The sequence below is a fragment of the Theropithecus gelada genome, chromosome 3 (genome assembly GCF_003255815.1).
Source record: "Theropithecus gelada isolate Dixy chromosome 3, Tgel_1.0, whole genome shotgun sequence".
NCBI lineage: Eukaryota > Metazoa > Chordata > Mammalia > Primates > Cercopithecidae > Theropithecus > Theropithecus gelada.
Genome location: NC_037670.1, coordinates 138173840 through 138318018, shown reverse-complemented (window position 1 = coordinate 138318018; position 144179 = coordinate 138173840). Strand labels below are relative to the sequence as shown.

Here is a 144179-nt window from a genome sequence, read left to right as displayed (position 1 = left end):
GCTCTCACAATTCTCTGGGTGAGTGAGCTTAGCTGGATGGTTTTCATTTACTATCTCCTGGGTTTCAGTTAGCTGGAACTGGAGCTGAAGTCTCTGAAGGCTTGACTGGGCTGGGTGTTCAGGTGGCTCACTCTCATTCCGGCATATGCTGACAGCTGTCAGCTAGAGCTCAACTGGTGATTTTGAGACATGCCAACACCTGCCCTCTTCACATGACTTGGTCATCTCATAGCACGGTGGCTGAATCCCGAGACAGAGTGTCCTAGGACTAGTCTTGCAAGCGACAGGAAATGGAAACTGGCAGGTATGTTTTAGACCTGGGCTTGGAGTTCCCAGAATGTCACTTTTGCCTTGTTTCATTGGTCAAAGAAGATACAGTGCTCATCCACTTTCAAAGGTAGAGAAAATAGTTTTTCTTTGTTAATGGAGGAGGATGGCAAGATCATACTGCAAGCGAGCAGGACAGGAGGTATTGTGATCATTTTGGGAAATATTACCACATGACAGCTCTGTTTTTATATTTTTATTTCAGTCCATAATTTAACCAGAAAAATGTCACACAGTTACTGAAGAAGTCAATATAAAGGGTGAAATTCAATAAGATATTAAAACAGCATGTAAACTGTGACACTGTGAGTTGCCTTCATTTTTAAATTTTTTTTTGGGACAGAGTCTCACTCTGTCATCCAGGCTGGTGTGCAGTGGCATGATCTTGGCTTACTGCAACCTCCACCTCTTGAGTTCCAGCGATTTGCCTGCCTCTGCCTCCTGTTTAGCTGATATTACAGGCATGTGCCACCACCCCTGGCTAATTTTTGTATTTTTAGTAGAGACAACATTTTGCCATGTTGGCCAGGCTGGTCTTGAACCCTTGACCTCAGGTGATACACCCACCCCGGCCTCCCAACGTACTGGGATTGCAGGTATGAGTCACCTTGCCCAGCTGAGTTGCCTTTATTTTGTTATGAAATCAGAAACAGTAACTCTGAATTTCAGGGTTGTATCCTGGGATTAGTTTTTTACCTGCGGACTCAAACAGATGTTTTATTTATTGATTTATATGAATGACTTAGAAATTAATTTACCTTTTTAATAACATAATTAGAAATCTTTATTATTAACCTTTAAATATTCAGTGTAATATTTAGTACATTATGATGACATTTATACCGGAAGTGGGACATTTGAAATGTTTAGTTGAAAATTCAATTTACTATATTTTATTTTTAAAGAAGAACTGTTAAGTGTAAATTTATTCTCATATCCTTAGAATCTTACAAAGTGAGGCAGTGAAATGGCCTCAGATATCTCTGTTTGGGTGAGATATATATACTCACCTATATTGTTGGAGGTATGTCTTCTTGCTATGTAAGAGCAAATTTTGTTGGATTTATTAGGCCAATAATTGCTCCATGTAGTCAACTGACTAGTACTCTGGTATTTTATAATTGATGGGAAGCCAGGAAGTTCCCACATAACTTTATGTTGTGATAAGGCTGTAGAATAAATTATATCCTTGTTCAATGGGCATTCATACTTGCCACATTTTTCTGCCAAGAGAAAAACAACAGCATAACTAAAGTCTATGCTCTCTTTTTCCCACAAAAATTCACAAAATACTATCTCCATTTTGTTAATTTCTCTGACCAGCAGAAGTCATTTTTTAAATCATTTGATGGAATAGTGATACAATGTTGGCTATGATTGTGTCAAAATGATTGCCATTTTAAAATGGCAATTTATGGGACAAAGGGTTATTATTGGAAGTAGTATTTGGAATAATTTGGGATTTGGGAGTATATGGGTCAAGAAGACTTTGATGTATGGCAAAGAGAGTCATTCTGGAAAATAAATTGATTTGTAAGTTGAGATGGGCACTGAAAAAAGCTGAGAAGCCCAATCATTGTTTTGAAACATTGAGATGAGAAATACCTTGGCTTTTACGCTGTCTTTTACTCAGCAGATTCATTGTCTCTTCTGTCTCTAGCTTAAGCAGCCTTCAAATTTTAGTAAAGCACGCTAGTTGCCATACCATGCATTAGATTTCTTGACATGAGGCCCTCTTGGAGACACTTAAAAGCAGTATCTCATATAGAGGCACAAATTCTAAGGTATCATTACTGCATCCTGTTTTCAGAGAGACAAGAGAGAAAAAACAAATTAGCAAAATGCAACATTCAACTGGCTAATAAAAACAACCAAATGAAAATGTTTGAAAATAACCATTCTGAATTGAGATGATTTGGTTAAAAAGTATTTATTTTTATTTCTAGCCTTTTAAGGAGAATTTTGTACCTTGGTATATTCAAGAGTATGTGAATTCTTTACAATTTTTAGATTATTAAAAGTTATTAAAACTTTTACTTATAAAAAACTAAAAATAGAGCTACCATATGATGCAGCAATCCTACTACTGGGTATATACCCAGAAGAAAGGAAACCAGTATATCAAAGAGATAGCTGCATTCCCATGTTTGTTGTAGCACTGCTTACAACAGCTAAGATTTGGAAGTAACTGGTGGCCATCAACAGATGAACACAGGTTGGTTGGTATATTCACAAAGTCATGCAACCATTACTACCATCAATGTTGGAACAAGTTTGTCAGCTTCTCCCAACCCCCATAAAGCTCATGCCAATTAGTCACTTCTCTTACCTCAATTCTTACTGCCTGCCAGAGGCAACTACTGATCTAATTTATGTCTTTATAGATTTACTTACGGAAATTCCATATAAATGGAATCATACAATATGGTCTTTTGTGACTGGCACCTTTCATGTAGAATAAATGTTATCAAGGTTCGTCCACATTGAAGGATGTTTCAGAACTTCATTCTTCCTATTGCCAAATATCCCATTGTTTATAACACATTTTATTCATCTATTCATGCTTGAGGGATGTTTTGGTCCTTTCCATTTGTCAGCTATTATGAATAATGTAACTACAAACATTCATGTACAAACTTTTGTGTGGACGTATATTTTATTTTTTTCCTAAACTTTTATTTTAGGTTCAGGAGTACATGTGGAGGTTTATTACATAGGTTAACTTGTATCACTGGGGTTTGTTGTACAGATTATTTCATCACCCAGGTATTAAACCCAGTACTCAATAGTTATCTTTTCTGCTCCCCTACCTCCTCCTACCCTCAATCCTCAAATAGACCCCAGTGCCCGTTGTTCCCTTCTTTGTGTTCATGATTTCTCATCATTTAGCTCCCACTGGTAAGTAAGAACATGTGGCCTTTGGTTTTCTATTCCTGTGTTAGTTTGCTAAGGATAATAGCCTCCAGCTCCATCCATGCTCCCACAAGAGACATGATCTCACTCTTTTTTATGGCTTCATAGTATTCCATGGTGTTTTTTTTTTTTTTTAAATCACATTTTCTTTATCCAATCTGTCATTGATGGGCATTTAGGTTGATTCCATGTATTTGCTATTATAAATAGTGCTGCAATGAGCATATGCATACATATGTCTTTATAATAGAATGATTTGTATTCCCCTGGGTATATACCCTGTAAGGGGATTGCTGGGTCGTATGGTAGTTCTGCTTATAGCTTTTTGAGGGATCACCATACCACTTTCCACAATGGAAGAACAATTTATACTGTGTAAACATATTCTCTGCCACTTTGCCACCATCTATTATGTTTTGACTTTTTAATAATAGCAATTCTGACTGGTGTGAGATGTTTTCTCATTGTGGATATGATTTGCATTTCTCTAATGATCAGTGATATTTAGTTTTTTTTTCATACACTTGTTCCCTGCATGTATGTCTTCTTTTGAAAATTGTTTGTTCATGTCCTTTGCCCACTTTTATTATGGGTTGTTTTTTTTCTCTTGTAAATTTCTTTAAGTTCTTCATAGATGCTTGATATAAGACCTTTGTCAGATGCATATTTGCAAAAATTTTCTCCCATTTTGTAGATTGTCTGTTTACTCTGTTGATAGTTTATTTTGTTGTACAGAAGCTCTTAAATTTAATTAGGTCCCATTTGCCAATTTTTGCTTTTGCTACAATTGTTTTGGTGTCTTTGTGATAAAATATTTGCCTGTTCCTATGATGAGGTTGGTATTCCCTAGGTTGTCTTCCAGGATTTTTAGTTTTGTGTTTTTTGTTTTTTGTTTTTGAGATGGAGTCTCACTCTGTCGCCCAGGACAGAGTGCAATGGCATGATCTCGGCTCACTGCAACCTCCGCTTCCCGGGTTCAAGCAATTCTCCTGCCTCACCCTTCTGAGTAGCTGGGACTACAGGCACATGCCACTATGCCCAGCTAATTTTTGAGTTTTTTAGTGGAGATGGGTCGCACCATGTTGGCCAGTATGGTCTCAAACGCCTGACCTCAAGTGATCTGCCCACCTTGACCTCTCAAAGTGTTGGGATGACAGGCATGAACCACCATGCCTGGCAGTTTTGGGTTTTATATTTAAGTCTATAATTCAACTTGGGTTGATTTTTATATATCAACCCAAGGGATCCAGTTTCAATCTTCTGCATAAGGCTAGCTAGTTATCCCAGCACCATTTATTGAAAGGTGTTCTTTTCCCCCTGTTGTTTGTTTTTTGTCAGCTTTGTCAAAGATCAGATGGTTGTAGGTGTGTGGCCTTATTTCTGGGCTGTCTATTCTGTTCCATTGGTCTGTGTGCCTTTTTTGGTACCAATATTATGTTTTTTTAGGTTACTATACCCCTTTAGCAAAGTTTGAAGTCAGGAAATGTTCTTTTTCCTTAGGATTGCCCTGTTCATTTGGGCTCTGTTTTTGTTCCATATGAATTTAAAAATAGTTTTTCCTAATTCTGTGAAGAATGTCATTGGTAGTTTGATGAGAATAGCATTGACTCTGTAAATTGCTTTGGGGAGTATGGTTATTTTAGTGATATTGTTTCTTCCTATACATGAGCAGGGATGTTTTTACATTTTTTGTGTGTGTGTCTTCTCTGATTTCTTTGAGTACTTTTTTGTAATCTTCATTGTATAGATCGTTCACCTTCCTGGTTAGTTGTATTCCTAGGTATTTGATTCGTTTTGCAGCAACTGTGAACGGGCTTGCCTTCCTGATATGGGTCTCAGCTTGACTGTTGTTGATGTATAGGAATGCTAGTGATTTTGGCACATTAATTTTGTTTCCTGAAACTTTGCTGAAGTTGTTTATCAGCTGAATGAGCTTTTGGGTCAAGACTATGGGGATTCTAGATATGGAATCATGTTGTCTGCAAACAGGGATAGTTTCACTTCCTATTTTCCTAATTTGATGCCCATCATTTCTTTCTCTTTCCTGACTGCTCTGGCTAGGACTTCCAATACTATGTTGAATACAGGTGGTGAGAGAGGTCATCCTTTCGTTGTGTCTGTTTTCAAGCGTAATGCTTCCAGCTTTTGCCTGTTCAGTGTGATGTTGGCTATCAGTTTGTCATAGATGGTTCTCACTATTTGGAGACATGTTCTTTCAATACCTAGTTTATTGGCAGTTTTTAACCTGAAGGGGTGTTGAATTTTATCAACAGTATTTTCTGCACCTATCAAGATAACCATGTGACTTTTGTCTTTAGTTCTATTTATGTGATAAATCACATTTATTAATTTGCATATATTCAACCAAGCTTGCATCCTGAGGATGACATCAACTTAACTGTGGTGGATTAACGTTTTGATGTGCTGCTGGATTTGGTTTGCAAGTATTTTGTTGATGATTTTTGCATCAAAGTTAATCAAGTATATTGGTCTGAAGTTTTCTTTTTTTGTTATTGAACTGCCAGGTTTGGTATCAAGAATATTCTGGCCTCATGGAATGAGTTGGGGAGGAGTCCCTCCTCCTCAATTTTTTGGCATAATTTCAGTAGGAATGGTACCAACTCTGTACATCTGGTAGAATTCAGCTGTGAATCCATCTGATCCTGAGATTTTTTTTTTTTTTTTTTAATTAGTAGGCTACTTATTACTGATTCAGTTTTGGAGCTCGTTATTGGTCTTTTTGGGGAATCAATTTCTTCCTGGCTCAGTCTTGGGAGAGTATATGTGTCCAGGAATGTTTCCATCTCTTCTAGGCTTTCTAGTTTGTGTGCATAGAGATGCTCATAGCAGTTTCTGATAGTTATTTTTATTTCTATGGGGTCACTGGTAACATTCCCTTTGTCATTTCTAATTGTGTTTATTTGAATCTTCTCTCTTTTGTTCTTTATTAGTCTAGCTAGTGGCCTATCTTATTAATGTTTTCAAAAAACCAATTCCTGGATTCATTATCTTTTGAATGTTTTTTTTTTGTGTTTCAGTTTCCTTCATCTCTGATTTTGTTTATTTCTTGTCTTATATTAGCTATTAGATTTTTGTGCCTTTGGTTCTCTAGTTCTTTCAGTTGCAATGTTAAGTTCTTAATTTGAGTTATTTCTACTCTTTTAATGAGGGCATATAATGCTATGAATTTCCCTCTTAACACTTGGCTGTATCCAGAGATTCTGGCATGTTGTCTGTTTGCTTTCATTAGCTTCAAATAACTCCTTGATTCCTGCCTTAATTTCACTATTTATCCAAAAGGCATGTGGGAGCATGTTGTTTTATTTTCAGTAATTGCCTGGTTTTGAGTGATTTTCTTAGTCTTGGCCTCTATTTTTATTGTGTTGTGGTCCAGGAGTGACTAGTATGATTTCAATTATTTTGTATTTGCTGAGGACTGTTTTATGTTAATTATGTGGTCAATTTTTGAGTATGTGTCATTTGGTGATGAGAATGTATATTCTGTCATTGTTGAATGGAGAGTTCTGTAGAGATCTATCAGGTCCATTTGATCCAATGTTGAATTCAGGTCCTGAAGATCTTTGTTAATTTTCTGCCTTGATAATCTGTCTAATACTGTCAATGGAAGGTCAAATTCTCCCATTATTATTATTTGGGAGTCTATGACTCTTTGTAGGTATCTACAAACCTGCTTTATGAATCTGGGTGTTCCTGTGTTGGGTGCATTTATATTTAGGATAGTTAGGTGTTCTTATCGAATTGAACATTTTACCATTATGTAATCCCCTTGTCCTTTTTGAACTTTGTTCGTTTAAAGTCTGTTTTATTTGAATTTATGATTGTAACTCCTGTTTTTTCTTTTTTTTCTGTTTTCTGTTTGTTTGGTAGATTTTCCTCTATCCCTTTATTTTGAGCCTATGTGTGTCATTACATGTGAGATGGGTCCCTTGAAGACAGCATACCATTGGATCTTGCTTTTTCACCCAGCTTACCACTCTGTGCCTTTTAAGTAGAGTCATTTAGTGCATTTACATTCAAGGTTAGTTTTGATACGTGTGGATTTGATTCTGTCATTGTGTTGTTAGCTGGTTATTATGGTGGCTTGTTTGTGTGGTTACTTTACAGTGTCACTGGTCTGTGTATTTCAGTGTGTTTTTGTATTAGCTGGTAGTGGTATTTCCTTTCTATACTTAGCACTCCTTTCAAGATCTCTTTTAAGGCAAATCTTGTGGTAACAAACTTCCTCAACATTTGCTTATCTGAAAAGGATGTTATTTCTCCTTCACTTAAGAAGCTTAGTTTGGCTGGTTATGAAATTATTGGTTAAAGATTCTTTTTCTTTACAAAATGTTAAATATAGGCCCACAATCTCTTCTGGCTCATAGGATTTCAGCTGAGAGGTCCACTGTTAACCTCATGAGGTTCCTTTTGTAGGTGACCTGACCTTTCTCTCTAGCTGCCTTTAACATTCTTTCTTTCATTTCAACTTTGGAAAATTTGATGATTATGTTTGACATATATTTTCATTACTCTTCAGTATATATCTGGGAGTGGAATTGCTGGTTCATATGTGAATTACATTAAACATTTTGTAATTTCTATATTTCTGTTGTAATTGAATGTAGAGGAGGATAGAGAGAGAGAGAAACAGAGTTAGTTCAGGGTTGAGAACGTGAGTCAGGCACATGTAAAGTAGTTTCTAGGTTTCTGTGATACCTAGAGAAGCACCAATAGTTATACACACTGACAAAATAAGAGAAATAGCTCGTGATGTGTGAATGGAAATTCTGGAACAGAGGTTATTTCTGCTGGTTAAATCTTAACCTCATATATCAAATAGAATTTTTTTTTCCTTTGGAAGCAAGAGAAAAGTATGAGGCCCATATGGCTATATGTCTATACAAGTACAGGGCAAATGTCAAGGCTCATTTTAAAAAAACCATAAATTCATTCATTCATTCACTCATCTATATATTTTTTATTTATAATACATGTGGCAAGTTATTTCCTAGGTGATTGAGGTACATCATTGAACAAAACAGACAAGCATTCCTGTCCTCCTGAAACTTACATCTTAGCAGACACCGGAGATATGTGCTATAAATAAATTCCTCAGAAATGGTGGTTGGACAAAACAGCATGGTTTGTGCACATTGAGGTATAGTTTTCTGTAGTAAAAACAAAACAGAACAACAACAAAAACAGACCCCAAAGTCTCTAATCAAGTAAAAATGAATCTAATCCTTATCTATCAATCTAATTAATCATTACCTATTTAGTCCAATTATTAAATCAATCATTATCTAATCATTACAAAATTGATCACTGATTGTCATCTATTCTAATGTAATTTGCTTTTAAAATATGAATTTTCCTAATTTTCATATATGAAGGTTTATATTTATACAAAATGCAGCTAGAATCATGTCACACATTCTGCATATTTATGCATTTTGTGTAACTGAATATTATGGACTATTACCCAATTCATTTTACTTGGTTATATGGTATTCCATTGTATTAATATAGAAGCATTAGTCTGTAAACATTTTGGTTGTTTCCATTTTGTTATTATTATAATATTGCTATAATTAACATCTTCTACATACATATATTAAAGATGTTGTGTGTATATATGTATATATGTTTATGTGTGTGTGTATGTGTGTGTATGTGGGTGTATTTAAACACTAATGTAAGTACATCTATTTGTTAAATAAATAACTAGAAGTAGACCTGTTGGATCAATGGGTATAAATATTTGAAATTTCAGTATTTTTGGCTAAACTGTCTCTCATTCAACCCTGATAGCAGTTCCAGAGTTCTAGAATAAAAGCCATGGATGATGCTGCCTTTTGTTTTGCAATAGCCATCATGGACACTGCATGAGATGAAGAACACGTTTAAATCTATTTTTGGAATAATAACATATTGATTAAAATTCATGGTAAATCGAATAATTTTGGTTTAGTGATTTGGGATGTCCAAAAAATGCACCCTTTTGGGATAGTATCCTATGTGTCTGTCTTCTAAGAATAAGAGATGTAACTGTCATTGGAAAGTATTTGATAGATAATGATACAACCTAAATGGTTATTTGGGGCATGCAAATAACAATTGTGACTCAAGATTTAGAGGCCATATTTTAGTCCCATTCCCACTTATTAAACAATTTTTATTGTATTTGCTGTGATTGTATATACTTATACAAAAGTTATTATTAATTCATACTTTTTCTATTTGCAAGTAACCCTCTAAACATGCAAATAATGGCAGAAAATCAGCTTGACACAGATATCTGTGGCTTTTGCTCTGAAGCATACTCATCAAGCTGACTGCTGAATTATTTCATGATAAGATAATTTTCCTTCAAGTCTTAATACCATAGAGGTCACGTGGTTTAGTTATATTCATGAGGGAGCTGTCACTTTCAGACTCCTAATATCAGTCACTCTTCTATCTATATTTGGTTTATGGATTCAGGAAAGTGTGATAGCAGTTATTAGCTGCTCTCAGAAAATCCTCTTGCAAGATAGATTTATTTTCTGATTAATGATGGAAATGATCCAGTATTAATTTCAGTTTTTGATATCAACAATTTTATGTTAACATCATTCTTGCTATGTTCACCTTTCAAATTACTATGATCATTATAATGATTAAAAAACTATTATTTGATTTAGATTCACTCTGTAATTACCAGCCATAGCATTTCTGACATTTCTAACTAAATTTGGGTATATGAGGCTGCACCGTGACTAACACAAGATTTTCTATAGAAGATTTTTCCTGTGAATTTGGGTAAATTTAAGGTATTGCAAACCAGGCAGGTAGTATTTGTCATAAATCCTGTCCTATCTGAACATGATTCTTGACAGGCATTGTGCTTTGTTTTATTGCTTTTTAACCTAAACCAGGATAACTTATGCAACATTTTTACTATATATTTCTCAACATTTCTTTTATAAAAACACCAAATTGTTTTGTCTATTACTTTACTTTTTAACTTGTATTCTTAGAATACTTAACCTTACGATTCCATGTTTTTCACTATGATTAATGGGAATAAGGGATTTAATTGCAGCATAAGAAAAGTGCTCTCAGTTACTGACCACAGGATTAATAATTACCTTAATAATTTTCACCTTTTGTGGTGTTTCCATAAAATAAATCAATGAAGGCAGCAAACAATTTGTCATTAGGTGCCGAAAAAATTGCTGAATTTATTTATTTAGTTTTTGTCTGTCTTTCTTTTTCAGGTTTATTGAGTTTTAATTGACAAAATTATATACATTTAAGGGGTACAATGTGACAATTTGATATATGCATACCTACACTGCCCACATATTATAAAATGATTACCACAATAGTCATCACTTCACATAGTTACCTTTTTTGTGATGAAAACACTTTTGATCTACTCTCTTAGCAAATTTTAAGTATACAATACAGTGCTATTAACTATAGTCACCACAGTACATTAGATCCCTAGAACTTATTCATCTTATAACAGAAAGTTTGTACTCCTTAACCAACATACCACTCCATCTCTCTAGCTGCTGGCAGCCTCTATTCTACTCTTTATGATTTCAGCTTTTTTAAACTTCACATATAAGTGAGATCATACAGTATTTGTCTGTCTGTGTTTGTCTTATTTTGTTTAGCATAATGTCCTTCAGCTTCATCCATGTCACAAATAGCAGGGTTCCTTTTTGTCATGGCCAGATAATATTCTATTTCTCTCTCTTTCTCTCCTCTCCTCCTTCTCTCTCTCTCTCTACACACACACACACACACACACACCCCACATTTTCTTTATTCATTTATCTGTTGATGGACACTAAGTGTTTTCACATCTTGGGTATTGTAGATAATGCTACAATGAACATGGGGGTGCAGATATCACTTTGATTTACTGGCTTTGCTTCCTTTTGATATCCAGAAGTGTACAGTGGAATCCTATTTTAATTTTTTGAGGAAACTCCATACTGGTTTCCATAATGGCTGTTCCAATTTACCTTCCTACAGGCAAGGTACAAGGGTTCCCTTTTCTCCATATCCTTGTAAACATTAATTACCTCTTTTTTTTTTTTTTTGATAGCCATCCTAATAGGTGTGAGGTGACATTCCATTGTGATTTTGATTTGCATTCCTTGATGATTAATGATAGTTGCACCTTTTCATATACCCATTAGCCATTTGTATGTCTTCTTTGGGAAAATGTTTATTTAAGTCTTCTGTTCATTTTTAAATTGAATCATTTATGGTGTGTGTGTGTGTGTGTGTGTGTGTGTGTGTGTTACTGAGTTGTAAGAGTCCTTTGTATAATTTGGATATTAACCCCTAATCAGTTATATAGTTTGAAAATATTTTCATCTATTCTATAGGTTGCCTTTTCATTTCATCCACTGTGTCCTTTGTTATGCAGAAGCTTTTTAGTTTGATGTAGCACTACTTGTTTATTTTGGCTTTTTTGCCATGCTTTTGGGTTCATATCCAAAAGATCATTGCCAAGATCAATGTCAAATAGCATTTTCCCTATTGTTTCTTCTAGGAGTTTTCTGATTTCAGGACTTACATGAAGTTATTTTTAATCCACTTAAAATTAATCTTTGCATATGATATAAGAAAAGGGTCCAATTTTGTTCTTTTGCATTTGAATATCCAGTTTTCCCAAACCATTGATTGAAGAGACTATTCTTTTCCCATATGTATTCTTGGCACTCTTGTTGGAACTTATTTGACCATATATGCTTGCGTTTATTTCTGGACCCTCTATTCTATTCCATTGGTTTATATGTCTGTTTTTTTTTGTTGTTCTTGTTGTTTAATTTCCCATGCTGTACCAACGTATATGTGTCTGTTTTTATGCCAATACCATTCTCTGTTTATTACTATGGCTTTACAATGTAGTTGAAATCAAGAAGGGTGAGGTCAGACGTGGTGACTCATGCCTATAATCTCAGCACTTTGGGGGACTGAGGTGGAAGGATTGCTTGAGGCCAGGAATTTGAGACCAGCCTAGGCAGCATAGCGAGACCCTGTCTCTACAAAATATATATTTTAAAAATTAGTTTGGTGTGGTGGCACATGCCTGTAGTCCCAGCTAGCCAGGAGGCTGAGGCAAGAGAATTGCTTGAGCCCACAAGGTTGAGGCTGAAGTGAGCTGTGATCATGCCACTGCATTCCAGCCTGGGCATCAGGGCAATACACCATCTCAAAAAGGAAGGGTAATGCCTCCAACTTCATTCTTTCTCAAGGTTGCTTTGTCTATTCAGAGTCTATTGTGGCTTCATACAAATTTTAGGAGATTTTTTCTATTTTTGTGAAAAATGTCATTGGAATTTTGATAGAATTACATTAAATCTGTAGATTACTTTGAGTAATGTGAATATTTTAATAATATTAATTTTTCCAACCCATGAACATGAGATATCTTTCCACTTATTTGTGTCTTCTTCAATTTCCTTCATCAATGTTCTATAATTTTCAGTGTACATCTCTTTCAGCTTCTTGGTTAAATTTATTCATAAGTATTTTTTCTTTTTGATACTATTGTAAATTATACTGTTTTCTTAATTCCTTTGGATACTTCACTGTTATTGTATACAAATGAAACTGATTTGTGTATGATGATTTTGTATCCTGAAACTTTACTAAATTTGTTCATTATTTCTAACAGTTTATTTCAGTGTAATTTTTAGAGTTTTCTGTATATAAGATGATGTCATCTGCAGAGACAATTAAACTTATTTCTTTCCAATTTGAATGCCCTTTGTTTATTTCACTTGCCTAATTGCTCTGGCTGGAACTTCCAGTACTATGTTAATAGAAATAGTAAGAGTGAGCAGTCTTGTTTTGTTCCTGGTCTTTAGAAAACACTTTTATTTTTTACTACTGTGAATGTTTTAGCTGTGAGTCATTATGTTGATGTACATTTCTTTCATACTTAATTTGCTGAATTTTTATTATTAAAGTATGTTGAGTTTTGTCAGATGATTTTTTAATCCATTGAGATGATCATATGATTTTTGTCCTTAATTCTGTTAATGTGATGCATCATGTTTATGTGCATATATTCAATCATCCTTGAATCCGTGAATAAATCCCACATGAGCATAGTGTATCATCCTTTTAATGTACTGCTAAATTTGGCTTGCTAATATTTTGTTTATGAGTTTTACATCAATATTTTTCAAGGATATTGGCCTGTAATTCTCTTTTCTTGTGGTGTTTTTATTTGGCTTTGGTATTAGGGTAGCGCTGGCCTTGTGAAATGAGTTTGGAAGTCTTTCCTCCTCTTTAATTTTTTGGAAAAGTTTGAGCAGGTTTGGCTTGAATTATTTAAATATTTGGCATAATTAACCACTGAAGCCATCTGGTCCTGGACTTTTCTTTGTTGAAAGGGTTTTGATTAGATTCAATCTTTTTACCCATTATTGGTCTGTCCAGGTTTTCTATTTCTTCACGATTCAGTCTTGGTAAGTTGTATATTTCTAGGAATTTATCCATTTCTTCCAGGCCAACCAATTTGTTGGGATATAATTGTGTATAGTAGTCTATCATAATTTCTTCATATTTTGTGGTATCATTGGTAATGTTTCCTCCATATATAATTTTATTTTCTGATCTCCTTTTTTTAGTCCATCTAGCTAAATCATTTGTCTTTCTTATCAATCATCTACTCTCTATTTCACTTATTTCTTCTCTGTTTTTTATTATTTCCTTCTTTCTGCTAACATTGACTTAGTTTGTTCTTTTTCTACTTCTTTAAAGCATAAGGAAGTTATTTGAAATTTATCTTTTTTCTTAATGTAGGTCTTCATTGCTACAAGTTTTCTTAGAACTGATTTAAATTTCTTTTTAAAATACTATTATTTATGACTTATTATTTTTAACTTTTGTGGGTACATATTAGGTGTACATATTTATGGGATACCTGAGATATTTTGATGTAGGCATACAATGCACAGTAATGACAACATGATAACACGGGGTATCAATCATCTTAAGGATTTATTCTTCCTTTGTGGTAAAAATAATCCAGTTATAATTTTTAAGTTATTTAAAAATGTACAATAAATTGTTCTTGACTGTAGTCACCCTGTTGGGCTATCAAATACTAGATCTTATTCATATTACATAGCTGTATTTTTGTATTCACTAACCATCCCACTCTTTTTATCCCCACCCTTCCTAGCCTCTAGTAACCATCATTCTACTCCCCATCTTCTTGTGTTTAATTGTTCTAGTTTTTAGATCCCACAAATAAGTGAAAATATGTGAAGCTTGTCCTTTGGTACATAGGTTATTTCACTTAACATACTGATCTTGAGTTCCATCCACGTTGTTGCAAATGACAAGATCTCATTTATTCTTATTGCTGAATAGTACTTCATTGTGAATATATACCACATTTTCTTTATCCATTCATATGTTAATGGACAGATGGTTGCTCCCAGATGTTGGTTGTTGTGAACAGTGCTGCAACAGACATGGAAGTGCAAGTATCTCTTCAATTTATTGATTTCCTTTCTTTTGGGTGTATACTTAGCAGTAGGGTTGCTGGATCATATGGTAGTTCTATTTTCAGTTTTTTGAGAAACCTTCAAACTGTTTTCTATAGTGGTTGTGCTGATCTACATTCCCACCAACAGTGTACTAGGGTTCCCTTTTCTGCACATCCTCACCAGCATTTGTTATTGCCTGTCTTTTGTATAAAAGCCACTTTGCTGTTTTTCAAAATGGCTTTTACCCCAAAGGAGTGAGATGATGCCTCATTGTAGTTTTGTTTTGCATTTCCCTGATAATCAAATGATGTTAAGTAGCTTGGCAGTTGTATATCTTCTTTTGAGAAATGATATTTCTCATTTGTATCTATCCGTTTGCCATTTATATATTTTCTTTTGATGCATGTCTATGCAGACTTTTTGCCCATTTTAAAAATAAGATTACTAGGCTTTTTCCTGTGGAGCTGTTTGAGCTCTTATAAATTCTGGTTATTAATCCTTTGTCAGACAGGTAGTTTGCAAATATTTTCTTCCATTCTGTGGGTTGTCTGTTCACTTTGTTGTTGTTTCCTTTGTTGTGCATAAGCTTTTTAACTTGACATGATCCAATTTGTCCATTTTGCCTTGGTTCTCTGTGCTTGTGGGGATATTAATCAAGAAATATTTGCCCAGTCCAATGTCCTGGAGAGTTTCCCCAGTGTTTTCTTGTAGTAGTTTCAAGAAATTATAATTTGCGGTCTTACATTTAAATCTTCAATCCATTTTGATTTTATATTTGTATATGGCGAGAGATAGGGTTCCAGTTTCATTCTTCTGCATATGGATGTCCAATTTTCTCAGCATCATGTATTGAAGACACTGTTCTTTCCCCATGTATGATTTTGGCACTTTTGTCAAAAATAAGTTTACTGTAGATGTATTATTTTATTTATTGGTTCTCTATTATGTTCAGTTGGTCTATGTGTCTGTTTTAATGTTAGTATAATGCTGTTTCGGTTACTGTAGCTGTGTAGTATAATTTGAAGTCAGGTGATATAGTTTCTCCAGTTTTGTGATTTTTGCTTAGAATAGCTTTGGCTATTCTGGGTCTTTTATGGTTCCATATAAATTTTAGGATTGTTTTTTCTTATTTCTGTGAAGAATGTCATTGGTATTTTGGGAGGCATTGCACTGAATCTGTAGGTTGCTTTGGGTAGTATGGACATTTTGACAATATTTATTCTTCCAATCCATGAACATGGAATATATTTCCATTTTTGCATCCTCTTTAACTTCTTGCATCAGTATTTTATTGATAAATACAGTTTTCATTGTAGACTATTTAACTTCTTTGGTTAAGTTTATTTCTGTGTATTTAATTTTATTTATAGTTATTGTAAATGGGATAACTTTCTTGATTTCTCTTTCAGATTGCTCACTGTTGGCATATAAAATGCTACTCATTTTTGCATGTTAATTTTTGTATCCTGCAACTTTGCTGAATTTGTCAGTTTTAATAGTTTTCTGGTGGTGTCTTTAGGTTTTTCCAAATATAAGATCACACCATCTGCAAACAAGGATAATTTGTCTTCTCCTTTCCAATTTGGATGTCCTTTATTTCTTTATCTTGTATGTTTGCTCTTGCTAGGACTCTCAGTACTATGTTGAATAATAGCGGTGAAAGTTGGCACCCATGTCTTGTTCCAGATTTAGATAAAAGGCTTTTAATTTTTCCCCATTCAATATGATACTAGCCATGGGTCTGCTGTACATGGTTTTCATTGTGTTGAAGTATGTGCCTTTTATACCCAGTTTTTTGAGGGTTGGTATCATGAAGGGATGTTATACTTTTATCAAATTCTTTTTCAGTATCAGTTGAAATGAGCATATGGTTTTGTCCTTTATTCTGTTGATATGATGTATTTCATTGATTGATTTGCATATATTGAACCATCTTTGCATCCCCGGGACAAATCCCACTTGGTCATGATGAATGATCCTTTTAATGTGCTATTGAATTCAGTTTGCTAGCATTTTCTTGAGGATTTTTTCATTCATATTCATTAGGGATATTGGCCTGTAGTTCTGTTTTCTGAGGCATCTTTGTCTTAGAGTCAATTTTAGGCTGATAATAACTTTAATTGCATACTGAAACCCTACACTTCTACTTCCTCTCCTCCTTATTTTGTGCTATTGATGTCACAGTTGTCATCTGTTTATCTTATGTATCTATTAAAACTTATTTTATACATAATTATTTTAATACTTTTGTTTTTAACTTCAAATCTATAGTTAAAACTGTTTTTATGTACCATAATTACAGTATTAATATAGTCTGAATTTGACTATATATTTTTCTTTTTCAGTGAGTTTTTAATTTTCATATGTTTTCATGCTGTTTCCTAGCACTTTTTGTTTCAACTGAAAGAACTCTTTTTAAATTTTCTTGTAAGGTAGGTCAAGTGATGGTGAACTCCCTCAACATTTTTTGGGGACTGTCTATCTAACTGTGCTTCATTGCTGAAGGACAGTTTTACTGGCTATATTATCTTGCCTCGCAATTTTTTTCTTTCAGTATTTTGAATATGCCATTTCATTCTGCTCTTGTCTGCAAGGTTTCTGCTGAGAAATCTACTTTCAGTCATATGAGAGTTCCTTTGTATATGAGAATTCTCCTTTTTACATGCTGCTTTCAAGATTTTATCTTTGTCTTTGACTTTTAGCAACTTGATTAAAATGTGTTTTGAATTAATGTTTCTGTGGATTGATCTTTCTTGGGGATGTATGAACTTTATAAATCTGAATATCCACATTTCTCCTTAGATTAGGAAGTTTGCAGCCATTGTATATTTAAATAAGCTTTCTTCTTCTGAGACTCTCATAATTTTTACATTTATTTGCTTGATGGTGTCCCATAGGTCCTATATACTTTTCTTACTCTTTTTAATTTTTTTTCTTTTGGTTCCTCTAAATGGCTAATTTGAAATTGACTTGTCTTCGAGCTCACTGATTCTTTCTTCCACATGATTGAGTTTGCTGTTGAAGATCTATTGAATTTTTTCAGTTCTCTCACTGTTTTCTTTGGCTTCAGGATTTCTGTTTTGTGTGTGCATGTGTGTGTGTGTGTGTGTGTGTGTGTGGTTTCTATTGCTTTATTAAACTTCTAATTTTGTTTATGCATTTTTTATTGAGTTTGTTTAGTTGGCTATCTGTGTTCTCTTGCATCTCATGGAGCTTTAAGATAATTAGTTACTAATTCCATTCATGAGGGCTCTGTACTCATAATCTAATCACTTCTCAAAGATACAACATCTTAATACCAACACCTTGGGAGCTGGGTTTCAACATATGAATTTTAGTGGAATAAAAACAATCAGACTATAGCAGTTTCTGTGTATTTGAAGGAACAAACACCTCTCGCAGTCTTTACAGACTGCTTTTTACAGGTAAAGGCCTTCTCCTCTTGCGTACCCAAGCTGATGTGGTTTATCTTGGATCTGAGTCATGTGGGGTTAGAGCCTGGTCATGCGGGTCCACAGTGGGGTCTGTAGTTGGTGGGACTGTTACCAGGGGCTCCAATGGGTATTGATCCTATCTGGTACCTGGGTGGTCTAGACTGGTTCCAGGATATTGATTATAGGGACGGCTCTGAGACACAAGGGTCTGCTTTAGGGCCCACAGCTGGGTCTGCAGGTTATAGGCCTATTACCATTTGCCTGAACAGGTGTGGCTTCTACAGTTCATTTAGAGGGCTTCTCCTAGGTCACTGGGTCGTTCCCTGGGCAGGCAGGACTGACTCCAAACCACCACTATGAAGGGCTGGAACCAAGTCACAGGGCTGCTTCAGGGGCCACAGATGACACAGGTCTTCAAGTCTGCCTCTGATGCCTCTGGGATCATGTAAGGCAGTTGCCCCAACCTTTTTGGCACTAGGGACAAGTTTTGTGGAAGACAATTTTTCCACAAACCTGGGCTGGGAGGGATGGTTTCAGGATGAAACTGTTCTACCTCAGATTATCTGGCATTAGATTTTCATAAGGAGCCTGCAACCTAGATCCCTCACATGTGCAGTTCACAATAGGGTTCACACTTCTATGAGAATCTAATGCTGCCACTTATCTGACAGAAGGCAGAACTCACGTGGTAATGATCTCTCGTCTGCCACTCACTTCCTGCTGAGTGACCTGGTTTCTAAAAGGCCATGGATCAGTATGCGTCCATGACCTGGGAGTTGGGAACCCCTGACGTAGGGCATGACTCTGTTTGGTTCCTGGGTTGGCAGGACGACTCCTGGACTGCTACTGAAGGTGGGGGTGGGGGCTGGAGCTGGGTAACAGGGCCACTTCAAGCTCCTCAGTAGAACTGAGGTTGGCATGGATGGGCATGTCTCCTGGCAAGTTTCTGAGTAGGCAGGACTGCTCCAAGGCCACAGCTTAGAGGGGTTGGAGACAAGTCACAGGGCCATTTCAGGATATGCTGTGGGATGGAGATTGGCACTGGCAGGTCTGGCTCTAGAGGCATGAACACATGTCTCTTGGTGGTTCACTGGGCAGGCAGGACTGCTCCCAGACCATGGTTGAGGACTGGAGCCAGATGATGAACTGCTTTAGAGTCTACAAACAGGGTTGAGGTCAATGGGCATCCGAACCACTGTAGCCAACTACAGGCACATGTGGCACAGGTGGATGTTACTCATCCCAGATCCCTTGGCAGGTGGTGCTGGTGGTGCAGGATTAAAGCCAACCAGGTCTGTATGTGAGTCTAAAGGAATGGGGCTGTTTTCAGGACGAGAGTTGGTGAGCCTGACACACTGGGCATGAGCCTGTAGTTTCAAGATGGCTCTTGTTGCTTTTAGACTCCATCAGGGTTTTGCAACCTCCTACCTGGATCCCAAAGCTCCCACAAGGCACTTTTGTTTGTGGATGAAATCCAAATTATTGTTGATATGGGGAATACAAGCAGGAGACCGCCTATTCTGCCATCTTGCTGATTCACGCTGAATATTTCATAAATTTTTTGTATTATTTAGTATCATACAGGATTAAACCTGAAAGAACCATACAAGATTTTACATTCTCCTTTACTTAGTGAAATTCTGTAACCATGAATGGCTAATGTTTATGAAAAATCTTCAAGCACATCTGTAATTAACGGATAATTATGTGGTTTATATTATACTGCCAGTTTTTTTTTGGTAATATCATGAAATCTATAATAGAGTATCTTTTCTTTATTGATCATTTTACTAGGACTAAATCAAATTAAAAACACGTATTTTCTTGTTTCAAATGTCTGAAGACTGCAAATAATAAGACTTACTATTACTACCCTTGTGTCATTTGTACCTTACCAATGTTTTAATTTTGGGTTATTTCTTTAGAATTTTTAGATTCTGCATTTAATTCTTCAAACATATGACCCACAGTGAATCTTTAGTATGGAAACATCAAGGATAACTTTGATAGTTACTTTACATATTGGATTATCATTGAATTGAGACTTGAAGGTTGATTAATCAAGTTCCTCTGAGGTCAGTCTGAGTCTCATGAGTAGATGTACTTAAAGAAGGAAAGAACTAGATAAGGAATTGCAACAACATTGAAGTTTAGGAGTGGAATTTATTTGGGGAAGTTTGTTCTTTAGTGGTATTTGTGCATAGCAGCAAATGAGTGTGATATTAATATTTATCACTGGTTTTACTCAATGGGATTAGTGCCACTGGTTGATAATCCCAAAGTTTTATCTGAATATTATGAAGAAAAATAATTTCTTATGATGGAAAGTAGCTCCTATTCTAGTCAAAAATCCTTTATTTACTTATTTTAAAAACCTGTTTTATTAAAGAGAATTTTCCATTCAAGAGCAGCAAAGAAAAGGTCAAATTTATTCTCTGGCTTATTTGAATATACTTTTAATCCCCACGTAGTTTTTTTTTTTAAAGTAAAAACAGCAATTTAGATAACGTCAGAGAGGATATTTCAGAAAAAAATGCTTATTTCGTGAGACATCACTTAATATTCAGAAGTGTCATTATAGTTGATTGATTAATAAAGTTCAAATCCAGAAGACGATATCCATCCTCTTACATTATTCTCAGTTTATTGACTCAAAAGAATGGAACTGAAACTGGTTGAAAAAAGGTTAATACACTTTAATAGATGACGATCTGGGTTAGCTACTTAGTGTTAGAGGCAAGTCTGAGAATCAGTTTCTATGTTTTTATAAAACTGTTGCTTTGACTCCAAAACTATCCTTCACATAAACCCTTTCTAACTTGTTTAAAACAGTTTCCTGAATCTTGCTTTGATTTATTTTAGCCATTATCATTTATTATCAGAAAATACGCTTAACTTTAAATTCCTCATGATGCAAAGTAAACTCATTTTTTTCTTATTCAAAAACTTTCTAAATATTGACAACTGATATAAACTCAAATACCATTTTTCTTACTTTAATCTAAGTGATACCTGACTATTTTATGATACTAATCTTGCTTCACGTTACTTTCGCATTGTAGGATCTTGAAATCAATACAGGAAAATTAATAAATAATTTTAAGTGTAAGATATTTCACTCTTCCCTTTTTTTGTCTTTGTAAAATATGTATAAAATGGGTAGTAAATAGCCCTGTAATTTTTATGATAAAATAATGTTACATATAATGCATTTTTGTATAATATCCAGAATATATCCTGATTTACCAGTTTTCTTTTTCAATTTTCCTATTTTCAGTTGACAACAATAAGTCACAGATTTTTATTCATTTCAAAAATATTTCTTTCCTTCCACCAAAATTTTCACTTGGTCCATACTTACTGTTTTTTCACTTTAGTGTACACTCTACCTAGAAAGCATTCCTTTTACTTCATAGAAATTCAGTTTTCTTGTTAATTGCCACAGTAACCTTTACAGAAAACATACCACGACTGGCTCCTCTGATGATTCTTTCATCTGTTCGGCCTCCTCTCACAATCCATGTGTTCAATTTATACTGTGTTAATTTGTACAGTGAATAATGTTGCTTTGTACATGTTTTTTCCTTTAGGTCTTTAAAAGTATATGTATTCCATCTCCCTGACTACATTGCAAACTTTAAATGGGGAAATCACATATGTATATTAGCTTTCCTATCTCCTTTCTCCCTCCTACTACTTGTTTTGGTACTCTAAGATAGTGTACTCTTTGATGTACTGAAATGTAACTAGGAATTTCTCATTGTAGATCACTGTAGTTCATTATTTTAACAGATTATGAATGCCATTTCCATATTTGGGATGCTAAATGTGTTAGATTAAAAACTAAACATAAAAATGAACTAAAATGACTTGCAACAAATATCAATAAATAAAGAAATGCTGTAATTCTATTTTCTCGATATTCAGTTCTACAAAATACTGCCAACGATGATGATGATGATGATCATGATGCTGTTGCCACTACTGCTGATTTTTAGATATGAGGTCTCACTCTGACACCCCTCTATTATTTTTTAAAGGCATATATGTTGCAAATACTGTATAGTTTTTCTTGAATTTAAGTATATTGTGTGATTTTCATTATGTATGTTTAGCATCATTAGTTGTATGATTGAAGAAATAGAAAATGCAGTTTACAGTGTTGGTTCATTAGAACACACAAGACCCCAACCGTAGCTCTTTGCCTCAGTCACAGGCATTTCATCTGGGCAAGGTTGTGAGATGTCTGGCCCAATCTGCAGGTTTGGCAAAACCAAGTGTCCCTTTCCTTGAATCTGCTCAGTTTCATCAGCCTCTTACCAGCCTCAGAAAAGTTGCCCACTCATTTAAAAAAAGAAGTTATGATTGCCACCAGGCAATTTTAAATATTTATTTTATTAGCTTTTATAACACTGATTTCCTGTTAAAGGCATTAGTGAATATCCTTACAAACTTTTAAGTCGATTGTAGTCTATCAATCAGTTTGTGGGTACCGTTGGCTCAGGTTTGAGATAAATATTTACTGACATCATCAACTTAATATAAGAAAATAATGAATAGTGGTTTTATAATTTGACCTAACTAATCTAATAGCAGAGCTACATTGTTTACTACATATTTTATTAAATGATTTTCAATTCATTTAAATAATTAACAGCACATATTCCACATAGAAGGATCTATTTGCTTGAAAATATTAATATTTATGATTTAGTATTGATATTCCTAACACCTACATTAAATTGAAACTTGTCAATTCTCTTAATAATAGTATAGAAAATATTGAAAATAATTAAAAACTAAATTTGGAATCAATAAAATTACTTTAAGTATTCTTTTTGTTTTATCTGAAATATTAAACATACTTAAAAGAAATATTATTTATTTTCATATAGTTAAAAGAAAATCATTTTTATTATGATTATTTAAACATATTATACTCTACAGTAAAATTTTTATTTACTTAGTTCATTTGTAGCAAATAATCAAAAGAGATGTATACTATACGTATCTTCACATATCTATTTTCCTAGAAGAAGTATAAGAAAAAACAGAAACAGGATAATATATATAAAAATTATATTTGTCTTAATTTTAAAATATGTTGAATATAGTTCATAGAGTACATTAAATAATTGTAAATTGTTAATATGTTTTCAAAAGTGAGCACAGGAATGATTTATGTCTCCTATCAATATATAAAATGTATTTTCTTTAAAAGACAATTTATTAAAAATTAAACATAATATACTACATTTCAGATTTACCTTGTATCACAGGATATTAAAAGAAGATAATTTTCAAATAGTTATTTGTATTGAAGAATTTTAACAACGTTAAAATTACAAATGGCATTTTTGTTGACATATATCTAAATGGGTCCAGAAATTATTAGATTTTCTACTAATTATGAAAAGAAGAGGCAGGTATTAGGTTGTATAGGTAGACTAACTTTCACAGCAATCACTTAAATAGTTTTTCTTAGACTTCAGTGCCCAGTGTTAATGATGGTAAGTTTGTCGCAGATAAAAGGTATTTGTTATTACATTTGAAATAAAGTATTTAAAAATATTATATTCCATGCTCTATTAAAATAAAATATTTTCCATGCAGGGTTCAGGAAATAGAAGTACATTTGGTCAAATAAATCTTAGAATACAAACAGAGTAAAATTTCCCCATGTAACCAAATACATTTTTTGAAGAGGTAAGTCAAAAGCTTTTCTCTGTTGTCTATAATCGCTTGAAAGAAAAATTCATTAATGTTGACTGGGTGCATATTCCATTAATTTCCCTTTCTATCTTCACCTCTTTCTTTGTTGATGAAGCATTCATTTAGGGAGATGTTGTGTCTTGCACTGTTTGTTCATCCTTGATTCTGGATCTAGTAGAGATGAAAGTTGTCCTTAATGTATTCAAATGGAAGCTAAATTCATCTTATTTGAAGGTGAGATGAGAATGGTCTTTGAAATTAAAGCCAATATAAGATAAAGATGGCTTTCCTGAAGCGACTTCATTTGTACTGTTCAAAATATATTGCTTTACAACAAATTCAGAAGTGACACAAATGATGAGACTCCAGGAACCGTTTGAAACTCTTCTTTCTGACGAATGCTGACCGCCTTTTAATTAGTTAGAAGTGTATCTTCAGTCATTATAATAGACATCAATTATTGGTTCATACTGGGTTTTCGGACAGTATAAAACAGGTGTCTCAGTAAGCTGACCAATTGAATCAGAAATATTGTGGAACTCAACTTAGTATATCATTCTCTTTTTATACCATATTAAGTCAATGCAGTAAACAATTAAAGTAGAACTGCTGATATTAAAAAAAATAAATTGGAACTAAAAAATTACAATGCAGTAAATATGAAGATAAACAGTTCATGACGTTAGTCCTCCATGTTTTTATAATCTTGGAAAAAACACTTCAGCACACTCCATTAAAATCTTATGATTAATGAAAAAAGGATTACAGCTAGATAACATTGCGAAAGGATTAACTTCTTCACTGATATGCAGAACAAATGAAAATCATTGTTTCTGGTTATGTATTCTACACCAAGACAAACAATAAATGTTTGTTTTATGTATTTACGAAAAGTCTCAGAAATGAAATAGTCTATTAAATCGAGTAATAACTGCTGGTTAAATATAAAGGAGTCATTAGTCAGTTATTCCCATTGCTTGCTGGTAGTACTATTTTAGTTCTTAAAGCATGAATACAAATTTACTTGCAGCATTGCACTACATATTAAGAGTTTCTTGGATAAATCAAGAACCAACTAATATAAACATTTAGCTCTAATTGGTTTTGCAGTTTGTAACACTTCGGGACAAGGAATGTGAGGGCCAGAAGAGAAAATACAATAACAAATACTATGAATAGAAAGGGAATATTATCCACTCTGTGTGTGTGTGTTTATGTGTATGTGTGTGTGTGTGTGTGAGAGAGAGAGAGAGAGGGAGAGAGAGAGAGAGAGCATGGGAAGGAGAGAGAGAGAGGGAGGGAGGAAGGGAAAAGGAAGGGAGCGGGAGATATAAAAAGAGGGACTGAGACAGAGAGAGAGAGGTGCTAGTTTCATTTTATAACCTTGAGGAAATAATTTCATCATTTCACTTAACCTCGTCTATTTTGAACACTGCCCAACATGTCTCAGATACTCCCATCCCCACACTACTTTATGTTTCTTTATTTCATATTCTTACATTTTCCTGGCTTTCTCATACTATTCTTCTGCCCTAAAACTGCTTAATTGTTTATAAGTCTTACAGTCTACCTTCTTAGCCCTTACATTTAGGAAAATGATTTTCTGCTAAGAAAGATTACAGGACTCTTCTAGATTAATGAGTCCACAAATTTATCATCTCCAACCTATACTGGAACCTCAATACTGTGAAAATACTTCTGGCTCAACTTCTACTCCTGCTCCTCCCAGAGTATTTGGAAACTTTCAATAAGCTCTTAAAGACTCTTTTATTCAATATTGTACAAAATGGAGATCACAAATTTTACATAAAAGTCAGTAGGAGAGTTGCCACCTTCCTCCACCTTTCTCTCCTTCTGATTCGTGGTTTATATTACTTTCATAACGATATTTCTGAGATGCAAGTCACTTTATTCATTTTGCTTAAAATTTTCATTGTCTCCTTGTGTTCATTATGATAAAACCTACTCCTAAGCATGATCTTTGAAACCTTTGAAGGACTTTGGAATCTTTCAGCAAATACTATTGATCACCTCCTCTAATGTCTCGCACACTTCTCTGTGCTTGGGACGTATCAGTGAACAGTATAGGCAAAGATCCCTGCCTTCATGGAGATTATATTCCAGTGGTGGAAGAGATAATAAGTGATAAATGTAGTATGTAAGTAAATTATCCAGTATGTTACAAGATGACAGATGCTATAGAATTAAAAAGTTGGTCAGGAGTTCAGGGATTGAAGAGGCAGGTTTGATCTAATAGACTGGTCAAGGTCAGTCTTATTCAGATTTGAGTGCATATTTACCTCCACATGCACCCCAATTTCCCATCACAGCGTACTATTTTCCTTTTCCCAAACATATTTTCTTCTGTCGCTGGTTAGCACTGTGGTTTTACGTAGAATGTACAGTTTCCATGAAAGCCTTCTCTTTGCCCAGCCCATTTCTACCTTTTAGTCCACCCTTTGCTGTGACATAATTCCCCCCAAAAAGCTTTCCCTGACTACCCATTTACTCCCAGACAGGTTGGTTGTTCCTCTTGTGTATTACCACAAACTCCTGATGTTTTTTGTAATGATTTATGTATTTTATATTAGGTTTTGCTAGGTTATGCTACAGCAACAAAGTAACTCTAAATCTCAGTGGTTTATTTCTCATTCATTATATTTGGGCTATAGCAACTGCAGGATGATTGTGGCTCTGCTCCGTGTTTGTGGTTTTTTTCATTCCAGGAATAACCCATATTTGAAACATATCTTTTTCCTGGTAGAAGGAAAAAAGAAATAGCAAAACATGTAACAGCTCTTAAAATTTCTGCCCAGGTGTAGCATACATCACTTATGCTCATATTCTGTTGGACAAAACAAGTGACATGGTGAAGCCCAAAGTCAATGGAGTGGAAAAGATTCCCACAGGGAATCCTTTCAAGTTGTATGGCATGGGATGGGATGGGAGATAGAATGCTCTTATAGAGTAATTAGGATCAATCTACTCTACCATACTTGCATATCTTTCACAGTAGACTCTGGGCAACTTGACTTAAAAGTTTTGGGGATTTCAACATCAAGTATATTTCCTGGTACCTAACAGCAGCTGAATAAAAAGCTTTAAAAGTGAAATGAGAAAAAGAAGAAGGGAACTAAGATTTATTTATTTATTTATTTATTTAGAGATGGAGTCTCACTCTGTTGCCCAGATTGGAGTGCAGTGACAAGGTCTCAGCTTGCTGCGACCTCCGCCTCCTGGGTTCAAGTGATTCTCCTGCCTCAGCCTCCCAAATAGCTGGGATTACAGGCACCTGCTACCACTCCCGGCTATTTTTTTGTATTTTTAGCAGAGATGGGGTTTTACCATGTTGGCCAGGCTGGTCTCAATCTCCTGACCTCGTGTTCCGCCCACCTCAGCCTCCCAAAGCACTGGGATTACAGGCGTGAGCCACCACATCCTGCCGGGAACTAAGATTTATTTCATATCTTGTACCAGACACAGCTATGTTTTTTAATCTCCATATTACAAATGAGGCAAATGAGATTCCTAGGTAAAATAATGTGAATGACACACAGTTAAGAAGCAGTATGTACAAAATTGTAACTACCGTCTGTCTGACTTTGAAGCCGCTTTGTACTTCACCATCCTGTCTTTGTAGAAGTATACTATCTGCAAATCTTATGTAGTGATTGCTTAATATTAAGGAAAAGAAATAGATATCATAGTACTAGAGAATGGTGATTATATTTCTGCAACAACTCTTGCGTTTGACCTATTCTGATCATACCTCCTACCATTTTTCTATTTCAGACATTTGTGACATCCCATTTAGATTTCCATAATAACCCCTTAATTATTCTCCTTTCTCTCTAGGTTCCATTCTATAAGTAATGTTTCTAAAGTTATGTTCCTAAAGCATATCTTTTATCAAGCCATTTTTCTGTTCAAATGTGTTTTAAGGTTTCTAATTATCTACACTACAAACTTTAGTTTATGTTTTTAACCTACACAGTCTCACCGTTCTTTCTCAGCTACCTATGCTGAACTATTTAAATCTTTATAATCAGAAAACTAGATTAATTTTGCCAAATACACTTTGCTTTCTCTGCTTGCTCCATCTGGAATAACCCTTCTTTTGCCTTCAATTAAAGAAATGCACTTCAACTTGTAGACAAACGCTGCTTATTCCATAAACATAGTTCAATCCCCAAGTGATTTCTTCCTCCTCTTTCCATGTACATTGTAACTATAAAGTGACTAAAGTTATTGAGGATTATTTGGAGTGATTGTCAATAGGATAATCATCTTCAGATATTTGAAAGGCTGTTAGCTGGAAGAACAATGGATTTTTTGTAGTTCCAAAGGGAAGAAAAAGAACAAGGATGGATATGTTACGGAAGAATGGATTTCAGCAACTTTAGTATCTGCTTCAAGAAAGTAAATTCTTTCTTCAAAGGAAGTGTTTAAGCAATATCTAGATGCTTCCTGATTGCAGATATTATGGTTTGAACCTCATTATTCATCTCATAGTAGTTTGTATCTGTGGTATGTTCCCTACTAGACTTGAGCTCTTTATAAATAAGGACTTCTGTCTTGATTATATTTGTGTCTCATAGAGTTCATTAGATTGGCTTTGTTATGCAAAAAGTATATGGACACACATGACACAAATCCCACGCGGTATAAATATAAAATAGGTTTTATTGAGAGAAAAACTTGCAGGCAAACAAATACCAGAGCATGCATCATTCACCAACCTCTTACAATCCTAATAGAAGTGGGTGTATACTGTTCAAAGTTTGGCTACATGCACTATAGAAAGTGACCCAGCTGAAGGGGCGCCAGTGGCAGGATACATCTAGTGAAGCATAAATTCTCTGCTAGAGAAACGGACATTCCGAAAAAGGAGGAGCCTCTGAATCTCAGCCTCTGATATCAATTTATTCTTCCTTCGAGCTAAGATCTGCTGAAGCGACTTTTTGCTAAGTTATCAAAAGTGTTGAAAAAAATAGGTCACCATGATATTAAAATCTATTTCTCTTTATACATGAAATTCCTTTGAACAAAACAAATATAACCTAGCAGTGGTACTGAAAGAAAAAGACAGTAAATAGATGCTTACCATTCTTATATTTTTATTTGACAGCAGAAAAGAGGGTAGAAAATGGAAAAAAAAAAAAAAGGACTTTTGTGTCCAGTTAGAAATTAATAGTTAATGTGATCAGTAGGAAGTGTTTCAAATCTTTATCAGTTGTAAGAAATAGAAAACAGTGACTCTGGCTAACTACAAGAAAGGGGAAGTATTTCAAGGACCATAACAGAATGGGTGAGATGACTTCAGATGGGCTTGTGAGGTGCACAAACTGAGGTACTGGCAGAGGAATTAAAGGAAGGAAGCTAAGAAAAAACTCTAGGGAGAAGAGCAGACTGGTCAGCACAACCACATGCTACAACAGAAATGAACCTTGAAAACATTATGCTAAGTGAAAGAAGCCAAACACAAAACCCTACATATTGCATGATTCCATTTATGTGAAATATTCATTGTATGTAAATACATAGTAATAGAAAGTAGACTAGTGGTACCAGAGGCTGGAGAGAGGGGAAAACGGAGAGTAACTGTTTAATGGGTATCGAGTTTCCTTTTTTATTATTTTTATGTGTGTGTGTGTGTGTGAGACAAATCTCACTCTGTTGCCCAGGCTGGTTTGTAATGACACAATTTCAGCTCACTGCAACTTCTGCCTCCCGGGTTCAAGCGATTCTCTTGCCTCAGCCTCCTGAATAGCTGGGATTACATGTATGTGCCACCACGCCTGGCTAACTTTTGTACTTTCAGTAGAAATGGGGTTTCACCATGTTGACCAGGCTGGTCTTGAACTCCTGACCTCAAGTGATCCACCTTCCTCTCCCAGAGTGCTGGGATTACAGGCGTGAGCCACAAGTCCCAGCCCAAGTTTCCTTTTGACATAATTAAATGTCTTAGAGCTAGACAGAGGTGATAGTGGCACAACACTGTGAGTGCACTAAATGTCAATGAGTTGTTCACTTTGAAATGGTTAACGGTTAGTTTTATGTTGACATTAAAACATTTTACTTCAATTAAAAAAAAAAAAAGACAGATTGACTCTGGGAGAAATGAAATTCTAACAATTTATTTGTTTTTCTCTGTACTTGCCCAAGATTAAAACTTCTCAGTTTTCAGGCCAAATTTAGGTCATGTGTCCTCCTTTTTGTTGTATGGGGACATTGAAAGGAAGTATCCACCCCCTTAGGCTTCTTAGTGAGAGGTAGGCTTCAGGATTTCATGGGCCCCCAAGATTAGAGAGACAAGGGGAAAGATGTAATTTTCCCAAATAATAGCAATTCTATTAGTAATGCATAGTGAACACTAGGCATACAGAAACTCCCCTAAAATATCCCTATATGAGGCAAAAAAAAAAAAAAAAAAAAAATTCTGGCGTTTGTGAACAAAATTGATAAGATGTCTTAAGAAGAAGAATCTTCAAACATATTTACTACAATTTTTAGAGTCTAGCTTTTTCTTAAAAATATATGTGGGCCAGGCACGGTGACTCCCGCCTGTAATCCTAGCACTTTGGGAGGCCGAGATAGGTGGATCACTTGAGGTCAGGAGTTCAAGACCAGCCTGGCCAATATGGTGAAACCCCGTCTCCACTAAAAATACAAAAATTAGACAGACACAGTTGTGTGTGCCTGTAGTCCCAGCTACTTGGGAGGTTGAGGCTGGAGAATCACTTAAACCTGGGAGGTGGAGGTTGCAGTGAGCCAAGATCTGAGATCTCACACACACACACACACACACACACACACACACACACACACACATATATATATGGTGGTTCTGTATGTAAAGCAAGTGCTTTGGAATACTCAAATAGTGGAAATTAAATTCGATTCCCTTTGAATAGCTACTAGAACATATATTGTGCAGAATTCAGAGAATAAACGGAGATGGCATACAGCCTCTTGTGAAAACAGTATAGGAAAAGGGGCATAGCAATTAGTTCATTTTTCACAAATCACATTTCTTAAAATTCTTTGAGGAATTGTTTTAATTAAAACTTGGGGATTTAGATTGGTTTTCTTGAGGTGTTTGAGAAGTCTTAAGGGGGATTATTGAGAAAAACTAAAGATAAATTGACACTTGATTTTTAGGACACAGAGAGTATAAAGAATTCAGCTTCAGGTTATGTCTGCTTCTATTTCTGTGTCTAATATGAACAGCATGCAATGATGCTTATTCTCTGTGGCAACTGTGAAAGTTGCACCAGAAAAAGTTTTTAAATTTTGTACAAAAATTGAATATAATCCCATCAATGTGGCTGTTTTATGTGTAAAGGAAATAGCTTGGTTAGTCTGTATTTATTGCAAGGAATTTACCTGAAATGCAGGTGACCTGCACTGTACTCTATACTATAGTAATGCATCAGGCAAGTGTTCATCCAAAAGGAAGGAAATTAATATCAACTTTCTAATACACAATATGATTTTTTTTTCTTGGAACACAAGTCAGAAAATGTACAGATTTAGACATCCATATAACAGAGTAAAAGAATCATTGGGTATGAATTCCAAATACTGCAATTTGAGTACTGAAGGCTATTGACTTACCTTTGCAAACTGAAGCAGGGCATCTGACTTCTCTGTAACTTAGTTATCTGCCTTAAAGTAATGTTGTGGAAAGTAACAGATAAGTGTTATTTGTTTATAATAAATTTTTATTTTTGGAATCTTTCTCAGAAAACATGGATCATGTTTTTAATGTTGTTTGACATAAAAGGAGGGGATAATCAGAGTAGGTTAATGTCATGAATTACCCATTCTACTAAAAAGCTTATTCCACAAATTAATGTCTTTCCATTGGCAAAATCACACATTAGCTACTAGTGTGGGAGAATGTAATCTACCGCTAGTAAATTTTGACCGTGAGTTACCCTTGTTATCATCTCTTACTATCTTTTCACCATACACTTTATACACAGTGAGTTCATTTAACACTGGTTCCTGGTTCTAATCTACTTATCTTCCATAATGAAATTCACAGTGTTAAAATAAAATGAAAGCCAAAAAAAAACCCAACCCAGTGTGAAATCTGTAGGTGACAAGGTACAACAGTAGGACAATGGGAATGAAACCAGTAATGTTAAATAAGCACAGATGGAGAGTGGTGAGCAGTCACTTATTCTTTGGGATGGTGAGGAATGAGATGAGAATTGACAGATGTGTGATAGAGGGGAGGGGAAGATGAAAGGAAGACTAGAGAAACTGTGCTGAAGGTGAGGAATGGGAGGACAATCAGGATCAGTATCCAAGCACAATTGGTTGTACTTAGATTCTATTTTAGATTATGTCAAATAACACTTTTAGCCATGTAGCTATTTGAAACTGGCATTTAATTAGTGAATTACAAGCAAGAAATAACAAAGTGACATGGAAGCACTTAAGAATAAAGCCATCATTAGTTCTTTAGCAGTTTATACTTGTAAAAGTTTTGTATTGTCCTTTATTAAACCTTCACAATATTACTGTGAGAAAGATGGATAACAAGAACTAGCTACTCTCTCTTCCATGTGGACTAAACAAAAGGAAATTGGTTTGTAGTTGAGTAAAAATGTCTTGGCTAAAAAGCCCATAGCTGTGCTGTAAAGCATTTCCTAAATGAATTGCCCATTTTAGTAAATGGCTATTGAATGTACTGATCTTCGTTTTTACAACACATCAGCTTTATGCCAAGGTGATTACATTCTAAGACCTAGGGTTTAACCTAGACATAGAAGGCAAAGTCAGCTTTCTACAGTGTATGTTTGGCACTCTCTCGCCCTAAAATTTTCCTTCTCATGACTGTCATATTTCTTGAAATTGTCACATCTTTTATTCTTTGGGATTAGTCACTGAGGGCCCCCACAATGGAAAATAATGTCTGCTTTATGCTATACATTAAATTTAGACATCTATATTTACACAGATAATTTTTCAGAATAATTCCCAATCATCTAGAAAAATTTCAAGAGAAAGGAATATAGGACAGGTGGTTTTCAGCGTAGCAGGGAAGTGAATCAGGAATCATTTAAGACAAGAGCCACTTGGATGGAATTCCCCAGTGGTGACTTGGGAGCATGAATATCTCTGGTGAAGGAGTCCAGCCATTTGAAATTATAAATGGCACATCTAGTAATTGAATTAGCCATTCAACAAATATTTATAGAACCCATATAATGCATTAGGCACTGATCCTTGGTGCTGAGGATAGAGTAGTTAATAAGACAGACAAAAATCCCGGTCCTCATAGAGCTTAAATTCTAATGGGAGAGCTAGACAATATACAAAGATAAATGAGCAAAATATATATAGTATATTAAATATTGGCATGTGTTAAGGAGAAAAATAATGCAAAGTAGGGGATAAAAAGTGTGTGTGTGTGTGTGTGTGTGTGTGTGTGTGTTTCCCAGAAAGGAGAGTTATCTCATGGGAAAGGCTAAAGAAAACCAGGAAATGAACCATCTGAGGGAAGATCTTTCAAGCAGAGGAAACAGTCAAAGGCATTTGATAATATCATGATGGTGTAAGGAAATAGAAATTTCAAAATGAGTGATGAAACACTGAAATAACTTCTTTAATAATTTTGCTAATGCCAGTCTTTTCTTGAATCACGTCTTCGAATAAGCATACAGACAGCAGTGCTTGCATTATTTCACCACTTACTTTGCTACCCAGCTCTCTGGTGCTTTACTAAAAGTACTATTATCTATAGGCACTCTCCTAAAAATCTCATCTCTCTCTTCGGCCCATACCTCTATATCCATCTATTTATCATTTGACTCTTGGTTTCTCCATGTCTGGAAATGGATTTCCTTGTCAACTTTTGTGACCCTTCCACTGTTTCACCACCAATATCTTTGATTTTCAGGTCCTTTACTTTTTGAGAAAAAGCAGTCTATAACTGCCAATCTGTAATAATTCCTGTCACCCTTGCCTTGAATTAGGTCTTCTTCTATCATCTGGATTCAGGAACTACCTTTTTCTTCTCTCACAGCCCATCACTCCTCCCTATTGACTACCATTGTGCTCCATATACACAGCAGCTGGAGATGTGTGTGGGGTGGAGGCGCCTGATGAGGACATGGCCATTGCCTCTTACTGTATCTTGGTACTGTTCTGATGCGTGGGCATCTTCAAACTGTGCAATGGACAGCTCTACTGCAGCACCACTACCAGCTGCTCCAGATGTCTGCTGAGCTTCTTAAAGTCAAGACAATACCATTTCTTTCCAGGAGATCTGGAGCCTTTATCTCAGCTTTGTTAGTATTTCCAAAATTCTACTTGATCCGAGGAATGTTAAGGATGGTTCTAGACTGATACCTATCTGGGTACAAACTTCTTAGAGGAAGGTAACTTTTCCTTTTAAAATTCTCGAATAAATCCAAGCACTTTGGGAGGCCAAGCCAGGCAGATCACAAGGTCAGGAGACTGAGACTATCCTGGCTAACACGGTGAAACCCTGCCTCTACTAAAAATACAAAAAATTAGCCAGGCCTGGTGGCAGGCGCCTGTAGTCCTAGCTTCTAGGGAGGCTGAGGCAGGAGAATCACTTGAATCCAGGAGGCAGAGGTTGCAGTGAGCCGAGATCGTGTCACTGCACTCCAGCCTGGGGGACAGAGCCTGACTCCGTCTCAAACAAAAACAAAAACAAAAACAAAAACAAAAAAAAAGAAAGAAAGAAAGAAAGGAAGAAAGTCTCAAATGATTTTTCTCTAGATAATGGGCTTCTTGCCTGCTTTTCTGAGGGAGGCTACCCTTAAGGACTCCATGATAATTTATCTCTTAAGGGAGGTTCTCGGTAGGAAGACTTGGTCATGAATACAAAAGTACTTTTCTGGCAACACTCTTGTTGAGAAAATGAGAGAACCATCTTTCCTTCCCCAATTTCAACATATAAATTTCATATCTGATGAGACATCCAGCCTTACAATAGTAAAAAAAAAGTGTTCTAAATTCTTAAGGAGTTTATAACCTAGTTGAGAAGAATAGAGTTATACTTACCTTAAAGGGAGGAACACTGTCTTACATCCCTTTGGAGTCTCTTCATTCAAGGCTCACCACTATTTGTTGAGGATATTGCTGAATAAAGTAACTAAGAGAAGATGATGTATTAAGTCATAGATTTGTAAAATGTAAAAAAGGTCATGTAAGTGGAGATATCCAAATAGGAAACAAAGGTAAGTAAGGCATAGTTGAGCTCTTTTGACCTAAAGTGCAGATTACATTGTCATCTATATAATGATGAGAGCAAAAAAATACAGATTGGTATTTTAAAAGAAATTAGTTCTAGTTAAATGTTATACTACATTGTGTTTCAACAAGTAATAATGGTAATAATAAAATATTTTCTTTATTGAGTGATAATTACGTGCTCAAATTTTGTTCCAAAAGCTCCTGGAGTTATCTCACTTAAGCCTTTCAACAATCTTATGGTATAGATGGTGTTGTTATTTTTGTTTTACAGATGAGACTCAGAGTAGCTTACTTGTCCAAGATTATACATTATATGGTGGAGCTTAAATTAGAACTTAAGAAGTTGAATTTCAGAGATTGTGCACTAAAGAAGACAAAAAACTGATGGCTATTGCTATTTTTATATTGCTATATATGGCTGATTTGTTTGCTTATTTTTGAATGTATGTATGCATATGTATAGATGTTTGTTTAGTACTGCCTCTGATCCATTAACTAATCTTGTCTTTAGTGAGAGGACAGTTATAAGATCCTAGGTTTATAGCACGGATTCTTAACATTGTTGTGTTCTATTCTTGACTCATTCGGGTCTTATACCTAATCTGAGGGACTGAGCATTTGCTTGGTGAACCACTTCCAGGATCTTGTTCCTCAATATTTCCATTTTGGTTATCTGGGCAGCATCCCCATTCTGCCTTTGCGTGCTGCAAGCTATCCCTATTACCAACACTCTATTTTCCTATTTCATGAGTTTTCCAACTATTCAAGTTTTCACAAAGCCCAGTTTGAAATTATTCCTTCACCACCTGAGAGAATACAACCAAGACACTTTTCAGGTAGTAACATCTACAGGTCTTGGTGATTGACTGGGTCAGGCATGAGGAACAACTTGGCTCAGGGGTGAGGAAGAACTGTCTCCAGTGCTACTAACACTTCCTTACTAGCTAAATAGATAGGATATTGGACATTAGACCTGCCCTTGGACATCAGACTCCAAGTTCTTCAGTTTTTGGACTCTTGGACTTACACCAGTTGTTTGCCAGGGGCTCCCAGACCTTCAGCCACCGACTGAAGGCTGCACTGTTGGCTTACCTGTTTTTGAGATTTTGAGACTCGGATTGGCTTCCTTGTTCCTGAGTTTGCAGAAGGCCGATTGTGGGACTTCACCTTGTGATCATGTGAGTCAACACTCCTTAATAAACTTCCCTGCATACATACATCTATCCTACTAGTCCTGTCCCTCTAGAGAACCCTGAATGATACAGTTGTGGTTCTTCTGTGATATGGTTTGGCTCTTGTCCCCACCCAAATCTCATCTCAAATTGTAATTTCCACATATTGAATATTGAGGGAGGACCCTGGTGGGAGGTGATTGGATATAAGGGTAGTTTCCCCCATGCTGTTCTCATGATAGTGAGGAAGTTCTCATGAGACCTGATGGTTTCAAAAGTGGCAGTTTCCCCTGTGCTCTCTCTTTCTTGCCACATGTAAGACATGCCTTGCTTCCCCTTCACCTGATGATCTGAGGTGGAACAGTTTCATCCCGAAACTATTACCACCCTGTCCTGCGTCCATCTATGGAAAAATTGTCTTCCACGGAACTGGTCTCTGGTGCCAAAAAAGCTGGGGACCTCTGGGTTAAAGAAATAAAAAAGATTCCTTACTCTATAGATAATCGTTCTATGCTTATATATTTTCAGAATTATATTTTGTGAACTTTTCCTAAAGTGCTATATAATTTAAGAATAACGAAGAGGTAAATTCTTTCTTATAAACTTAAACATACCTATTGGACAGGCAGTTAAGTCTCATTGATCTTTCTAAATATATTTACAATAATCAAGTTTGTACCAACATATATCCTATTCTATGTATAATATTTCAATTAACTTTCCTATAGATATATTTGGTCACCCCTTTTGGCATCTTTCTTCTCATGGAATGCAAGCAAGTTGCTATCTGTGCTGCCTTTGTGACTGTACAGCTGGATAGATGGGACACTAATACAAGGATTAGTCCTGATTTTGCTAAGAAATGTTTGACTTTCATCATTTGGAAAATTATTTTTAACACTACTTGGTGATGACAACTCCACCTTTCTTCTGAAATATGTCTGCCCCACTGAAAGCTAAACATCTTCAATAATAGGCTTGTGTATTGCTTGATAGCAGGGAGTGTACCTTTTTCTTTTTGATAACACTTGGCATAATTCCTAGGATGCAATAGGTTCTTTATGGTATTTGTGAACTAATGGAACAGTTTTAACTATTTTGTATTTATTGGGTGTGATCCATAAGTCTCAAGACACAACAGGTGTGTCTCAACACACCTGTTGATGTGGCTGTTTATTATCCGATGATATAAAACATATCCAGTTCAGAAAGGAACCACTGGTGGTGCATTTTGCAAATGAGCCACTCCTAAAATATTTTAACAAATATTTATTTCTTCTTTCTAGGTTAACCTCAAATGCTTCCAGAAAGCATTTTTAAAGACAGAATTAATCATTTACGTCTATCTTTCTAGCAAACTGAAAGTGCAATAGAATCTGTATGTTGAACATAATTTATGTGACTTTTTCTTTTGCCTTTCTAGACTACATTCCGTTGAAGAGATCTTTCTACTTTGATGTAAATTAAGACTTCTTCCTGAAGAAGACTGAAATAATATTAAGTATTCAAGAACAGAATTTTCAATAAGTTAATTGTTTGGTTTTTCAGTGATTGGGAATTCAATGTTCAAATTCCATTATATCTATTGTTAGCGTAGACTTGGGAGTCTCATCCATTGACTTTTCCATAAGGGTTCTAGATAGAAAGAGGATAGAGAAAAAGCCTGTCCCTTTCTGGTCCTGTAGAAATGTTGCAGGAAAAACAGAGATGGGAGAACGTGATGAAAAGATTCATTCTTTCTGTTAGTAAAGGTATCAGTGGGAGCAGAATGAGATTTTGCCCCTGTCCCCCAACCTCATCCCCGTTTGGGACCCTGGGTTTGGGGGCCCTCTCATATCTTTTCCTTGTACCATCCTGGCTTGGACTCAGCCATAACAGCTGACTGTTAAAGTTTTAAAAGCACAGCCTGAAATTTTATATTTCCAACTCACTCTTACCCTTTCCTGTGTATTATAGGCCCCAGGGTAGCTAAGAGTCTGACTGGCGGCTTGCCAAAACTTGGCAGTGTAGTAGAGTTTCTGTGCTGGACCACCTAGGCTGGTACTCAGCTTAGCATTTATAGCAATGATATGAGTGAATGTGAAGCTGAACCTGCTAGGGCAATAATACTGGCACATTGTAGAGGCTGAAAGAATGGTTCACAATTTCCTTGCTCAGATTCTGGTGTTGAAGGACCACAGAGCACCCAGAAAGCAGGCAATTGGAAACATTAACGGGAGACTGGAGGATCCAGACTTCTTCACTAAAGGAGCCTCCCCTATCCCTGTCACCCTTATCCCACACCCACTTGCTGTATTGGAGAGGAACCTGGGAGGTGGTACAAAAGGGTGAGAAATCTGAGAGATTGAAAACAGCTTCCTGGAGTTACTGAATATTACCAAAATATATTTTTTCGCTTGTTATTTTGGACTAAGTTTTAAATTGGATTGGACCATCAGTTAATGCTTCTCCCAAGAAACCACAGATGGGGCCTGTTGAAGGAGAGCAGATCAGCTATAGACAAAAATAAAGAAACTGTATATTCTCTAAGAATTACATTTTATAACTCGGTTTTACACTTTAATTGAAGTAAGTTGAAATTTATTCTCCTCAAATGTTTAATTTATGTATCTATTCGTTCTTTTCATATTCTTATGCACTTATCTCTGTATTAGTCTGCTAGGGCTGCCATAACGAAATTCCACAGTCTGAGTGGGTTAAACTACCGAAATTTATTATTGTACAGTTATGGAGGCTGAAAGTCCAAGGTCAGGGTTCCAGCAGGGTTGGTGTTTGGTGAGGCCTCTCTCCTTGGCTTGTACATGACTGTTTCTCATTGTGTCCTCACATGGGCTTTTCTCTGTGTGCATGCACTTCTGGTATCCTTTCTGCTTTTTATAAGGGCACCAGCCCTATTGGATTAGGGTCCTACTCTTATGAACTCATTTAATCTTAATTATCTCCTTGAAGACCCTATCTCCAAATACACAGTTCATTAAGGGATGGGGCTTCAACATACAAATTTGGGTGGGGTGTAGGGGACAATTCAGTCAATAACACTGTTCATTCCTCTACTAATTATCTGAAAACAGAGACCTCATCATTATATTCATACTCTCTAGTCTGGTGACTGACACTTGGTAGGTGCTTAATCAATGAGGAATATACACAGAGGAAAGTAACATACGTAGAAAAGTAGTATGATGTGGCAATTCAAAGCACAGAATTTTGAAAGTATGGTTCAAGTTCCAGCTCTACCTGTGATCCAGGCCCAGTTTCTATATCTGTAAAGCAGCATAATAATTTCTCTCCCGTAGAATTGTAAATAGATTAAATGAGCATCTGGTAAATTATGGGTGCTCAATAAATGTTACTTCTGATTATTATTTAGCTGTGCTTCATTTTATCAGCCTACTCTCACTTGCACATCAGTTAAAGCTAACACCGTTCTTTTCTGGTAAGCAGGATCCAAGCATCCTAGATTGTAATCAAGAGCTGCAGACATGGGAATAGAGTGAACATGCCATGGAGCTGTCGTCCTGGGCAATTGTTCTCCAGGGATTGTTTCAGTCCACTTGGAGGCGATATTTTGGCCCTCATAATGGTAATATTCTTAGTGTTTTCAGGCAAAGTTAGGCTGAATTAATTTTAGAGCTGACCCACTTACATATTTTTTACTTCAGACTACAGCAGCTGAACAGCTAAATTGGACAATTTACAAACTATATTATGGCTTATGTGGGCCAGGCCACTCTTGAAATAGGACCAAGAGGCCCGAGAGTCCAAGTGAGCGGTTGCATGACAGATTCAAAATATCAATTAAATCCTTAACTCTTGGTCTTCTGCAGCAAATTTAGCAATTTGTAGGGGGAAGGAAAGAGAACATTTCATATTCTTATTGGGGAATCACAAACAGAAACCGAAAAATCAAATCTAGAATGTCAGAGAATAGTTATTAAATAAAAAGAAATTAGGTCATATTTCAATTACACTGAACTATATGTACTTGCTAAGCTTAGATTTAAGAAACATTTGAACTTATTGGGTAAACTTACAGGCTCTTCAGTTCAGAGTTCAGGCAGGTACAGGACTCATTCTTTTTTCTTTCTTTCTTTTTTTTTTTTTTTGGTGTGCTGTGGGGTGGTGGAGTCCTGCTCTGTCGCCCAAGCTATAGTGTGGAGTGCAGGGGCACAATCTCAGCTCACTGTAACTTCTGCCTCCCAGGTTCAAGTGATTCTCCTGCCTCAGCCTCCCCAGTACCTGAGATTACATGCATGTGCCACCATGCCCAGTTAATTTCTTGTATTTTGAGTAGAGATGGGTTTTCACCATGTTGGCCAGGCTGGGCTTGAACTTGTGATCTCAAATGATCCACCCACCTCAGCTTCCCACAGTGCTGGGATTACAGGTGTGAGTCACAATATCCAGCCGATATAGGACTCATTCTTAACCTCCAAACAGTATTTGTAAAATCTTTTACCGTCTCCACCATGAATCTTTAAGAAAAACTTCTTTGAACTAAAATAATCTCTTTTCTCCAAACTCCCAATTAACACTTTATCTGTACCCTTCATATGTCACTTTCATCATTCAGTGCAATATGGTTTCTTTTGCCTCTTTCATCCTCCTCACTCTGCTGCCTTCCTTGAAGTCAAGAGTTGCAACCAACTTATCTTTGTATCTCTTGTAGTCGTGTACATGGAGTCTTCCACATACTAGGTGCTGAATAAAAATAAATTAAATCCAATGTCATCAGCATCTGTGTAGACTGCATTCATTCCCTGCTTCCTACTGTTAGGTAAGACTCCATTAAAATATTTTTCCTACTGAGTTGGACTGGTGCTTACATTTTTTCCCAACAGCACTCAAAGTAGCAACTATCTGTGGCTTGTACTTTGTATGAAATAAAACCTCTTTGCCATTCCGGCTCTTATGTTTCTCTCCAGAGACTTAATATTACATTTTAATTATTCACTTAAACTCTTGTTTTGAAGGATAAATGAAATTAGGTGTTTTCAAATCGGGCCAAAGCTATCATTGGTACCTATGAAACAACACATATAATCTATTACATTGATACCAAGTCAGGGCACTATTTTAATATAGGAAAGGTAGCCAGCACCTATCAATTATTGTGACTAAGTATAACTGTAAGTGTGAAATGAATACTGCTTATGAGTTAAATTATGTTAATTGTTTTGATAATTAGACATAGACGTAACCTTGTTTTTGATGATTTTTTATTCATTTAGGGTAAAATAATTCCAAGATGTGGGCCCACCTTTCTCACTGGAGAAGTTAGTTTATTGACTGCTGTATTAAAGATTATGGATTTCTCCTTCACTCTTCCTTTAGTTTAAACATTTATAAAAGTATTTAATACTATTATGATGTTTCTAAGAGAAGTTACAGACCTTTGCTTCAAAGTAAGTAATTTTACTCTTTCTAAAGTTGGATAATACTAATCATGTGATTTACTTTTATGTGTACAATATCTAATATCTTTACATTTCCTTCTAACTATAGTAGTTCTTGGGATATTGGACATTTAGGATTTATGTGGTTCTATAATGTAAAGATATTAGAATTTTGTCTTATCAACCAAACTAAAGAATAATATTACTTCATAGTCTAGGGTTTATTTATTGGCAAACACTTTCTCCCTGTCAAAATTCTATAAGAATCTGATTTGATTTTCTAAGCCTATTAAAAATAATAGGCAAGTCAATAATAATTTAGTGAACAGCTTCTTTTCACTACAACCTTTTTCACATAAAATGAATGAGAACTTTCATTTGGCCACTTATTGGAAGATTAATAAAGTCCTAATCTATTGACATAGAATCAACGTCTACTGCTTTACCTTGGCCTTCTTATTTTATCTAGAGCAAGAACACATTATCATGTGAAAATATTTTTAAATATACATATTTTTAAATTAAATTTTAAATTAAACTCATTTGGCCACTTATTGGAAGATTAATAAAGTCCTAATCTATTGACATAGAATCAACATATACTGCTCTAATTTGGCCTTATTATTTTATCTAGAGGAAGGAGATATTATCATGTGCGAAATTTTTAAGTATATGTATTTTTAAATTAATGGATAAGCCTTTCTATTCAAACAATGGTTAGCTATAGATGTGACAATCTAAGGTTGCCAAGATGGGTAAATAGTGAATACTGGTGTCAAAAACCCTGAAGATATAAAAATGTTCCTTGGTGTTTATCAAAATATTGAACTAATATGTGAATATGGAACACATTTCAGTAGCATGCTACTAGTAACAGTTCTGCATAGTTCTAATACAGGAAAAGAAAAATTTGCTTCAAGGACATGTTCATGATTATTGATGTATTGGCTATTTGTTGTCTATACTGTCTGAGAAACATTTTCAAAATACTTTTTACACAGACAAAACTTTAATCACTAATGATTTATAGAGCAAATTGGATAAAAGTACTTCTAATGACAAAACAAAAATTCTATAATTCAAAATGGAAGCATAGACACCATTCAAAATTAAAATTACTGAAAAATTAATACAAAAGTTTTTGCAAGTACAGGCTGTTTTTTATCCTTAATGGAGAAATTAGATAATTCACATCTTTATTTTAATATCAGTATCTCACATCCTTTGTTTAACTTTGAAAAATACATTTGAAAACTAAAATCGTATCAGTTCTCAACTTTCTGTTTATATAACTATTAAAAACTTGTAAGCTTGATGAAACATTTTATGAGTTTTAATTTATACTAGTTGTAAAGTTCTATTTGCCTATCGTGCATGACTGCAGTTTTTTTTTTTTTTAAGGTAGGTGAATTAAATGTGTAAAATGTAGAATTAATACCAAAGGACTCCAGAACATCAATATTCAACTTTGTACTTTCTTGAGTCCTACCTTGCTTTTAGTCCCTATTCTATTTTCAGTTCTGTCTTTGTTCTTATGACATATTTTGAACTCTATAAAGAACTTCTATGTAAAGACCTTATAGGGAGTCCATGCATGGAGCCTGCCTGTTACATCCTGGGCAAATAGAGCCCACTGTAATTACCTCTATTTTATAACAGATGAAACTGAGATGCAGAAAGGTTAAGCTGTTTGTGAGAAACCACATAGAAGTAAGCATTCTTGGAGATGGAGATAGAAACCTTTAATCAAGAGGAGGTTAAAATGTTGCAATTCCAAATCTGAAATAGATGGTCTGAAATGGCAGATTCTTAAGAGAGAATAATTAAAGGAGTTGATGCCTCATTGTCTTTAACGATATTCCTTGCTGTTCCATCAAACCATTGAATAGATAAGAGGTGAGCAATAAGTTTCAAGCTGATCTTTTGTATAGCCAGATAATTTAGACAAAAGCTCTTAGGGATGATGTGGAAAGTAAATTCGCCTACCGGGCTTCCAAATGCCTCAAGTTTCAAGAAAGGGTGAATGAGTAACATCTAGAAACATAGAGCGGAACAAAATGATTCTGTATATTCTGGTTTCATTTTGGAAACTTGCAGTGTCGAACCACAGACGAGGTATGCTATGATGATTGTAGTGGTTTGAACCTTGGAAGCAAAGATTGATATGCCACTTCTGAATCTTAGATTGGGCAAATGAACTTTATTCATATTTTATTTTTGTTTCACCTATGCTGAGAATACTTAACTTATAATTATCTAATATGAGATGGTTAATCCTCATTCTTGACTGCAATGATTATCATTTCCACTGTTTAAAGAGTAGAAGAAAATTTCACTTTCCAAGTAGGCCTTTCAGACCCTTTACCCCATGTCTGGGGAAGTTCTGGATCAGAAAATTTGTGGCGAACCTTCTCTACCCCTGATTTAAATTCTGATTAGCCTCCTGGAGAAAGGAAATAGGCCATTCCTAAATTTAAAATCTTTACAACCAGGTGGAAGTAGTGACAGTGTGTATTTATGACATCTCCTCTAATGGTTCTAATGATCTGATATCAAGTTTTAACAGATCATTTCCCTCATATCTTCATATTTTATATAAAACCATACTTGAAAAAATGATCTAATGTTATTCTATTTGTTCATGGATTTTAACTGTTTTCCTTTGTACCTGTTTGTGCTTTAAGATTTATCTTTCTCTTTTTTACTTTTTGAGAAGTCTATATAAAACATGATGCAAAGTTATTCTTTAATGCTTCTCATATAATGAGTATATAAGCCTCATATATATGAGACCTTTTAATGGTGGCTATTTAGCTATTCTTTTAAAGGCATTCTTTGAAAAGATGTAAAGCACTCTCCTCTAGACTCTAGCATAGACGGTGGAAAAATCACTTCCAAGTGGGCATGAGCAGAGAAATGATGACAGAACTGTGTGGTAGGAATTCCTTACCAACTGAGGGATCATCTTTGGATGTTCTCACTACCTTGGAATGTGGTAATGATCCTTGTTTGCTTTGCTTGAATTAAGAATAGATTCCACTTCCCTTCAGGAGACTTGCCTGATTTTCAGAGTTGGATTTTGTGAGTCCATCCAATCTTAAGTGTGGGTACTATAAACATATCTGGACATGGCTGGGCATGATGGCTCACACCTCTAATCCCAGCATTTTGGGAGTCCGAGGCAGGAAGATTGATAGAAGCCAGAAGTTTAAGACCAGCCTGGTCAACATGGCAACACTCTAGCTCTATAAAAAATAAATAAATTAGTCGGGTAAGGTGGCTCATCCCTATGGGAATAGCTACTCATCAGGCTGAGGCAGGAGTATCACTTGAACCCAGGAATTTGAGGCTACAGTGAGCTATGACCACATCACTGCACTCCAGTGCAGCCTGGGTGACAGGGTGAGACTTGTTTCAAAAACACACACACAAAAAAAACTCTAGAAAAGAAGGATATAGCTGCTAATGGTAAGAGGGCACCTTCAGGAGAGGCACAGGGACACATTTTAAGGAGTTTTCTTAATTATTTAATAAGTATCTACTTAACAAGCTCAAGGAAAAAGGCCATTGGATTATGAGCCAGCTGACCAAATTCTGGCTTTGCCTATGCTGCAAGTGCAGTAAAAGAAGGAGGGAAAAAAACTCCCTTCTTCTCTGTAGGCCTTCTTTTTACAATAAAATGACTCAGATAATCTAAATGCCCTCTAGAATCCCTTTCGGTTAAAATATGTTCTAGTGTACAAACGTCTACAGGCAAGACTGTATTCTGGAGCTGTGAGAAACATGGTATCATAGAAACACTTTTGCAGATTTTTAATAAGCAGTTTTCACTTTAGCATATCTATAAATAATAGAGAAAATTAAGCTTAAACTTTGAGCCAACCCTACAGTATTATGCAAGCAATGGAAAGATTCCATAATGCTGTCTAATCTATTTAATCTGGACCTGGTGATACCTATGATTCTATCTTCATTGTCTGTTTGTTGGGCATGCAGACTGCAGGACAAGAGCGAAGTACCATTTGCCATGGCAATCCATGGTGTAAATGCCATTAATCAGCAAAGTTCAATGTGATGTATTTTTGATGTAGGCAGATGACCTAAATGGCATGTAGAAAGCTATCTATTAAAATTTTAAAACTTAGAATGTCACAGGTTGGTAAAGTTTAAAGGAAGTAAAAGGAAGAACTGTAATTATTGTATCTAAAAATATTTGTCTAATTCAGAATGGAGAAGTTATATAAGCTAAATTTTCTGTTATAAATTCTGGTTCCTTTGAGGGCACAGAAACTTCCTCAATCATTTTCTAGGTATAGGGCCTGTCATAACAGTATCAATAAGTATTTACTGAATGAAATTTCATAAAATGGAAGTTTTTAGAATTCATCAGTGGTGCCTGTCCCAACATACACATGTATACACACATTGAAAAAATAGGCACAATTCAATATACAGGTTCAATTACAGTATAATAAACTCTGTGGGCCATAAAGTTAGAATTACAAAATTAAAAAGGCCTTGGAGATATTCTAATTGTTTTATGATAACATTTTTTATAATGAAATAACATAACTAGAAATCATGTTTTCATTCTGTGAGAGCTAGAGATGAGAAAGAGTTTTATGTTTAACATTTCTGAGGGAATTATTAAGTTAAAATAAGTTTAAATTCCAGAATTATAGAAAGAATAGTATCAGTTTGTTTCCCACCCCCCCCCCATTCCTACATCTTTACCCTTTCAACTTCTAGGTACTTATGTTTTATAGAGTTATTTTGGTTGTGGTTTGGGAGTACATGGGAGTTTGTTTTTCAGACAAGTTGATAGAATTTGGGGATGGAAGATGGAAAAATTAGGAGTTAATGGTCTTTACTGAAGTAAGATATATTAATTACAAAAATTAAAAACAAAACAAATCTTTTCCTTCTTTACTTGTTCAATACAAATTGATGGGGAGTGGCCAAGATGGCTGACTAGAAGGAGCTAGTGTGCATGGCTCTCACAAAGAGGAAAAGAAGAGGCAAATAAATACAGCAGCTTCAACTGAAACATCTAGGTCTCGCATTGGGACTAATCAAGGAAACAACTTGACCCAGGGATAATGGAAAAAAGCAAGGCAGGAAGATGGCCCATGATATGGTTTGGCTCCGTGAACCCACCCAAATATCATCTCAAATTGCAATCCACAATCCCCACATGTTGAGTGTGGGACCTGGTGGAAGGTGATTGGTGGATTCCCCTATGCTGTTCTCATGATAGTGAGTGAGTTCTCACGAGATCTGATGGTTTTATAAAGGGCTCTTCCCCCTTCACTCATTTCTCTGTCTCTCAACTGCCACCATGTTAAGACATCCCTTTGCTACTCCTTTGCCTTCCACCATGATTGTAAGTTTCCTGAGGCTTCCACAGTCATGCTGAACTGTGAGTCAATTAAAACTCATTTTAAAATAAATTACCCAGACTCAGGCAGTTCTTTGGACTAATACAGTAAATTGGTATCAGTAGTGGGGTGCTGCTAAAAAGGTATTTGAAAATATGGAGGCAACTTTGGAACTGGATAACAGGAAGAAGTTGGAACAGCTTGGCAGGCTCAGAAGAAGACAGAAAGATGTGGAAAGGTTTGGAACTTCCTAGAGACTTGTTGAATAGTTTTGACCAAAATGCTGATAGTGACATGGAAGATGAAATCCAGGCTGAGGTAATATCAGATGGAGATGAACTTATTGGGAACTGGAGCAAAAGTCACTCTTGCTATGATTTAGCAGAGAGATTGGCAGCATTTTGCCCCAGCCCCAGAGGTCTGTGAAAGTTTGAACTCAAGAGACATGATTTAGAATACCTGGAGGAAGAAATTTCTAAGCAGCAAAGGATTCAAGAGGTGACAGAACATAAAAGTTTGGAAAATGTGCAGCCTGATGATACAATAGAAAAGAAAAACCCATTTTCTGGAAAGAAATTCAAGCCAGCTACAGAAATTTGCATAAGTAGCAAGGAGCTAAATGTTAAGAGCCAAGACAATGGGGTAAATGTCTCCAGGGTATATCAGAGACCTTCACAGGAGAGCTTCTCTCATCAAAGGCCCAGGGTTCTAGGAGGAAAAATAAATGGTTTTGTGGGTGAGACCCAGAGGCTTGTTGTTGCTTTGTGCAGTCTCAGGACATAGTGACCTGTATCCCAGCCATGGCTAAAAGGGGCCAAGGTACAGATTAGGCCATTGCTTCAGAGGGTACAAGCCTCAAGCCTTTGCAGCTTCCACGTGGTGTTGGTCCTGCGAATGCACAGAAGTCAAAAACTGAGGTTTGGGAACCTCCACCTAGATTCTAGAGGATGTATGGAAACGTCTGGATGTCTAGGCATAAGTGTGGTGCAGGGGTGGGGCCTTCATGTGGAACTGATAGGGTAGTGCAGAAGGGAAATGTGGGGTTGTAGGCCCCAGAGTCCCCAATGGGGCACTGTCTAGTGGAGCTGTGAGAAGAGGGCCACCATCCTCCAGACCCCTAAATGGTAGGTCTACCAACAGCTTGCACTGTGCCCATGGAAAATCTTCAGACACTCAGTGCCAGCTCATGAAGGCAGCCAGGAGCAGAAACGTACCCTGCAAAGCTACAGGGTTGGAGCTGGCTAAGATCAAGGAAGCCCATCTCTTATAGCAGCACGTACCACATGTGAGACATGGAGTTAATGTGGTCAGACTACTTTTTAAATTGGGTTCCTGATCCTGATATCATTTTGGAGGTTTAGGATTTAATAACTGCCCTGTTGGATTTCAGACTTGCATGGGGCCTGTAACCCATTTGTTTTGGCCAATTTATCTCATTTGGATTGGGAGCATTTATCCAATGCCTGTACCCCCATTGTATCTAGGAAGTAACTAACTTGCTTTTGATTTTACAGGCTCATAAGCAGAAGGGACTTGCTTTGTGTCAGATGAAACTTTGGAATGTAGACTTTTGAGTTAGTGCTGAAATGGGTTAAGACTTTGGGGGACTGTTGAGAAGGCATGATTGGTTTTAAAATGTGAAAAGACATGAGATTTGGGAGGGGCCAGAGGCAGAATGATATGGTTTGGCACTGGGTCCCTACCCAAAGCTCATCTTGAATTGAAATCCCTATAATCCCCACAGGTTGAGGGTGGGACCTGGTGGGAGGTAATTGAATCATGGGGGCAATTTTCCCCATGCTATTCTCATGATAGTGAATGAGTTCTCATGAGATCTGATGGTTTTATAAGGGGCTATTCCCCCTTCACTCATTTACTCTGACTCTCATTTGCTGCCATGTAAGATGTGCCTTTGCTACTCTTTTGCCTTCTGCCATGATTATAAGTTGTCTGAGGCCTCCACAGACATTTGGAATTGTTAGTCATTTAAAACTCTTTTTCTTATAAATTACCCAGTCTCAGGCAGTTCTTTGTAGCAGCATGGAAACTGAATAATATAGCCCACCTGGGAGCAACACAGAGCCAAGGGAACATCCTCCACACAGAGTAGTGAGTGGATGCACGACTCTGGGAACCCATGATTCTCCCATGGATCTTTGCAACTCTTGGGCCGGGAGATCCTCTCATGGACCTAATCCACCAGGGCTTTCCGTCTGACACAAAGAGCTATGTAGAGTCTCTGCAGAGCAGCCAGTCAGGCATGCATAGAGACCTGGGAACCTTAGATATTCTGGCTTTCTGGGATTTCCAGTGAAAGCAGCTGCAACTCAGCCAAAGTAGGAGGTTTAGACCCCCGTATATGCCCCTAGGAAAGAGGCTGAATCCAGAGTGCTGAGCAGTGACAGTCTGTGGGCCCCATTTACATGACAACTCACAGAATAAGACCCACTGTCTTGGAGTTCCAGCCAGCCACTTGTAGCAGTGTTACACCTCCCTAAGATAGAGCTTCTGGGGGAGGGGCAGGCCATCCCCTACAGTTTGGATGACTTATCTGTTCTGGCCTTCAGGCTTTAGAGAGTCCAAGCCAACCATGGGCAGTGGGGATTCTCCAGCACAGCACAGCTGCTCTACAATCTCTGTCAGCCAGAAAATATCAGCAGGGGTTGCCAGAGACCCCAGTTGGGAGGTCCTGCCCTGTGAGGAAGAACAAGATTGGGGACCCGCTTAAAGAAGCATTTTGGCCATGTTTTTGTAGGCACAGCTGCCCTACATAAATGTTGCCAGCCTGATTTTTTAAGTGGGTTTCTGATCCCATTCCTCATCACTGGGTGGAGCCTCCCAACCAGAATCTCCAGCTACCCCTATTGGTATTCTCTGGCTGACAGAGGTTTCAGGCCTCCCTGAGATGGCACTCCCAGGGGCTGGCGTGGGATAACAACTTTGCAGTTTGGGCGACTTATCTGTTCTGCCTTTCAGGCTTTGGAGAGTCCAAATCGACCATGGGTAGAAGGGATGCCCCAGTACAGCATAGCTCCTCTATAAAAACATGGCCAGAATGCTTCTTTAAGTGAGTCCCTGACCCTGTTCCTCCTTATTGGGCAGGACCTCCCATCTGGGGCCTCCAGCCATTCCTGCCAGTATTCTGCGGCCTACAAAGATCTGGAAAACTCCTTGCGATGGAGCTTCCTGAGGAAGGGGTGGGCCGCCATTTTTGATGTTTGGGTGACTTAGCTGTCCCAGCCTTTGGGCTTTAGAGAATCCAAGCTGACCAGAGGTGGGAGTGGTACCCCATCACAGCACAGCTGCCCTACATAAATGTGGCCAGAATGAGTTTTAAATGGGTCCCTGATCCCATTCCTCATCATTGGGTAGGGCCTCCCAACCAGGATCTCTGGCTGCACCTGCCGGTATTCTATGGCTGACAGAGGTTTCAGCTCTCTCTGAGATGGAGCTCTCAGGGGCTGGGGTGTGCCACCATCTGTGCTGTTTGGGTGACTTAACTGTTTCACCCTTCAGACTTTGGAGAGTCCAAGGTTACTGCGGACTGAAGCAAACCCCCAGCACAGCAAAGCTTTTCCAAAAAGTGTGGTCAGACTACTTTTTAAATTGGGTTCCTGATCTTGTTCCTCCTCACTGTGTGATACCTACCAGCTGGGGTCTCCAGCCACCTCCTACAGATCTGTTCAGGCTGGCAACGGGTTTGTACCTCCCTGGGACAGAGCTCCCAGAGGGAGGGGCAGGCTGCCATCTTTGATGTTTTTCAGCCTTCACTGGTGACACCTCCAGGTACTAGAAAATCTGAGGTGATGATGGACTGGAGTGGACCCCTAGCATACTGCAATAGCCCTATGACAAAATGGCCAGACTCTTACATGGGTGCTCATTCCCATATTTCCTCACTGGGCAGGTTCTCCAGGTCTGGGCCTCTAGCCACCCCCTGCCAGAGCCGTTGTGCCAGTAGCAATTAAGCAACTCCCTGGAAAGAACCTCCAGGGGCAACTGAAAGCCTTTCTGCCACTGTCTCTGCAGTGGAACTATCCTTGCTACACTCAGACTAACAAAGGAGCAAAGACCCTAAGCTTCTTATCCATACCTCCAACAGTCCCTGCAAGGAGAGGAGGCCAGTCTGTCTCCCATAGGTCCTAAACACCCCCACTACTTGTTACCAAACAGGGAACTCCTGTCTTTGACCCATAGCCAGGCCCTCCATCCTGGGTTGATTACACTGACCAATTTGCTGACCCATATCTCTCTGGAATGGAGCCCCAGGAGTCAAGCAAAGTGGTGGAGGAGCAAGTCAGCTGATGTGGAGACCAGAGGCTTTGGTGCAGGAGAGTCTGTATTGGAGTGTGGCCAGGGTCAATTATCCTTCTAGGCTCAACTTACTCCTATAAGACTTTCATCCTAGGGGAACTGTCAGATCTGATCTCTGTGGGGTAGTCTTGAACATCAGATGGGGCTGGTCCAACCTGATGGTTGGTCTGCTTGCCTCTCTTGGGGCACCAACCTGGCCATGTCTGCTTACAGGGCAGTCTCAGGTGCCCTAGGGGCCCACGCTATAGCTTCTGTGTCTGTGGACTGTTCCTGATCCAGGGAGAGCTAGTTAGCTTTCTTTGAGCCCATGGCAACTCCCCATATCATTTTGCTGGCATGTATCTGCATGAGTGGGTTTTGCATCTCTTGCCCCACCAGCATGCGTGAGTGCAGTGTGCACTTCCACCCCCACCAACCACCATTGCAGATGGAGCCTTGAGGCGCAGAGCCAGGAAGCCCTACCCCTGTCAGCACCTCACCCTTGTTCTAACACTGTGCCGAGATCAGGGGATCTTCCCAAACCCTGAGTGATTTTCCCATACCCTGAGTGACACTCCTGCTTGCAGGGCACAGACAAGGCACCCAGACCTGCACTGGCCAGCACCCTGCCCCAAGCTAACACTGCCTCCAGTGCAACAGTGCACACAATCATCAGGTGGGGACCCTTGCTTCCCCTCCAGATGCCTTGCCTCCACTACTGTGATGAACACCTGCAGGGAGGCAGGCACCCCTGTATCTGCTAGCACTCTGCTGCAGCTGCCACACTTTGGTCCCCCTAGTGCAGTGGACTCCAAACCTCAAGAAGTCAGAAAAAATATTATGGGGCCCAATACAAGTTTCCCAGAGTAACAGCACATAGTCCAGGAACCTGGAGCTGATGACTGGCCCCCTAAAATCTCCCAGAAATAAAGCCAGGCAGCTGAATCTTCCTTATACCACAATAAAACCTTCAATGTCATCAAATGGGATAAAAGAAAATAAAAAGAAAAGAAACCCATTCAAAGGTCAGCAGTTTCAAAGATTGAAGGTAGATAAGCCCACAAAGATGAGAAAGAATCAGCACAAGATCACTGAAAACTCAGAAGGCCAGAGTGCCTTCTTTCTTATAAATGGCCACATAAAATCTCCAGCAAGGGTTTGGAACTACGCTGACACTGAGATGGCTGCAATAACAGAAGTATAATTCAGAACATGGATAGAAATGAAGTTCACTGAGCTACAGGAGTACATTGTAACCCAGTGCAAGGAAGCTAAAAATTATGATAAAATTGCCGAAGCTGGCAGACAAAATAGCCAGTATAGAGAGGAATGTAACCAATCTAATAGAGCTGATAAACACACTACGAGAATTTTATAATGCAATCATAAGTATGAACATCAGAACAGACAAAGTGGAGAAAGAATCTCAGAGCTTGAATACTGGCTTTCTGAAATGTCATAGACAGAAAGGAATAGAGAAAAAAGAATCAAAAGGAATGAACAAAACCTCTGAGAAATATGGGATTTTGTAAAGAGACTTAATCTGCGACTGACTGGTGTGCCTGAAAGAGATAAGGATAATGGAACCAACTTGGAAAACGTGTTGCAGAATATCATCCATGAGAACTTCTCTAACCTAGTTAGAAAAGCCAATATTAAAATTATGAAAATGCAGAGAACCCCAGTAAGACACTCCACAAAATCATCCCCAAGACATATAATTCTCAGATTATCCAAGGTCAAAGTAAAAGAAAAAATGTTAAAGGCAGACAGAGAGAAAGGCCAGATTACCTACAAACGGAAGCCCATCAGATTCACAATGAACCTCTTGGATAAAACCCTACAAGCCGGAAGAAATTAGGGACCAATATTCAGAAAGAAATTTTAACAAATAATTTCTTATCCATTGAAACTAAACTTTGTAAGTGAAGGAGAAATAAGATCGTTTTCAGACAAGCAAATGCTGAAGAAATTTGTTACCATAAGACCTCCCTTAAAAGAGCTCCTGAGGGAAGCACTAAATATGGAAAGGAAAGGCCATTACCAGTCACTACAAAAGCACAATTAAGTACACAGACCATTGCATACATAAACAATGTGGTTTATTATAGTGCTGCAAAATAACCAGCTAACATCATGATGACAGACTCAAATCCACACATATCAATAGTGACTTTAAATGTAAATTGGCTAAATGCTCCAATTAAAAGACACATAGTGGGAAGCTGTATAAATCACCAACACCCATTAGTATGATGTTTTCAAGAGACCCATCTCACATGCAGTGACAAACATAGACTCAGAATAAAGGGATGGTAAAAAAAAATACCAAATAAATGAAAAACAAACAAAAAAGCATCATTTGCAATCCTAATTTTGACAAAACAGACTTTAAACCAGCACAGATCAAAAAAGAAAAAGGGTTCAATTCAATAAGAAGGTCTAACTATTCTAAATAAATATGCACCCAACACAAGAGCACCCAGATTCATAAAGCAAGTTTATAGAGATCTTCAAAGAGACTTAGACTCCTCTCTCACACAGTAATAGTGGGAGACTTCAACACTACACTGATAGCACTGGACAGATCATCAAGGTAGAAAAATAACAAAGATATTCAGGAATTGAACTCAGCACTAGATCAAATAGACCTGATCAATAGCTACAGAAGTCGCCACACAAAATCAACAGAATTTACATTCTTCTCAACAACACATAGCACATATTTAAAATCAATTACATAATCAGAAGCAAAACACTCCTTGGCAAATGCAAAAGACTTGAAATATCAACAAACAGTCTTTTGGACAACAATGCAATAAAATTAGAAATCAAGACTAAGAAATTCACTCAAAGTGATACAATTACATGGAAATTAAGTAACCTACTCCTGAGTAACTCTTGGCTAAATGATAAAAGTAAGGCCAAAATCAAAAAGTAAGGCCGAAATCAAAAAGTTCTTTGAAACTAATGAGAATGAAGATATAACATACCAGCATCTCTAGGACAAATCTATGGCAGCATTAAGAGGGAAATTTACAGCACTAAACGCCCATATCAAAAAGTTAAAATGATTTCAATTTAACAAGCTAACATCACAACTAATAGAACAAGAGAACCAAGAGCAAACCAACCCCAAAGCTAGCAAAAGACAATAAATAACCATAATCAGAGCTGAACCGAAAGAGATTGAGACACAAAATCATTTAAAAGATCAGCAAATCCAAGAGCTGTTTTTTAAAAAATAAATAAATAAATAAAACAGACCACTAGCTAGACTAATAAAAAAGAAGAGGGAAGCTCTAAATAACAAAATCAGATATTACAAGGGGGACATTACCACTGACACTACAGAAATACAAACAACCATTGAAGAATATTGTGAATACCTCTATGCATATAAACTAAAAAATCTAGAAGAAATGGATAAATTCCTGGACACATACACCCTTCCAAGACTGAACCAGGAAGATATTGAGTACCAGAGCCAATAATGAGCTCTGAAATTAGGCAGTAATAAATAGCCAACCAACCAAAAAATGAAATAAAAAACCCAAGAGCAGACAGATTTACAGCTGAAATCTACCAGATGTACAAAGTAGAGTTGGTACCGTTTCTACTGAAACTATTCCAAAAATTGAGGAGAAGGGACTCCTCCTTAACTCATTCTATGAAGCCAGCATCATCCTGATACCAAAACCTGGCAGAGATAAAACAAAAAAGAAGACTTCAGTCCAATATCCTTGATGAATATTGATGCAAAATGCTCAACAAAATCTGGGCAACACAAATTCAGTGGCATGTCAAAAAGCTTATCTACTATGATCAAGTAGGCTTTATCTCTGGGATGCAAGGTTGGTTCAACATCTGCAATTAATCGAAAAATGTGATTTATCACATACACAGAACCAAAGGCAAAAACCACATAATGATCTCAGTAGATGCAGAAAAAGCTTTTGATAAAATTCAACATCCATTTCTCTTAAAAACTCTCAACAAACTAGGTATTAAAGGAACACACCTCAAAACAATAGGAGCCATATATGAAAATTTACAGCCGACATCATACTGAATGGGCAAAATTGGGAAGCATTCCCCTTGAATAACAGCACAAATCAAGAATGCTCTCTCTCACCACCCATATTCAACTAGTACTGGAAGTCCTGGCCAGATAAATCAGGCAAGAGGGAGAAATAAAGAGCATCGAAATAGGAAAAGGGGAAGTCACACTATCCCTGTTTGCAGACAATATCATTTTATATCTGCAAAATCCCACAGTATCAGCACAAAAGCTTCTTAAGCTAATAAATAACTTCAGAAAAGTCTCAGGATACCAAATCAATGTGCAAAAATCACTAGCATTCCTATACATCGACAACTGTCAAATCAAGAGCCAGATCAGGAATGAACTCCCATTCACAATTGCACGAGAAGAATAAAATACCTAGGAAAACAGCTAACTAGGGAGGTAAAAGATCTCTATAAGGAGAACTACAAGCTACTGCTCAAATAAATCAGATATGACACAAACAAAAGGAAAAACATCACATGCTCATTGATAGAAATATTACTATCATTAAAATGGCCATGGCCCCCAAAGCGATTTATAGATTTACTGCTATTCATATTAAACTTCCACTGAAATTCTTTACAGAACTAGAGAAAACAATTTTAAAATTCATATGGAACCAAAGAAGAGCCCAAATAGCCAAAGCAATCATAAGAAAACAAAACAAAGCAAAACAAAACAAACAAAAAACAAAGCTAGAGGCATCACACTACTCAACTTAAAACTATATTTCAGGAATACAGTAAACAAAACAGCATGATAGCAGTACAAAAACAGATACATAGACCAATGGAACAGAGTAGAGAATTCAGAAATAAGACTGTACACCTACAACTAATTTTCAAAAAACTTAACAAAAATAAATGGAAAAAGGATTCCCTATTAAATAAATGGTGCTGGGGTAACTGGCTAGCCATATGTAGAAGATTAAAACTGTGCCTTCCTTGTACCATATTCAAGAATTAATTCAACATGGATTAAAGACTTAAATGTAAACCCAAAATTATAAAAATCCTGGAAGACAACCTAGACAATACCATTCAGGACATAGGTATAAGCAAAGATTTCATGACAAAGTTGCCAAAAGCAATTGCAAAAAATGCAAAAATTGACAAGTGGGATCTAATTAAGCCAAAGAGTTTCTGCACAGCAAAAGAAACTCTCAACAGAGTAAATAGACAACCTACAGAATGAGGGAAAATTTTTGCAAAATATGCATTGGATAAAGGTCTAATATCTAGCATCTAAAAGGAACTTAAACTTACAAAATAAAAATGACCTCATCAAAAAGTGGGCAAAGGACATGAACAGACACTTTTCAAAAGAAGGCATACATACGGTCAGCAATTATACGAAAAAAACTCAGCATCACCTGTCATTCAAGAAATGCAAATCAAAACCACAATGAGATACCATTTCACACTAGTCAGAATGGTTATTATTAGAATGTCAAAAAATAGTGAATGCTGGCAAGGTTGTGGAAAAAAAATGAATGCTTATACACTGTTGGTAGCAATGTAAATTAGTTCAGTAATTGTGGAGAACATTGTGGGGTGATTCTTTGAAAACCTAAAGATGAAAATACCATTTAACCCAGCAATCCCATTACAGAGTATATACCCAAAGGAATATAAATCAGTCTGTTATAGAGACACAAGAATGTGTTTGTTCACTGCAGCACTATTCACAGTAGCAAAGACATGGAGTCAACCTAAATTCCCATGAATGTTAGACTGGATAAAGCAAATGTGATACATATTCACCATGGAATATTATGCACCAATAAAAAAGAACAAGATTATGTCCTCTGCAGGAAGATGAATAGAGGTTGAGGCCATTATCCTTAGCAAATTAACACAGTAACAGAAAACCAAATACCGCATGTCCTCACTTACAAGTCAGAGCTAAATGATAAGAACACATGGACACACATAACAGGGAACAACACACACTGGGACCTTTTAGATGGTGGAGTGTGGAAGAAGGCAGATGATCAGGAAAAATAACAAATGGGTAGTAGGCTTAACACCTAGGTGATGAAATAATCTGTACAACAAGCTCTCATGACACAAGTTTACTTATGTAACAAACTTGCACATGTGCCCCTGAAAAAATCTCTAAGTGATGTTAATTTTTTCTTTAAAATCTCTATGAGACTTGTTCTGTGGCTTATTATATGGTCTAGCTTGGAGAATGTTTCATTTGCTGATGAGATGAATGCATATAATGCAGTTCGTGGGTAAAATGTTCTGTAAATATCTGTTAGGTCCATTTTCTCTAGAGTGCAGTTTAGGTGCAGGGTCTCTCAGTTGACTTTCTCCCTTGAAGATCTGTCTGGCTGTCAATGGAGTGTTGAAGATCCCACTATTATTGTGTTGCTGTCTACCTCTTTTCTTAGGTCTAGTCATAATTGTTTTATGAATCTGAGAGCTCCAGATTTAGGTGCATATATATTTAGTGTTGTTGTATCTTCTTGTTGAATTGATTTTTTTTATCATTATAGAATGACCTTGTCTTTTTCTACTGTTGTTTCTTTAAGGTCTGTTTCATCTGACGTAAGATTAGCTATGCCTGCTTACTTTTGCTTTCTGTTTGCATGGAATGCATTTTCCACCCTTTTATATGGAGTCTATAACAATCCTTATGTGCCTCTTGAAGACAGCATATTTGGCTTGTGATTTTTTATCCATTCTGTCATTTAAGTGGAACATTTAGACTATTTACATGCAATGCTAATGCTGAGATGTGGAAAGTTTTAATAATAGACTAAACCGAGTAGAAGAGAGCATTTTAGAGCTCAAAGACAGAGGCTTCCAAATTAACCAAATCAGACAAAAATAAAAAAAAAAATTAAAGGAAATTAACAACATCTCCAAGAAATATGGGATTATGTAAAATGGCCAAATCTAGGAGTCACCATCTATCCTTAAAGCAACAATATTAAAAAAGGACAAATAAGGTCATTAATAGTGAGATGTGAGATTCTATGTTCCTGTCATTTTGATGATTGTTACTTACTTTTTCTTTTCTTCATTGTGTTATTCTTTTATAGGCTCTGTGAATTTTATGCTCTTAAGAGTTTCTATTCTGGTTCATACCAATCTTTTGTTTCAAGGGATAAAACTCCTTTCGGCATATTTTCGTGGGGTTGTTCTTGTAGTGACAAATTCCCCCAGCATACGCTTGTGTGAGAAAGACTTTATTTATCATTCATTTAGAAAACTCAGTTTTGCTGGTTATAAAATTTTGGGCTGACAGTTATTCTGTTTAAGGAGACTAAATTTAGAATCGCAGTCCCTTCTGGCTTGTACGGTTTCTGCTGAGAAGTCTGCTGTTAGTCTGATAGGTTTTCTTTTATAGGTTACCTGATTCTTTTTTCTCACTACTCTTAGAATTCTTTCCTTCACATTAACTTTAGATAGCCTGATGACTGTATACCTTGGTGATGTCCTTTTTGCAGTGAATTTCCCAAGAGTTCTTTGAGCTTTTCATATTTTGATGTTTAAATCACTAACAATACCAGGAAAGTTTTCCAATTTTTTTTGTTTTCTTTTCCTTTCAGAACACCAATGATTCCTAGGTTTTGCCATTTTACATAATCTGATATTTCTTGGAGACAGTATTAATTTCCTTTAATTTTTTGTTCTTTATTTTTGTCTAATTGGGTTAATTTGAAAGCTTTTATATTCGAGCTCTGAAATTCTCTCTTCTACTTGGTCTAGTCTTTTATTAAAACTTTCCACCACATTTTCTAATTCCCTAAGTGTGTCTTTTGTTTCTGAAAGTTCTGACTGTTTTGTATTTAAAAATCTCTATCTACTTAAAATTTTTTCAATCACATACTGAATTATTTTAAAAATTTCTTTACGTTAGTTTTCACCTTTCTCTTGTATCTCTTTGACTAACTTGTTGATCATCTTTTTGAATTATTTATCTGGAATTTTGAAGATTTCATCTTGGTTTGAATTCATTGCTAGACAGCTAGTGTAATTTCGGGGTCTATTACAAAACCATGTTTTCTCATATTGCCAGAATCATTTTTTGGTTCCATCTTATTCAGGTAGACTATTTCTTCTAATTATTTTTGAATTTATTTATTTTTATATATTATTTATTTTTTATTTCTATAGGTTTTTAGGGAACAAGTGATGTTTGTTTACATGAGTAAGTTCTTTAATGGTGCCTTGTGAGATTTTGGTGTACCCATCACCCAAGTAGTATACATTGTACTGAATTTGTAGTATTTTATCTCTCACCCCTCTTCCAAACTTTAACTAGTACAGCCACTATGGAACACAGTGTGAAGATTCCTTAAAGTACTAAAAATAGAACTACCATTTGATGCAGCAATCCCACTACTAAGTATCTACCCAGAGGAAAAGAAATCATTATATGAAAAAGATGCTTGCACTCTCATGTTTATAGCAGTACAAATTGCAATTGCAAAATATGGAACCAGCCCAAATGCCCATCAATCAATGAGTGGAGAGAGAAATTGTGATTATATATATATATATATATATATATATATATATATATATATATGAATTTCTGGCTGATATATATATATATATCGCAATTTCTCTCTTTCTCTCTCTCTATATGTGTGTATATATATGTATATGTGTGTGTGTGTGTGTATATATATATATACACTATGGAATACTATTCAGTCATAAAAAGGAACAAAATAATGGCATTCTTCGCAACCTGGATGGAACTGGAGATCATTATTCTTAAGTGAAGTAACTCAGAAATGGAAAAGGAAACATTATATATTCTCACCCACAAGTTGGAGCTAAGCTATGAGGATGCAAAAGCATAAGAATGATACTATGGACTTTGGGGAGTTGAATTTATTTTTGAGTTTACTGTGCTCTTTTTTATTTTTTATTTTTTATTTTTCCTTTAAGGATTTGACTTTAAGGTTTGTAGTTTATGGAAACCTAATTCTGCTCTGGGTGATTTCAGTGGTAGAGACTCTGTATGAGTTCTTTGGTTATAGAGTCTTTGTGTGATGGTTTTCTCAGATTCCAATCACAGTAGTGATGTGCTCAGTGTGTTCACTGTCTCCTATCAGGCCAGAATGGCAAAGGTTTCATGAAGCTTATCTCATTCCCCAGTGGTATTCACTTTTTTAATTATTTCCCCCCCAATATTTTATTCACTTGGTTGAACAGTTCAGGCTTCAGGCCAAAGGAGGTGTCCACAGATAAAAACCAGTTGCAGCTAAATCAGGTGGATAAATGCAATGCCCAATGGTGGGCAGAGGTTCCAGTCTTGATAGAGATAGCTGGGGGAGCTCTCAGTGAAACACACTGAGATCTTTTTAGGGGGAAAAGAGAGAACAACTTCAGCTCTCCTACCAGGTCATCAGGAATGCAATCCACCTCCCAGTCCCACTCCTGATCCATTGTTCCAGCTATTCAGATCAGACAGTTACCTCTTTTCGTCTGCAGGAATGCTATTGTTCCATGTAGAGCGAGATTGTGGCTGTCCTTCATGCAAGCCTGAACCTGGAGGGCACTGCTCCTGTGGAGATGTAGTCACCTTGAAGTGTTCCAGAGAGACTGTCACAAATACATCTATGCTGAGCTCCCATGGAAGAAGACCCAGCTAAGTCTGTAGTGGTAGGTGAGAGAGAAGAAGTCCCCTCCTCCAAGACTCTTCATGAGCCCCAGGGCTGCCTGACTGTCGGGGTAGAGCTTCAGGCCTTCCCCAAAGCCAAGCATTGCACCTGTGCTTCTGCTGAAAGAAACTTCTCATAAACTAAAAGTTCTGGGACTCAAGGCCTGCAGTCTAGATTCTTTTGTCCTACAAGGTACTCCCTTGATGCGATGCACTTTCTCTTTCCCTTGGAGTAGGAGTCCCTCAGGGCCAGACAACTACAAATCCTTCTGCTCCTCTGGATCTAACCGCCCAGTGGGACTGCCATGCTTCAGACTGGTACTGGGGAATGTATGCAATGAACCTAGTGATCTGACCTGTCCTGTAGTCTTCTAGCAGTGGGTACCACCGCACATTCTGATGGGGGTAGCAGGGGAGTGATGTAGACTCTGTGAGATTTCCTTGGTTATAAATAGCCTAAGAGTGTAGGCTTTCTCAACTGCCAGCTGTAGCAGTAATGTGTTGGTTACATGGACAGACCCAAGACCTCCTGGTTAGCCAGGGTGATGCAGGCAATGGTGATAGCTGAGGTCATGCAAAAGTTTTCTCCTTCCTGGGCTCTGTGTTATTCTGCCTGCAGATGCTATACTGGATTGTTGGCTGGCCTCCAGCCAGGAGCTGGTACTTGCAAAAAAGCACCAGCTGCACTGGTAGTGATAGGATTTGTGCTTGCCTTATGTCCTTGCCAGAGAAGGTACTCTGATTTTTCAGGCAATGGGTGGGGCATTGGGGTTACCCAAAGTCCCCATCCTTTGTGTTAAACTACCAGGGCAGGTGGAGGGACAAAGCCAAGTTGGGGCTAGGTCAGGTAAGTCTATGGTCTGGCTCCTCATGTGCGGGTATAAGCAGCGGCCCCAGTGGGGATGGGAGGGCAGTTCTTTGGCCACTGGGGTAATGTTCCAGTGCAGCTACATCTGAATCTGCACAGGGAACTGGGGGTAGCAGGCAGCAGTAAGCCCCACCCAACTCCGATGTACTTGGCAAGGCAGGTTTTACACCCACAGTGTTCCAGCAGCTAGCTGGGTTCCAGGCAGCCTACACTCAGAACTCAAAACTGCCCTAGGCCATAAGCCTTCCCTACTAAGACAGAAGCCACAACTTTCAGGCCATGCCACTCCTGGTTTGCCTGCAAAGCAGTGATGCCCAGCTTCTGCAGCTGTGGCTACAGCATACTTCCTACTTGCCTCTTGGTTCTGGCCAAAGGGGCTTGTCCCCACTCAAGATTATATCATAAATCTCAGTTGGGAGCTTCTCTGAACTTGTGAATGCCACCTGAGTTAGCTGGCTGAGTTCCATCAGGTCCCTTTTGAGACAGGATCAGGAATGGCTTCCCTTTTTCTCTGCTGGAGTCTGGGAGTGCATGCAAAGCACAGCCTGATGCTGCTCCTTCTCCTGTACTCCTCACTGCTCACTACATCAGCTCTGGTGCTAGGTAGGGTTAAGGGATTCCCCCATGCCCTGGATTGCTAAGGTTTCCCAGTGGGATTGTATATTACAGTGACAGTCTCTCCCCATCTCACACTCTGGAGACTCACAGTTTTCCACCTGATTTATGGTATAGCCTTTGTCTGTCACTTTTTTTCAAAGGGTCTGTGGTTCTTTCACTTTTCCTGTTAAGTTCCTGTGTTGCTTCTTGGAAAAAAAGTTCACAACATGAATCTCTATACACTATTTTGTCTTTCCAAGTGGGAGAGGCATGCTAACAATGTCTCCAATCCAACATCTTGGGGAAAAAAAAGCTTCTGCCCATTTTCAAACTGGATTATTTGTTTTTTTATTCTGATGAGTTTTATACACTATAGATTATATTTATGAGTCCTTTATCAAATATATTATTAACAAATATTTTATCATTTTCTATAGGTGGTCTTTTAACTTTCTTGATAATGTCCTTTGGAGCACAAAGGTTTTAAATTTTGATGAAGTTCATTTTTTTAATCACTTGTAATTTTGGAGACCTAGATAAGTAAGTATTGTCTACTCCAAGCTCATGAAGATTTATGCCTATATTTCTATCTGTAAGTTTTATAGTTTTAGCTCCTACATTTACATCTTTTATTCCATTTTGGGTTAGTTTTTATATGTGGTGGGAGGTGGGTCCAACTTAATTATTTTGCCTGTGGATATCCAGTTTATTCAGAATTAAATGGTATACTTAATGATAAAATAGTAAAATCTTTTTACCAGGTGAGAACTTAAACAAGGTGCTGTTTACAGGCACAACTATTGAATATTGCATTATAATTTTTTGCCAGTGCAATAAAGCAGTAAGATAACACAAAAGATATACAGAGGAGAAATTGAGAAATGAACTATAATTATTCACAAAAGACATGATATTGTACACATAAAATGCAAAATAAACTGTAAATAAACTATAATTAACAAACAAATTTAGTAAGATCATTAGATTCAAAATCAGTATGCAAAAATCAATTATATTTCTATATAAAAACAAAAGGAAAAATTGAAAATGATATGTTTTAAAGGACACTTTCCATGCTAGCATAACAAATAGAATACCAGAGAATTAATCTAATGATAGATGTGCAAGGGCCACTCAATGCAATCTACCAAATATTATTGAGATAAATTTTTAGAAGCTAGAATATGAAGGGCTACACATTGTTTACCAACTGGAAAGGTCAATAATGTAAAAATGTCAATTATTTTCAAATTCTCCTCAAATATTCTATAGGCTCAATGTATTCTAAATGATATCCTAGCAGTATTTTTGGAAGAAATTAAGCTGATTCTAAAATTTAAATGGAATTGCAAAGGGCCAAGAAAATTGTGAAGGATAATGAATCTGGAATTTACTTTGCGGAACGTTAAGGCTTATAATAAGATCTCAATAATGAAAACTATAATCGTAGCATAAAAAAATAAAATAAACCACTTGTTCAGATTATAGATTATAGACTGCGAAAACAGATCCCCACATATAAGGTCATTAATTTTTTTATAAAGGTGACACCACAGTATATGGAAAAAGAATAATCTTTTCAATAAATGATGTTGGATAAATTGGGTATCTTTATGCAACAATAATATATATTGATTCTCCTACTTCATGTCATACCTACAGATTAATTCCACAAGGACTATAGATCTAAATGTGAAAGGAAAATTTTAAAGGATTTACATAAAGAACTAGCAAATGGACTCCATTTAAAATAAGTTTATTCATCAAAAAACACCATTAAGAGTAGAAAGATAAGTCACATAATGGGAGAAACAATCACATATAGACATGTACATATGTCTTTATGAAAGAGGATGCATATCTATATACATTTGTATCTATCTACATGACTTGAACTTCACTTCACAAAAGCAAAAGATCCAAATGGCCTAAAAATAAAAAGGTGCTTAAATTTATTAGGCATTAGGAAAACTCAAATGAGAAACACAGGATTCTACCATAAAACGACCAGAGTGACAAGCAAAAATATTGACAGTATCAAGTGTTTGCAAGGATATGATGCAACTCAAATTCTTATACATTGCTGTTTGGGAGTGAAAATTTGTCCCACCACTTTGGAAAACTGATTGACAGTATCTACTAAAGCATACACCTAATGGAAATGTGTATATTTGTGCATTAAATGACATATGCAAGAACGTTCAGAGAACCATCTTTAGATGTTCAAACCTAGAAACAAACTGTCATGTTTATTATGATCTATTTACAAAATAGAATATTATACATCAAGAAAAATTGGAGAATCTCACAAACATAATATATTAGGGAGGAAAGCTAGACACCAAAGAGTTTGGCTCCATTTATATTAAGTTCAAAACCTGCACAACTAATCAGTATTTTTCTACCAATGATAGAAGCTAGGATAGTGGTACACTTTAAGAGGCACCTATTAGGAATAGACATAAAATGAATTTCTGTCTGAAGTGCTGATGATCTCTTTTTTGAACTAGTTGAGGGTTATATAACTAAGTTTACTTTTGAAAAATTCACTGAGCTGTATATTTATGGCTTGTGAATCATTCTGTACGAAAGTAATACTTAAACATTTTGCAGCAGTTACAATAAATTTTTATGAAGACTCTGGTTCACACAATACATTCTTATGAGAATATCAAGTGCTGCTTCTAAAACAAAAATAAAAATAAAACACAAAAACTAATATGCATTATTTTGTGGCACAAAATAAGAAAAAAGTTTTAAAATTAAAGTTTTTCAAAAATGAAAGGTGCTGCTGTATGCAGCAGTGAATTTGTTATCACTGGATGTACACAAGCTGAAGCATTCCTGTTAACATATGGGAAGGCTTTAAAAGGTGAAGGTTGGACAAAATGACTTCCAAGCAGCTTTTTGACTCTAAGACTATGTAATTTAAGTTGTATAATTCCACATAATACAAGTTCCCAAATGGGTTATACCTCTTAATTTGCCAAACACTGTTCATCAGTGAAGAAATCACTTAAACTTTCAAACTGATTCCACTTGAAGGAACATATATTCCTCACTTCCTTCTATTTTTGACAACTTTTGTTACATGATTTAAAAATATATATGACTCAGCTACTGGGCTAAGAAAGAGATTATGCCTAGGTTTTTTTTTTTTTTCTTTCTATTCTTAAGAAAAATCCAAAATAATCTAAAGATAGTTGACTGCTATAGTGGTAAAAGATGATTTGCCATAGGAAAATTTAGAAGGATGTTAAATATATCTATTCACTGTACTAGGAAGTACCTTAAAAATTAAGCAAGTTGCTATTTATTTCTCACCTGAATATTCAGATTATATATACATAATATGTATATGCCTTCGTATTACATAGCAAAGATAATTTAATAATGGATACTGATTTAATTTTAGCTGAACAATAACTTTAGATGCATAAAAGGTACATACTGGCATATACTTTACTTTTAATTCATAGGACCAACTCCTCCTGATTGTTAAATAATAATTTGCATATATCAATAATAATAATCTTCATCTGCAGATTCTAATTTTTTATTTTCCATCATTTTATCAAATTATAAAAAATTCAAGCATACAAACAATTTGAAAAAATTATACAGAGACATTCCTAAATTTTTGATTCAGCTACCTGGGCTGAGAATTTCATATACTCTACATAGTGAAATGCAGACATGCACTCACTTAAAATATAATTTTAGATAATATTTAGGACCCTTTGTTTTTCATCTACAGACTCTGCAGGGTCTGCATATTCTAGATTACTAACTCCTGGCCTGGCAAACTAGTGAAATATAACATTTAGACAACTAAGTAATGTTTCTGGCTTTTTTACATTATTAAACATTATTAAGCATCCTACCCTGCATGGTAAATTCAGTCAACTCTTTAAATTGTTGCAGAGACATAAAGTATTCGTTATCACCCAAACTGTGCCAAGTGCTACATAAAGCAAATGCATAATCTTTGAAACTTTTGGAGAAATTCATACTTATTGCTGAATTTTTACCTATATTAAGTAACCCAAATGACAGAAGATCCATAAAAAAGTAAGTCACACATCTTACAATACTACCCTATAAACAGGTTGGAAAAAAATGAAAATTTTTGTATGCTGATTTATGTAGGACCCCATAATAAAATCCTAGTAACTCTTAATTTTCCTCAATCAAATTTTGTTTTCTTCCATGTCTTACATGTTTTATGTTGTTTCATCCTGTTTTAAACCATTTATTGAATTCTATGACAACAGGAATGACTAATATGGACTAGTGGAAAAGTACATAGTGAAGAAGTCACATAATTGGTCTAGTGAAGAAGGCAAAAGTCTTTTAGTAATCTGTCCTAATGGCAGCAGTCTAAAGAAGACATATGCCTCTAAAATAGAGTAGTACAAAGCAAATCCAAAACAACAAAGCAATTATTTCTTCTGCTCTTATTTGGGCATACACATGATAGAGGATCATCAATATCATATATTTAGATTTACTCTCTTTACTATGGAAAATATCTGATCTAAACAAAGAATAGAGTTTTCTGTTTAAAAAAATGCTTTGGAGATGGAGAATTACCACATATACCACACATGAATAACCATTTTGTAATGACTTAGAAGGTACTTCAAGATCTTATATTGTTGAACATTGATTTTTACTATATTGTAGAAGTACAGAAATGCAAGAAAAGGTATCATTAATAGACTACTAGGAAGATGAGGGCTTATGTTAAATTCATTCATTCTGCCTTGTATCTGTCCATTTACCCATCCATCTATCCAGTCATCGATCTATTGATCCATGGATGCATCCATTTATCCATACTATCCATTCATTTACACACTATGGGATTTATGGGGATACAGTGATGCACAAAATAGATATTTTTTCTCATGGAAGTTTCAGAAAGAAAAATACACAATGGCTATATTGATAAGTAATCTTTTCCCTTGTAAATTTTTAACTATGTAATTTTGACTGATATAGATATTTCTATTGTTCCAAAGCTTTCTATTAACTCATTTGATCCTGTAGCATCCTTTTGAAGTAGTAACTATTAGTCTTCTTATTTTACAGTTGGGGGAATAAAAGCAGAGAAAGAGTGAATAATTCCTATGGTCACTCAGGTAATAAATAGAAGAAGCAGGATTTGAGCTTATGCAATGCCTCTTCAGACACCATGACACTGTGTTCTGAATCCCACACCTCGATATTAGAAGTGTGTTAATACAATCATCAATACTGCAATATTATCAGCAAGAATAACAATAATAATATATGCCACTTTTACTGCTTATAATAAACTTGTCACTATTGACAACTGCTTATAGATATGCACTAGTTTAGTCCTCCCAGTGATCAAATGAGTTAGGCATTATTGTGCTTCATTCATAGAATGAAAAATAAGGCACAGAGTGGTTTAATATCCTGCTCGAGATCAAACAGCTTATAAGAAAAAGAGCAGGCATTTGAATCAGGTCTCTTCTTCTAAAATCCAGGTTCTATGCCAAGCAGCCATAAAAAAGAACAAGATCGTGCCATTTGCAGAAACGTGGATGGAGCTGGAGGCCATAATCCTAAGTGAACTAAGGCAGGAACAGAAAACCAAATACCGCATGTTCTCATGTTTTTTTTTTTTTTTTTTTTTTTTTAGTTGGAGTTTCCCTCTTGTCGCCCAGGCTGGAGTGCAATGACGTGATCTTGGCTCACTGCAACCTCTGCCTCCTGTGTTCAAGTGATTCTCCTGTCTCAGCCTCCTGAGTAGTTGGGATTACAGGCATGCACCACCATGCCCAACTGATTTTTTTTATTTTTAGTAGAGACGGGTTTTCACCATGTTGGCCAAGCTGGTCTTGAACTCCTGACCTCAGGTGATCTGACCACCTCGGCCTCCCAAAGTACTGGGATTACAGGCGTGAGTCACCACTCCCGGCCCGCATGTTCTCACTTGTAAGTGGGAGCCAAACATTGAGTACACATGGACACAAAGAAGGGAACAACAGACACCGGTGCCTACTTGAGGGTGGAGGGTAGGAGGAGAGAGAGAATCTAAAAACTACTGGCAGGGCACGGTGGCTCACGCCTGTAATCCAGCACTTTGGGAGACCGAGGTGAGCAGATCATGAGGTCAGGAGTTTGAGAACAACCTGGGCAACATAGGGAAACCCCATCTCTACTTTAAAAAAAAAAAAAAAAAAAAATTAGCTGGGTATGGTGACAGATGCCTGTAGTCCCAGCTACTTGGAGTTGAGGTAAAGAATCACTTGAACCTGGGAGGTGGAGGTTGTAGTGAGCCAAGATTGTGCCATTGCATTCCAGCCTGGGTGACAGAGTGAGACTCCATCTCAAAACAAACAAACAAATAAACAAACAAACAAACACAAAAAACTGCCTATCAGGTATTATGCTTATTATCTGGGTGATGAAACAATCTGTACACCAAATCCCCATGACACGCAACTTACCTATAAAACAAACCTAGACCCTTGAACCTAAAATAAAAGTTTAAAGAAAGAAAAAACCTCACATTCCTGACCACTTGCTAAACTTCCAGTTAAATGTTTAATGAAATAAATATTGTATGTAGGCTGGGCACAGTGGCTCACACCTGTAATCCCAGCACTTTGGGAGACGGAGGCAGGCTGATCACGAGGTCAGGACATCAAGACCATCCTGGCTAACACGGTGAAACCCTGTCTCTACTAAAAGTACAAAAAATTAGCTGGGTGTGGTGGTGGGTGCCTGTAGTCCCAGCTACTCAGGAGATGGAGGCAGGAGAGTGGTGTGAACCCAGGAGGAGGAGCTTGCAGTGAGCCGAGATCACGTCACTGCACTCCAGCCTGGGCGGAAAATGCAAGACTGTGTCTCAAAAAAAATAACAAGTATTGTGCATAAAAAATATGACATACATTGGAACAGAATGGTCAACTAGATGCAGCCAGGTGGAACAGCTGCCGCTAAGGGACTGGGACTACTGGTGCACTCCTAACAGATCTGCAGAGGGAAGGCACTGAGAGTGCAGGGAGGGAAGACACAGAAGCTGGGCTGAAGGGGAGGAAGCTGGGAACCCTGCGAGGGGCCACCTCGCACCAGGACTCCTACCTGGCCCCCACTGACTCTGGCAAAATGGGTGAGTTGAACTGGCAAGGAGCAACCTGCTCTCATTATAGAACTCTGGAATCCTGGAAGGAGGACACCCCTTGACCACAATGGACACTTGAGCTGTCAGGGAAAGCTGCTTAGAGAAGTCTTAGGGGTAGCACATCTGCCAATGCAGAGCCACGAGGGTTTGGTGTGAGAGCATCTGTAATAAAGCATGGGTAAGAATGCCCATCCCCCTAGGCTCCGCTTGCACCCATAGCAGACTTCGGTCCTAGGGAATCTGTCAGACCTAAGCTCTGCAGGGCAGTCTTGCTCATCAGACGACGCCAGTCCTACCTGAGCAATCCTTGGTCTGCTGGCCTTTCCCAGGGCCCCAGCCTGTCCATGCCTGCTTGCATTGTATCCTCAGGTGCCCTGGGGGCCCACATCATAGCTCCTAGGCTGGCAGACCATGCCTATCCAGCAGACAGCTCCAGCACGGCAGCCAGTCTACAGTGTCATGCACCAGCCTGCCTGCTCCCTCCCCAACCTGCAACTTCCTTGGGGGCCCATGGCCACCCCCCACATCACTTTGCTGGTGTGTGTGCACACACAAAATTTGCCTTCCCAGTCCTGCCAGCACATGTATGTACATACACCATGCCCTGCCACTGCTGCCAGTGGAAATGCACTCTGCCCCTCCTCTCCTGCTGTACTGCCATTGCACTTGGAGCCTTGGTGGGCACAGAGCCTGACAGACCCAGCCCCACCAGCACCTCACCTCCACCAGTGCCCCACCCATAGGGGTGAAACTAGGCACTGGAGAACAGAGGACACTCCCTCACCCTGAGTGGCCACCCCCACCTGCATTAATGCACAGAGAGGGCACACACAGGCCTGCATCTGCCACTGCTCTGCCCCTGTGCTAACACCACCACCAGTGTGACTACATGCAAAGTTACCAGTGGAGACCACCAGAGCCATGCTGTCTCCATTGTTACTGTGAATGCAGGCATAGAGGAAGGCACCCCAGCACCTGCTAGCACCCTGCCACAGCTGATGAGCATGTACCTTGCTGTGTTACCACTGCTGCTGCTGGCACATGTGAATGAGGACAGATCCTGCTGCCACCACCCTATGAAACACTTTGTCTGGATGGTACCCATCAGAGGGTAGTGGCCAGTGGTCCAGGAGCACCTTGACTCCACTGGTGCAGTGGGTTCCTAACCTCGAGGAGATGGAGAAGAAAGTCGGGCCTGTCACAAGTCCTTCAGAGTTAAAGCATGCATCCCAGGAGATGGGATCTGAGTCTTGGTCCCTAAAATCTTCCAGAAACAAAGCCAGTCAACTGAACCCATCTTATACCACAATCAAACTCTCAAGATCATCAAATAGGATAAAGTGGAAAAAAAAAATCCAAAGGACAGCAACTTCAAAGATAGAAGGAACATCAGCCCACAAAGATAAGAATGAGCCAATACAAGAACTCTGAAAACTCAAAAAGCAGACTGCATTATTTCCTCCAAATGACCACACTACCTCTTTAGCAAGCGTTCTGAACTGGGCTGAGATGTCTGAAATGACAGATAGAATTCAGAATATAGATAGGAATGAAGACATTGAGATCCAGAAGTATGTTGAAACCTGATATGGTTTGGCTCTGTGTCTCCACTCAAATAACATCTTGAATTGTAATTCCCATGGTGGGAGGTGATTGGAACATGGAGAAAGTTTCCCCTATGCTGTTCTTGTGATAGTGAGGGAGTTCTCATGAGATCTGATGGTTTTAAAAGTGTCAGTTTCCCCTGTGTGCTCTCTCTCTCCTGCTGCCATGTAAGATGTTCTTTGCTTCTGCTTTGCCTTCTGCCATGATTGTAAGTTTCCTGAGGCCTCCCTAGCCATGTGAAACTGTAAGTCAATTAACCTCTTTTCCTTATAAATTACCCAGTCTCGTGTAGTATCTTTATAGCAGTGTGAGAGCAGATTAATACAGAACACAATCCAAGGAAGCCAAGAATCATGAAAAAATGATACAGGAGCTGACAAAAAAAGAATGTAACTGATCTGATAGAGCTGAAGAACACATTACAAGAATTTCGTAATGCAAGTATTAATAACAGAACAGAGAAAGCTGAGAAAAGAATCTCAGAACTTAAAGACTGGCTTCCTAAAATAAGATAGCCAGACAAGAATAGAGTAAAAAGAATAAAAAGAACAAACAAAACCTCCAAGAAATATGGAATTACGTAAACAGACCAAATCTATGACTCATTGATGTCCCTGAAAGAGATGGGGAGAATAAAACCAATTTGGAAAACACATTTCAGTATATTATTCAAGAGAACTTCTCCAACTTAGATAGAGAGGCTAACATTCTAATTAAGGAAGTGTAAAAATACCCAATAAGACCCCTCTTAAGAAGGCCATCCCCAAGACACATAATCATCAGATTCTCTAAGGTCAAAATGAAATAATAAAATGGTGAAAGCAACTAGAGGGAAAGGTCAGTTTACTGACAAAGGGAAGCCCATCAGTCTAACAGAAGACCTGACAGCAGAAACCCTACAAGGCAGAAGAGACTGGGGGCCAGTATTCATCATTCTTAAAGAAAAGAAATTCCAATGAATAACTTAATTTCCAGCCAAACTAAGCTTCATAAGCAAATGATAAATAAGATTGTTTTCAGACAATGCTGAGGGAATTTGTTACCACCAGACCTGCCTTATAAATGGTTCTGAAGAAAGCACTCAATATGGAAAGGAAAAACCATTAGCAACCACTACAAAAACACACTTAAGTACAAGATTAGTGACACTAAAGGAACACACAATCTGCATAATAACCAAATAACATCATGATGACAGTATCAAATCCACACGTATCAAAACTAACCTTGAATTTAAATGTGCTAAATGCCCCTAATTAAAAGACATGAAGTGACAGGCTGGATGAAGAACCAAGATCCATTGGTATGCTGTGGTCAAGAAACCCATCTCACATGCAGTGACATCTGTAGGGTCAAAATAAAGGGATGAAAACAAAAATCTACCAAGCAAATGGAAAACAGAAAAAAGCATGGGTTGCAATCCTAATTTCAGACAAAATAAACATTAAACCAATAAGGATTTAAAAAAAAGAAGGCTGCATAGTATTCCATGGTGTATATGTGCCACATTTTCTTAATCCAATCTGTCACTGATGGACATTTGGGTTGATTCCAAGTCTTTGCTATTGTGAATAGGAATACTATGCAGCCATAAAAAAGGATGAGTTTGCGTCCTTTGTAGGGACATGGATGCAGCTGGAAACCATCATTCTTAGCAAACTATCACAAGAACAGAAAACCAAACACCGCATGTTCTCACTCATAGGTGGGAACTGAACAATGAGATCACTTGGACTCAGGAAGGGGAACATCACACACCGGGGCCTATCATGGGGAGGGGGGAGGGGGGAGGGATTGCATTGGGAGTTATACCTGATGTAAATGACGAGTTGATGGGTGCAGTAGACCAACATGGCACAAGTATACATATGTAACAAACCTGCACGTTATGCACATGTACCCTACAACTTAAAGTATAATAATAATAAATAAATTAAAAAAAAAAAAAAAAAAGAAGGCTGTTACATAATGATAAAGGGTTCAACTCAACAAGAAGAACTAACTATCCTAAATATATATGGACACAACCCAGGAGCACCCACGTTTATAAAGCAAGTTCTTAGAGACCTTCAAAGACTTAGACTCCCACACAATAGTGGGAGATTTCAACATTCCAGTGACAGCACTAAACAGATCAAGGCAGAAAATTAACAAAGATATTTAGGACCTGAACTGAGCACTGGTTCAAATGAACGTGATAGATATCTACAGAACTCTCCATCACAAAAAAGCAGAATATACATTCTTCTCCTCACCACAGGGAACATACTCTAAAATAGAACACATAATCAGACAAAATGCTCCTCAGCAAATGCAAAAGAACTGAAATAACAACCACTCTCTGGGACCACAGCACAATAAAAGTAGAAATCAAGACTAAGAAATTCACTCAAAACTATACAATTACTTGGGATTCAATAAACTGTCCCTGAATGACTTTTGAGTACATAATGAGATTAAGAGAGAAATCAAGAAGTTCTCTGAAACTAATGAGACAGGACATACAACATGTCAGAATCTATGGGACACAGCTAAGGCAGTGTAAAAAGGGAAACTTGTAGCACTAAATATCCACATTAAAATGTTAGAAAGATCTCAATTTAACAACCTAAAATCACAACTGAAATAACTATAGAACTGATTTGATTTGGCTGTCTCCACTCCCAAATCTCATCTTGAATTGTAGCTCCAATAATTTCCATGTGTTGTAGGAGGTACCCTGTGGGAAATTCCCCCATACTGTTCTTGTGGTAGTGAATAAGTCTCACAATATTTGATGGTTTTATAAGGGGTTTCCCCTTCCACTTGGCTCCCATTCTATCTTCTCCGCCACCATGTAAGACACAACTTTTGCCTTGTGCCATGATTGTGGGGCCTCCCCAGCCATGGTTTTTATTTATAAACTACTCAGTCTCAGTTATGTCTTTATCAGCAGCATGAAAATGGACTAATACAGTAAATTGGTACCAGGAGTGGGTGCTGCTGTAAAGATACCTGAAAATGTGGAAGTGATTTGGAACTAGGAAACAGGCACAGGGTGGAAAAGTTTGGAGAGCGCAGAAGAAGACAGGAAAATGTGAAAAAGTTTGGAACTTCCTAGAGACTTATTGAATGGCTTTGATCAAAATGCTGATAATGATATGGACAATTAAATCCAGGTTCAGGTGGTCTCAGATGAAGATGAGGTACTTTTTGGGAACTGGAGTAAAAGTGACTCTTGCTATGTTTTAGCAAAGAGACTGGCAGCATTTTGCCTTTGCCCTGGAGATTTGTGGAACTTTGAACTTGAGGGAGAGGATTTAGGTTATCTGGTAGAAGAAATATTTAAGCAGCAAAGCATTTGAGAGGTGACTTTGGGGTCAGGCACAGTGACACATGCCTGTAATCCCAGCACTTTGGGAGGCTGTGGTGAGTGGATTACGAGTTCAAGAGATCAAGACCATCCTGGCCAACATGGTGAAACCCTGTCTCTACTAAAAATACAAAAATTAGCTGGTTGTGGTGGTATGCACCTGTAATCCCAGCTACTCAGGAGCCTGAGGCAGGAGAATCGCTTGAACTAGGAGTCAGAGGTTGCAGTGAGCCAAGATTGCTACTGCATGCCAGCCTGGTGACAGAACGAGACTCCATCTCAAAAAAAAAAGTTCAGAAAATGTGCACCCCGATAGTGTGATAGAAAAGAAAAACACATTTCATGAAGAGAAATTCAAGCTGGCTACAGAAATTTGCATAACTAATGAGAAGCCAAATGTTAATCACTAAGACTATGGAGAAAATGTCTCCAGGGCATGTCAGAGACCTTTGTGGCAGTGCCTTCCATCATAGGCCTGGAGGCCTATGAGAAAAAAAATGATTTCATGGACCAGGGCAGTGCCCCCCTGTGGTTTGCAGCCTAGGAACTCAGTGCCCTGCATCCCAGCTGCTCTAGACATGGCTTACAAGGGGCCAAGGTACAGCTTGGTCCATGGCTTCAGAGGGTGCAAGTCTAAAGCTTTGGCATCTTCCACATGTTGTTGAGCCTGTGGGTCCACAGAAGTCAATAATTGAGGTTTGGGAACCTTTGCTAGATTTCAGAGGATGTATGGAATTGCCTGGATGTCCAGGCAGAAGTTTGCTGCAGGGGAGGGACCATCATGGAGTATCATTGCTAGAGCAGTGTGAAGGGAAATGTGGGATCAGAGCCCCCACAAAGAGTCCCCACTGGGGCACTGCCTAGTGGAGCTGTGAGAAGAGGGCTACTATCCACCAGACCCCAGAATGATAGATCCAGCAACAGCTTGCACTATGCACCTGGAAAAGCCACCGACACTCAACTCCAGCCCGTGAAAGCAGCCAGGAGGGAGGGCTATACCTTGGAAAGTCACAAGGACAGAGCTGCCCAAGACCAGGGGAATCCACCTTTTGCATCAGCGTGACCTGGATGTGAGACATGGAGTCAAAGAGGATCATTTCAGAGCTTTAAGATTTAGCTGCCTCACTGGATTTTGGAATTGCATTCAGCCTGTAGCCTGTTAAATTTTGGCCAATTTCTCCCATTTGCAATGGGTGTATTTACCCATTACTTGTATCCCCATTGTATCTTGTGAGTAACTAACTCGCTTTTGATTTTACAGGCTCATAGGTGGAATGGACTTTCCTTGTCTCAGATGAGACTTTGGACTGTGGAATTTTGAGTTAATATTGAAATGAGTTAAGACTTGAAGGGAGTGTTGGGAAGGCATGACTGGTTTCGAAATGTGAGGACATGAGATTTGGGAGGGGCTGGGGCAGAATGATATGGTTTGGCTGTGTCCCTACCCAAATCTCATCTTGAATTGTAGCTGCCATAATTCACACACGTCATGGGAGGGACCCCACGGGAGATAATTGAATAATGAAGGTGATTCATTACTACTGTCCTCATATTAGTGAATTAGTCTCATTAGATCTGATGGTTTTATAAGGGGTTTCCCCTTTACTTGGCTCTCATTCTCTTTTGTTTGCCAGTGTTTAAGATGCTTTTCACCTTCCACCATGACCGTGAGGCCTAACTAGCCATGTGGAGCTGTGAGTCCATTAAACCTCTTTTTCTGAATAAATTACCCAGTCTCTGGTATGTTTTTATCAGCAACATGAAAATGGACTAATACAAGAACTAAGAGCAAACTAACTCCAAAGCTAGCAGAAGATAAAAAATGGCCAAAATCAGAGTTGAACTGAAGGAGATTGAGACATGAAAAACCGTTAGAAAGATCAACAAATCCAGTTGGATTTTTGAACAAAATAATAAAATAGACCACTATCTGGAAAAATAAAGAAGAAAAGAGAGAAGATACAAAGAAACAGACCAGAAATGATGAAGTGGATATTACCACTGACCGCACAGAAATACAAATAACCATTAGAGAATATTGTGAACACCTCTATGCCCACAAACTAGAAAACAGAGGAAATTGATAAATTCCTGGACACATGCACCCTCCCAAGACTGAATCAGGAATAAATTGAATCCCTGAATAGACCAATAATGAGCTCTAAAATTAAATCAGTAATACATAGCCTGCCAACCAAAAAAAGTCCATGTCCAGATGTGTATTAGTCAGTTTTCATGCTGATGATAAAGACATATACAACACTGAAAAGAAAAAGAGATTTAATTGGACTTACAGCTTCATATGGCTGAGGAGGTCTCAAAATCATGGAAGGAGGTGAAAGGCACTTCTTACATGGTAGCAGCATGAGAAAAATGAGGAAGAACCAAAAGCAGAAACCCCTGATATACCCATTAGATCTCGTGAGACTTATTTACTATCACGAGAATAATATTAAGACTGGCCCCCATGATTCAATAATCTCCTCCTGGGTCTGTCCCACAACACGTGGGAATTCTGGGAGATACAATTCAAGTTGAGATTTGGGTAGGGAGACAGCCAAACCATATCATTCTGCCCCTGGGCCCTCCAAATCTCATGTCTTCACATTTCAAACCAATCATGCCTTCCCAATCATCCCCCAAAGTCTTAAGTAATTTCAGCATTAACCCAAAAGTCCACAGTCCAAAGTCTCATATAAGACAAAGCAAGTCCCTCTTGCCTATGAGCCCATAAAATCAAAAGCAAGCTAGTTAGTTCCTACATACAATAGGGATACAGGTATTGGGTAAATACTGCCATTCCAAATGGGAGAAATTGATGAAAACAAAGGAGTTACAGAGCCCATGCAAGTCTGAAATCCAGTGTGGCCATCAAATTTTAAAGCTCCAAAATGCTCTCCTTTGACTTCAGGTCTTACATCCAGGTCACGCTGATGCAAGACGTGGGTTCCCATGGTACTGGGCAGCTCTGCTGCTGTTGCTTTGCGTTGTACAGTCCCCCTCCAGGCTGCTTTCACAGGCTGGTGTTGAGTGTCTGTGGCTTTTCCAGGTGCACAGCGCAAGCTGTCAGTGGATCTATCATTCTGGGGTCTGGAGGACGGTAACCCTCTTCTCACAGCGCCACTAGGCAGTGCCCCAGTAGGGATACTGTATGGCGTCTCCAAACCTACATTTCCCTTCCACACTGCCCTAGCAGGAGGTCTCCATGAGGGCCCTGCCCCTGCAGCAAACTTTTGCTTGGGCATCCAGGCATTTCCATACATCTTCTGAGATCTAGGCAAAGGTTCCCAAACCTCAATGGTTGACTTCTGTGTACCTACAGGTTCAACACCACATAGAAGCTGCCAAGGCTTGGGGCTTCTACCCTCTGAAGCTGCAGCCCAGGCTTTATGTTGGCCCCTTTCATCCATGGCTGGAGTGGCTGGGACACAGAGCACCAAGTCCCTAGGCTGCACACAGCAAGGGGACCCTGGGCCCAGCCCCACAAACCACTTCTTTCTCCTGGGCCTCCAGGGCTGTGATGGGAAGGGGTACTGTGAGGGTCTCTGACATGGCCTGGAGACATTTTCCCCATAGTCTTGGGGATTAACATTAGGCTCCTTGCTACTTATGCAAATTTCTGCAGCTGCCTTGAATTTCTCCCCAGAAAATGGGTTTCTCTTTCCCGATGTATAGTCAGGCTGCAAATTTTCCAAACTTTTATTCTCTGCTTCCCTTATAAAACTGAATGCCTTTAACAGCGCCCAAGTCACCTCTTGAATGCTTTGCTGCTTAGAAATTTCTTCTGCTGGATACCTAAATCATCTCTCTCAAGTTCAAAGTTCCACCCCTTTCTAGGGCAGGGGCAATATGCTGCCAGTCTTTTCACTAAAACGTAGCAAGAGTCGCTTTTGCTCCAGTTCACAACAAGTTTCTCATCTTCATCTGAGATCAACTCAGCCTGGACCTTATTGTTGGTATCACTATCAGCACTTTGGGCAAAGCCATTCAACAAGTCTCAAGGAAGTTCTGAACTTTCCCACATTTTCCTGTCTTCTTCCGAGCCCCCCAAACTGTTCCAACCAGTTCCAAAGTCACTTCCACATTTTGGCATATATTTCAGCAATGCCCCACTCAAATGGTACCAATTTACTATATTAGTCCCTTTTCACACTGCTGATAAAGACATACCTGAGACTGGGAAGAAAAATAGGTTTAATTGGACTTACAGTTCCACATGGATGGGGAGGTCTCAGAATCATGGTAGGAGATGAAAGGCACTTCTTACATGGAGATAGCAAGAGAAAAATGAGGAAGAAACAAAAATGGAAACCCCTGATAAACCCATCAGATCTCGTGAGACTTATTGACTATCATGATAATAACACTGGAAAGACTGGCCCCCATGATTCAATTTACCTCCCTCTGGGTCCATCCCACAACAAGTGGGAATTCTGGGAGATGCAATTCAAGTTGAGATTTGGTTGGGGAAATAGCCAAACCATATCAAGATGGTTTCACAGCTGAATTCTACCAGATGTACAAAGAAGAAACGGTACCATTCCTGCTGAAACTATCCCAAACAATTGAAGAGGAAGGACTCCCTGCTAACTCGTTCTATGAGGTCAGCATTATCCTGATACCACAACCTGGCAGAGATACAACAATAAAAGAAAACTTCAGGACAATATCCTTGATAAACATTGTTGCAAAACTTTTCAAAAAATACCGGCAAAGTAAATCCAGCAACACACCAAAAATCTTATCCACCGTGATTGAGTAGGTTTTATTCCTGAGATACAAAGTTGGTTCAACATATACAAATCAATAAATGTGATCTAAACAGAACTAAAGTCAAAAACACATGATTATCTCAATAGATGCAGAAAAGACTTTCAATAAAATTTAACATCCTTTCATGTTAAAAACTATCAATAACATAGGTATTGAAGGAATATACCTCAAAATAATAAGAACCATCTATGACAAACTCACAGCCAACATCATACTGAATGGGCATAAGGTGGAAGCATTCTTCTTGAAAACTGGCACAAGGCAAGGATGCCCTCTCTTGTCACTCCTATTCAAAGTAGTATCAGAAGTCCTGGCCAGGGCAATCAGGCAAGGGAGAGAAATAAAAGGCATCCAAATAGGAAGAGAAAAAGTCAAACTATCACTGTTTGCAGATAACATAACTCCATATCTAGAAAACCCCATAGTCTTGGCTCAAAAGATCCTTCAGCTGATAAACAACTTTAGCAAAGTTTCAGGATATGAAATCAAGAAACCATGATTACTAGTATTCCTATACACCAACAACAGTCATGCCAAGAGCCAAATCAGAAATGCGATCCCATTAACAATGGCCACAAAAAGAATCAAGTACCTAAGAATACAGCTAACCAGGGAGGTCAAAGGTCCCTATAATGAGAACTAAAAACCACTGCTCAAAGAAATCAGAGATGATACAAACAAACAGAAAAACATTCCATGCTAAAGGACAGGAAGAATCAATATTGTAAAAATGTCTGTACTGCCCAAAACAATTTACAGATTCAGTGATATTTCTATCAACCTACCAATTACATTATTCACAGAATGAGAAAAAAACTATTTTAAAATTCATGTGCAAACAAAACAAAGCTCAAATAACCAAGGAAATCCTAAGTGAAAAGAACAAAGCTGAAGGCACCATGCTACCTGAAACTCTAGTATAGGGTCAAACTCTAGTATAGGGTTACAGTGATCAAAACAGCATGGTACTGGTACAAAAACAGACACATACACCAATGGAACAGAAGAGAGAAGCCAGAAATAAGGCTGTACACCTACAACCATCTGATATTTGACATAGCAGACAAAACGAGCAATGGGAAAAGGACTATCTACTCAATAAATGGTGCTGGCTAGCCATATGTGGAAGTTTGAAACTGGACCCCCTTCCTTACACCATATAAAACAATTAACTCAAGATGGATTAAAGACTTAAATATAAAACCCTAAACTATAAAAACCATGGAAGACAACCTGGGAAATACCATTATGAACATAGAAACACTCTGTACATTTGTTTAAGTTCCTTATAGATGCTGAATGTTAGCTCTTTCTCAGATGCATAGTTTGCAAATATTTTCTCCCATTCTGTAGGTTACTCTGTTGACAGTTTCTTTTGCTGTGCAGAAGCTCTTGTTTAATTAGGTTCGATCTGTCAATTGTTGCTTTTGTTGCAATTACTTTTGGTGTCCACTCTGGACAAAGATTTCATGACAAAGACACCAAAAGTAATTGCAACAAAAGCAACAGTTGACAAATAGGATCCAATTAAACTAAAGAGCTTCTGTATAGCAAAAGAAACTATAACAGAGTAAACAGACAATCTACAGAATGGGAGAAAATATTTTCAAACTATGCATCTGACAAAGGTCTAATAAAGAACTTAAACAAATGTACAGAATAAAAGCAAACAACCCCATTAAAAAGTGGGCAAAGGACCTGAACAGACACTTTTCAAAAGAAGACATAACATGTGGCCAAGAAGAATATGAACAAAAGCTTAATATCACTGATTGTTAGAGAAATAAATATCAAACCCACAATAAGACAGCATCTCACACCAGTCAGAATGACCATTATTAAAAAGTAAAAAATAAAAGATGCTGGCAAGGCTATGGAGCAAAGGAAATGCTTACACACTGTTGGTGGGAGTATAAATTAGTTCAACTATTGTGGAAAACAGTGTGGCAATTCCTCAAAGACCCAGAAACAGCAACACCATTCAACCCAGCAATACCATTACTGGGTACATACCCAAAGGAATATAAATTGTTCTATTACAATGATACATGCACACGTATGTTTATTGCGGCACTGTTCACAATAGCAAAGACAGGATCAGCATAAGTGGCCATCAATGGTAGACTGGATAAAGAAAATGTGGTACATATACACGATGGAATACTATGTAGCCATAGGAGAGAATGAGATCATGTCCTTTGCAGGAACGTGGATAGAGCTGGAGGCCATTATCCTCAGCAAAGTAATTCAGGAACAGAAAACCAAATACTGCACGTACTCCCTTATAAGTGGGAGCTAAATGACGAGAACACATGGACACATAGAGGGGAACAGCACACACTGGGGCCTACCAGAGGGCAGGGTTTCGGAGAAGGGAGAAGATCAGGAAAAATAACTAGTGAGTGCTAGGCTTAATACCTGGGTGACTAAAATCTGTATAACAAATCCCTAGGACATGAGTTTACATGTATATATAACAAACCTGCACATGTACCCATGAACTTAAGATAAATTAAAAGACATATGCATCCAAAACATGAGTCAAAATATACATTGTCTAAATGTAACTATTAGAAATAATAATTTTAAGTTTAAATTAAAATTAATCTTTTGATAATTCATATTAACATAAATAGAACTTTAAATTTTGCTTTTCCCCCTAATTGCACAAAGTAATGATTCTAGGCTATCTGTATCATACCAGGGGATATTTGACTCTGGTATGGACTCCTTGGTATTTCTTGGCTGATGCATCTAACTAGAGTGAAAGTGTGGGATAAACAAATTAGCAGAGAGTTTTCAATTAGCATGCAAGCACTTGAGTCCCTGCCACTGAATGGTTAACAAAATCAACAAAGTAAATAGTCACAAAAGTCATTATTTGCAGGTTTTGAAGTCCAGACTTCTTTGGAATAGTGATGGATGGTCCCTGGCTGCTAATAAAAAATTGTAAAAATCTGTCTATGATACAAGAGTCCAATTCTAACATAATAAAGAGGAGACTGTGGGCAGAACTCCTAAAGCCAAGTTTATGATTTCCCAGTCAATAACTAAAGCTATTAATGCAAGGAAGTGAGATCCATAATGATGGAGAATTTCTGTTGTTCCCTCTCTCCATTAGATGCTAGGGTATTGAGAACAGATTCCATATTTTATAACTTACTTTGTAAACTTAGGATCTAACACAGTGCCTGACACAGAGTAGAAGTCAATGTATGTTTGCTTCACAATTAAATGACAACTTCCTTTTTTTTTAAAAAAAAAAATCTATTATACTTTAAGTTCTAAGGTACATGTGCACAACATGTAGGTTTGTTACATATGTATACATGTGCCATGGTGGTGTGCCGCACCCATTAACTCGTCATTTACATTAGGTACATCTCCTAATGCTATCCCTCCCTACTTTCCCCACCCCACGTCAGGCCCCGGTGTGTGATGTTCCCCTTCCTGTGTCTAAGTGTTCTCATTGTTCAGTTCCCACCTATGAGTGAGAACATGCAGTGTTTGGTTTTCTGTTCTTGCGATAGTTTGCGAAGATGGTTTCCAGCTGCATTCATGTCCCTACAAAGGACATGAACTCAACCTTTTTTATGGCTGCATAGTAGTCCATGGTGTATATGTGCCACATTTTCTTAATACAGTCTGTAAATGACAACTTTCACGATAAAAGGTTCATGTCTCTGCAGATTTCACAGTTTTGAAGAGATTTTCAGTAATATTCAGACATTTACACAAAGAACTTAAATGATTTCCAAGGTCACAGTTTCTTAACAATAAGCATGGCTCTAGAACTTAGGCCTACTTACTTCTAATACAGTGCGCTTAGCTATATTTTTAAATATGAAAATGCATATACTATGAACATAAATTTTATGGGTCAATTAAAAATTTCCTAAGATATTATTAGATGATATCTGCCTTTAAGCTTATGATATATTTTCCTTCTAGGGTTAATGCTGGAATCACACACACATCAAGGAAGAATCCACTTGACCACTGAAATTTCAGTTTTCTTAAGTGCAAAATGAAGAGGTTATCTCTGATGTGTGCTTGCTAAACATCTTAGAGATCTAGATTTCTGACTATATATTTATGTCTTTATTTTGGTCAAAATTTAAAGCACATTATACAATCCATATAAAATAAGCCCTTGGTGCTTGAGTATTATACTAGTTTATCTTTCATAAATTAAGCTAAACAACCTGAATGCTGCCTTTGGTGGCTAAACTCTTCTGCTATAACATGATCAATTATCTATATTGAATCATTCAACTATTCAAGAAATAAATGACACAACCCTTTACAAATGTAGTGACCAGCCTGGGCAACATAGTGAGATCCCCATCTCTCCAAAAAAAAAAAAAAAAAAAAATAGCCGGGTGTGGTGGCATGTTCTTGTAGTCCCAGCTTCTAGGGAGGCTAAGACAGGAGAATTTCTTGAGCCCAGGATGTCAAGGCTGCAGTGAGCCATGGTCACACCACTGCACTCCAGCCTGGGCAACAGAACAAGACCATGTCTCAAAAAAGAAATTACCTATATCTTGCAAAGTTTCCATTCTGTTCTGACTTAACTGTGCATGCCCTATTGGTAGATATGAACATTTTCAAAGAAAACTTTTCAGTGACTGACATCTGAAGAACAAATCTGTGTCTCAAACTATGTTTGAAGTGATATCCTTTCACTAGTAGTCTTTTAAAATACTAAATATTAATTTTAGTTCTAAGAGATTACATAATTCATTTTTATAACTTAGATCAGTAATTCCCAAATAGAAATATAGCAGTGTCTCTGAGGGAGAGAGAGAACAGTATAAGATATTAAATTTATTAAAGGGGGCATAAGCTGGAAAAGGTTGAGAGAGCTTGTCACAAAGAAAAATTGTCTGGACACCCCTGGAGATCTTTCATCAAATGGAAAAAGGAAAGTTCACAAAAGTTAATTGATTTAAAAAAAAAATAAATGAAATCTAGAAGAGATTAATTTTAATGACTATTTTCAAAGAATGATTAATTTGTTAATTATGAATTCTAAAACTAGAAGTTGGCATATGTATGGAATAATATGAACAATATTGGACTGAGGGCAAGAGAGAGCTGAGTTCAAGAGAGCTGAGTTCAAGTCAGCTCTCTGTCATTAGATAATAGAGTCCTTCATTATTCTGAATTTATATTTTCTTATGTGAATATGAAGAGACTAGCCTAGATGATTGCTAAGTGACGTTAAAGCTCTACCCAATTCTTGCTTTTTTTTCTAAAAGCATTTTATAGCACCCCTCCCACACTAAAAATAGCACATAGTACATATGTAGAGGGATAATAGCTACAATCATTTTCATAACTAGAACTTAAGCCGCTGACTATGGCAGACAGACTAGGAGATCATGCCTTTCCTTTTCTTTTTTTTTTTTTTTTTTTTTTTGAGACCTAGTCTCCACTCTGTCTTCAGGCTGGAGGGCAATGGCGCGATCTCAGCTCACTGCAACCTTCGCCTCCTGGGTTCAAGCTATTCTGCCTCAGCCTCCTGAGTAGCTGGGACTACAGATGCATGCCACCATGCCCAGCTAATTTTTCTATTTTTAGTAGAGACAGGGTTTCACCATGTTGGCCAGGATGGTCTCAATCTCTTGACTTTGTGATCCGCCCGCCTTGGCTTCCCAAAGTGCTGGGATTATAGGCATGAGCCATTGCACCTGGCCGGAGAGCATGCATCTTAACCAAGTCTATATGTCAGAATCACTTGTGAAGCAACATCCTCTTGGAAAAGCTTATTTGAACATCTCTCCTAGTGACTTTTGACATCTATCTCTGGTTTTAAAAACTCCAGTTCCAGTTTGGGAGGCCGAGACGGGTGGATCATGAGGTCAGGAGATCGAGACCAGCCGGGCTAACACGGTGAAACCCCGTCTCTACTAAAAATACAAAAAACTAGCCGGGCGAGGTGGCGGGCGCCTGTAGTCCCAGCTACTCCGGAGGCTGAGGCAGGAGAATGGCGTAAACCCGGGAGGCGGAGCTTGCAGTGAGCTGAGATGCGGCCACTGCACTCCAGCCTGGGCGACAAAGCGAGACTCCGTCTCAAAAAAAAAAACAAAAAAAAAAACAAAAAAAAAAACCCAGTTCCAGACTATCTCTTGACAAAACGTTTCTTTAGGTTGCAAAAACCTATGCTAACATGGGAAACAAATGCAAAGTCATAATTAATTTCAAAATAGATAATTTCTTTCCTACCCATTTGTGAATAAACTCAATCTGTCTTATTTGTAATTCTCACCGGATCAGAGCTGACAGACCTTAGATATTTTACCTTTTTTTTTCTTGAACCCGTGACAGTAGAAGATCGGGTAATAGAAACTCAGTTGGCATTGAGATGGAGTATGTATAAAGAGGAACACACATATGTATTTTAAGTTATATATGTATACATGTTATATATAATTATATTTGCATATATTTCATATCTCATATCTTCTGTTTGCTCCTCCAAATCCACTTGCCACCCTTTTCACCATTTTCCTCCCTGTTTTCTGCTGCAGGAGACTGACCTGAATGAACTATAATAGTTCCCATGCCCTCTGGCCAATAAGTAACTCTGGTAGGACATCATAAAAAAGGAGAAAAACGAATTCAGTTTATTTATGCTCCTGGATCACTGGCAAAGTCGTCTTCAACTGGCTGTGTCCCTTGACCAGGTCTCCAGTTGGTAAACTCTTTATGGCACTCTTTGCTTTCAAGTTCTGGTAAGTGTTCCTTTCCCTTATCCCTTGAGGGATGGTAAAAGCTCTGATGCAACTGACCCCAGTTTGTCACACTAGTTCTTGTGGCTTCTCTGCATTTACACTTTATAAATAGACCCTTGTAAATAAACCCTCCTGGAATTATCTTATTTGAGCATGCCACCTATTTCCTATTTGCTGGGTTCCTGACTGATACTGTTTTTTTGTTAATGGTGCCTTTGAGAATATTTGATTAATACCAAAAATTGTGGAATGCATGGAGACTTGAGCTTTAGTTTGTAACAACAACAACAACAACAACAACAACAACAAAGCAGAAAGAAAAAGCTGTAACTCTTCTAAAAACAGTATACCTTAGTGGCTGAAGAAGAGTGTGATAAATTGTGTTGAAATTGAGGTAGTAGTGGATATGAGAAAATGGGATGTTGGTCTAATCCGTGATATGGAAATAAAGCAAGGAAATGTGAATTTTAACTGAATGCAAACACCAAGTCACAAGGCTGAGGCTGTTAGTATTTCTTTTCATGCTCCAGAGACACTTGATCTGTAATATTGCATTCATCTGGGGGCAGCTCATTAACAGAAAAATATAGGCAAGCTGAAAGGAGTTCATAGAGGAGTAACAAAATGATAAAAAGCACTGGAGGATTGACATGTGAGAAGAGATTAAAAAGATGAAATCACTCTGCTTTAGCTAAGTGGTGACTAAGGGAGAACATGTCAACTGTCTACAATTATGTGAAGGTTATAAATTCCAAAAGAAAGGCAGTGATTACTACAAATTAAGGTAGTGCTCTGTGTAAAGAGACACATTAACAAGGGAAAAGTTTAGATCAAATAACAGGACCATTTTCTAATGTCTAGCTATATTATGTCTTATAAAGCTAAGTGTTACACACTATAGCCTTTGAAAAAGACAAAAATAAAACAAATTACAAATCATTTCTTAATGATATATATGTATTCTCTATAGCTAGATTACATACCTATCCATCTATCTATTGATATATCTTAGAAATCAGCCTTTTACAAACATATATCAGAATTAAAATAGTGACTTGTGCTATTACTATAGGTTTTGTAGTAGACACATTTAACAAGCATCTTGTTTAATTTTTAACATTACACTTTGACAACTAAGGCAACTGTGGGTTAGAACATTTGAGTAATATTCAGAAGGTCATTCAACTAGTAAGCAGCAGAGCCAAGAAATGGACCCAGGGGTCTTCATTTCCACTCCTTTGCTAACTAAATCCTGGATAGTTAAAATATTTCAGTACATTATTATATCTTAAATTTTCATTATCCCATTATTTACATGGCTATATGAACTATTTTACTAATTTCCATAAAGCATTTTGTTACTGATTTCCTTGACTACATAGCAATATATTTTAGGTACCTTGAAATACAGCTGCTTGTGGTCATCAAATCTGCAAGGCACAGACATTTCCACAGCCATTACCCATTCTTAAGCAATCCATGTGGTCACTACCCATTCTAGCTATGTGAATGAGATAAAGCTCAAATAATTTCATTTCTTTATCCTTCAAGACTCTATAGTCACTTATAATTTTAGAAAATAATTTCTCCATCCACTACTTATGCAATTCAAATTACCTAATAAGTTATACTACATTAATGAGGTTTTCATTTGAAAGAAATTATACTATTGGGCTCTTTTCAAAAAGAAAACCTAGTCAGTCACCTTTCACACTTTATTTATTTTTTCAGTTTAATTAATAGATATTTGGAAAGAAAACCATGCTCACGTGTAACGTTTCAAACAGTACAGCAGACTATAAAGTAAAATGAATAGAGCCCCCATTCCACTGCCATCTGTAAGTTTTGTGGATAGAAGTAAATACTGCTAACATTGTCTTTTGTATCTTTCCAGGAATTTTCTATGCACATATCTGTACACATTTTTTTTCACTTAGCCATTTATCTTGCCTATCTTTCCATATTAGCACATAAAGTGCTACTTTATCCTTCTAAAACATTCTATTGTATGGGTGTAATGCTATTTATCCAATGCTCTTTTGAGAGGGACATTTAACAGATTTGTAGGGATTGTTAAACACACAATTCTGTTATGAACATAGATCTGTATTTATCTTTGTATATTTTCCTATGCTGATAGAGCAAATTTTTAGCTGGGGGCATTTCTGGGTCAAATCGTGTGCAGTTAAAATTTTTATAGTTTTTACAAAAATTATCATCCCCCAACTTGGGTTTTATGACATAAAAAAAATGTGACAGTTTAAGCAGGCTGTTCATACTTTAAAACTCATATCAAATTTCAAGGTGTGATGGTATCAACTTGTGCTTTGAGGGCATAAAATGGCCATTTGCAAAAGAACGTTTTATTCTACATAAATGTATAAGTCCTGGGTCAGGCTTGCCTTAGCCCACTTATATTTGCAAATCAATAACACATATCTTGTCTGTATTTTCCCATGGCTTAATTAAAATGAATGTACTAATGTTCAAAATAATGAATTTGATTACTTCTTTGTTCTAGGTTTTTGCTTGGGCTATTTCTTCTACTTGGACAATCTACCTTGCTCTAACCTTGCATGTCTAAATTCCACCTACCCTTCATACTTTATTTAAAATGATACCTTCCCCATCTGAATCATGTTTCCTTCCTCAGAACTTTCAGCACCTTTATTTAACCCTTTTGTAATAAAAACTATACATTTATAAATCCCTGAAAATGATAGGTATCATTATTAGTAGACTCTGGATCTCTCTAGTTCTAAAAATGTTCTTATCTTCCTCTGTTTGCACTTACCTGCTCCATGAATTAATTTAGTTCAAACTACATATTCAGTACTGTGATATTACTTTTATTTTATTTTTAAAAATCCACATTTCCATTTTTTTTATGCAGAAAGATGTTTATCACAACGGTTTTTACAATGGCAAGAAGTGAAAGCAATCTCAATGTTTAAATATAAAGGAAAGTATACGTAAGTTTTACTGTATACATAGGATAAAGAAACTACATAAAAGGTTTTGATGGTGTGGAGAAACGCTTATGAAGGAAGTGGAAAAAATCAGGATACAATACTGCATATAATCTCAAGTATTTCCATTTTTAACATCAACTAATTAAAATAATATTTTTATCTTAAAGTTCCAGGATTTCCAATACAGCAGAACATGATTTAAAAATACCTCTTTGGAACTTAGCTTATAAACAAATGCAACTTTAAAAACTGTGAGTTAAATCTGAAACATACTGGCAGGAGTAGCATGGATGCTATCATATTCAAGGCCTTTAGAGGCAGGCTAACATAGTTTGCAGGCTAGCATAGTTGACACGCCATTGGACCTATTTATAGAGCTGACTTCTTTTTGCAATGTCAACTGTAACATTATACTTATTTTAAGCCTCAGTGTCTCAAATGTCAGCCTCTACTAGTGGAACAGTTCTCTCTTATTTGATATCAGAGAGCCCAATGGAGCCTTCTGAAGTACCTAGTCAGATTAGCAAAGATAATTTTTTAGAAGTTCCTAATTTATCTGACTCTCTTTGTGAAGATGAAGAAGTTACTTTCAAACCTGGTTTCTCCCCTCAACCGAGTAGACGAGGTTCTGATTCTTCTGAAGACATATACCTGGATACCCCATCTTCAGGTACTAGAAGAGTTTCATTTGCTGATTCCTTTGGATTCAATCTCGTGTCTGTTAAAGAATTTGATTGCTGGGAATTACCGAGTGCTTCAACCACTTTTGACTTAGGGACGGACATTTTCCACACAGAAGAATATGTTTTAGCCCCACTGTTTGACCTGCCTTCTTCAAAAGAAGATCTTATGCAACAACTCCAGGAACAGAAAGCAATACTGGAGTCAACTGAGTCTCTTCCTGGGTCTACAAGTATCAAGGGTATTATTCGAGTTTTGAATGTTTCTTTTGAGAAGTTAGTATATGTACGAATGTCTTTAGATGACTGGCAGACACATTATGACATTTTAGCAGAATATGTTCCTAATTCATGTGATGGTGAAACTGACCAGTTCTCCTTTAAGATTTCATTGGTTCCTCCTTATCAAAAAGATGGCAGTAAAGTTGAGTTTTGTATACGTTATGAAACTTCTGTTGGTACATTTTGGTCAAATAATAATGGCACAAATTATACATTCATTTGTCAAAAGAAAGAACAAGAGCCAGAGCCTGTAAAACCATGGAAAGAAGTTCCTAACAGACAAATAAAAGGCTGCTTAAAGGTAAAATCAAGGTGAGGATATATCTTACATACTTTATTCATAATCTTAAAGTTTTTATGTTATTCTTTATTTCATGTGTTGTAAGAAAGTCACTCTTTAAAAATATACTGCTTGCTATGTAAAAAGCAATGGTGCCAGGGTTTAACAAGGTCAAAGCTATTCAAATGATAGCAGTGGGTTATCCTTTCTACAAATGTGAGAAAAAAAATATGGGAAGGGGAACATCACACACCAGGGCCTATTGTGGGGAGGTGGGAGCGGGGCGGAATGGCATTGGGAGTTATACCTGGTGTAAATGATGAGTTGAAGGGTGCTGATGAGTTGATGGGTGCAGCACACCAACATGGCACATGTATACATATGTAACAAACCTGCACATTGTGCACATGTACCCTAGAACTTAAAGTATAATAAAAAGATATGGCTATAACACAATAGGTTGGGAGAGAAGTGCACTGTGTATATTACTTGCCTAATGAGTTATAAATTATTCCTGTTCAAACCTTAAAATCTAGATTATTCACATACAAAATTATTTACTTTGATATTTAAAGTACATTTATTTTCAGTGGTTTTTAAATGTCTATGTTTTACTTTGAAACAGTTTTGATTAACATAAAACTATATTTCAATTTGTAAACTTCTCCCAAAAGCTGCAAATAACTTCTTAATAACGGTTTGAGTTATACAGGGATGTTTGAAGTGATACATGTTAATTTAAATTATAAAAGAAATGACCTTAATGATTAACAGAAAGACATAAGTACATGAGTCATATATGAGTTACACACACAATTTCATTAATTATAACCAAGGATAACATTATGGAACACAAATTAGTATAATTTAGTAAAAGTCAATGGAGCAGAACAAAAAAATGACCCAAATATAAATAGGGATATTCAGCTATATAGATTAGAGATTTGGGATGTGACCCCTCATTAGTAACCTTGCTCTCTTGTTAATGTGAAAAATAAGAAAAACCGGCATTCAGCTGTCTCGATAGTACATAGCTGGCTAATTTCTGTGACACTAGGTAAGTAGATAAAACATTCATGAGAAGTGATACCCCGTCTTTCCTCAGTATCCCAGAGGGAAAGTCTACATTGCTCCAGCCACAGGCAAATGTTTGATCATCCTCTGAGTGCTCCATCCTAACCGTCCCTAAACCCAAGGATTTTGGTAACTGTACCGGAAATAGTGTAATATAGGAAACAGGAAAGGGAACTGTATTTGGAATCAAGACACCCAGATTTAATTCTCTAAGGGGAATTTAATACAAAGCATAAGATATGATATTGGGAAATTTTTTTAAAAATTATGCTTTAAAGGATAAATAATAACTACTAAATGCATTGTTCCAATGTATTAATAAACTAAATGCAGTATAGGTGGAAGCAATTCAAACATACACTTTATGTTTATTTTCATTTTCCTTTAAAGTCATTTGAAATATTGACTTAATCAACTTTGTGAATTAGGCCAACTTTCTTGGTCTAAATTAAACTTTCTTTGATTTTGACTGATGCTGTTAGGAGAGACAGTTTAATAATAATCTCTACATAGGCTAAAATAATAATTTAGATGTTTATGAAATTACTCTAACACATTAGCTACACAAACAAAATAAGTTCAACATTATTTGGCAAACTAATTTATATGCATAAATATATACCTATTAAATACTTTAAAAATAAGCTAATCATCAGTGAATATCTGTTAAACACACTGCAACTTGCTGTATATGTTAGAGAAAACAAAATTTAGAAAAGGTGCAGCATTATTGTCTAAAAGCTCATAAAAGAGGCAGTGTTGAACATAGTGGATTTTTCTGCAATTTAAAGATGCAGTTTTAAGATTACAAGCAATACCTACTGAACTGTGGTTTGGCTAGGGGATTCCTTTGATTTCTTTGACAGGCCGAACTTGACTGATACCAAGACAAAGAGTCGCCAGCTGATAGGCCTCATCTTCTCCCTTGGGCGTGATGTTTTTGGAACTTTTCCTAGTTGAAGATACGTAGAAATATATGTGTCCACACATACATTTGTATTCAGAACAGTAATCACTGGATTCACAGCGGACACCATTCAAGTTTTAATATTGCTTTGGGGAAAAAACCTGAGAAGAACTAAACCACAAAATGGTCTGAAGGCCTGTAAAGTTTCCTAATGAGTTATAAAAATGGAAAAAATCTCTCTCCCTCAAAACCACAAATACATTTTCTGCACTTCTGTAACTTAAAAATGACCAACATAATTCAAACCACATTTTGAAAAAAGCATTTGCCTCTGGAGGAGGCTTTTTGTGCTGAGTTTCAGTCCAACATGAATTTTTACATCTGATTTATATACCACTCAAAATGGAGTGTATAAAGGAAATCCTGACAGATCCTTAGAGCAGCATGTGCCATAATAGAATATTTATACAGCTTTTCCATGATATAATTTATATGCAATGGGGTTTCAAATATTCCTAAAACTCATACAAGAGAGCATTATCAAATTTCTAAATGAATATTGCAGTTGGATTTTATTGTGAAGAGTTTGGTTAGAGAAAAATAGCACACCTTATTGGTGTTATTTTACAAAATGTGTACTTGGTTAAAATAAAAATGAACTAATACTTATTTGATCAAAAAATTATAGCTACTAAAATATCCTCCTCTCTCCAAATAGTTACAGAATCTAAATGGGTCATTTTTGAGCATTTCTACACTTCCTATGTAGCTTAATTTGGAGGTTATTTCTTTCAGAAAGTAAAAACAGAACATATATACATATATGTATGATTTTTTTTCTTTATACCTGCAAATAGATTAGTAATAGTGTGTAATATCAGTTATAGTTAAAATGAAAATCAGGCTGCCCTAGTGTAGAGAATAACAGCTAACTTCAATTCTTCTTAATACAAAAGTTAATCTGCTATCAGGGTCCCTGAGATTGTATCTTCTCAAAGTGTCAATAATCCCTTCTAATAAGTATGGAATGAATGAATGTGGGAATACATTTAGGTAGGATTTCTGTTAAGTCAATCACCCACCCAGGCATTATGTTTTCTCTGTGGAGATTTTTCTCATGTTAGAGTTTGCAAATCTCCACATTGGTGTGGGTTGTCTATTTTCTTTTGATGCCTGATAGTCTATACACTTTGGACAGAAAGAAATATGTAGAGAGAGGGGGAGGTAGAGCTTGTAACTCATAGGCATGTGATTGAGAGTGACCCAAAGATATTGAATTGCACTGACAGGCATGCATCATGAGATACTTGTTAAGCATCACCACATATCCTAGCAAACTAAGCAGATTTCTGATATATCTGACGGGTTTTATTTTAAAATCAATGATAAAGATGACATTGATATAAATCACATTAAATGTACATAGACAAATGAGCTAAAATAGCATACAAAACAATATAACCTCAAAGTTAAGATTTTAGGCTTCAGAGTTGAAGATACCTGAGTTTGAGTCCAAGCTCTCCTGCACGCTAGCAATGTGAACTTGGGCGAGTTAAGCTTGTTTTTCTGATATGTTAATTGAGAATAACCATAACTCTATCTCATAGGGGTTGAGATTTTGGTGAAGTAATACATATAAACTTTTAGCACAGCGTCTGGCACATAATAAGTTATCAGTAAATGTTAACTGCTGTAAAAAGACAATGGTAACTTCATTTTTGGTTGTGTCTGAAAAACTGTAAGGCTCAAGCTGCACCAAAGTTTTTTTCCTCTTTCCTTTCAGGGCTTCTAAATTTTCAGCTTTGGAGAGCCATTCCTTTGTCTCTTGTGAGATTTTAATCAACAAGGCAAACTAACTGAACTGTAAATTTTCTTTAGATATGTGTCAACTTATATATGAATTATCTTAAAGCCGAAAGAGAACTTAGTGAATGTTAAAATTTCCACATTTAAGAGAAGAAAAAATGAAGAACCAGACCAAAAGGGATAAAAAGGCATTCGTTTAGGATTGAATAGACAAGCATATTAATTTCAGTAAAGTTTACACTTAGTAGCTACGTGGCTGTGGGCATATTACTTCACAGCTGAAAACCTATTTATTCACCTGTCAAATAAGGGTCATGATGTCTAGCATCACATTGATTAAAATAACTTTATATACTTAAAACTTTTCATATAGCATGTTAGACACACAAAAGGGTATTGTCAAAAGCCCAACATCATAATTGTCCCTATTATTATTAAATCTTGTTCAGCTAATTTCCTGACTCTTGAACTTGCATTATTTCTCCATACATCATAGGTTTCCTTGTTTCAGGCTCCAAAACGTATTCAGCAAATGTTTACTAAAGAACTGTATGTCAGGTTCTGAGTTGTTAGGCAGCAGTATCTAACTGAAAAATGTGGCTGGAGACAGCTGCCTGTGAAGACAAGTAGACGCCCCAAGGGAAAAGGCCTTGAAAAGCAGAGAGAAATGAAGGGGAGAGAGAAAACAGCAAAACCAAGTTCAGATTCTCTGGGTATACAATAGAAGCCATAGATAAAAAATGAAATAAGAATTATTTCCACTTGAGGTTTTCTAGAATACATGACCTAGAGCTGACATTGTGTACTTACTGGCCTTGGGGGTGGTCTCCCTTCTCAGCATCTTGGCTTTTTTTCCCCACTGCCTGCTAAATGTATGTTCCTAATGGCTGGGTACACCGGTTGACTTCATCTGGTTTTGTATTTTATTAAGTGAAACCAATTTATTATTTTAAGTAAAGAAACTGCATGATATAGGTGTTTGATGGTATTTATAACTTGGCCAGGTGAATGCAAATAAAGTTCTAAATGACTTTAAGGCCAAAGGAGAAAATTGATTAGTCCTTAATTTTTGTACTGTAGGAAAAGAACCAGGTACATTCAGGAATAGGAAAGAGAGAAATCCTTTCTAAAACATAATTTTAAGAATACAGAGGGTTTATCTTTCAGGGTGGTAAAATTGTGAAAGTGAGGCCAAGAAAAGCACTGGGAAATGGGGCATAAGATATGGCTACGTTATGTGTTTCAGTCAGAGCTGTTGGATTGTGAGACTTCCTTAATTTACACATACAGTATAATCTGGGGTCCTGGAAATAGTCCAAAGAGGTGTAAATAGCCCCACGAGGCCTTTGGGACCTCATGTATGCCATAACCAACTCGTTTTGAGTCCACACTAATTGTGGAAGCTGGGTCTGTTTAAGGGAGGGACCTCTGGCAAGGCCACGTGGAAACATAAAACACAGCTGTGCAGGGCCCATCAGGAGGGTGTTTGGAAGCAACCAGCTGGTTGACAGCAAGGCGCCAACTGGCTTCGCATTTCCTTGGAGGTCCACCAAGGTTTCATGGCTTCCTGGTTTTGTGGAAGTACATATCCCATCCTAGACTTTCCCTAGCGTGGTTTTGAAACTTTTCTGAGAGAAGAGGAACAAAAGGGTATCCTCCTTCAGGGTGTCTCTCAGGCTCTGGCTGAAAGGAGTCGCTATGAATGCCATGCCTCAAATGGATCCTCTGGGATCTCTGGGAGCCTATCCTCCCCACCTGAAGCCCATCTGCAGCCTGTAAAAATAAAGCAGGGCCCACTATTTCTGAGCCAAAAATCTTCCTGGCAAAAAAAAATAGAAAATAAAAAAGGAAGAAAAAAGAAGATGGCACCGTTATGAAGTGGGCCAACTTAGTTTTTCACCTTCCTCCAGTTCTGCTAACTGTGACTCTCATCCCTATTCCAAGTTTTTACCCCAACCCCTCAACAGGAATAACTCATAGTTAAAGACCTCAAGGGAAGATATCTGAAGTGGATCTGATTGCCCAAGGCCCTATCAAACTTAAAAAATCCTCCCTAGTCTGACACCTCACTTTGTAACCTTGCCTAAAATTTACATATATGTGTGTTTGTGTGTATGTATGTGTGTGTTGTATGTTTATCTATGTATGTACACATGCACACGCGTGTATGAGATTTTCCTTCTTAAATGCAGACCCCTTGAGGGTGGCAGGAGCTCTCTCAATCTTATACCCATTGAGGTCAGTTGCACAGAGGCACTTTGAGTTTGGACTGAGAAAATGGAAATGCCTGATTTTAGAGCAGAGAGCACTACAGAGTACAAGGCAGATTTAAATATGTTGTGATATGGGTTCCGTAGTAGTATGAGACTCATGGGGTCTGAAGTACATGTGTGTATGGAGGGTTATGAATTCCAAAAACACTGAAGCACAATGGAAACAGCAAGGGCTTTAAAGTAAGGCAAGGCCTTGGGGTTTTAATTCTAACTAATTACTATCTGCTTGTACTTGGAAAATTATATTTTGTATCTATTTTATTCAAGTGTAAAATAGTGATAATAATTTCTACTTGGCAGAGTTGCTATGAAGAATACATTAGCTAACACATACAAGTATCTATTCCAGTTGCTGACATTTTGTAGATACTCAAAACGGTAGTATTAATGACATTCCTGTGATAAATTCCACAGTTTCCAATCCTGTGTAGTACTTGGCTAGTACTGTGCTCAAGATTAACGGAGAAATGCTGTTTTCCCTCATTATCATTCCTGCTACCAGGACCCAGACTAAAACAAATAGTTTCAAAATTAATCATGTTATGGTTTAATAAGTCTTGGGGGACTAGCCAGGGAGACTAATATTTATGGCGTTGCTTCTATGGGAAAATGATTTCCAAATTATAGCATCTTCTGGGTCACAAAGAAAACTTTGGAACATCACCTGTTCATAAATTGGAGACTGAGGACATGTTTTTTTCTTAAGATAGCTCTTCTGAAGATGGTTCTTTTGGACTAAATAACTGAGTTTATTGGACACAATTCACCTTATTATCACTTTATGCCTATGAATAGAAGATGAAATTGAAGTTTATATAATTCTCTTCTTCTAAGCAAATACATTATACATCATCAAATTTCGGTCATTCCTCTGTTTTAAAGCATTGTATGTACCCCACAACTATATGAAAAGGAATATATCTCTTTTCAGAGTATATCTCTCAAATCTTTTCAGATATCTATTCTGCTGCTTCAGTAACTTTGCTAGGTTAACTAGCATGGTAGTGTTTTTATCTATTAAATAAAAATAACAACTGGTTTTCAAGCCTTAATCATGCCATCCTGCTGTTTAAAGATTTTATGATAAAAAGATGAAAACAAATAAGTTGCTAAATTTAACTCTTATGCTGCATTGCTCAGGGACAGAGACCAATTGTACATTAAACAATTGGTCTCTTAGGAAATTCTAAAATTCCCTCACACACCAAGTTACTCTGAAAATGGTCTGTGTTGTACATCAGTGCTATTTGTCACAACTATAAATTGAATTTTAATATTGTAAGGTAATTGGTGTCCTATGTGTAGTCATGGTTTTGATTTTTATTTACATCTCTTGAAATTTGCAGTAGTAAAAAGGATTCAAATACCCTCCCCACTGATATTTGTAAATTATACTGAATAGTGAAAATGCTTTTCCTAATTATGTGAGAACATTTCTTAGCCTATTGACACCATCAGAATACCATCCATGGTATTTAGAGAATTAAGCCCTGGTACAAACCTAACCTATTGACTCTAAATCTGTATGAATAACCTCCAGCTGATTTTCATTTCTAAAAATTACTGTGGATGTGTTAACACAATTACAAATCACATAGAATTGCTAAGATAAATTTCAGTTTCATAAACTATATTTGAAATACAAAATATATTCTATCAACCTCACCTTTTGAAGATTCATATTTATAAATAATTTTATAATATATTAAAACAACTTAAATCTTGTAAGTACTTACCAATTGAAAAATTGAAGTTTTGAAAAGTCACGTTTAGGTGCAGCAGAAAATAGATTATATTGTTCACATATAATCTTAAGTAGGTGCATAAGATTATTGTGTTTATTGTATTTAGTATTTAGTGTAAATATAGTTATAATTAGTTTCCAATGTTAATACAGTACTTGATTTCTGAACAGTTTTTGTTGAATCCTTTTGTAGAAAAGACCATCTAATTCTATCCTTTGCTTTTAACAGTATTCAGAAAACACCCAGATTAAATGGTTATATAGTTTCTTCTTAATCATCTTGATATGGTTTGGCTGTGTCCTCAGCTGAACCGTACCTTTAATTGTAATAATCCCCACGTGTCAAGGGTGGAACCAGGTGGAGATAATTGAATCATGGGGGCGGCTTTCCCCATACTGTTCTCGTGGTAGTGAATAAATCTCATGAGATCTGAAGGTTTTATAAATGGGAATTCAGCTGCACAAGCTCTTTTGCCTGCCGTTATGTAAGACATGCCTTTGCTTCTCCTTTATCTTCCGCCATGATTGTGAGGCCTTCCCAGTCATGAGGAACTGTAAGTCCATTAAACCTCTTTCCTTTATAAGTTACCTAGTCTCAGGTATCTCTTTATTAGCAGTGTGAGAACAAACTAATACATATCTCTTGGGAAGATTATGTTCTTCACTAATGTGTTCTATCAGAAAGTTCCATGTCTTTAATGTAGCCACTTATATTGTTCTGTCTTTAGTCATTTATTTACTCTTTCAATTGAATTAAATGTTGGAATTCCTATCCTTATACATTAAAATTAAGCAAAATTATATTGTTTCTCTCAAAGATTTCTATTTTCCATGTCAAATAACCTCAATAACTTTTTCCCTTGAGATCTGAATTAGTTAACTAGAAAACAAGTTTGTAGTGTTTTAATGCATACGCCAGAGAAGAAAAAACTCCATCATCAACTGAATTCTCATAAGGGGTGAATGATATCATTATTACCAGGACCATACACTGCCAACACTGATGGATCAGCAATAACCCAGTTGGTCAACAATAGTCTAACTAAGGCGTTCTCCAAACCCTGCCTTCTTTATGTTTGAATTCTCAGTGTTAGAGGGACTATTATTACAATATTTCCTCTGGGAATCAGGGAAGGAAAGGAAACTTTATTTTACAAAATTAGAAAGTTAAGAGGACTTCAGAAGATCGCTTCGTTTATTCTACCTTACCTAAAAAGATAGCTATATTAGAATTTTTGAAAACTGTGGACAAATAATGAGAAATTTAGAATTAAAGTTACACTATTTTCTAGATACCTAATTTTAAAATAACATTTCATTCCAGAATGTAAATGTATAAATAAGATGCTGACCATAACTTTTTAGCCTTTATTAATTTCTTTTTTACATTTTTATTTTATTTTAGATTCAAAGAATCCATGTGCAGGTTTGTTATATGAGTTTATTGCATAAGGCTGGGGTTTGGACTTCCATTACTCATCGTAAATGTAGTAACCATGAGGTGGTTTCTCAAACCTTGCTTCCCTCTTTCCCTTCACACTTCTATAGTCCCCTGTGTCTATTGTTTCCATCTGTATGGCTATATGTACCCATTATATATCTCTCACTTATAAATGAGAACATGCAATATTTGAGTTTCTATTTCTATGTTAATTCACTTAGGATAATGGCCTCCAGTTGGATCCATGTTGTTGCAAAGGACACAATTTCATTCTTTTTAATGGATGCATAGTATTCCATAGTGTATATGTACTTTTTCTTTAATCCACCATCAGTGGACACTTAGGTTCATTACATGACTTTGCTATTGTGAATAATGCTACAATAACATCTACCAGTGTGTCTGGAAAAGAAATGTTGAATAAATTTATAAAAATAAAATGCAGTTTAGACCCACTGAAATTTAAATTGGTTTACATTGTATCCCTTTGTTTTAAAAAGGTTAATATTGAGTCTACAAGCAGAAATTATTTGAATATATGCTAAATTTCTTGACTGTGTGTGTATGTAAAATTTTAACTAAAAGCTATTTGTTCTAGTCAGTGAATATATACAGAATTTTGGTACAGTCATTCCACCTGATAATTTATTTAGGAAATTAAACATGGGGAGCAGTGTAATACTGCCCAGTTATGGTCAACTCACCCTTGATGCGCCACTTTTTTTCTGTGGAAAAAATACTCACACAAACACATGTGCATGCACACGTGAGCTTTTCACTTAACCTGATCTTTCTTATGTGTGTGTATAATCCATATAAAAAAGACATTCTCCAAAGAGTTCATATGTTAGCTAGTATTTTATATTTTCTATATTGGTAACATCTCATTCCAAGTTAACTTTGGTAAACTGAGTTAAGTTTTTAGACATTGGCAATTATATGAACATTCAAGGCATTTGGTTGCAAATCTCATGAAACCCATTCAGTTCAACAGGACCCCTAGTGCTACTGTGTACCCATATTATGAAACTTGCTTTCACCCCTGATTACTTTTTTTACTTTCTTTAATTTACCAGTATTTCTAGCAACATTTTCCCATGAAATAGCTACTTCTAGAGCACAACTTTTCCTAAATAAAAAGTTGCCGTTTGTCACTATTACATCTGATGCAATTTATAGGCAAAGAAATTAACACCTAGCAAAGGACTTACCAGATATTTTTGTGTCTGGAAAAAATAGAACCTTTGCTACACTGCCCTCTATATCAGTTTAGTCAGCATGTTTACAATGTTGGCATTTCTAGGCAGTCTCCAGGTACAGTCTGTTTTTTTCAAACCATAACATTATATTTTATCATTTATAATTTTTTTATTTTAATAAGTTTTATTCCCTTGTGAAAAATCCAAATATTACTTTATTGTAAATCACTTCAGTCAATTCTTAGGCTACTTTCAAAGGTCATTTATTACATTTACACCATTTTTTAAAAACAATTATGAAACTACATCCTGCTGGCCATAACATAGGCGGGGTGATGGGAACAAATATTTTGATTTTTTGGTTAAATTCCAGAAATGTATTCCTTTAATCCCACGAAGTAGTTATAGATGAAGAAACTGAAAGTCAGACTTTTCAGGTAACCCTTGATGAAACTAGGATTACAGCCACTTTTGATATCAAAACCACCTTACCCTTCTCTACTAATGCTGCCTCATTAGGTAACCATTTGTGAACAGCACAGAATATTAAATCTCAATAAAGTAGTGGACCCTCAATATGTTGAAATGTAAATATTTAGAAAGCTCCTCCAAGTTTATGAGTACAGTGTAGTGACTGTAATAGGGCTTTCCTGGTTTCTGATAGTATTGATGAGCAGTAGTTATAAAACAATACATTATGGCATTTAACAATCCTATTAATAATACAAGATTCTGATTTACAGGTAAACATGAATGCAACCAAAGATATGTTTTTAGAGCTTTCCATTATGTAGACATTACTTCCACTTGTGTTCACAGTTTCTATTCAAGCCAGTTGCTTGCTTTGAAAACATTTTTTTCCTTGTCTCTTACTCTTCCATTTCCACCACAAGAACCAGTTTGATTTTCCCTCTTACTTGAGGCTTTCCTAATGTCTCTAATTATCCAGATCCTTCCTTTCTCTAGGCCTGGCATTTAACGCCTACATCATTCATCTGGTACATGTCAAATGTTGCCTATTTCTGCACTTAAGAACTCGTACATGTGACCTTCTTCCCAAGTTCTTTGAGGTCAGGAATGGTGTATTAGTCTAAGTATTAGTCCCCATGTGACTAACAAAAACCTTTGAAAAACTATTAATGGCAAATCGTTTTCTCATTGATAACTCTGAGGCCTAGTAAAATCCAAAAAGACTTCTGAATAGTTAAGTAATGAATTATGTTAATTATGGTTTTAATGATGAGTGTATTTATTGGTTTCATAGTTTTTTAAAAATCAGATGCGCCCTGTACATCTCCACTGGAATCTCTTAATCATTGTAACTATCATTTTTTGTTTCAAAAAGTCTTGATTAACTTGAATATTAATTTCTAGTACCATGCAAGTTAGATACGTTTATGTAATTTAGTACTTATAAGAAGAAAATTTTTTTTATAAAATTAAGAGTATATATACATATATAATTATATATGTATATACTGTATAAGTATATACTTAATATACTTATATAAGTGTACATACAAGTATATATATCATTATACATACTTGCATATATCATGTATAGCACTGTATATATATAAAAAATCACTATATAAACATAAAATGCTATATACACACAAATATACATTTTTGATATATGTCATATATAATATAGTATATACATACTATATATGTAGGATATCAATATTTTATGTATATTGACATATATAATGATATATGTATAAATCAAGCAAACCATTGGAAAGTGATGATTCTGAAAGACGGCAAGTGTAATCTTTCAAGTACCTTCACTTATATACCATGTTAGGAAGAAAGAAAAGACCAGAATATATGTGGTTATGGTATTTTTATATGAAATATTCTCTTACACATAATAAACTATAAACACATTAAACTATCAGCATTATCCATGAACTTGCATTTAAACCATTATATTGCAGTTCTACCTTCTTCAATAACTGTTGCTTTATTATTTTCACCTCAAGACTCTGATTGTTTATTTTATGAGATACACTTTATGGTACTTGCATTTATAGTAATTGGGCAACTCACTACATAGTACAACAACTGGAAAACATTTTGCTAGCCCAAGTCTAAGTCTTCATAAACATGATCAATTTTGTAATAAGCAGAAGTTGTTAACATAGAAATGATTAATGTTTCCTACCCAAAACAACATCTAGGCTTCCTTTCAGTTAAAAAAGTAAATTTAAATTCACTGAAGTATGGAGAGGTAATCCTCATGATGAATGAAAATTAATTGTTTTACAGACTTAGTAGCAGAAGTGCAATCCATATACAACTTATATTAATGCTAGCATGTTTGATTATGCATGCCCCTTTCTTCCTCACTCCTCTAGAAAACCTTAACAGAATATTTTTACTAAAGGACTTAATTTCACATTAACCATACCTTCATATAGTAAAAGCCAGTGTAAGATAGAAGTGTAAACCGTTGCTTTTCAAAACTAGCTGCACATAGCAAAGGGAAAAAATAAGGCGCCCACACCCAGATCCAACTACAAAGACTGTAAGTTAATTGGTCTGGGGGGGTTGCAGGCTTGGTATTTTGAAAAGATCTCCAGACTATTCCAGTGTGCACAAAGGTTGAGAATGACTGATGTAAACCAAGGACATAAATACTGGTGTTTTGAGTTATAATTTAAAAAATAATGAAAATCTTATAACTAGTCACACTATCCCAAAATAATAATGCTATTTAAACAAATAAAAATAAGTAAATCCAAATAAAATAACACTTTAGAAAATGTGGCATGAAGTATTTTTAAGTATTAATAATAACATTAAGGATGTGGGACATTCAGATACAAAGGATAAGCTTTATATATTATTTATTAAATATACTTTGCTGCTTCAGTGATGACTTGGAAGAAAAGGGAACATGTCTTTGGGGAAAAAAGGTACATCACACAGTGTGGCAAAGTTAATTTTCATTTAGAATGAAGTAAACTTTTAGAAAGAATTCATTTTTCTTTTTAAAGACATTGAATGAAGTGGTAAGGACAGATTTTAATCAGTAATACACTATTGCAATAAGGAAGTGGGTCCATCATGAACTGAACTCCACTTGAGTTGGTACAGAGGTGACTGGGTATTTTTAAGGGAGAATGAAGGAGTAGAGAAGGGGCAAATAGGATCTGAGTGAGTTCCTGACTCTTAATAGAGTCGGAAAACCGAAAAATTGCAAAGGACTGGTCTTTATAAATGCTGATTAGTCTAGCCAGTCTGTTAGCTGGAAATTCTAGTTAGGATTCTATCCTTCCACAGACTGGGAAATAGAGACCCTATCCTTCTTGATGATTACATTTTAGTGAAATGGCTTTCAGGCCCTGGAAAAAGACAATACTGAATTGTAGGACATACATATACATCTTAACACAGAGAGAAGGGATTTGCACTTGTAAGCCCTTTTTAGTAAAAGCTCTAAGAAATGGTGGTCAGGGCCCTATCTTCAGGTGTTGGCTGGAACAAACAATAAACTCTTTTGGCAGCCTTGAGCTTTCTCAGACAGGCACTTTAAATATGACTAGGGTCATCCTAGAAATATGGCCTTGAGCTTTAGAAAAGATGTTAGTATTTGCTTAAGTCTTTTATTGTGGGGAAAGGAGGAGGACAAAACCATTTGTGTTGAGAGGCTGTAGTTTGTGTAGGCCAGGTTTGAGGCCTAGTCAAGAACATGGGCCTGAAGAGCCTGGCTAGAGTTTGGTTAAAGAGAAAATTTTTATCATTATCTTTGTCACTAAGATCTAATTGTACTCATCTTTTACCTGTTTTTGTTGGACAAATATCTCTCTCACTGCCATGCCCCATTATATTCCATCTGCCTGGAATATTCTTCTGCACTGTCTTCTTCATCTCAATAGTCATACTAAGCCCTCAGGACTCAAACAAAATGCTCCCTCTGCCAAGAGGCCTTCCCTGGCCACCTCTATTCTGAGTTTGACTTCGTTCTCTTATTATTTTCTTCTATAGAACTCCATGCTACCCCAGTCAGGAAGCTTACAGCTGTGATTTTAAAGTGCTGTTTTGGGTTATCCTTCATTAGACTGTAAACTTTATGAAGGCAGAATTTGTTCAATGTCAGCCTGAGCTAGTAGTTTAACTTCTAGCCCAATACAAATTAAATACTTGTTGAATGAACACATGTTGAACTTTATCCAACATTATTCTGAATTGGTATCATATTCAATAGGTGGATTGAGTCCTTTAAACCCACTGGGCAGCAGTGTCTTTCCAAGTGTTGACTAATGTCCTGTGCTGCTTTGTTAAAAGCGTGACACTTTGGGAGGCCGAGACGGGCAGATCACGAGATCAGGAGATCGAGACCATCCTGGCTAACACGGTGAAACCCCGTCTCTACTAAAAATACATTAAAAAAAAAAAAAAATGAGCCAGGCGCGGTGGCGGGTGCCTGTAGTCCCAGCTACGCGGGAGGCTGAGGCAGGCGAATGGTGTGAACCTGGGAAGCGGAGCTTGCAGTGAGTGGATATTGCACCACTGCACTCCAGCCTGGGTGACAGAGCAAGACTCTGTCTCAAAAAAAAAAAAAAAAAAGTTAAAAGTGTGACAGAGATCTCCATCCTTGTCAACATAACTGCATCTCCGCAGAGTTTGGCTCTTGCACTTCACTCCTTTAGCAATCCCAGTGCGTGGTCCATTTCCTCAGTCACCTGCTGTTTGCCTTTCCCCTTTTATCTGGTTCTGAGCTTGACCTTTCCAGAACACCATATTGCTCTTATACTAATCTTCAACGGTAGTCATCCTAGTGAACCCTTCTCACTTCATCTTCTTAGGATTTTCTGGTAATAAGTTCTACTCATTTAATCAGGGACCCAAAAGCCTTCAGTGGGGCAAGGTATCTTGGCACTTATAAGCTCATCCTGACCTCCTTCATCCCCTCCAGTGGGTGGCTCCAGTGAATATAAGATGATGTCTCTACTGTAAGTTTCTAAGTTTTCTATATCATTTTCATAATTTTTTTTTCCTTTAAGAGACAGGGCCTCACTCTGCTGCCCAGGCTGGATTGCAGTGGTGGGATCATAGCTCACTGCAGCTTGGAACTCCAGTAACTATTTGATGTTTTCTGGCATTTAATATTGAAATTAACATTAGCCAGAATAAGAAGTATAATTAGCTGCTTGTAATAAGCATGTTAATAAGCATAATTTATTCTAAAACATATTACCTCATGTTTAAAGGGTTTTAATCAAATAAAATCTATGTAGGATCTCCTCAAGACAGTGAGGACCTTAAAGCTAACTTAAAAATTATACAAATTAATTTATATGGAGATATAATTATTTTATAATCAATAAAAATAGACTTCTGTAGACCCACTGTAGTGTTTAGGATATATGGAGTTTACAAGTAAAGAACTAAGGATCTGTGTCTCCTGAAATTTAGAAGAGAAATAGTAATGAAAGATTGTATTGTATTTTAGATCAGGTTAGAATAATAAAGTGTCAAGAAAGTGAATACAAGCAATATAAAAAGTCTCAGAAGAAAAGTTATACCATAACATATTTTCCGTAACACGGCATATGAATAGGCTTCAAAAAGTACTTGAATACCTTTCCATGGATTCTGTAGGTAATTCTGTTGCAGGAATGTAAGTTTGATTCCCTTTTTCATAGACTGTTAGTTCAAAGACTGAACAACTTTTACTCCATATGTTTTTTTCTTCATATTTTTTCAAAAGGGAATGTGTCTATTCACTTTTTTGCATAAATACAAAATGCCAATATAATAATAATAGCAGATGCTTCCTGCTTGCTTGCTCCATGCCAGACATTGAGTGGTTTACATCCATTTCCTCATTTACTGTGTTACATTGGTATCAAATACTCTTACTTGATTTAATTGCATTCCTTTTTCTGGTATCCTCTCTTGTGCCTTTCTCTGCTCTTTTTCGGTATTCCATTCCACTATGTTTTCTCCACCCACCTTCAGTCCAAATTATTCAACTGCTAATTATGCTACTCACGTTTCATCGTTTCATTTTTAAAAACAAGTGCTTTCTTCACTTTGATGTGTCATTAGCCAAAAACCAATTTCACATTGGAGAAAAATATAAAAGCAGATTTTATATTTTTCTGAATTCGACTGGTTTAGTCAAAATGGTGCAAGCAAGTGGTATGTATGTATAAACCAGCCTTAAGTAAAAAACATCAACAACAACAAAAACAAAATAAAACATGAGCTGAAGAGGAGGAGTTCTCTGAATGTGAAGTGGTAGATTCCATATCAGTATAGGCTCTTTTGTGAAGAAATCTGTGACAGAGGATGGAAGAAACAAAATAGTTCACAAAAGGTGTGGGTGAGGGGTTGACAAAGAAAATGTGTAACACAAAATGTGGACATTTGTGAGGTATGCCTCAGTGCTTTGCATTCGTAATTTGCATATTAAGAAGTCACGCATCTGCACGTTAATGAATCCCCAACTAGTCTCTGACACAATAGACTGATAGTCCCTGGAGGAGTCATTATGGTCTATCATGTCAATGATCCGCATATTAATGACTCTTATATGCTCATCAACAGGTAGTGTAATAGGCTTCCATTGAGTTCTTTTTCATTTGCTTTATAAATATATCCTCTCTTCTCTTTTTTGTAATACTATTGTGAAGAATTGACAAAAAGGTGCATTAAGATGACTTTAATGTGTGACGTAAGCTCACCAAAGCATTAAATTTAGAAACAATGCTTTAAGACTTACTGAATCTGCCTAGAAAACTTTTCAAATGCTGTGAAATACAAATCCGGTGTAATAATAGGGTTCTTGTTTGGATTTTAATGCAAACTCATCCAATTTACTGTATTTCTATTTTTCCTGATACATAAATTTATGGCATGATTAACGTAAGTAGAATAATTTGAAAATATGTAAAATGGAATTGCTTGAAAATAAGTATACATTCCAAAAGATTTCATATCATAGAGGCATCTAACCACTTATAAAAACTATAAAGCAGTAACTGATAATATAAACAAAAACACAGAGGAAATACTAGACATATATTTGACTGCATAGCAATCCAGAAACATGCCCAGGGTCTAAAAAATGACTTCATATCTTTTAAAGTTAACATTTAAATAAAAGTATCACAACAATGCAGTATCTTAACATTCTAACTTGCTTTGGCATGCTTTAATTTTGTTAGTCCTAATTATTTAAGATTTCTGATTTTTTTTAAACAAATGTAAAAATCTATGGTTTACCATAAAACATATTGAAGCATTGCTTTTCCAGTATTTTTATTGAGTTATGCATCATTTCACCTGATTTACTCTCCAGATAATGGGAGGGCTATTGACACACATTTGAAATTCTTCGTCAAGAGCCAGGAATGAGATAGAAGCTAAGAAAAAAGTTGAAGTTTGGTACTTTTTTCTCCTTAAAAAAATAACAAACAAACCACATGAAAACATCTCGGGGAACATTAGAGGTCACACATGCTCAGGTCACACACACACTGCAGTTTGATGCTGTGAGCTCACACCTGCCACCCTACTGGGTAAGATATTCCTCTCTTGAGCGCTGTCACTTCTGAATGATTTGATTTCAAAGTTCAGAAGTCTCATCCCCTCCTGTATTCGTTCCTTCTCCAAACCCTTCCAAACATATACTGAGAATATTGGTTTACATTTAAGATCACCTTTTCTTAACAACAGTTTTCAAAATAATATGTTAATTCAAATACAGTAGAGTCTGAAGGTTAGAGCTCAATACTTAACAAATCAAGTGACTTAGGTGAAGTTTACTGTAGATTCCATGGAAGAAACAGGTTTTGTTGAACTGGAATTAGTTGACTCAGTGGTCATGACTCTAATAATGATTTTTTATACAACCACAAAAAATTAACAACATTATGAAGAAAATAACGCCTGAAATTTAGTATCCCTAGGAAAAAAATACACATGACAACACACTGATTATTTTTGAAGGCTGTAGGCGTTATAAAGCTGTTAGCATATGTTGTGAGGAAATTGTGGAGATAAGACTTCTGAGGTGGCAAGACTCTCAGCTAGACAACCGCTACTTTCTTGCTACCCACCTGTTCCAAGGGTGACTATTGCTTCATTTAAGAACACAGGTAAAATAAGGACTTTAGGCCAATAAGTTTGAGATTTTTTTAAATGGTATCTCTCTGAAGTATATTCAGTTGTTCTGGTATCCATCACTGAAAAACATTTGATTTTTCTCTCAATTGAATATGATTGGCAGATTGTAATGGAGTTCTTTGGGCCAGGTTTATCTGTAAGTCTTCTTTTACTTACGACATATGAATTCTGCTTGTAATTAGATCTCATTCCAAAGCAACCTAAATGTTTTTTGGTTCGCACTTAGACCTCCCAGATTCTACTTAGTTATGCATTAGATCCTGAAAATTGAGTGCCCCTTTGGAGAGTACACAGCTACAGAATTGCACATGGTGCCCAATCCAATCAGAGAATTAAGTCTAAAATGTCTTTTTCCCCTACTTCCTTTGGGGTAAGCTAGAAAAAACACTGCCACCTACCTCTTTGTCACGACAAAGCAGATTTAGACCGGTTATCCTTGGTAGGAACTGAAGAGTTAAAAAATGAAGAAACTTTTGAAGAGAGACTTAGCAAAGAATTCTCCAATAAGATTGTTTTTCCGTTGCTTTTCTGTCTGCTGTTGAAATTTCCTGGATCAATAAGGCAAAGTACCTTTTGTTTTCAGTATGTTCTCAAGATCAAGCTCCGAGGTACTGGACAATGTTCTAACTTAGATATTGAAATAGAGAAGATTTTTAGAAATGCAACAATTCAGTTTTATGCAAAGAGGAAGATAATTCAATGAAACAATCTGGTCACAAACATACTGGTATGTTCTAAGTTACTTGAATGCTTGAGCAGTTCAGTACAGTTTCCCCAATGGGCTTGTGGTTTTACATGGTTTATAGTCACATTTTAAAAGTAATAAATTAGCTTATGTAATAGGTATATTCAATGTATTGTTTTTCTTAATCAATTATAGATATTGGCAATGTTTTACTTTTGTAAAGGTTTTCTTTTCCATAAACAAAATATCATGGAAATACACCATTCCATTACATGTAGTAGAAATAATATAAGATTAGCTCACAAACTCTGCACGTGAGATTTCTGTGGTATTAAATTTAAACCGATAATACAGATCATATGATTTACTTGACAATTTATCCTTGGCTATATTGCAATTTTAGGTTGTCAAGAAAGTGAATACAAGCAATATATAAAGTCTCAGATGAAAAGTTATACCATAACATATTTTCCATAACATGGCATATGAATAGGCTTCAAAAAGTACTTGAATGCCTTTCCATGGATTCTGTAGGTAATTCTGTTGCAGGAATGTAAGTTTGATTCCCTTCTTCATAGACTGTTAGTTCAAAGATTGAACAACTTTTGTTGTTCAGCATTTCTCCATTTCTTATTGGAGAATTGATTCTACCAGTATTTTTGTTTTTGAAAAATATTAGGAATTTTTCCAATTAAACACCTCTAAATGATACTCAGAATACTCCTATTAGTTATACAGATGTAGAGCTCTTAAACTGCAAGGCATGTTATTTAATATTAAAGCTGAGAAGGCAAATTGGTTCCATTTTGAGCAATGAAGGGGATGATGGGTAGTGGCTGCCTAGCCGTGTAAAAGAAAAGTAGTGGGGCTCAATATGGCCACAGCAAGGAAGTTCCTTTATCTGTTATCAGTGCTTGCCATGAGTGTTAGAAAGGTCAGCATGAGTGTATTCTATTTGTGGTCTTCTAAGCTAATCCAGAGCTTTCACTTTACAGATAAGAAATGTGATGCCCACCAAAAAACAACGTTTCGGTCAAAACCAAAACAAAACGATGTACCTTACTGTGTCAGTTATTACTTTCCAGATTCAGCATAGAAGAATATAAAGACATTTTTAAAATTCTCACTTTTTTTCTTGAGATTATTTTTTGGCTTTTTTCAATGCCTGTTAATCATGCCAGACTGTATTCATTTTGTTTTCATTTCTGGCATTATGAAGAAACTGAACCTAATGCATCTTTTCATCCTTAATTCCTTCTGCAGAGTTCCTTAAATTTGTTTTTCCTCAGGCACTTCTCTTCACAGTTAGACACTGATCTCTCTTTTAACCAAATGTTTCTCTTCTGCTTTTGGTTTTATTCCTGATCAAGAGAAGACTAGCCAGTACTGTAACACCAAAGGAAAATATATTAAGCTGTAGTAGTTGGGTAATGTATTATGGATTTTGCCTATTGTTAAGTATAAGCCTTTACTTTCTTCCTTTCTTCAATATATGAGTGGCTATGAAATGGCAGAATTCTAGAAAGTCAATTTTTAGAGAAGCTGCAACATAATATTATGAAAAGAAATAGTCCACAATACACTATATAATTATTTATCCTTGGAAAACCTATTCCATACAAACATTTCTGTATGTGTCCACTTAGTGCCAATGATGATATACTGTTCTTGAATGACTTTTTAAAAATCTCAAAGGAGGCTCATATTATTTCTGATTTTAAAGGTCATTTATTTTCCTCTCATGGGGGTGAAGGAGTATGAAAGAAAAAAAATGAGATCACAAGCTTTGAATGAAGAGGGCTGGTCTGAACTTGAGTAGTTTCACATTTAGTTTTTAGTTGTTTATCATAAAGAGAGAGGTGATGCCTAAGAATTCCAAGTTTGGTCCTGTTTAGAAAATTCTGAGCACTTTCAGGCTGAGTATTAGGGGGACACAAATACAATATTCATGATTCACTTTGGAAATGATCCCTTTTCATGCCAACATTTTGATTCCTCTTGGAGCAGAATTAGGCTTTGCTGCTTACAATCTAATCCTGCCATTCACCTTAACTGGTTGGGTAATTCCATCACATCAGACTTAGACTTTGTGGCATAGATCTTTAAGAGGCTTTGCTCATTTTTTAAGAGACATATGGGGTTTTAGCACAACGGCATCATAGGACCTTTGGAAAAACTATATTATTATACTAAAAACGACTACATTTTGACAGTGTTAAAATTAATTGTAACTCCAAAAGCAAAAGTGGAACATATCCAGAAGCTGCAGTAATATTAACATGGTGCCTAAATCCTGGTACTGAATAAATCAATTGGGTAATGAAAGAAGATGCAAATTATCATGCCAGTGTACATTATATTTGGAGAGGATACTTTTAAACAAAAGGTTACTGTCACCGAAGATCTAATGAGTTTTTATTGAAGGGTGCTCTTCTAATAATAAGGGTATATTTAAATGGCTGAGCAAGTATGCTATCAAGGACTGCACATTTTACTCTTAGAGGTACCTTGCATATTAAATATATGAGAGAATATGGTAAGCATTAAAAGTATAGATAACTCAGCGTAAAAGAAGCAGCATATAAATTTGTTTTTGTGATAATTAGAATTAATGATCAGTGTGCCATTTACTACATTTCCTAATAAAAATAATAATTTAGTAAACACTTTCATGTGTTGGAAACTATGCTAAATAATTATTCTGTGTTAGGAGTAGGCAAGATTTTGGAGAAAAATTAGATGCAGAGAGGTTGATTAAGTATCTTGACTGCAGTCACATGGTGAGTAATTGACTTAGTAAGTGTTAAGTAACCGGAAAGACTGAGATTTGCATGCAGGTTTTTTTTTGCTTTTTTTTCACCACACATTGACCCTTTATGGAAAGAACACTAACATAATGACTAAGAAACTTAGAGCTAGTTATGGATTTGCCACTAGTTGGTTAGTATGACTTCTGCCATATTGTTTAACTGGCCTTTAGTTTTCTTTTCCCTATAAAATGATGGGATGAGACAATCCAAGTATGAGGTCTCTTACAAATCTGAGAGGAATTTGGCGTAAAAAATAAAATAAACTTTCTGTAAGTTGCATGGGGCTCAGAGGTAAAGAGTCTGTAGAACTCACATTTTTGAATGATTAATAGCTGACTTAGAAACACAATTTTTTTTTTTTTTTTTGCTTATTAGATAGGTTGAAAATGTCCATCAATTTCTACCCCATTGATGTTTCATTATTTTATTCTGTAAGTCACAGAAGATGATTGGTCTATTCTTCAATGTGTTTCTTCTTTTCTGGGTACATATGAGATACACAAACATTTATTCTTTTGTGCACAGAGCTATAGCTGTAGCATAATTGTGGGTAACTTGCTGGAAAAGTTTGAAACATAAAGAGGCACTTTGTATACCACATTCCTGGAGTCTGAGTGTTTGCCTGCAGATATTCTTTTTCAATATGTGTAGTTAGACAAGCACTAGTGAACCTCAGCTAACTCTGAGGTTCCAGTTAAAATGCAGATTCCCACTGTCCACTCAGAGATGCTGATTCAGTAGATCCGATTTCTGGCCCTGAAGCAGCATTTGTAGTAAGTACCAGGTCATTTTCACATAGGAGGTCTGTGAACCACATTTTGAGAGGTACTGTTTGGGTTTAAATTTGTGTCTCTTAAGCTAGTTGACTACCAATTGGTTGGTGCCCTGGGCCTTTAGTCTTTCATTTTTACTAAATTGTGTCTTGGATTACTTAACAAGTTGAGAATAATTCTTTTTTTACTTATAAGGTTTTTGAATATAATGCCTTAAGCTTGGAATTGCTTCTCTTCTTTTCTCTAGCTAAGGCTTCTTATTTAGGTTTCAGCTTATGGGCCATGTCCTTCTAGAAGGTATTCCTGCCCCACTCTGTTCGTCACGGAGCTCACAGTTGTCGTACCCTGGAGCTGCTGCTTTATGTACTTGTCCACTCTCCCCATTGGCTTATGAGCCTTCTGAGGGCAGGGACGTCTTGCTTTTTGTGACAATCCAGTGCAACATTTCGTAATTGGTGGGCACCCACTAAATATCTGTTAAATGATGATGGATTGAATGAATAAATACAGATTGCTATACATTTAAAATTGCTACTACATGTTACAAGTGTAACTATTGCCTGGAAAACATTAATTTGTTATGTTCAGCACATATTTAATGTCTATTAGAAGTCATCACATAAAATTTAAATATGATGTCTCACTTCTTTGAAGTGAGGGAAAATTTACCTTAACTTATAAAGACAGTGCAAGCCTGTGTGCAATGATACTGTAAGGGAAAAAGGAAAAATGTCAATCTGGGCATTTTTCATTCAACAAACACTAGTTTTTACTTCCCAGTTGGTTGAAGAGTTTACAAGTTTAGCACATATCCTTCAATAAAACTTATCCTCTTTCTTTCACGCATGCTTTTCCTTTTAAATCTCCACATCAAATGATGGTGGTTCCATCCTTTTAGATCTCCAAATTAGAAGCTTCTGCACAATCCTTTATTTCTTGATTATCTTAAGAGTTATGTAAATAGTAGCAAACCATGCTTTAAACTCATATGAAACTAGTAAGAAGCAGGGGAACTGGATTTGGGGCCAGGAATTGCAACTACAGGAATGACTCTCCCACCTGCCTATCATCTAGGAAGGAACAGTCTGCATAGCTAAATCCAGTGGGGCAGGGAGATATATTGTTGTCTACACGAGGAATTTGCAAATCTGGCCTCACATCAAAATCATTTTAGGAAATTTTTAGCACCATCATTCTCTGTGCCCCAACTTTACCGCCATATGCAGGTCTATATTAATTTAGATTTTACAGAGGTAGGGCCTGAAGTTTCTGACATGAAAGGCAATTCTAGGAACTGTTGTTGTATTTGAGATCTATTGTATTTATGAGAGAGGGGAGAGACAAGGTAACAGGGCTTCTAAACAACTGAGATATTTAAAGTTCCTCTGTGAACTTGATTTCTAGTTCCTTAGAAATTCCTCCAGTAGAATGCCCAACAGGGCATTCTAAAGGTTGGTAAGAACTCCTTAGAATGTTAGTCACCCAGGTGACTAGTGTGAATGAGAAAACATTTTATTTTTCTCAGTGAATGACTGGAATAAAAATCAAAAACCTAGAAATAACTTGCTGGTTTACCATCTAGACATGTGTACCAGAGATTAGGGAGGAACCCTGAAAAAGGTGTCCACATGAACTCCTGGGAAGCAAGTCACCCAGCACATAAAACATCAAAACCAATCTGCAGACTAATTCAAGACCTTGCTGACCTGTAGTGCAGGATACCTCAGTTAACCGTCTTGGCCTAGGTCTTAGAAGGGGCAACAATGTAGATTTCTAATTCTGATGAATGCGACCGAGGTTGGGTAGAAAAGGGCTTTAAAAAACATCTATGTACAGCATATTGATCAAATCATATTGATGCTACATCAAAAATTAAAACTCACATTTGGTTCTTTTTCTCTTTCTTCATTAATAGTACCCTTCGCCCTTATTTTGTGCCTGAAAATGTTTCAGGAGCCTCTGATTAGTCTTTCTGCTCCATTGTGGCTCATCCCATCCAGTTTCTCCTGTACATTACCTCCAGAAATAGGTTGGTAAATGTAAATGTGACCACGTCTCTCTCCTGTTTAGCCCTAACCCCCCATGCCACTGGTTAAAAAGTACCTAAATAATTCAACCTCATTTTGCCTGCTATGCTAAGCCCTTTACAATCTGGCTTGAACTAACTCTCATTCTACCCCTTGGCATTCTTTCCCCAAACAGAGTCCAGCCCTTTGAATATCTCATTGTTTCTAGATGTGACTTTTTCTTTTGTGCTTTTTTTTTTTTTTTTTTTTTTTTTTGATATGGAGTCTCGCTCTGTCTCCCAGGCTGGAGTGTGGAGTGCAGTGGTGTGATCTCAGCTCACAACAAGCTCCAAGCTCCACCTCCTGGGTTCACGCCATTCTCCTGCCTCAGCCTCCCAAGTAGTTGGGATTACAGGTACCCACCACCACGCCTGGCTAATTTTTTGTGTCTTTAGTAGAGATGAGGTTTCATTATGTTGACCAGGCTGGTCTCAAACTCCTGACCCTCATGATCCGCCCTCCTCGTCCTCCCAAAGTGCTGTGATTACAGGCGTGAGCCACCACACCTGGCCCTTTTGTGCTTTTTTAGTCTTGTCTTTGGCCACCTGTTGTTCCCTCTGCCTACAATGACTGTATTCTTCTCTAATTGGGAAACTTCTAGTCATCCCTAAAACCTAAATCAGAATGTTAGTAACTTTGAGATAAACTTCCTGATTCCTCTAACAGTCTCCTGATAACTTCTGTCCTTTCTCCTTATTTCTAAGAGAATATCATATACCATTGTTTATTATAGTACTTATCACTTATAGTAATTATAATTACCTGTTGATATGTCTATTTCCATCTTCACATTATAGATTCCTTGAGATAAGAAACTAGGGCATATTTATTTTCAATTTCTCAGTGTTATAATTCATGACACGTGGATTATTTTAAAATATCTATTAGAAAAATAGAGACCATGATTAAATAATATAGATGACTATATTATATAATTTAAGGTAGAGTGGAAACAAAGTATTGTTCCATTAATTAATTTTTTACTTTTTAATTTCTAAAATTATAATAATTTTAAAATTATGTTTAAATCTTGACTCATTATTGACTCCATAATTGAAAACATTGTCCTGAACTCTGAAGGGGTAATACTTTAAGTCTTAGAAGATAAACAAAAATGTACATATTTTAAAATATTAGATTATTTTCTGAAATTAGACGAGGAAATAAGAGAAGCACACTGTCACAGTAATGTTGGCAAAAGGTAAAGAGGAGAAGGGAGGATGGAAAGGATGCTGTGCAGTTATTGACTCAACAGCATTTATTATGCCACTATTATGTTTCAGGCACTGTGTTAGCCACTGTGAATACAGAAAAATACGAAACTCTCCTTTACCAAAAAGAACTCAAGGAACATAAAGGGGAAATGAGAGATATTCAAAAGTATACTTTCTTCATGTCACAATTTTCATGGTTCTGGGCCCTATCATCATCAACCATCAAGTTCTTTGTCTTTTTTCTCAAATGTTCTAAAGCTCTTGAATTCAACTCTTTAGATGTAATTAGTCATATGACTAGCACTTTGAATTTCAGAGTGGCATTTTATTAATAGACATCCTCTAATGTGGGCCAGAGAGTAATCTATCTAGCCTCATAAATTATTTGAAACTAGAATTGAACTATTTAGATATTTCAAATTATTAATAAGCACCTGCAAAACAACCACCCAAAACAGTGACTGAATTCTCATTTCCTGATTCCTTCCCCCTAATTTGACCCACCTGTATTAGTCTGTTTTCATACTATAATTTACAAAAGAAAGAGGTTTAATGGATTCACAGTTCCACATGACTGGTGAGACCTCAAAATCATGGCAGAAGGCAAGGAGGAGCAAGTCACATCTTACATAGGTGGCAGGAGGCAAAGAGAGAGCTTGTGCAGGGAAATTCCTGTTTTTAAAAACATCAGATCTCATGAGACTCATTTACTATCATGAGAATGGTGCAGAAAAGACCCACCCCCTTAATTCAGTCACCTCTCTCTGGGTTCTTCCCAAGACACATGGGAATTGTGGGAGTTACAATTCAAGATGAGATTTGGGTGGGGACACAGTCAAACCATATCACCACCTGATATAGCCATAATATCATAAAAATCAAGTTATTTTTAGTGTAATTGTTTATTATAAAATTACTTATCACTTGCTATATAAATGTAATTTATAATATATAACAAACCATAGAGACATACAACAGTATGGATAAATCTTATCAATATAATATTAAATGAACAGTTCCAAAGTATTATAACAGAGGACATTCTTATTAAGCTAAAACTACACATATGTAAATAAAATTACTTGTCCCTTGCCATATATATTATAAAGTTATATTTAACTATATATAACTCTGTAATTTATATAAATATATAAAATATTACATATAGGTATATATAGCTATAACTGTATAATTTATATTATAACTGTATACAGCAAGGGACAAGTAATTTTATTTACATATATAGGTAGCTTTTAGCTTAATAAAAAGAATGTCCTGGCCGGGCGCAGTGGCTCAAGTCTGTAATCCCAGCACTTTGGGAGGCCGAGACGGGTGGATCACGAGGTCAGGAGATCAAGACCATCCTGGATAACACGGTGAAACCCCGTCTCTACTAAAAAATGCAAAAAACTAGCCGGGCGAGGTGGTGGGCGCCTGTAGTCCCAGCTACTCGGGAGGCTGAGGCCGGAGAATGGCGTGAACCCGGGAGGCGGAGCTTGCAATGAGCTGAGATCCGGGCACTGCACTCCAGCCTAGGCCGTGACACAGCGAGACTCCGTCTCAAAAAAAAAAAAAAAAAAAAAAAAAAAAAAAGTCCTCTGCTGTACTTTGGAATGGAATGGTTCATTTAAAATTATATTGCTAAGATTTATCCATATTGTTTGTCTCTGTGGTGTGTTAATTTTGAGTGCTGTATCATAATCCTTTTTGTGATATTAATAGTTTTGTATCTATTCTGTTGATTTGGGTTGGTTCAAGACTTATACAGCTAACAATGACACCATGAGCATTCCTTTAGATATCTTAGGTAATATATGCAAGAGTTTCTCTTGGGTATACACCTGGGAGTGGAAGTAGTGGTCATCATTTATATAAATGTTGAATTTTGAAGATAATGTCAGTCAAATTGTTTTTCAAAGTGGTTTTACCTATTTATTCTCCCATCAGCAATGTATAAGAAAGCCTGGGGGTCAGGTATGGTGGCTCATGCCTGAAATCCTAGCACTTTGGGAGGCTGAGGCAGGTGGATTGCCTGAGCTTAGTAGTTCAAGGCTAGCCTGGGCAACATGGTGAAACCTCATCTCTACTAAAATACAAATTAGGATGTGGTGTCACGTGCCTGTGCCTGTAATCCCAGCTACTTGGGAGACTGAGGCACAAGAACCTGGGAGGTGAAGTTGTAGTGAGCTAAGATTGCGTCACTGGACTCTAGTCTGGATGACGGAGGAAAATGTTGTCTCAAAAAAAAATTTTAAAAAGCCTACAGCTTCAGTCATCTTCAACTCTTGGTATTAATATATTTTTAATTTTTTATGAATTAAATGAGCATAAAATTATAACTCTTTGCAGTCTTGATTTCATTTATTCTCTAACAATGCTGACCGTCCCATTATGTACTTATTGACCATGTGTTTCCTCTTCTCTGATATGTCTGCACCCTTGATCCCCTACACACAGTGAATTGTTTGTGCTTTCTTGTTGATTTGTAGGAGTTCATTATGCATTCTTGATGCTTATTTGTGTTGATTTTGTGTAATGAAAGCATCTTCTCCCACTTTGTAACTTCATTTTTACTGCATAGTCTCTTAATAAACATTTTAAATTTTACTACAGTTAAACTGACCAATTTTTTAAATCTTTTTTTTTTTTCTTGTTTCTTAAGAAAATATTTCCTACTCTTAGGTCCAGAAGATATTCACATATATTTTCAACTAAGAATTTCAAGGTTTTTGACATTTAAGATCTAAATCCAACTGGTAGCCATTTTCTCTGTCTCAACTTACTGAAAAGTACCATATTTCCTATTGTCTGACATACTATGTTTGTCATTTACCAAGGTTCTGGATATACCATTTGTCATATACCGAGGTTCTAAGCTCTCAATGTTGTCTTATTAGTTTGTCTGACTCTACCAATATAACACTACCTTAATAAATAAATCTTCATTAAAAATACTTAATCTGATAAAATTCCTCCTCCCTGCTATTTCTCAGAAACATTTTAGCTATCACTTGCCCTTTATTTTTCTTTTTAGAATAATATTTTCAAATTCTATAAAAAATGTTTTGATGTTTTGATTAGTATAAAATTTGTAGATCAATTTGTGAGAGAATTGACATCTTCATAATATTTTCTATCTATGAACATGGTATGTTTATCAACTTTTTGAGGATCTTCTTTAACACTCTTTGATATAATTGTATTACTTTCCCCATAGAAATGTTACACATTTTCTGTTTTTTTATAAATATTCAATATGATATTTAAATTGCATTTATTTCTACTTTTCTTTGTACTTGTCCCTGAATTTGAAGTTTTTCTCCTGTATTTCTATATTTGCATTTTAAGACACTAACATAAGAATACATACTTGAATAGTTATTTTATCACCAAATAAGTTAAAGCAGGCTCCTGTCCTTTTGACTTGATGATTTTTTTAAGAATTAAACTGTTTTAGAGAATTGAATTAGAGAAGTGATAGATAGCATTTTGATTAGGTAAAACCAACAATCCTTGACTATTTTTCTTCTACAAATAATACTTTCAGTATTTTTATGGGAAGAGAGATGAAGCAGGAATAAATAAATGCTGTTTAATGGTTTATATATTTTTAAGCACATAAACATTATATACATGGAGAAGGAAAGATGTGTCAGTCTGCTGTTAGATTTCATAAAAATAAACTTTGGCATAGTTTTTGACCTCATTAAGCAATATGGGTTTATAAATTAAGTCAGTATCAATTATGCAAACAGTATATTTTTCTAATAAAATTATATTTATATGGAAGCATTATGTTCTATAAGTGGGCTCACTAAAGATACCGAATGTTTTTAGTAAAGTTAAAATTATGAATCATAAAAATATATAAAACTGAATTATCTTCTTGCATGGTCAGGATGGAAGAATTTTCAATTTCTCATGATTTGTGAATATAAAATTGGCCTTCCTGGGATTTGGATCAGAACTGCTCATGCAATGAAGGCTAGACTCTTATTACACAAATTCATCAGCCATTGCCAACTTTCCAGATTTCTTTTGTTGCAGAAAAGTGGTTGAGAACAGTCACCATAAGGAAATTCAGTTGAGACAGTACAAGAAAATGTGTATACTGGGCCAAATATTTCTTATAAATTGACTTGTGACAACTATACACAAAGTGGGCTTTTTTTTAACCAACATTTTTCCTACTGAGTTTCATGGACAAATCTAAATTCTAATGACTCCACAAATACAACTACAAATAGATTACATTTGAAAGAAAAAGGTTTTGTCTTTTATAATCAGCATGCAGGGTGTGCTAGAAAAGGAAATGTAACCCAAATCATTTTAAAGAAGGAAAGTGTATGCTTGCATATAAATGATCCAAAGTCTTGCTTATAAAATTGGCCTGCGGCAGTACATATATAAAGTCTTTTAACTGAGTATAAGTTTAGCTGCCTTTCAGTTTTTTTCGCTTGTTTCTTTCTTACTTTTACTTTTGGTGGTTTTTTTTTTTTTTTTTTGCTTTTCTGGACAGAGAGTTAATGTTACTCCAACTGGAAGAATTTTGAGTAAAATGGAACACAAAAAATTAATTGAAATGTTAGCAATTTCCGTGACCACAAATGGACTTTCAGTTCATAAAATGTTATCATTAAGCCATGAGAAAAACATTCTCATTTGAAAAGATGAAATCCATTGAAGATAGAATAATCTACATTTACATGTATTTTTACTTTGGTTATATAAGTTTTAATATGAGAAACATACTCTGTTTAGAAATATGGCATGTTTGAATTATTTTTAAATTTTTCTACAACCAATACTTAGTATTACGTCATTCCAAAAAGATCATTTTTATTTTTAAAAAATGCGAAGTAATATAGGAAAATAAGAAAGTTATATAATGTTTATTTGGCTTGTTACTGATTGAATTTCCCCCTGAATAGAAATACTTAGAAGAGGCAGTCCCAGAAAAACATATAACATTTTCTTTTAAATTTAACAGTAAAGAAGAATCATCAGTAACATCAGAAGAAAATAACTTTGAGAATCCAAAGAATACAGGTAATATTCTTCATTAATTTTAAAACCAAATTTGTCTCTTTTGTTAAAGTCTACAATGAAAACAATCTTACATAGGCACAATTATATTAACTTTTCAGATACCTCTATCCCGACAATCGTTTGTTCTCATGAGGACAAGGAAGATTTGGAAGCCAGTAATCAAAATGTAAAAGATGTAAACAGGGAACATGATGAACATAATGAAAAAGAATTAGAGTTGATGGTAAGTGTTCTGGTTGCCACGGTATTAGAGAAGATGAATCCATTTCTGCTTCAAAGATGCTGCAATGCCTGTCTTTCAATAGCTTCAACTAATATAATTTGCAAATGTGAAAGCACAGCCTATTCTGTCCTTGCATCTCTAGCTTGATCAACAAGGCACTTTGATTTCTGTATGTTGCTTCTGGTCTCTGCAGTGGTAAATTAATGACATTCATTTCTTATCTATTTACCAGTGGCTCTGAGTAATAGTTTGTAGGAATTACAGGAGAGGTAGCACTATCCTGATGTGCATTTCTAATCTTTGTGACAAGTGTATACTTAGCACAAATTCGTCTATAAAATGAGAGGGCTGGACTAGAGGATTGTTAGTGTCCTGTCCAACTCTATAAGTCTTTGATTCTCACATGTAACAGCATTTTTTAAAATTCCATCCTTGTGAGAATCTCCAAGTTCTATATCATTGTAGAGTATTAAATTACCAAGTAAAAAGAAAATAGCCTGTGCCATAATTTTAAAACAGGAAACAAATTCAGTACTATACAATTTAGTATTAAATTTGTTATAAATTTCATACTTGGTGAGGATTCAATCTATTTGGAATTTTTTGGGGGGATGGTTTCGATAGCACTTTTATCACAAAGGAAGAAATAGGAGTAAATGAGTCACATAATGCAATTTACCCTTTACTGTATTTGGATGGACCTCATATCATTGGAATACATGGATTCATAATCACCTAAGATGAAAATGACATTTGCCTCTTCAAGTGTCAGTGCTGAAACAGGAAAGAAATAGAGCTCATCTATTTCCCCACATATTCCACCTTTTCTATAGTGATATGGGAGCTGCATCACTAAAGTATGCAATTTACCTTGCACCAACTTTAAGAAACTACAAAGTTGTCACCCATTGTGAGAATTCTCACCAGCTGAAAGTTAACATCGCCATTTTTTTCAAACCACAGAATATAATGAAAGGGTCCTGAAAAATCACATACTTCACCAATACATCTCATTACAATGAGCAGGCTCAAATATAAAAGTTTGTTTAGAAGTTACTGAGATTGTACATCCAATAAATGAACAGGGAGCTGTAATTTAGATGCTAATTTGCTCCATGCTGACGTTAATGCATAAAACAAGCTCTATAATAGATGGAAATACAACCAAATCTGCGGAACCCACAGGCATTGGCTTACAAGACAGCTGTGCAGTTGACAAGTAACATGAGCCTTATGTGAGAAGAAGGGGAAAACGTAAGATTTGCATATAATTATTGAGATCATGCAAATGTCAGTTATGAGGAGGAGAAAAAAAAACCAGGCATCTCACTGTTAAATCCTGACAGTTGGCATCACTGAAGAGCTCAAATACATTTGAGTACCAGTTGGCAGAGGGTCATTAAAACAGAATTTGCAGAGACATTAACTCCCTCACTTTTCTTTGAGTGACGTTTTGCTATTAATAGTTTGCAGAGGCTTTGCAGAAAACATATTAATAAGAGAAACTGTAATGGGGGCACCTACAGCAAGTGTAAATGCAGCAAGGGGCACCCAGGAAGCTGCTCTCTAATTGATTAGCATGGAGCTATCAATGTGTATAGCCTAAGTGAGGAGAAAGTGCAATGACAAGCAAGAATAGTTGAATAATACAATGTGATATTTGGAAGCTGGGAAGGAGAATGACTAATTTGGGCCCCCTTTCTTACTAATCTCATTCCCCAGTCATAGCCTACAAGGATCTCCCCAAAACATCTGGCTTCCAGACTTTATATGAAATCCACAAATGAAATCAGTCAAAGAAATCTACCAGATAATTACAAGCCGAGTTAATAAAACCTATCTAATTCACTGCATATTCAAAATGATCTTATGGTCATTATTTCTTTGTTGTTTTTATCCCATAAGATAAATCAACACTTAATAAGAAACAGAAGTACTGCTTCCAGAGATGAAAGGAATACATTTTCAACAGATCCGGTCAATTTTCCAAATAAAGCAGAGGGTTTAGAGAAGAAGCAAATCCATGGTGAAATGTGCACTGACTTGTTCCAAAGGTCTCTGTCTCCAAGTTCATCGGCAGAAAGCTCCATAAAGGGAGATTTTTACTGCAATGAAAAATATTCCTCAGGAAATGACTGTACACATCAACCTTTAGAGGAAATTACTTCAAATATGGGAGAAATCAGGCCATCATTGGGAGATACGAGTAGTGATGAACTAGTGCAATTACACACTGGCAGCAAAGAAGTCCTGGATGATAATGCTAATCCAGCCCGTGGCAATGGCACAATGCAAATACCTTGCCCCTCTTCAGATCAACTAGTGGCAGGAAACCTTAATAAAAAGCATGAAGGAGGAGCTAAAAAAATTGAAACAAAAGATTGGGGGTGTTTAAGAAGAGATTTCCATTCGGATATATCTGCACATCTCGACAAATCAACAGAAGAAGGATCTTCTAAGGAAGATTATGGCAATGGTAAGGATGATGAAGAACAAAGCATATATTTAGGCGTTAATGAAAAACAAAGAAAAAATTTCCAAACAATCTTACATGACCAAGAAAGGAAGATGGACAACCCTAAAATAAGTGTGGAAGGGATTGGAGCTAGTAACAGAGACCTGACTGCTCTGCTGAGCGAAGATACCACAATCCCCACCCAGGCAATCACAGCAGACATATCTCATTCACCAAGGACAAATGTAAGTTGGGAAGAAGCTGTGTTAACCCCAGAGCATCATCATTTGACCAATGAAGGCAGTGCTTCAGAAGGGATAACTGGTCAAGTTTGTTCACCAAGAACTGGAAATGTTTTGAGGAATGATTATCTGTTTCAAGTTGAAGAAAAGTCAGGTGGGATTGATTCTGAAGATAAGGATAATAGCACACAGCGTAAACAAAGTTGGAATGTTCTGGAAAGTCAGGGAAAAGCAAGAGAGAATAAGACAAACATAACAGAGCATATCAAAGAACAAACAGATTGTGAAGACACGTGCAAAAAAAGAGATAATACGAGGAGTTTGAAAGCTACTACGGAAGAATTGTTTACCTGCCAAGAAACAATGTGCTGTGAACTGTCTTCTCTAGCTGATCATGGTATTACTGAGAAAGCAGAAGCAGGTACAGCCTATATAATTAAGACAACATCAGAAAGTACTCCAGAAAGCATGTCTGCTAGAGAAAAAGCAGTAATTGCTAAGCTACCTCAAGAGACAGCACGAAGTGACAGGCCCATCGAGGTAAAGGAAACAGCGTTTGATCCACATGAAGGGAGAAATGATGATTCACATTATACCCTTTGTCAACGAGATACAGTAGGTGTAATCTATGACAATGATTTTGAAAAGGAATCACATTTAGGTATTTGTAATGTACATGTAGATGAAATGGAGAAGAAAGAAACCATGTCTACGTACAATCCTAGAAAGACACATGACAAGGAGAAATGTGGCACTGAAAATATAACATCCGTGGAAGTATCCTCACGGGTCATTACAGAATATCAAAAAGCAACTTCAAAACTGGATTTACAGTTGGGAATGTTACCAACAGACAAAACGATATTTTCAGAAAACAGAGATCATAGGCAAGTTCAAGAATTATCAAAGAAAACAGACTTGGATGCCACTGTGCATTCTGCTTTTAACTCAGACACCAATAGAGCTCCTCGGAATAGCTCTCCTTTTTCCAAACATACTGAAATTTTGGTGTCAACTAATGAGCAGGCAATTGCTATAGAGAATGCAATTACTACCATGGCTAGCCAACCTATTTCTACGAAATCAGAAAGTATTTGTAATTCAACAAGAGAAATCCAGGATATTGAGAAGCACCCTTATCCTGAGTCTAAACCTGAAGAGGTTTCCAAAAGTTCAGGAATAGTGACATCAGGTAGTAGAAAAGAAAGATGCATAGGCCAGATTTTCCAATCAGAAGAGTGTAGTGTGGAAAAATCTCTAGGGCCAATGATTTTAATCAGCGAACCTCTTGAGAATATGGAAGAAGCAAGGCGTGAAAATAAAGGATTAGTAAGCTCTGGGCAATCACTATGCTCTTCAAGTGAAAAAGAATCTGAGAGCTCTGCTTCTACTAGTCTTCCTGCTGAGGAAAGTCAAGCTCAAAGCAACGAATCTTTGTTTTCAAAATATACCAACTCTAAAATACCTTATTTCCTTTTGTTTCTGATATTTCTTGTAACTATCTACCACTATGACTTAATGATTGGCTTGGCATTCTACCTTTTGTCATTGTCCTGGCTGTCCTGGGAAGAGGGTAGACAAAAAGAGTCTGTCAAGAAGAAGTAACCCCAGCACTACTATTCTCTCTTAAAAGATAAGCTATTTAACCCCAAACATTTGGACTGGTGAATGGGACTATTCATTGTTCAAAGATCCAGTGCAGTTTTTCTCTTGAAGGATCATTTAAAAAGGAACGCGAATAAGTTTGCTCCTTCATATAAGTAATTATTCTATATAGGACCATTATGTTTGGATCATTAAATACCTATATGAATATGAGATCTGAAGCACGTCAAGCTGAAATTAGGTACAGCTGTTGCTCCTTAGCAGGCTATGAAGTTGCAATGCTTCACATCTCTTCGCTACTTAAAGTGCTATTTCTTACATTCATTTCTCTCGCAATAAAGCTTCATTTTTTTCCCTGAGAGTATATAGTTTCCCCTACGGTTTTAAAAAACAGATAAAACATGGACAATGGCAGAAGACTTCTTTGATCTTTTAGTATTGAACATGAAATTTGTATTTAACACTATCATTTATCAGGATTCATTGATCAAATATTTCAACCTTTCATATTTTTAAGAAAACACCCATATACATTGAAATGTAAACTTAAACATATTCTGTTCACTTGAGTGTGACACTGGATGTGCGTGCACACACACACACACATATGTATCTTATACCTTCTTTATAGCTACAAAGTCAGGGCGTTCATAAGCAAAATCTGATAAGACTGAAACAATTGGGAGGTTATCTTTCAATTCTGCAAAATTTTGTGGGTGGCCTGTCTTTAAGCAATGCTTTTCTCCTGTGAGGGAAGACTGTAACACAGCTGAACTATTTCAATGTCAACTATTCAGAATTGAAACTGTATATTAAAAGTTCCACAAGCATTGCTTCAGAATGAATTTGCACCTATAAAGCATAAGGCATTAAATGACAATAAAAATTCCAAGTGGACTATTTGTTCCACATGGTAGTATTTTTGTCTTCAAACAAAGTTTTGATATTTTCTCATTATAAGACAATGAATTATCCCCCAAAGTGCATTTAGAAAACAGTCTTTGTTGATATTTATTATATGATTATCAGGTTGTTAGATAACTCAAAATTTTAAATAGGCAAATAGGTAAATTGGAAATCTATTGAAGAAGAAATGAATATCCAGTATAGCAGCGATTTTGCTGTTATTACCTATAGCTAAGTGTGTAGGATAATGAAACTCATTTTAGTCAAATAGAGGCAATGCAAAGATTTGCATAGTTTATTTTAACTATTTATGGAATGACTACTATATGCAAAACTCTGTGCTCTGTTCTGTGGCATAGCACTTCTTTGATATGCTGCAGAGCTAGTTCTAGGCATAGGTATGTAGTGTGACACTTTTGTCGTTACTGAAATTATGGAAGAAAATCACCCATAGGAGGCCTCTTTGGTTGGTTCTTTTTTCATAGGAACTTCTTTCATAACACATGTAACACTGATTTTCAGATAGAAAAAGCAATCTGTTTATTTACCTAAAAGGGCAAAGTCAATGAGTAAAACTTGAATATGTCATCCCATAGAGCTAAGACATATGCATTTATGGGAAGACAAAATAAGAATGAAACATTTATACTGACTTTCATCTGGTAGTAAATGATTTACTTAATTTTTATTAGGTACATAACTATTTTCAAATCCTCTAATTGCATACTACTCTCAAGTCCCATTGAAAATGAATGCTTGACTTCATCTTTTTAGTTGACCAAATACAAACATCCTGAAGTAGAACTTAGGGCAAATATTTGATTGAGAGGGCAGAATTTCATTCACTACAAGAGAAGTACTGTAATCAGTACCTAGAAATAATCTCTAAAATTGCTATCCTGATAATTTTGTTGACAGGTCTAAATTACAATGAAGTTAAGGTTAGGATTTCCTTAGTTCTTAATGGCTCAGTTTTTGAATTCTACCTTTAAGGGTTTTAGTCAACATGCCATATCTCATTTTTGCAGAGAACACTACATTATGAACACAGGTGTCTTAACTAGAATTATTCTCTTAAAAGACAACATAACTTCTTTTATGTCTTTTATTTAACTTTTGGTAATATTAACTTACCAAATCTCCTATACATTTTTAATATGATAAAACAAATTTTAAAAGATTCGAAATACTTAATTGTGTATTTCTCTGAATTCAATGAAGAAATAATTCATGATTCAACTGCATCTCCGAACATTACTTATGACCTTGAAATAAAATAAGAATCTATGAAACTATTGATATCTGAAGAGATGGATTATTGCAACCTGTTTTGGTCACATCACTATGCCGAGCAAGAAAAGTGGATCTCGGAGTACTAGCAGCCCCTGGTTAATGGAGATCTGCCTGTGAAACATGATGGCAAGAGTCATCTTTATAAGCATAGCTGCCTGCACTGTGTCTCTCCAAGTACCAGTTAAGGCCCAAATGAGGGCATGGCAGGAGATTTAGAGAGGTGCATCACACATCTGCTTCATATGTTGGGTAAGAAACATCACCTCATCTTTCATTTTGCTGGGCTCCTGACTTTTAGAAACAAAATTCTGAATATTTGCAAGTCAAGTAAGTATGGGTAGCAAAAACAATTATCTTTTTAAAAAATCACATCGGTATAGGCCATCAATATCACAACAGATTTCTCAAGGTAAGAGAAAATAAGCCCATGAGATGACAGTCACCCTTCAACATAAAAGAACATTGGGTTAATGCAGCCATGGTATCCTGCTGAGCTCCAGTATTTTGATAGTGAATTATTTCAAATAATATATATCTATCACTTTATTAAGCAGGCCCATCTTTAACGTGTTATCTCAAACCGTCTGCTGGTTAAATGGAAAATAAAAATATCCATGCCAAATTTCGGAAAATATTTTTCCCAAATAGCATTTATAATACTTAATGTTTTTCTCTAGTCACGAGTATTATTTTGTAACACCAGCTCTTTATCTTCATTAGACTCATTCTTTGTATATAAATGAACCAAAAAAGCAATGCAAAACAATAAACTAGCAGAAGAACTAGTAAAGATACCAGCAGATTTATCTACTGATTTCTGTTCTTGTGATCTCTCACTTTCAAATTTTTACTGAGAATATAGAAATTGAATTATGCAATAAGATCTTATTCAGTTATTTGAATCTGTCTTAGTCAGTTCCTGTAGAACTGAGAAATAGGATTGACTCTGATTCCACAACAAGATCTGAAATGAGAAGCCAAAATCTTCCAGCACCTCTATCTCTGTACTCTTATATGAAGAGAACAGTAAAAAATTACTGGTATTTATTTGGTTAAATTCATTTGCTTATTTTTTTTCTGTTTTTGGAAATAATTTATAATAAAACAACGAATTAAATTTTCACTAGGTTTGAATGATCATGTTTTATAAGAAATGTCTTTATTTTAGCGTGTTAAAACCTTATTAAACAAACAACTCTTTAAAAAGCATAACTTTTTTTTGTGTCACTTCTATATTTGTTAAATGCATTCATATTACTTTCATTTTTCAAATATGAAACAAATGTGAAAATTTGATGAACTCCCTTTGTCCTAACACACTCAGTTCTTTCTATTAATGATAATAAAAAGAGGCATAGGTAAAACAATAGATTATAGAAAAATTACCTTAATTTAGCTATGATGCCTCCAACATATGATTTGCAGCAGATTTCAATGCCTAATTAAACTACTGGTCTTGGTTAGAATTGATGCATCTTCCTACTCACACCCCTACTGAAACCATTCAACCTTATTTCCCACTGCTCCCTGTCTCTACCTTAGTCAGTGACATCATCCCCAGAACACGCCACAGGAATCTGTTCCTCCATGACTGCTCTTGTATGCCTCCCTGCCTAAAGGACGCTTTCAGCTATCTCTACTTCTCTCTTCCTATCCAGTTCTGCACACTTTGCTATGGAAATTCAACACCCTGCCTTTTAGAAGTATCCTGCAGTTTGAGTCAGTAGGATCTCTCCATTTTCATATCTCTGACTAACCTTCTTGCATGCACTAGGGATTTGACTCATTATTCTAACTGGACTGTCTGCTTATTCAAGACAGGGACAAGGTTTTCTATCATACTGCAAGGTCTAGTTTGTAGGAATATTCAGTCAATACTTGTAGATAGAATTGAATTGCTGTGAGGTCTTTATCGAAATGCGGACAGGATACTCTGAGGTCTGATTACAAAGGAATAAATTTAACCAAATCAAAACTAGAATGCTTTAGTAAACTACCAAACACAAGGCTGAAAAAGGCAGAGACATGGAGAAAAAAAGGACAGAATGGTACAATGGATTTGGGAGGTAGGGAGGAAAGAAACATCCTTCTCTCTCCATTTCTGTTAAGAATTAAGTTGATTTATTATATTTATAATTTTTTTCTAGCACACGAATCATTCCCTTTATTTCATGGAGAATAAAATACCAATTATATGTTAAAGGAACAGTAATGCAAACTTGAATTCACTGGCTAAGGTGAAAATAGAACAAGACATGTTTTCAGATAAAGTAGCTCAGTAGCTTAAAAACCAACAAACATCACAAGACATAAAGTGTAAGAAACTCAATCTTCTTAACTGCTGCCATGCCCTTTGAAAATGGCTGATGTTACAGTTTTGCACCTGTTCTGCATGTCAACTTTTAGGGTAAACAGAACAGCCAGAAAAAATAATCAGTGGAGTTTTTAAAAAAAGAAAGCATTTTCTTGATTAATATATGAGCACCCACCCACCAGCATACACACAAATGGCAGTGAACACAATCTACTAATACTTCGTGTAGTGATGCATGTAATGTGTGGTGGTTCATTTTTGATGAGATTCACAGTATCAGACTCAGATATGAAATTAAAATGTTAATACAAAGACATGCCTAATTTTGAGGCAGAGTTCAAAGGAAAGAAACGTAGCCTAGAAATGTGGTAGCATGTCATGTAACAGCTTAAGACTATTGGCAACTCGTATCTGAAGGTTCAAACAAAAGTCAGAAAAATGTCTATTATATGGTAGAATTCAATAATCCTGTATATGATTGACTTGGTTCTGAGTGGAAGCAGACTTAAAATTTCCTTATTTCCTTAAAGACAAACTCTATAAAATTAATATCAAACAGGAGAGAGATGGTGCTTAAAAATCATTGAGTTTAGAAATTCTCTTTGTAAACACTTAACCCATAACCTACTTTTAGTAATTTTATGTAGGAAGCTTTTATGTTAGAATTTGTAAACATTTTTAGCATAAAGTGTTTATAGAAATATACATTTAAATCATTTTATACATACACACTAAAAAGATTATATTTTTCTACATATTAAATTGATTCTCAATTAATAAATATTTGGAAAATCCAATTGTCCTTTTTTCATGAGGCAAATACAATTTGTTTTTTAAAATTTTTTAAATTTTTTTATTTATTTTTTATTATTATTATACTTTAAGTTCTAGGGTACATGTGCATAACGTGCAGGTTTGTTACATATGTATACTTGTGCCATGTTGCTGTGCTGCACCCATCAACTCGTCAGCACCCATCAACTCGTCATTTACATCAGGTATAACTCCCAATGCAATCCCTCCCCCCTCCCCCCTCCCCATGATAGGCCCCGGTGTGTGATGTCCCCCTTCCCGAGTCCAAGTGATCTCATTGTTCAGTTCCCACCTATGAGTGAGAACATGTGGTGTTTGGTTTTCTGTTCTTGTGATAGTTTGCTAAGAATGATGGTTTCCAGCTGCATCCATGTCCCTACAAAGGACACAAACTCATCCTTTTTTATGGCTGCATAGTATTCCATGGTGTATATGTGCCACATTTTCTTAATCCAGTCTGTCACTGATGGACATTTGGGTTGATTCCAAGTCTTTGCTATTGTGAATAGTGCTGCAATAAACATACATGTGCATGTGTCTTTATAGCAGCATGATTTATAATCCTTTGGGTATATACCCAGTAATGGGATGTCTGGGTCATATGGTACATCTAGTTCTAGATCCTTGAGGAATTGCCATGCTGTTTTCCATAATGGTTGAACTAGTTTACAATTCCACCAACAGTGTAAAAGTGTTCCTATTTCTCCACATCCTCTCCAGCACCTGTTGTTTCCTGACTTTTTAATGATCGCCATTCTAACTGGTGTGAGATGGTATCTCATTGTGGTTTTGATTTGCATTTCTCTGATGACCAGTGATGATGAGCATTTTTTCATGTGTCTGTTGGCTGTATGAATGTCTTCTTTTGAGAAATGTCGGTTCATATCCTTTGCCCACTTTTTGATGGGGTTGTTTGTTTTTTTCTTGTAAATTTGTTTGAGTTCTTTATAGGTTCTGGATATTAGCCCTTTGTCAGATGAGTAGATTGCAAAAATTTTCTCCCATTCTGTAGGTTGCCTGTTCACTCTGATGGTAGTTTCTTTTGCTGTGCAGAAGCTCTTTAGTTTAATGAGATCCCATTTGTCAATTTTGGCTTTTGTTGCCGTTGCTTTTGGTGTTTTAGACATGAAGTCTTTGCCCATGCCTATGTCCTGAATGGTACTAAATAGGTTTTCCTCTAGGGTTTTTATGGTATTAGGTCTAACATTTAAGTCTCTAATCCATCTTGAATTAATTTTCGTATAACGAGTAAGGAAAGGATCCAGTTTCAGCTTTCTACTTATGGCTAGCCAATTTTCCCAGCACCATTTATTAAATAGGGAATCCTTTCCCCATTCCTTGTTTCTCTCAGGTTTGTCAAAGATCAGATGTCTGTAGATGTGTGGTATTATTTCTGAGGACTCTGTTCTGTTCCATTGGTCTATATCTCTGTTTTGGTACCAGTACCATGCTGTTTTGGTTACTGTAGCCTTGTAGTATAGTTTGAAGTCAGGTAGTGTGATGCCTCCAGCTTTGTTCTTTTGACTTAGGATTGTCTTGGAGATGCGGGCTCGTTTTTGGTTCCATATGAACTTTAAAGCAGTTTTTTCCAATTCTGTGAAGAAACTCATTGGTAGCTTGATGGGGATGGCATTGAATCTATAAATAACCTTGGGCAGTATGGCCATTTTCACGATATTGATTCTTCCTATCCATGAGCATGGAATGTTCTTCCATTTGTTTGTGTCCTCTTTTATTTCACTGAGCAGTGGTTTGTAGTTCTCCTTGAAGAGGTCCTTTACATCCCTTGTAAGTTGGATTCCTAGGTATTTGATTCTCTTTGAAGCAATTGTGAATGGAAGTTCATTCATGATTTGGCTCTCTGTTTGTCTGTTACTGGTGTATAAGAATGCTTGTGATTTTTGCACATTAATTTTGTATCCTGAGACTTTGCTGAAGTTGCTTATCAGCTTAAGGAGATTTTGGGCTGAGACGATGGGGTTTTCTAAATATACAATCATGTCATCTGCAAACAGGGACAATTTGACTTCTTCTTTTCCTAACTGAATACCCTTGATTTCTTTCTCTTGCCTGATTGCCCTAGCCAGAACTTCCAACACTATGTTGAATAGGAGTGGTGAGAGAGGGCATCCCTGTCTTGTGCCAGTTTTCAAAGGGAATTTTTCCAGTTTTTGCCCATTCAGTATGATATTGGCTGTGGGTTTGTCATAAATAGCTCTTATTATTTTGAGGTACGTTCCATCAATACCGAATTTATTGAGCGTTTTTAGCATGAAGGGCTGTTGAATTTTGTCAAAAGCCTTTTCTGCATCTATTCAGATAATCATGTGGTTCTTGTCTTTGGTTCTGTTTATATGCTGGATTATGTTTATTGATTTGCGAATGTTGAACCAGCCTTGCATCCCAGGGATGAAGCCCACTTGATCATGATGGATAAGCTTTTTGATGTGCTGCTGAATCCGGTTTGCCAGTATTTTATTGAGGATTTTTGCATCAATGTTCATCAGGGATATTAGTCTAAAATTCTCTTTTTTTGTTGTGTCTCTGCCAGGCTTTGGTATCAGGATGATGTTGGCCTCATAAAATGAATTAGGGAGGATTCCCTCTTTTTCTATTGATTGGAATAGTTTCAGAAGGAATGGTACTAGCTCCTTTGCCGGGGGAGATGCGCTCTTATTTTTTGAATTTCCAGCTTTTCTGCCCTGCTTTTTCCCCATCTTTGTGGTTTTATCTGCCTCTGTTCTTTGATGATGATGGTGACGTACTGATGGGGTTTTGGTGTAGGTGTCCTTCCTGTTTGATAGTTTTCCTTCTAACAGTCAGGACCCTCAGCTGTAGGTCTGTTGGAGATTGCTTGAGGTCCACTCCAGATCCTGTTTGCCTGGGTGTCAGCAGCAGAGGCTGCAGAAGATAGAATATTGCTGAACAGCGAGTGTCCCTGTCTGATTCATGCTTTGGAGGCTTCCTCTCAGGGGTGTACTCCACCCTGTGAGGTGTGGGGTGTCAGACTGCCCCTAGTGGGGGATGTCTCCCAGTTAGGCTACTCAGGGGTCAGGGACCCACTTGAACAGGCAGTCTGTCCCTTCTCAGATCTCAACCTCCATGTTGGGAGATCCACTGCTCTCTTCAAAGCTGTCAAACAGAGTCGTTTGCGTCTGCAGAGGTTTCTGCTGCTTTTGTGGTTGTTTACTATGCCCTGTCCCCAGAGGTGGAGTCTACAGAGACAGGCAGGCCTCCTTGAGCTGCTGTGAGCTCCACCCAGTTCGAGCTTCCCAGCGGCTTTGTTTACCTACTTAAGCCTCAGCAATGGCGGGTGCCCCTCCCCCAGCCTCGCTGCTGCCTTGCCGTTAGACGGCAGACTGCTGTGCTAGCAATGAGGGAGGCTCCATGGGCGTGGCACCCTCCCGGCCAGGTGTGGGATATAATCTCCTGGTGTGCCTGTTTGCTTAAAGCGCAGTATTGGGGTGGGAGTTACCCAATTTTCCAGGTGTTGTGTGTCTCAGTTTCCCTGGCTAGGAAAAGGGATTCCCTTTCCCCTTGCGCTTCCCAGGTGAGGCGATGCCTTGCCCTGCTTCAACTCTCGCTGGTCGGGCTGCAGCAGCTGACCAGCACCGATTGTCCGGCACTCCCTAGTGAGATGAACCCAGTACCTCAGTTGAAAATGCAGAAGTCACCGGTCTTCTGTGTCGCTCGCGCTGGGAGTTGGAGACTGGAGCTGTTCCTATTCGGCCATCTTGCTCCACCCCCCCAATTTCTTTGTTTTTAAGTGAAATGGTGGAGTCCTACCTAAAGAAGGGAATAAAAAGATTATTTCCTATCTTCATAAATATGTGAAAATATTTTAAATATATTTCTACTCCTTGAAAGTTGGAAAAGAAAATAGAAAGTAAAGATAGATTATGTTTTTCGTATTTTCATAATCTTTTGCTTTCATTATTTTTAATTGACATAATTGTACATATTTATGATTACAGTGATATTTTTATACATTTTTACAGTGTGTAATGATAAAATCAGGGCAATTAGCATATTCATCACCTTAAACATTTATCGTTTCTTTGTGTTGAGAATATTCCAAATCCACTCTTCTATTTGAAAATAAACAATAAATTGTGGTAAATTCTGTTCTACTCCCCCTAAGTACTATAGAATGATAGAATTTATTCCTCCTATCTAGATGTAATTTTGTGTCCATTAGCCAGTCTCTGACAATTTCTATCTATCCCATCTGTTCAAACTCCTAGTAACCACTATTCTAGTACCCTCTACTTCTATAAGCTCAACTTTTTAAACTTCCACATATGAGTGAGACTATATAATATTTGTCTTTCTGTGTCTGGATTATTTCACTTAACATCATTTTCTCCAAGCTCATCCATAATGTTACAAATAACAGGATTTCATTCTTTTTTATGGCTTAGTATTCCATTGTGTATATATACCACATTTTCTTTGTCCATTTATTGATGAAATTTTAAATTGATTCAAATCTAGGGCTATTGTGAATAGTACTGCAATAAACATGCTTCAGTTCAGAGATCTTTTTGACATACTGTTTTCCTTTATTTTTCATAAATAGCCAGTACTGGGAGTGCTGGATCATGTGGTAGTTCTGCTTGTAGTTTTTGATGAAACTCCATATAGCTTTCCAAAATGGCTTTACTAATTTACATTCCCACCAGAGTGTATCAGGGTCCTTCTTTCTCCACATTCTTGCCAACATTTGTTGTATTTTGTCTTTTTGTTGATAGCCATGCTAATTGGAATGAGGTGATATTTTATTGTGGTTTTGATTTGCATTTCCCTGATGATAAGTGATGGTGAGCACTTTTTAAAAATATACCTATTGGCCATTTATATTCTTCTTTTGAGAAATGTTTATTCAGCTCATTTGCTAATTTTTAATCAAGGTACTTGTTTATTGACTGAGTTGTTTCAGTTTCTTGTATATTCTGGCTATTAATTCCTTGTTGGATTAATAATTGCAAATATTTTTCTACTGATTGTTTACTCTGTTCATTGTTTACTTTGCTGTATAAAAGCTGTTTAGTTTGATATAATCTCATTTGTCTGTTTTTGCTTTTGTTGCCTGAGCTATTAAGGCCTTCTCCATAAAAATCTTTGCCTAGATGAATGTCCTGAAATATTTCCCCTCTGTTGTCCTCTAGTAGTTTCAAAATTTGGGGTCTTAAACCATTTATGTTTTTAATTCATTTTGAGTTGATTTTTTAATATGATGAGAGAGGTCTAGTTTTATTCTTTTGCATATGGAAATTCAGTTTTCCCACCACTATTTATTAAAGAGACTGTATTTCCCAAAGAATGTTTTTGTTGCCTCTGTCAAAGATCAGTGGCTGTTTCTAGTTTCTCTATTTTGTTCCATTGGTCTATGTGTCAGTTTTTATGCCACTACCAAGCTATTTTGGTATAACGTAGTATACTTTAAATTCAGGTAGTGTGATGCCTCCAGTTTTGTTCTTTTTCCTGAGAATTGCTTTGGCTATTTAGGGGTCTTTTGTGGTTTCCTATGAATTTTAGGGTTGCCTTTTTCTGTTTTTATAAAGAATTTCATTAGAATTGTGATAGAGATTGAACTGAATCTATAGATTGCTTTTGTCAGTATGGTTATTTTCACAATATTAACTATTTGAATCCATGAACATACGATATCTTTCCATTTGTGGGTTTTTTTTTTCAATTTTTTTCATCAGTGTTTTATAGTTTTTCTTATAGGGATCTTTCACCTCTTTGGTTAAATCAATTCATAGGTATATTTTGTGGATATTATGAATATAATTGTTTTCTTAATTTCTTTTTTTGCTAGTTGTTGGTGTAGAGAAATGCTATTCATTTTTGTATGTAGATTTTGTAGCCTGTATTTTTACCGAATATGTTTATCAGTTCTAAGGGTTTTTTGGTACAGTTTTTAGGGTTTAAAAATATATATATATAAGATCATATCATCTTCAAACAGGAACAAATTGACTTCCTCCTTTCCAGTTTGGATGCCATTTATTATTTTCTCTTGCTTGATTGTTCTAGCCAAGACTTTCAGTACTACGTTGAATAAGAGTGGTGAAAGTAGACATTGCTGTCTTATTCCAATTCTTAGAGGAAAAGCTTATAACTTTTTCCTGTTAAGTATGATGTTAGCTGTGGGTTTGTCATATATGGCCTTTATTATGTTGAGGTATGTTCCTTCTATACCTAGTTCATTGAGAGTCTTATTTATGAAGGGACATTAAATTTTATCAGATGATTTTTCTGTATATATTGGGATAATTATATTATTTTGTTGTTTATTATATTAATATAAAATATAATATTTATTGATTTTTGTATGCTGAAACATCCATACATCCTTGGGATAAATTCTACCTCATCATGGTTAATGATTTTTTTTAGTGTGTTACTGGATTTAGTTTGCTAGAATTTTGTTGAGGATTTTTAAAAATCTATATTTATCAAGCATATTTGCCTGTAGGTTTCTATTTTTGTGTGTGTATCCTTGTCTGGTTTTGGTACAGGGTAACACTAGCCTCATTAGAATGAATTTGTAAGAATTACTTTCTTAAAATTTCTCCCTTCCCTTCCCTTTCCTTCCCTTTCCTTCTCCTTCCTTTCCTTTCCTTCCCTTCCTTCCTTCCTTCCTTCTTTCCTTCTTTCCTTCCTTCTTCCCTTTCTCTTTCTTTTTCTCCCTCTCTTTTTCTCTTTCTCTCCCTCTCTCCCTTTCTTCTCCCCTTCTCCCTTTCTCACTCACTCTTCTCTCTCCTCTTTCCTCTCTTCTCTCTTCTCTTCTCTTCTCTATGGCTGTCTCACTCCATTGCCCAGGCTGGAGTGCAATGGCATGTTCATAGCTCACTGCCATCTCAAACTCCTGGCCTCAAGCTATTCTGCTTCAGTCTCCTGGGTAGCTAGGACTACAGGTACATGCCAGGCATGCCTGGCTAATTTATTTTTATTTTTATTAGAGACAAGGTCTTGCTATGTTGCCCAGGTTGCTTTCAAACTATGGGGCTCAAGTAATCCTCCTGACTCGGCCTGTTAAAGGACTGGGATTAAAGACATGAGCCACTGTACCTGGCCCAATTTTCTATAAAATTTTGAGAACTAATGAACAACTAACTAGACTAACAAGGAGGAAAAGAAAAACACAACAGAGTAAATAAAATAAAAATGAAAAGGGGACATTACCACTGGTAACACAGAAATAAAACGGATCATTAGAGACTATTATGTACAACTGTAAGTCAACAAATTGGAAAATTAGGAAAAATAAATAAATTCCTAGACACATACAATCTACTAAGACAAAAATAAATAGAAAACTTGAACAGACTAATTATAAGTAATAAGATTACATCAGTAATAAAAAATCTCCTCTCAAAGAAAAGCCCAGGACCTGATAGCTTCTCTGCTGAATTCTATTAAACATTTAAAGAAAAATGAATACTAATTCCTCTGAAACTCTTCCAGAAAATTGAAGAAGAGGGTATAGCCTTTAGCATGTTGGGTAAGCCTGTAAATTATAATTTAAGTCAGATTGGCTCTTCCCATGTGAATTCTTTGGCCTATTTAGTCCTATTCACATCTTTAAATTGTTATTTAATTTAAATACAACAGTTGATGTTTATTATATGAATAAACGACGTATCAGGTTGTACTCTGAATCTTTGAGTATAACTTCTACATATATATCCTACTGATCTGTGCATGTGAGGTTTCCATCTTTAATAATATCAACAATAACAAATGTATAGCCAATTGAGTATTTTTAATAAATTGGGTAGTATTTAAAGTTCCTTATGGAAGATAACACATTTTATTTTTCACAATTGCATGAGAAAATTGTCTCATTTTATAGGTAGAAACAGATGCATAGATTAATTTTTCCTAAGTTACATAGTAGTCAGCAGTAAAGTCTAGGTTCAGATCCTCAGTAGTTTTTCTCCAGAGTTGATCCTCTTAACTATTTCACTATGTTGTGCCTTCAATTCAGATACACTGAGCTATTCTTTTAATTGCACACTTTCATGTCAGTGTGCTCTGTGGTACTGTATTTATTACAAGTACACTACACATAACACACTGTATCTTTTGCACAGATAATTCTTTCTTTATTAATGCTCCTGAAAATGGAAACTTCCTAAATCATTCTATTCTTTTCCATTCATTTTTATTCAAATGGGTTCAATTCAAAAAATACTCATTGGGCTCCTTCTAGGCCACAAAAAATATATTAGTCCTACCTCTTACCTGACTTGAGCACAGCAATGGAGGTAGAGACATAAACCAATAATGGCAATATCTGTCACCAGTTCAGTAATACAGATAAGATTTAAGAGCAGAAGTGGCACAAAGTAAGGATTGTTTGGTTCTATAAGCACTTTGCTTTACACATTTCAGAGATGTGCCATCTTTTTAACACTGTAATTTTAGGGATCAAGGAAATCATACACACAAAATACCCTCCAAACGCATTATTATATCTAACTTTTACTTAACATAACAACTGGGATGAGGATACATCTTGATGTAATTGTTGTAGTGCTTACTTACACTTAATGTTCTGGTGTAATTAATAGTAGCACCCCTTTAACTTTCATAAGTAACATGGTTTGGATGATAAATTGTAAGGTCAGCCTGATAAATCTATGAAAATAACCTAGCCAATAGGTGTGAAGTACTCTGTGTCACATGAATAAAAGGGGCAGCTTTCAATGCAACAGCCTTCTATTACCTAAAGGCAGAATTCTTGTCCTTGGGATTATAGATTGCAATTCATGTATAACAGCCCCTCATCAGCTTAGGTAAAGTAGAATAATATTTTTACATATTCAGTAATGCTGAGGACAACGTCAAAAAAAAAAAAAAAAAAGAAAAAAAATGGTAGGGACATGTTAAAAAGAATGTGGTAGCCAAAATCCATTAGAAAGAAATCATTTACATTACTGACATAAGGTAATTATACCATTGTGAAACCAGACACTGTAGGCCTACTCAGACGGTTTGGGACATGATAATTCCATCATCCAAGATAGCCAGCATGGCGCAAGATGGAAGAAACTTTTGCAAAAGTTGTGGAGGCCACTGTGTGACACTCAAAACTATAATGGTTTATGGTGCTAGAAGCTGTATTATGAATATGCATTCTGCTCCTCATCAGTAAGAGGAACAAAAATTTTGGGGGAAGTACTGTATCCTGTTACCAGGATTTAACAATCATAGGGTAAAACAACACTATTAAAACAGCAAAAATAAATGAAAATGCAAACAAATGACCCAAGATATCCAATAAGAGTCAAAGATATTTTAAGGCAGAACCAATGTCACTTTGTTTAATTTTGGCCTTTGCAGTAACTTTAACTTTTGGCCATAGTTCATGCAGGTGATGCTATGCTGAGACTGAATAGCAGTGGATCTCTTTTCCTTCACTCTGCTTAAGGAATGTGTGTATTGGAAACATATCCAAAGAAGTACTATCATTATGTAAGACCACGGAATAAGTTCATACTGATATGCTAGCAAAAGACTGGCATAGTTGCTTCAAAAGCTTTTAGCTATGCTTCTTCTAGCAGCATAACCTTACCCACATAAGACACAGAGGAATGGTTCTTGAAAACTGCTCTTTTTATATCGTCTCTTTGCTCAATTAAAAAAAATTAATGGGTCAATTTGCTGCATCTATAAAGCTGTTCTATCACTGAGGGTCAGAAAAGAAAAATAGCTTAGAGTAGCTTGAGCTCTGTGAGTTATGCAAGCCCAAAGAGACACGAGGATGGGATTTCGTGGATCAGTACTGTAGTCTGGTCTGTAGTCTGTTAGGAACCGGGCTGCACAGCAGGTGGTAAGAGGTGGGTGAGCAAGTGAAGCTTCATCTGGATTTACAGCTGCTCCCCATGACTGCCAAAATGACCTAAGATCAATCTCCTGTCAGATCAGTGGTGGCATTAGATTCTCATAGGAGCACAAACCCTACTGTGAACTACATATGTGAGGGATCTAGGTTGACTGCTCCGTATGAGAATCTAACTACTGCCTGATGATCTGAGGTGGAACAGTTTCATCCCCAAATCAGCCACCCCTACAGACCCCCACTACCCAGGTCTGTGGTAAAATTGTCTTCCACGAAACCAGTCCTTGGTGCCAAAAAGTTGTGGACCACTGGTATAAAGGAATTTTGTTCCTGACTAGCTGCCTCATCCATTATCTTCATGTTCCTGGAATTTTCAATACAAAGAACAGTGTATAACTTATGCTAATTTAATGTAAATTGTTTATAAACAACTTAGGGACTGCCTGATCCTTTTCTTTGAGAAACCTACTGATGTTGCTAATTGGAGTGTCTATTCAGGGCATGTTAAATCAATCTACACTCCTAGGTTGCAACTTGTAAGCTTCGCCCAAATAAATTACTTATATTAATTTTGCCTCTGCTTCTTCCTTTCAGGTAGATGAAGGCATAGAGCCTATGGTATTTTATAAAGCTGGACATCATTTTAATTTCTAAGGCCAAGTGTAATTTGATAACAGTCAAACTTGCTTGTTGCTTGAAAATAAGACCCTTCAAGGTAGCTTTAAGCAAAAAATGGAAGGTATCACAAATAAGGCAACTTCTGGGTTAGAGGTGAAAATAGGGATCACTAGGAACAGCAACAAGGAAATAAAAAGCCACCAGAAATGTACTCTCTTTTGGACTTTCATGTTCTCTCATCTTTTTTTTTTCCTGTTTTCTGTGTCCCCTTCATTTTTCTGTTTTTGTTAGTGGATGTTCTCCCTCCACTTACTCTTCAAGATATACGGTCCTTAAAATAGAATTTCCCAACAGTGACTTTGCATCCTAATTATATACATCCAAAAGCTTACTGGTTAGAATTTTCCAGGTCTGAGTTCTAAACTTCCAGGACGGAGAAACTCCAAGTTTAGATATTGGATCTTGATATCAGATAGGGGTTGTTGCTCTAACTTGTTCTTTAAAATTCTCTAACTTATGGCTATTTGCTCTTCCATATGAATTATAGGAATAGCTTATCAAGTTTCATGAAAAATGTGATTGAAAACTCAAGTTGAAATTTTGCTGAGTAGAAACATCAACTTGAGGAGAAATAATATTTTTAAAATATTGTCTTCATCCATGAGAATAGCATATTTAATTTATTCATGTCTTTTATTCAATCATTATTTACAACTTTATCAATGAATACATTAAACATTTACTATTAGATTTATTCCAAAGTACCTTATGGATTTTGTTGCTATTATAAATAAATAATTTTTCCTATTATATCTTCATTTGACAAATTTTTGACAGAACGTCATTGATTTATGTGTCACTTAACTATTTTGTTGAACTCTTTTATTAGATCCAGTAGCTATTAGTTCTTTATTTTGATAATTATGCCAATAGGGTAAGAATGCTATTGACTTTTATATGTTCTTTTATGCAACCTGCCAAAATCTTGCAATTGTGCTAGTTTGTTTTGTTTCTAATCCATTTATTTCTGTTTTATTTTCCTTGCTTTCTTGAGCTGAATGTATAGCTCATTTTTAATCTTTTCTCTTTTAAAAAAAGTCCACATAACGCTACAAAATATACTTGACATTTTAGTTGCATTGGATTGGTTTTGAGAGAATTATATCTCAAAAGCATACACACACACACGTAAAATGTATCTTTACATTTTTAACTTCTATTTCCTAATTCCTTTTTTAAATGTTTTAAATAATACTTCAAGTTCTGGGAAACATGTGGAGAATATGCCAGTTTGTTACATAGGTATACATGTGCCATGGTGGTTTGCTGCACCCATCAACCCATCATCTACATTAGGTATTTCTCCTAATGGTATCCCTCCCCTAGTCCCACACTCTCTGACAGGTCCTAGTGTGTGATGTTCCCCTCCCTGTGTCCATGTGTTCTCATTGTTCAGCTCTCACTTATGAGTGAGAACATGTGGTGTTTAGTTTTCTGTCCTTGTGACAGTTTGCTGAGAATGATGGTTTCCAGCTTCACCCATGTCCCTGCAAAGGACATGAACTCATCCTTTTTTATGGCTGCATAGTATTCCATGGTATATATTTGCCACATTTTCTTTATCCAATCTATCATTGATGGCCATTTGGGTTGATTCCAAGTCTTTGCTATTGTGAATAGTGTCACAATATACCTATATGTGCATGTGTCTTTATAGCAGAATGATTTATAACCCTTCAGGTATATACCCAGTAATGGGATTGCTAGGTCAAACGGTATTTCTGGTTCTAGATCCTTGAGGAATCCCCACACTGTCTTCCACAATGGTTGAACTTATTTACACTCCCACCAACAGTGTAAAAGCATTCTTATTTCTCCACATCCTCTCCAGCATCTGTTGTTTCCTGACTTTTTAATGATCACCACTCTGACATGAGATGGTATCTCATTGTGGTTTTGATTTGCATTTCTCTAATGATCAGTGATAACGAGCTTTTTTTCATATATTTGTTGGCCACATAAATGTCTTCTTTTGAGAAGTGTCCATATCCTTTGCCCACTTTTTGATGGGGTTGTTTTCTTTTTGTAAATTTCTTTAAGTTCTTTGTAGATTCTGGATATTAGCCCTTTGTCAGATGGATAGATTGCAGAAATTTTCTCCTATTCTGTAGGTTGCCTGTTCACTCTGATGATATTTTCTTTTGCTGTGCAGAAGCTCTTTAGTTTAATTAGATCCCATTTGTCAACTTTGGCTTTTGTTGACATTACTTTTGGTGTTTTAGTCTTGAAGTCTTTG

General features: G+C 36.5%; 1 protein-coding gene across 1 annotated transcript; it reads left to right on the top strand.

The window, feature by feature from the left end:
- The first annotated feature begins 89562 nt into the window (after positions 1 to 89562).
- On the top strand, positions 89563 to 126978 carry PPP1R3A (protein phosphatase 1 regulatory subunit 3A). Its single transcript, XM_025380330.1, has 4 exons — positions 89563 to 90407; positions 121500 to 121558; positions 121657 to 121781; positions 123687 to 126978. The coding sequence occupies exons 1-4, from the start codon at positions 89572 to 89574 to the stop codon at positions 126081 to 126083; spliced, it is 3417 nt and encodes a 1138-aa protein (XP_025236115.1). The 5' UTR covers positions 89563 to 89571; the 3' UTR covers positions 126084 to 126978.
- Positions 126979 to 144179: the final 17201 nt, after the last annotated feature.

Excerpts from the sequence above, each read along its gene's own strand:
- PPP1R3A (XM_025380330.1), top strand. The coding sequence starts at position 89,572 with ATGTCAGCCTCTACTAGTGGAACAGTTCTCTCTTATTTGATATCAGAG. Across the intron at positions 90,408-121,499 it reads TGCTTAAAGGTAAAATCAAG|TAAAGAAGAATCATCAGTAA; the intron begins GTGAGGATATAT and ends TAAATTTAACAG. Across the intron at positions 121,559-121,656 it reads TGAGAATCCAAAGAATACAG|ATACCTCTATCCCGACAATC; the intron begins GTAATATTCTTC and ends TTAACTTTTCAG.